We start from the raw sequence: 122,436 nt of genomic DNA, 5'->3' as shown, positions 1-122,436 counted from the left end.
GCTTCTTCCACAGTCATGAAGATATTCTCCTGTTTCATTATTTTTATTTATTTACTCACTCTATCACACTGGCTAGAGACTGCCTTGGTGTCAGAGCTCACAGCAAACTCAAATTCCTGAGTCCAGGTGATCCTCCTGCCTCAGCCTCCTGAGTAGCTGGGACTACTGACTCCTGCCAGTATGTCTGCCTAGTTTTTCTATTTTTTTTTTGGCAGTTTCTGGCCGGGGCTTGGCTTGAACCCACCACCTCTGGCATATGGGGCTGGTGCCCCACTCCTTTGAGCCACGGGCGCCGCCCTAGTTTTTCTATTTTGAGTAGAAATGGGTCTCACTCTTGCTCAGGTTGGTCTTGAACACCTGAGCTCAGGCAATCCAGCCTCCTCGGCCTCCCAGAGTGCTGGGATCACAGGCAGGAGCTGCCATGCCCGGCAGAGTCTATTATTGGGGTCCTTCTTTCATCAGTGTTTGGTACTTTTTAGCAAACAGATTCTATGCGCGTTTTGCTAGATTTGAACCTGAGTTTTGTGTTTTCTTTCAGAGCAATTATAAATTCCGTATTTTATTTTGGTTTCTACCTGTTTATTGTTAGTATATAGAATACAGGTGATTTTTGTGTGTTGCCCTTTATTCTATAATCTTGCCTATTTATGTTTCAGTTTTTTTTTGTAGATTCCTTTGAGTTTTCCCTGTGAACAACCATGTCATCTACAAATACAGTTTTATTTCTTCCTTTCCAGTATGTCTGCAGCATAGATGTATACAATTTTGCCTCATTGCATAGGTTAGAACTTCCAGTGCTGTGCTGCCTGCACATGAGGAGAGCCAATGTCCTTCCCTCATTTCCTACTGGAGGAAAGTGCTGAGAAATGTAAGCACAACTTTAGCAGCTTGTGCAGCTGAGCCGTATCAGGTTGAAGCTGCTCCTCTTTACTCTTTGTTTGCCAAGAGATGTTTTGTTCTTATCACAATGTTAGCCTTTTCCGGATGCCTTTCTGCATCAGGTGATCTGATCATTGATTTTTCTTCTTCAGCTGTTGATAAGGTGGATCACATTGGTTTATTTTCAAATATCAGATTAACCTTGCATCATCTACATCAATCACTTTGGTTCTGGTATATTGTTCATTTTACACATTGTTGGATTCAATTTGCTAACATTTTCTTGAAAATTTTTGTGTCTATGACAGATACCAGTCTATAGGGGGTTAAGGTTTTTGTACTGTCTTTGTATGGATTGGAAAGTGTTCCCTTCTCTTGTACGTCCTAAAGGAGAAGGCATAAAGTTACTGTATAAACATTTGGCAAAATTCTCCAGTGAAGATAGGAGCCTGGGAATTTCTTTGGGAGGGAAGGATTTTAAAATTACAAATTCAGCTTCTTTAATCAGTATGGGACTATTCAGGCTATCAACTAATTAAATTATTAGAGGTTACATCTGTTATTTTTTTTTTAATTTGGTTCCTGTGGGTTTTTTTTCCCCTTACATTTCAATGGGCAGCTTGTACTTTTCTTTAGAATTCTGTCTTGGTTATAGTTTTGGGAAATACCGTTTTGTTTTTGGTGGGTCTGGTATCACAGCATGTGGATGTAACTTATTGGAATCCACCCCTGTGGCTGTTTCACTGCTTTCTGGGAAGTATGAAAACACTTCCTTCATCCAGGGGCTTTGGATACCAAAGCCAAAGATGGGAGAATTATCCTGCTTGCTGTGCTGTCCTCCAGTCCACAAACGAAGTCTATTTCTTCTTTTACTTGGATCTGCTTGGATTTTTTCCATCACTCCACTGTCTAAACATGTTTACATTCTTCACAGAAAGCAAGCATAAGGCCATAATGTGGCTTTTAAAAACTCGATATTCTATTGCTTTTTCCTTCTGACATCCCCAGCCTTCTGTTACCACTTTCTGTATAGAGAGCTTCCTTTAGCCAAACTTTAAAGGGGGAAGAAAGGCAGCTGGAAACAAACTCTCTTGGTTTTTCTTCATTTGACAACATCTTTGGTTTTTCTGGGTATAGGGTTTGCTGCACAGGTAAGCTCATTCTTCTTCTGGATCAATCTGGACCACACACACACACCCCCCTCCGCCTCACCATCAGGGGAGCCAGCAACACCCACAAGGGGATCAATCAGGAGCCTCACTGAGAACAGGAGGTTGGAAGGTCACAAAAAATGAGGGAACACACCCAAAGTCTCACCCAGTCACCCTGGGTAGAGTGCCGTGGCGTCACAGATCACAGCAACCTCAGACTCTAGGGCTTAATTGATTCTCTTGCCTCAGCCTCCCAAGTAGATAGGACTACAGGCGCCCGCCACAACGCCCAGCTATTTTCTTTTTTGTTGCAGTTGTCATTGTTGCTTAGCTGACCCGGTTAGGTTCAAACCCGCCAGCCCTGGTGTATGTGGCTGGTGCCGTAACCACTGTGCTACGGGCACCGAATTACCCCCAGACAACTTTATAAAGCCAGTACATCCTGATACCAAGCCAAATATGGGAGAATTATCCTGCTTACTGTGCTGCCCTCCAATTCACGAACAAAGTCTGTTTCTCCTTTTACGTGGATCTGCTTGGATTTCTTCCATTAGCACTGTGTAGTTTTCAGCATACAAAGCCTGCAAGTTTTATTAGATTTAAAACTAAGCATCTCAGTGTTTTTTGGTAGTATTTTAAGACAATAGAACAGAAAACAGAAGCAGAAAAAAACTCTACACAAATACAACCAATTGTTCTAATTTACATACAGTTATTAGAAATAACAGATAACCTCTGTAAACTCTGCCCAGGTCCTCCCAGTAGCAACATTTGCATAACTATGGTGTAACCTGACTAGAATACTGATATTTAACAAGTCATGGATCTTATTCAGACTTCCTGGTTTGATCTGTACAGATTTGTGTATGCGTCTGTTTATCAAGCTTTATCAAGTGTCATCATCTGCATAGGTTTTGAGTCCCGGCACCACACAGATCCTTCATGTTGGCTTTTTATAACCACGCTCACCTCCCTCCTAATCCCCCCAAGAACACCCCCAACCCCCTCACTAATTCCTAGCAAGTACTAATCTGCCTTCTATTTCTAAAATGTTATCTAAATGGAATCACACATTAGGGATGGCCACTTCCATGCAGTATAATTTCTTGGAGTTGTATATTCCACCATAGACTTGCAAATAGTTTAACCATTTGCCCTTCGAAGGACATCTGACCTGATTACAGTTTTTCTCTATTATAAAGAAAGCTGCAATAAATATTTATGTACAGGTTTTTGAGGGGACACAAGTTTTCAGGGAAGCAGAAGGGAGAGGTATTTCAAAAGAGAAGGTGCTTGGACACCATTGCTTGAGTCTAGATCACGCTATACGTGAAGCTAGTACACACATTAAATTTCTCAGGTACTATGAGGTTTACATTGCTTGCTTTATGTTACTAACCAGTACTAACACATCAGATATTATACAAATCTCAAATGAAGACTTCAGAGGAAGGGGCATGATTTTTGGGACAGTGTTTTATAAATGTACCTTCGATAAACATAAATATTACTAGAAATTTTTGTATGTAATATCAGGCTAGCACAGAATATTTTTGTTACAGTAGTTTAAAAGTGTCCTCTGTTGATCCAGAAACACCAAACTTGACATAATTATAATTCTTAAGATATCACTTATAAATGGAGCTCTTTTGGAAGCGTATTTAGTGAGTATACTATTTTCTTTTTTTTCTGTTCTGGCCAGCTACCAAGGTCTCCTAACAGGAACTTCAACGAAAGCTGAAGTTCAGGAGCTGTCTCAAAATGAGAAATTTGAAACAGAGTTTATATCTTGAGGACCAAGAGTTTGTATCTGTGGACTCAATCTCGTTATAAGACTAAAATGTATAAATACATTTTGGTTAAAAAAAAAAAGTAGTTTGAGAAACATTTCACACAATGCAACTCAGAGGCTGAGTCTATGAGTAACAGCCCCATAGACTCAACCTCCTTCAGTCCTTAGGCCTGAATCCAGCTCTAGGGGAGTGTGTCCAGAGAGAAGAGAAGGCAGAGAGCACTGTGGAGATGCAGTGGTGGAACATTTTCCACTGGGGAATGTTCAAGAAACATTAGGACATGTAATGTTATTTTGTTTCTTCTGTGACCTCTGTCCTTTTCTCATTATGCTATCAGTAAAAGCTGTCAAACACAAGAGCCTTGTGTTAGGAAATGGATGAAGGAATGCTTCACTCCTTCACCAGGGTAATGCTGAGAAAGATAACCAGGCACTAGAGGGGAGAGTCATAGAGAAAGGATAATGAATAGAGATGAGGAATCTGAAGGTGTCCTCTCCCCCAACTCCATTTCCCAGCGGAATTCTCATAATCACTGGAAGAGACACCAGACTTTATCTAGAGACATGGAGAGGTGGAGGGAGGCCTTGGGTTTGGATAGTAAGCGTCCACTCTGTGGCCTTGGAGGATTTAGGACCATCCGGTCACACCTTTGTACTAAAGGTGCATTCACTTTTCTTAGTCTTGCACTTGTGGTAAATCAGAGCTCTGCATGGGGCTGCAGGCACAGCCTGGAGGAATATGAACAGGGTCCCTGCTAACAGAAAATGTAGGGTCCAGAACAGAATTTCTCCCAATGTGGACCATTTGCATCGGAATGACTTGGGAACTTGTTATAGACAGGTTTCAGGGGCAATCCAGAATATAAAAAATGTCAGCCTGGGAATCTGTGTTTTCCTTTTAGAGAAACATCTTAGATAACGCCTCAGTTCTCACAACTGCATTCTCACTGTTTTACAATTCCACAATCATTCTGAAAAGCTGAAAACCAAAAAAGAAAGTAAAATGAAAGAAAATTTAAGAAAGAACAAAAACTCTGAGGAAGATCACAAAAACCTTTACATACAGCAGACACAGTTCGAGATGCATCAAGGACAACCACTACTAACCGGAGAGAAACCAAGAACCTACAGAACACTCATCCCACGCTTTGGGGGGAGGCGATTCACACCAGGACGCCCTCCCCACATGGAGAGGTCCCCGGCTCTTCCCCACCAGGTCCTTCCTCTCCCCTTCCCTCCTCCCCCTCCAGTCCCGTCCTCCCTCCCCACTCCCTTCCTGCTCACCCCCCTTCTCCGTTCCCTCAGCCCCTCCCGGCTTCTCAGGCTCCGGCTTACTGTTCCTCCTCCTCCCCAGCCTGGGCTGGTTCAGGAGCTGGAGGCGTCCCCACCTAAGTCCGCAACGGGAATTTTGGGGTGCGGCGGGCCCCACACCTGGCACGAGTTTGGGGTAGCACCAAGCCCTGGGACCGGCTCGGCAACGCACCTTGCACCGACCGGCCCAGGTTCCAGGACAGCAGTCCCCGCACAGACCCAGCCCGCCCCGCGCCCTCCGGCCCTCACACGGCCCCTCCTGCCCGCAGAACCCGGGCGTGGAGAATCGGCTCTCCGCAGACTTATGCGCCAGCTCCCGAGCTGGCTGCTACGCACAGACCCCGGTCCCAGAGCAGAACGCCCCACGCGCCCGTCGCCCTGCTCTGCAGGCGCCGCTAAGAAGCTTCCCGACAGGCGCCGCGGCCGCCCCGGCAGTGACGTCACGGACGCGCGCCGGATGCAGGAGAGGACCCCGTCGCGACCTCATCCTCTCGGGTCCTTGAGCCAGAGCAGACCGAAGAGCCATGGCCCTGAGGCTCCTGAGGCTGGTCCCGGCGTCCACGTCCGCGCGGGTCCTGCCGGCGGGCGCCCAGCGCGTGGTGAGGGCGCGAGTCGCGGGCGGGAGCCCGGCCCTGTTCTCTCCCGGACGCGGCCCCTTCCCTACTCCTTGGCTTCCGGGCGGCGGCTGTTGGGGTCTCTGTGTGCGCGGACCCACTTTCCTCGAAATGTTTGGTCTTTAGTTGTGCGCACACCCCAGAGGGGCCGAGAGGTCCTCTCGGCCTTTTCATCCCGGCTCCAAGCAGAGGGCGACCGTACGGAGGTGACGGGTCGCTAGCTGCTCTGACGTGGACGCTCACTGGCCGATCCCGCACCTACTGCGGTTGCTGCGGGGACGTGCGCGCTGCGCGGCCTGGGGCCCGCGCTCATTCATTACTCAATTCACGCTACAGCTCATCAAGCGCCGCTTAAGCGTCAAGCCTTGCTAGGTGCTGGGGTGAAGTGATCTTGAGTAGAAACGAAGCATTTGGGTTAGATTTGGAACTGTTAGAAGTTCTCATGGTAGAGAACAGTGGGGTGACATTCGACACAGAGGAAACAAAAGAAGCTAGAGAACTGTGCTGGAAACAGTAGGACACCTTTTTTCTTTTTTAACGACATTGGTTGTATCTTAGCTTCTTTGCTTGTGAGTAGGGCTACATTGATGTCAAATTGTAGTGGGACTTCACCTTTGCGCTAAGAATTTTAATCAGCGTAGGGCTTTGAGCAGAGGAATGTAATAATTTCATCTACAAAATCATATAAATGTTTCTAGGAGGTAATTCTGGCTGCAAAAGAGAAGAAAGGAAGGTGGTCGTCTCTTTAATGCCTGGTGTTCTGGAACCTTGGTTAGTGCAAGTGAGAGCCCCGGAACAGAGGCAACACTGCTGTAACCCGCCCACTGTGCAGACCCATCTCTAACAGTGTGTTCACTTCTGGGCGTTGCACTCAAAAGGGGATATGGGGCAACTTCAGGAGGTCCCCAGGAAAATGAGTAAGATGAAAAGTGCGTATATATTGTTACTTGATGAATAATTAAAGGAATTGGAATGGGTCATGAAAGATTAGTTATTCCATATGATTCCAGAGGGCAGAAGGATGGGACTGAGAATGGGAAGGAAATTATTGAGAAAACTATCAAAACTCTGTCATGAAACACATTCTAAAGATTTGGAAGTCAGAAAACAGTTGATTGCTTGATATAAGTTACTGTGTGTGTCTGCTTTGCGCCAATCTGAGGTATATTCGAGTTTTGGACACGGGTGGGGAAACAATTCCTACATGGCTCAGAGGTAGCCAACCTGAGAGAGTAATTTCTGAGGTGCAGGGTCTCCCCCACCCCCAGTTGCTCTACCCCATGTCTTCTCTTCCCCATTCCACTTGGCATCAGCTGCACTGGTCTTTGGCTGATCCTTGCAGTGTCCTTGCCTTAGGTCATTTGCACTTAATGTTCCCTCTATCTGGAAGACACTCCTCAGATGTCCACTTGGCTACTTCTTCACCAAGTTTTTTCAGATATCACTTTCTTAGTAAGGGCTTCATGGCCACCCATTTTGATAAAACATCCTATCCTATATGCCATGCCTGGGCCCATTCTCTGCGTCTGTCTCCACAGCGCTTATTTAATATATGCTGTCATTATTTGCTTTGTTATCCTATGGGATGGTTGTCTTTTGGCTCATTGCTGTCCCCAAAGTGCTTGGTATGTGGCAGACCCTGAGTAAATACTTGTGGAACGAGTGAGCACATACCACATAGTAGCTACAGAATAAATTAAATAGTCCCAAACTGTTAGGGGTCTGAGATTTTTGAAATATGTGGAAACCTCACCACCGTTTAATAGCTCCGTCCTCTGTAGCTGGACCTCTGTTGGCATTGCTGGCATTCCTCTAGTGAACCTTTTGATACACAGGCTCCCATTGTTTTCCTGCTAATTGCGTATGCGGGTATTTATAAAAATGGTATCACACAGCACTTTCTCTGTTCTTTTTTCCTTTTAACTGAAACCATGCTGTATTCAGATTTCCTCAGTTTTTCCCAGTGTTCTTTTTCTCTTCCAGGATCTTATTTAGAACACCCCTTGGCATTTAACCACCGTGTCTTGTGGTTTTGTCAGTTTCACAGACATTCCTTGTTTTTAATCACCGTGGCAGTTTTGAGCAGTTCTTGGCGGGTATTTTGTCCTTCAGTGGGACTTGCTAATGTTTTTCCCACGGTTAGACGTAGGTTACATGTTCTTGGGAGGAAGATCACAGAGCTAAAGTGCCATGGGCACACACTGTGAACGTGACTTAACATGGCTGGTGTTGACTGCGACCATGTGGCTGAGGTGGTGAGGTAGTTCCACACTGTAAATTTACTCTTTTTTCTTCTCTCCTTCCATATTGTACTTTCAGGAAGGAAGTCATTGTGTGTAGCCCACCCTTCAGGACGGTTGAGTTGATGTTTCCTTCCTTGACGGCAGAATGTCAGTGTGAATTATTTTGAATTCATCTGCATGGGCGATTTTTCCCTTCTCCCGCATTTGCTTGTTTATTCACTCATTTGTTTCAGTATATATTCATAGGTATTTTATGCTTTGGATTATAATTCTGCTTTATTTTATTGCCCATCTTCTAGCTTTGGCCATAGGGTGGTTTTTTGGTTGGCTACTGTATCCCTGTAACATGCCCATTATTTTGTACGTGTGTGTGTGTGTGTGTGTGTGTGTGTGTTGGAGAGAGAGTGAGCACATCCTTACTTTCTGACACTACAATATGGTCCAGGCCCAGAACCCGCCATTTCTCCAAAGAGCCCTTGTTCCTTTCACTGGAAACTAGAAACTACTAGGTGTGGTCCAGTTGCTGCTGGGACATTGTTTCTTCTGGGCCTTCTCAGCTGAAGTGGCAAGGAGATAAACTTGCAGATCTCTAGACGTTTCTATAACTATCTGTGTCTGAATTAAACTAAACGTGAGTTTGTAGTAATGTCCGTTACCGCGTGGATCATCCTAGCTTTGCCCCTTGCATATCTGAACTTCCACTCAGCAGTGGACACCTGGCTCCCACTGGCGGCTGTTCATTTGCTTACTTACTGACTTCTAGTATACATCCTGCATGTCCCTGGAGCAGTATCAGCACCACTAACCCCTGCCCCTGTGGGATGCATTTTTATTAACTGGGGCACAGGGATTACATGCAGTTTACAGACTGTTCTCATTTGTTAACACCTTTCCCCCACCTGCTTCAGTGAGTGGTTTTGTGCGTTTGTAGCACAGTGTGTCACTGTCACAGCCTGACTTCCATACTGGGATCCTTCTACCCAAATACATCTTTAAAAATATTCATGTTGAGGGGCAGCACCTGTGGCTCAAAGGAGTAGGGGGCCGGCCCCATATATCGGAGGTGGTGGGTTCAAACCTTCCCCGCGGCCAAAAACTGCAAAAAAAAAAAAAATTCATGTTGAGGCTGGGCATGGTCACGCCTGTAATCCTAGCACTCTGGGAGGCCAAGGCGGGTGGTTTGCCTAAGCTCAGGAGTTTGAGACGAGCCTGAGCTAGAATGAGACCCCATCTCTAAAAACAGCCGGGCTTTGTGGCAGGTGCCTGTAGTCCCAGCTACTCAGGAGGCTGAGGCAAGAGAATTACTTGAGCCCAAGCGTTTGAGGTTGCTGTGAGCTGTGACGCCGTGGCACTCCACCAAGAGTTGACAAAATGAGACTCAATCTCAAAAAATAAAAAAAAAAATCATGTTGAATTCATTCTTTGTGCTGTAAAGTTCTGTGGGTTTTGACAAATGTATTATGACAGGCCTCCCCCATTATAGATCATAAAGAGTAGTCTCAGTGTCTTAGAAAACCCACTGTGTCTTGTGTATTAAACTTTTCCTCCTTTTCCCAAATACCTGACACCAGAGATCTCTTTACCATCTCTATAGTTTCGCCTTTTGGGGAATGTCATGTAATGAGACATACAATATAAATGTCACCTTACTTTTTTTTACTTCAAAAACTTTAAGATTCACTTGTGTCTCTGTGGCTTGCTAACTGATTTTTAAATCACTGAATGGTATTTCATGAATGGATGTCCCACACTTCATCTGTTCAGCTGTAGAAGGGCGTCTTGGCTGCTTCAGGTTTAGGCAGTTATGAAAAAAGCTGTTATAATTGTGTCATGCAGATTTCTTTGTGGAAATACAAGTTTTTGCTTTTTGTATACCAGTTGGGTGGTACCTAGGGCAGTGATTACTGGATCATATAGCAAGATCATATAGTAAGCGTTCCCCGGTGGTCCATGTTCTTGTTAGTACCTGGGGTTGTCAGTTATTTGGATTTTTAGCCATCCTAACAAGTGTATGTGGATCTCATTTTAACTTACTATTTCTAAGTGACTGGTGGTGTTGAGCATTTTTCCACGTGCATATTTGTCTGTGTATCTTCAGTTTGTGAGATCTGTTCTCATAATATTGCCTGTTTTTAAATTGAGTTGTTTGCATTTCGTTCTCCTTTGTAACCTGTTTCCCCCACCCTTCTGTAATTAAATCAAGGTCGAAAAAGGTCTCCATATATATTTTTAAATATCCTTTATTTTTTAATTCTATAATAAGGTGTTTTATTGTTTTAGTGAGTACTTAGTACTCTATAATAGCAGTATGCTTTAATTTTCTAACTACTCTTCTGTCAGACATTAAAGGGTTTGAGTGTCCATGTCTGATTTTATAGACTGCCGGTCACTGAGTGTCCTTACAGGCACAGCTTGGCACAGAGACTTGTGTGCCCCTTGACGCTGGGGACTCAGGATCCTCAGGCTGGTTACTAATTCAGGGTGGCACTCACTGTCTTGTCCTGACACTGCACATTGTCATTTCTAAAAATTCAAATATTTCCCACTTCAATACATGAAAAATATTTTCTCCTTGTTAATAGTCTTTTCTTTTTCTTTTTTTTCTTTCTTTCTTTTTTTTTTTTTTTTTTTTGTAGCAAGGTTGAGCACTTTGTCATTTGGTTATTGGCTATACAGTGTCCTGAAAGTCACCATACATAGGGAGAATGGGAAATTATAGCTCAATTTACCTTTATTTATAAAATAGTCTCTACGTTTTGGCCACCACTTTCTACACACACACATGAAATTGTTTCTTCCATGTGGCGGACACATTCCAGTTTATCTGGTTTCCTGTGTGTGAAGACTTTTGGGACACCCTGCATTTAATACTTTAAAATAAGCTACACTTCTCTCCTTGATCTGTACAATCTCTGTACACTAAGGCTATAATTCTACCACGTTTGTTGACGTTTTACAGTTAATACCTTTTGATTATAGGTATTGGCTTTCGTTTGTTTGGAAGATAATTTTGGCTTTAATGTAGGGAATAGATTAGGGCTGCTAAGGACAGAAGATAAAGCAGGCCATGCCTGGCAGAGGAGGGATGTGGGGAGGGCTGGGAGGACATCTGCAGAGTCAGAACCAGGTGGGGCACGTTGCATCAGAGATTGGAGAGTCAGGGTTTTGTGTGTGATCTGGAGTTTGAGGAAGGAGGAAGATACCAAAGACCACTCTCAAATTTGCTCTCTTTTTGCTTGTTGGGTAGTGGTTAGTCCCTAGTGGATGGTGGGGGGAAGCAGACTTGGGGGTCAGGGCGTGGGTGTTGCTTTTCAGCGTTAGGACTGTTAGTTTTCAGGGGGCTTTGGAACATGTGGTCAGGAGCTCCAGACAGAAGCCTGGACTGCAGAAAGGTTTCCTATTTCCTTCCCCTACCCTCTTCTCCTGCCTTTCTTCCGTCCATCCATGCCATTTTTATTGAACATAGTAAGCATATTCAGTGAAAGTTCCAGGCCCTAAGGACGTAGCATTCAATAGACAGACAATACATCTGCCCTGTGGAGCTTGCAGGGCTGGGGGTGGGAAGGAGAACAGATTCTTAAATTAGTAGGTATAAAGATGTAAATGTTGACATTTTTATCTCCAAGGGGCTCTTGGGATTTTTACATAACAGGTGCCAGTGCCTGGAGTGAACAGAATGGTCACATTGTGTGTTGTGTGGTATTGTGTTTTTTAGGGAAGAATCCACACTAGTGTACGGTGTGAGCTGCGCTATGGACCTTTGGCATACCTGCTTGGTGAAAGAATAACCAAAAAACTGACAAGATATAGCAAAGTGATAACTGTGGATGGCAACCTCTGTTCTGGGAAAGGCAAACTCGCAGGAGAGATAGCGGAGAAGCTGGGTATGCGTTTCTGTTTTGCAGAATCATGTCTTTTTCTGAGATATGTGGCTGCTTATCACACTTGGACTTTAATATTGACTAGATGGAATTGGGCCTGAGGTGGGTGTTTTACATTTTTGTTGATTGAAAAGGCTATTTTTAATCTTTCAGATTTGGAAAATTAAAAAAATATACTAATTGTTAATTTAAATTGCATTTTTATCTTGGTACTATAAGCAGCACACTTCTAATAAACGGTTGTATTTGAACTTTTTGACAGCCTCCAAGACTCAGAACGCTGTCACTGTACTCGTGTGCAGATGGTAAACTTGGTGAGAACGCTGTCACTGTACTCGTGTGCAGATGGTAAACTCAGTGAGATAAGCAAAGCCACTCACATGGGGGCTCCTTCTAGTAACTCAGTGCAGGACAGGTCTTTAGCTCATGTACACGCCTCTCACATGTGCTCAAGCGTGTTGTCTTTGGTACCTTGCGTTCCCTGTGTACACCATGAAACACAAGTGCGGGTACAGCTTTCCCCATGTCTTCAGGGACAGTCCCTGGTGATAGGATGCAGGTGGACTGTGTATCTTACTCGGTCCGTGCTGCCAGGTGGTGTGTGGGAGTGGTCCACGTGAGGCCTCACGCAGCAGTTTCTCTTCTCAGGCATGAAGCACTTCCCTGAAGCGGGGATACATTATGCAGACAGCACTACAGGAGACGGAAAACCCCTTGACGTACAGTTCAGTGGCAACTGTAGTTTGGAGAAATTTTATGATGATCCAAGAAGTAATGATGGTAACAGTTACCGCCTGCAGTCCTGGCTGTACGCTAGCCGCCTCCTACAGTATGCGGACGCCCTGGAGCACTTACTCAGCACAGGTGGAGTACTGTGGGCAGGTGGCCACGGGATGTGGTCCATACTTGAACACTGTATAGAATTCAGCCGTTTAAAATTGTCACTAAGTACAGCTTTTCTTTAGGGGTATTTAATGGGATAAGTTCTATCTTGTCAAAGATTGTAAGTTCCCAGAAATCCGTGTTATTTTTGCTTCAGAATAAAATTAATATTTCACTGTTGTACACTTGAGTAAGATTTATGGATTGTATGGAATTTTCATACCAGTGCTTTAAGCACATAAGTGAACTGTGTCAAAATGATAGAGGAAAGAGAGAAGATGGAAGCCACCAGGAGGAAGTGGAATCACACTTCCGAAGGTGGAGTGGGTGTCCCATAGTTGTGTGGTCTTGGAGGGTGCGGGGATGGGCTAGCATTTGTAAAGCCACATGGAAGAAGTCAACGTTGAGAGGATGGCAGAAGTAGGAGGCAAGACCTACAGGATGCCCTGGGCTTGTGCTGGAAGAGGGGCAGTGTCCTTGGAAGTTATCCAAAGCTGGGGAGAAGTGGACAGGGGCTGTGTGTCAGGCAAGGTCCAGAGCCTGGCAGATCGGCACCAGGAGTCAGGAAACAAAGTTAGGAGAAGAGGGAGGGTGGCCAAATGGGGTGGGAACGTAGGTTGTGAGTGTGTTGAATGAGGGCAGGTCCAGCCAGGGGCTGTGTCAGCGTCCTAGGAAATGGCAGCCCAAACCCCAACATCCTGGGATTGGGCAGCAGGTGCACTGCTGCTTGGTGGTCAAAGCTGCCCCACCGTGTGGCTCTGAATTCACAGGGAGAAGCACACAGCATGCACGTATGTAGGGGAGAGGGCGACTGTATGAAGTCTGTGCACGTAAGCCCTGATTTTGGTTAGTGTTACTCCTAAAGAAAAACTGTGACCTGCTGTCCACCTCTTGAGCCCTGCACCAGGACCCAGCTCTCAGGAGTGGGGGGTGGGGGCTGTGCACACGGCTTTTAGGCTGCTCCAGACTCCTTCTGAAGTGCACTTCAGTCTGTCTCCTGTTTCTTACAATTAAAAGGAAACATTTTTCTTACTGAATAAAATCTGTTTTCCTTTTGTACTGGCCCTTTTGTGGGCCAAGTTGTTCTAGGAGCTTGGGACGCCACAAGGAGGGAAGTTTGTGTTTTGGTAGGGGATGAGGACTCATCCTGGAAACAAGTGTGTCAGGTCCTGAGCCAGCGAAGAGTGGTGGGATGAGGGGCCGGGAGTGGAGCTGGGGCTGTTCTCTCAGGGGAAGATTAGGTAGGCCTGGGCCCAGACACAAACCATAAGGAGAGTGGCGGGACCTGGAGACCTCTGTGCTGAGCTGCGTGAATGTCTGCAGTGGGCTACTGTGATAGCAGCACTTGAGTGAGGCTGGGCCAGCCTGGGGAAGTGGGGTGGGCACTGTGGGTCGGACAGATTGTTTAAAACAGAAGCAGTTCATGAAACAATATCATATTGCTAAAAACTGAAAAGGTATTACAGTTTTAAAAATGATTTTCCACTTATTGATATATGTATGTTCTTTTGAATGTATTTATACAAATGTATTTATAGAAATGGAATTGTAAATGACTTTTTGTTTTTTAAAATGAGATGACAGAGTTTGCAGTGCTTTGTTTGTCTTCCTGGCTCCTGATCTTCGTTTCCCTGTTTCCATAGGACAAGGGGTGGTGTTGGAGCGCTCCATCTTCAGTGACTTTGTCTTCCTGGAGGCCATGTACAACCAGGGATTCATCCGGAAGCAGTGTGAGTTGGTGCTGCGGGGAGGTCCGGGCATGTGGTGTGCGTGATAACCTCACTTCACAGCCAGCGTGTTACGGGGTGGGTAGGTGCCATTATTGGAAAACTTCCGCAGGAAAGGAGTCTTGCAAGGTCCTTCTACTTCTCTGCCTCCTAAACAGGTGTTTTTTGTCCTGTCACAGGTCCCTGTGCAAACAGTCGGGCCAGGCTCATGCACAGCTTGACCCTCAGCCCTCACCGCCTCCCCCAGCTGCTCTCATGCCCACTTGCCCGACCCATGCCCTCCCTGCCTCCCTGCACCTGCAGGGGTCACTGTGCCGCAGCTCCCGTTTCCAGTGTGTGACATTTTACGGAGTCGTGATGTCCTTGCACTACTGCATTGGCATCGCAGCCCTTTCTTTTCACTGACTCTTTGCTGTTCTCAGGACGTTAGGGAAGGTAGCCTTTGTGTTGGGGGTGGGGGGTTGCGGTGGGAAGTTCTGACAGGTGGCAAATGGCAAGGAATACAGAGTCCTGGAGAGAAGCAAGGTCACAGCTAGGAGTGTGTTGGGCACTGCTTTGCGCGAGCCAGTGGTTAGTCTGACTGGTGCACTTTCATCTGTGTGCTGGGGTGACCATGGGAAGCTGAAATCTGGGAGGTCAGAGTAAGTGTCATGGGTCAGTGAATGGGAAGATTCAAGCCATGGGGATGGGGCATTGCTCTCGGTCTGCTCACGTGTCCTGGAGTGTTGGGAAGGTCTACCAAAGGGCTCGTGCTCCCTGGAAATGCTGAGTGGCAGCTCAGGCCAGCACGTGGCTCAGGTGCGCCAGCTGTGCACTGCCAGGCCCTGTTTCAGTGGCAGGGATGTGCAGACACTGGACAGGGTTCCCACAGTCCTGGGGTTCAGGGATGTGCATTGAACCAATGTGGGTGGCTAATTGCAGGACAGTGTACTTAATGGCTCCACAGTATCACTCCTGGGTGTGATGGAAGCACACAGACAAATGTCTGACTGGCTGGAAGATTGGAGAGTTGTCGGGGACAGCGTCGGTGATGAGTGGCGCCAGAGTAAGGGACACATGGGGATGAGGGAGGGCCTGTGGTGGCCTCTGGTGTTCAGAGGGAGGGCAGGTGCTCCAGAGCGCAGTGCTGGAGGGGCAGGCAGAGGCTGCGTGAAGAGGCTGTGCCCCGGTTCGGGCCCTGGGAAGTTATCCTGAGAGTGCTGAGGAAGGGGCCAGGGGTGCACAGCAGGGGTGAGTTGTAGTTGAGAGTAATCCCGGGCTTTCAATTTTAAGGTGTTTGGTGAAGAGAGAGTCAGAGGGCAGGAGCCCAGCTGGGAGGAAGTTAGGGTGGGACGTGGACAGCAGGAGGCTGGGACCAGGTGGAGGTGCGCTGCTGAGGGACGTAGTGGGCAGGTCTGGGCGGGGCCCCGAGGGGCACCTGCGGAGAGTGGTGGGACCTGCCTGGTTGGTGTGCTACCCAGGAGGAAGGACACACGGTTAGGGGCTGGACTGTTGGGTGCCCCCGAGCCATGGGCGATGCCTGCGGGTAGTTTGGCATCTGTGCTGTAGTCCTGAGGACAGCCCTGGGCTGGAGACAGTTTGGGGCACAACACTGCCAATGGGCTCGCTTGTCTTGGGGAGTCCCCAGGGGTGATGGCGAGAGCTGAGACCAGATACCTGGGGGTGGTGGGAGCCCCGGGAGATGGGCGCAGGCTAGTCAGTGGGATGCACAGGGAGCCGTGCGCTGTGGTGAGACGAGAAGCCAGTGCTGGACTTCACCTTGGGAGTTTGCTGACTTTAGCCAGAGTCATTTCAGTGACGGGTTAGGGGAAAGTGAATGGCATTGTCTGAGGGGAAGGTGGCGTATGACCTTGCTGAAGAAATGGGACTGCTGACAGGAGTAAGGAGAGTGGAGACTTGGCGGGAGCAGGGAAGTGGGGCTTCACCCTAGCGATGGGAGGCGCTGGGCTTGTGGAGGCCCAAGGGTTAGGACTGTTAGGACACCAGCCTGGCGGTGCCCACGGCGGCCTCAGTCTGGTGCTTTGGTCGCGCCTCTTTACTCGTGGCCTTTCATGTTCTCCTGCTCACATTGCCCCCGACCTCGGGTCAAAGGCCCATCCTGAGATGGCCTCTAAAGTGAGAGTTGTTAGGACTGGTCACTCAAACGTTTTCTTTAAAACAAAATAACAATTGTTTTTTGTGGACCTTAGCATGATCACCCATTTGTCCCTTCTGGAAGGTTCTACCGTGTAGAAATCTGTGTAGAGTGATGTCTCAGCCTTGCATCTGTGGGTGGTGGTTTCATTCCCTGCACACTGGGGCATCTGGCACAGTTGGGGTTGTGTGAGGACACCCCAGTGCAGGGCCCTCCTCAGCACCGTGGTTTTCATGTGACTGCCGCCTGTGTGGCGTGTTCTGTCTAGAGGTAACTTTAGCAGGATTACTTCTCAGCCTGCGTGGCTTTTGGTTTATTTTAAATCCCTAAATCTGATTCAGCAGGTATTTCTGTGTAGCTGATAAAGTTTACGAAATACGCTGAACTTGGGTAGATGTAGCTTGACATTTTTCAATTTAGTTATTTGAACAATAAAGTATTTATTTATTTATTTTAGCAATAAAGTATTTAAAAGTGTTTTTTACTTCCTAGGGAAGACAAGACTCTTTTACTTATTATTACTATAAAAATAAGGCATCGATGTGTTCCTGCTCGGAGATGGACGCTCACGTGGCCTCCACCTGGCCTTGGAAATAAAGTGGGCTCTTAAACATGGCCAGGATGCAGTAAAGACCTGTCTTTAAGTGCCTTTAAGGTCACATTTTAAACCCTGTATTCACTTTCTCTGGGTCTGATGCTTGTTGTTTGTAAATATAAGTGGAGGTGGGAAGTGCTGTTCACGGGGCTGCCGTGGGCACCACAGTGGCTGTGTACAAACGCTTCCTGTGCTGGGAAGCCAGGCACATGCCACGTGTGCGTTCAGCAGTCAGCAGCCAGGCTGTGACCATTGTGTGATCTGTAAACTGATACACAGCTCTGAGAATTTCATGGACCTTGTGGGAACTATAGAGACAGTTTGGTGACAGGTGGCAACTGTCTCCTGTGTGTGCCAGGTGTGGACCACTACAACGAGGTGAAGAACGTGACCATCTGCGAGTACCCGCCTCCCCACCTGGTGATCTACATCGACGTGCCCGTCCCGGAGATCCAGAGTCGGATTCAGAAGAAGGGAGACGTAATTCAGCATCTTTTTGTCTGCCCCCATTATTTTTGACACGGGGCAGCACTCAAAAGTCCTGGTTACAGTGGCCCTCTAATCCCTGACAGTCCTCACTGGGAGGGGTGCCGTGTGGCGGGTCCTAGCGGAGAGGGCCCCTGCAGGTGGGTGGCCCAGGCCTGGAGCTGCTTCCTCCCAGTGCCCTCCAGCCCCACTGCTGTCCCCAAGTCTCCCCAGCTAGTCTTGTTAGGACAGGGAAGGCCCTAACAGACCTTCCTCTGCCTTTTTGTTCTCTAGTGGGGTTTTCATGTCCTGTCATTTTCCTGCAAGTTGAAAACAATTTTAATATCCTTTCAGGTCACCACTCCCGTCTGTTTGACTCACATTTTGCCTTTTCCCTTTTTCCTACTTAGTGATTCTATTATACAATAGTAGAACAGTGATCTCCACATGCATCCATTTATTCTTTTTATAGTTTTGAGTCTTTTTGAGATCTAATTAGGTGGCCTGGAAACTCCCATCTGCTGAAGTCACCCTGTGGCCCTCCATAGACCCCTCAGTGTGATGAGGGGACCATATTCGTCCTATGGCCCGTTCGTTTTTAGTGTTAGGGCATTTTTACTGAAAGGAAATGCAGGCTGCCCGTCTGCTTGGCATTCCAGGGCCAGTCAGTGCTGGAGTTCTCATGGGTTTTCATTAATGACCTTGCTGATGGTAGGTTCTTGTCCGGGGAAGAAAAAAGTCTCCTTTATCTTTCACTGTTACTGAAAGAGACCACCCTCCTGCTTTCGTCTTTGTTTCAGTAGTAAACACAGCGTGACGTCTGTCTGTCCGTTTGTTGCTACCCTGTACCTTTACAAAGGGGCTGCTCTTAAGTATGCTGTATAGTTTAGACTTTTCAAAAAGAGGGAACTGCAAGTTAAAAATATCTAATGGTTTCTCAATGAAATAATTGTAGATCCCTTTGCTTATTATACTGGCATTGAGAAAAATGAAGGCATCCATTCAGAATTCTTTTGTTCTTTGGGATAATGATATTTTAGAAATGATTCTAAGGTTCAAGGTAGAGCAGTCAGCTTTTCTATTTTTCCAGGTAAAATCTTAGGTGCATATTTTGTCACCAGCTGAGATAACCACAGTTTATAGAAGAGGCGCTATGTCACTAACGGTGTGTGTTCTTATTTTGAGTGTTTGATGTACTCATGGCTGTGTGTTGCAGCCTTTGGTCATAACACCCAAAAACCACTTCTTCACTCTAAGAAAACAAGCAGATTTGGCTTAATATTTTTTAAATATTAACAAGTCAAACCTTTGAGATGGCTGTGTCTTGTGTGTTGTATGTTGTGTTTAGAATATAGTAGAGTTCCTTGTGTAATTAGCCTTCATTGAATCTCATTTTACTTGGAACACGGCCAGCGATAGAGAGTGGAGGGCACATCGCCCGCTTAGTACCTGTGGATTTCACTGGCTCCACTAGCGCTGAGGACCTCCCAGGCAGGGCGTCTGCTCCGGCACCCAGGAGGATGCAAAGAGTGCCAGACTGTCCCTGCCCCATCCAAGTCCTTATCACAAAATAAAACCCCAATTTCAGTATTTTCTTCTTTTTTGACAGATGAAGGTGCAGAGCTGCCTGTGTTGTGCTTTTCCCTGCGCCTGGTCTCCTTGCTGGAGTTACAGGTGTTTAATAAAGACTTTTTCTTTTTTTTAAGACAGAGTCTCACTCTGTCACCCCGAGTAAGAGTGCCCTGGCATCGTAGCTCACAGCAACCTCAAACTTGTGGCTGATCCTCTCACCTCAGCCTCCCAAGTAACTGGGACTACAGGTGCCCTTTCTATTTTTCATAGAGATGGGGTCTCGCTCTTGCTCAGGCTGGTCTCAAACTCCCAAGCTCAGGTGATCCTCCCTCCTTGGCCTCCCAGAGTGCTGGGATTACAGGCATGAGTCATTATGTCAGGCCAATAAATAACTCTTTGAATGGTGTTTTTTTTTTTTTAAAAACAGCTTTAGTGAGGTATAACTTATACTCTGTGAAATTCATCCATTTCAAGGGTACAGCTCAATGGTTTCTAGTAAATTTACTAGGTTTTTGTAACTGTCACCCAATCCAATTTTGGGATATTGTCCTTATGTTGTAAGTTGAAACAATGGGCCTGATCGTTCCTCATTTCCTTCCTCTCTCCTGCCCACAAATATTTAACTGGGCTTGACTGTGCTGGGCACTGTGGTGGTGCCGGGGGCTTGGCATTGAGCAGAGTGCATGAGGTCCTTGCTCCAAGACTCCTGTTCAGATGGGGACCCTCAGTAAATAAGGAAATAAGTAAGAAACATACGAAATAGAGGTCAGTTCCACAAAGAAAACACAACAGGGTAAGAAGATAAAATAATAGCCTTTGGGATTGCCAAACTATAAGGAGTTTTAGATACTGAAATCTGCCACTCACAATGGGATTTTTAAATTTCTGAAATTGGCTTAGCATACTTCAGATGATGATGGAGGTCAGAACCAGAGAAAGTGGGAGGGTTGGGGTGGGTGAGTGGTGGGTGGGGGGAGAAAGGCGAGAGTCACACGGCAGTGAGACCAGAGAGGGTCAGGGCACAGAGGGTCAGGGGAGAGTGGAAAGAGAGGGTCAGAGCAGAGAGGATAGAGAGGGTCAGGGGAGAGAAGAAAGAGGGTCAGAGCAGGGAGGGTTAGGATAGAGAATCAGGGTGAGAGGTTGGGGCCACAGGAGGGAGCTGAGGGCAGGGGGTTTGTGGGAGAGGTGGGCTTCACTGGCTGTGACATCAGTGCCTGTGCTCAGCACGAGGTGAACATGGGGACAGGTGGTAACTATAGCAGGGGCTTCTGCATCTCCCTGTTCATGGAGGGCGGTCACGCTGGAGGCACACCTGGGCAGACTCAGGCATTGCATTCATGATAGTAAAGTGAGAGTGATTCTAATCGACGCTGAAGCCTTTTATGTCACCCCGGAGTCCCCACAATGCTCAGTGTGAGTTGGAGGAAAATGGTGCTCACTGTCACCAGACTTTTGACAGGCACAGGTGAAGGAAGGCAAAGGCCGAGTGGTTCTCACTTTGACTTTCTGCTTTTGTTTAGCCACATGAGATGAAGATCACCTCTGCCTACCTTCAGGACATTGAAAATGCCTATAAGAAAACCTTCCTTCCTGAGATGAGGTGAGCCACCAGGTGTATTGTACTGAAGCTTCTTTGCCGTTAGTTAGTTCTTCCCTTCCCTTCCCTCCCCTCCCCTGCCCTCCCCTTCCCTTTTTTCTTCCCTTTCTTTTCTTTTCTCTCTTTTCTTTCTTTTTTTCAAACAGAGTCTCACTCGTACCCCCGGGTAGAGTGCTGCGGTGTCATCATAGCTCACAGCAACCTCAGAGTCCTAGGCTCAGTAGTTCTCCTGCCTCAGCCTCCCAAGTAGCTGGAATTGCAGTCACACACACATACCCACCGCCAGCTTATTTTTCTATTTTTAGTAGAGACAGGAGTCTCACTATTGCTCAGGCTGGTCTTGAACTCCTGAGCTGAAGGGATTCTCCTGCTTCGGCCTCCCAGAGTGCTGGGATTACAGGTTGAGCCACCACACCCACCTGTCAGTAGTTTTTTTGGCCCTAACAGCCCAGCAGGTTTTCTCAGCATAACAGGTGTTGTCTGGGGCCTTATAATCTGATATTTATAAACAAGAATCATAGGAGACATTTCAGTTTGAATTTTAGAGATTTTTCAGTTTGTTTTTGGTTGCTTATTTTTGCTTTTTCTGTTTTGTATAGATTTTTAAAGTCTTCTTAATGTTAGAAGGAAACCCAAGCTCTACTCCATGGTAAGATTTAGCCTTAGAGAAGTCATGTGTTTTTACTTGAGGTGGCAACTAAATGTTCATGTTTGCCTGGAAAGACTGCTGAGCAGTCCTCAGTGGCCACAGAGGAAGTCTCTGAGGGAGGCATCATCATGTCGGTTGATGGCAGCAGGCGGCTCTGGAGCAGATGAAGTGAACCCCACCAGACCATGTCTTTTCTTACTTCCTTTTCTATTTATCTCTTTATTGAAAGCACAATGAGCATGTTTTTCTGCCCACTCTGGAGCTCGTCTTTCTGTGTTATTTGAGCCTTGTCTGTGTAAAGAATGTCACATGGGTCCAGTTAAATGCAGATTCTTTGAATAATGCTTTCACTGGAGGTTTTTAGTAGTATTTCACATACTTTTTAAAAAACTAAGACTCTTTTGATAACCTAAAGATCTCGTGCCTTTGTTTAAAATTTCAAGTAACTGTAAAATTGTGAATAAAAACAAAGTAAGGTACAGTAATTTTATAAGAAAATTTTTCGTTTTAAATTGAAAGATTTTTTTTTTTAACCCTAAGGGTTGATGGTTTTATAATCTCAAATATTTGCCAAGGGGATGCATAGAGCTCCATGAGTGAACCGCATAAACAAACATAGATCACTTAGAATGTCAGCTTCATGACTTCCTCTGAGCATCACCGAGGAAGAGCTGCTTTGTAAGCTCTCAGGGAGGGGCTTTGCCGCAGCAGCAAGGTGGCACCTGGCTCCCTGCCACAGCCCTGTGGGCCGTCAACCTCCACCACTCGCTTCTCACTACTTGGCATTACTGTGATTTCAGCTCTTGTTTTTCAAGGACCTAGTCTCTGTTCACTCCTAAAGTGAATTTTCTCTGGCAGCTCAGGCTGTATGACTTGTGGGAGCTCCATGACTGAGGGTCTCTTGTGGCCCTGCAGAGAACCGGTACCACAGGGCTCCCTGTGATGTGCTCTGTGTGCTTTCAGCAAGCCCTGGTCATCCTGCAGCTCTGTCGTGACTCAGATCTGAAGGTTTTCTCTTAGAAATCTGCTGTGACATTCGGCCAAAACAATTTTATTTATTTATTTTTATTATTAAATCATAGCTTTGTACATTAATGCAATCATGGGGCACCATACACTGGTTTTATAGATCATTTCACATATTTTCATCACACTGGTTAACATAGCCTTCCTGGCATTTTCTTAGTTATTGTGTTAAGACATTTATATTCTACATTTACTAAGTTTCACATGTACTCTTGTAAGATACACCGTAGTTGTAATCCCACCAATCACCCTCTCTCCACCCCCCTCCCCCCTCCCTCCCCTCCTCTCTCCCCTTTCCCCATATTCTTAGGTTATAACTACGTTATAGCTTTCATATGAAAACCATAAATTAGTTTCATAGTAGGTCTGAGTACATTGGATACTTTTTCTTCCATTCTTGAGATATTTTACTAAGAAGAATATGTTCCAGCTCCATCCATGTAAACATGAAAGAGGTAAAATCTCCATCTTTCTTTAAGGCTGCATAGTATTCCATGGTGTACATATACCACAATTTATTAATCCATTCGTGGATCGATGGGCACTTGGGCTTTTTCCATGACTTAGCAATTATGAATTGGGCTGCAATAAACATTCTGGTACAAATATCTTTGTTATGATGTGATTTTTGGTCTTCTGGGTATATGCCTAGTAGAGGAATTATAGGATTGAAAGGCAGATCTATTTTTAGATCTCTTAAGTGTTCTCCAAACATCTTTCCAAAAGGAATGTATTAATTTGCATTCCCACCAGCAGTGTAGAAGTGTTCCCTTTTCTCCACATCCACACCAACATCTCTGGTCTTGGGATTTTGTGATATGGGCTAATCTTACTGGAATTAGATATCCAAAGTAGTTTTGATTTGCATTTCTCTGATGATTAAGGATGATGAGCAGTTTTTCATATGTCTGTAGGCCGTGCGCCTGTCTTCTTCAGAGAAGTTTTTCTTCAAGTCCCTTGCCCAGCCTGAAATGGGATCCCTTGTTCTATTCTTGCTTATACGTTTGAGTTCTCTGTGGATTCTGGTTATTAAACCTTTGTCGGAAACATAACCTGCAAATATCTTCTCCCATTCTGAAGGCTGTCTGCTTGCTTTACTTACTATGTTCTTGATTGTGCAGAAGCTTTTTAGTATGATCAGGTCCCAGTAGTGTATTTTTGAAGCTGCTTCAATTGCCCGGAGGGTCCTCCTCATAAAATACTTGCCCAGACTAATTTCTTCAAGGGATTTCCCTGCACTCTCTTCTAGTATTTTTATAGTTCCATGTCTTAAGTTTAAATCTTTAATCCAGTGAGAGTTTCGGCCAAAACAATTTTACATAGAATTTGAGGAAACCTGCAATAAATACATCATAATCTAAAGTTCAAAGTCATTTGTGTTTTAGAATTCTGAAAGTATTTTCCAATAGAGACAGTTGAGGTCTCTTGAGCTTGTGTATTTAAAACATTTAGTTAAACACTATTTACAGTGAACAACCTCAGACAATAATATTGTTAGAACATAAATAAATAATAAAATCAAAATTAAACAAGAGAAATGTTTTATTGGCTTTAATATCAATGTTTGAAAGAAAGCAGATTTACTAGACAGGACGAAGGCTGCTGCTGGGAGGTTCTGCAGTCTGGTCTCTACCTGAGCGATTTCTCCCACATCAGCACTTCTCTGACACACAGTGATGGCCCTGGTACTTCACTGGGTCTGTGTGCTGCTTATGGACACGTACAGAACACAGCAGCCTTCTTCAAAATATTTGGGTATGGGATTTTAAGAGACACAATGAGCTGTCACTAGAATGTGTATTTTCTGGTTTTGTTATTACTTATGACCCAAGTGCTAAGAGTGCAGGTCTTTACCCTCACTGCCTTGATTAGAATGTGTCATGCTGAGTTTAATAGGCATTGGCCATTCCTCTGACCACACGTCTGCATCAGCTCAAATGGCCAGCTGTCAGTGCCCATGGTACAGGGACAGCAGCCCTGTCTGAAGAGGAAGTGTTTCATCTGATGTTTCAGAGACATGAAGGGGAAGCCTTTGTGACTAGCCTGGCACTTAGTGAGTTGCAGGTGGTTCTGAGGATGGTGAGCAGAAGGCTCTGGCGTGTTGGAGCACCATCTGAGCACTCAGGAGTGGTGAATGCGGCTGGGCCGCATGGTCTGTAGGAACATGTTCGTCCTCCAGGTGGCTGACCCTGCATTTGCTGCCTACTTCTCTTAGTCTCACAGGTCAGAGGGACGGAGGCAGGAGTGCCCGGGCAGGACAGGTTTTGTTTTTCTGATACTGAAGCATTAGCATGGTCCTTTGCCCATCATGGGCACCCAGAGAACATCCTTTGGATCAGGGCACAGAGAGGTGGACTTGTCGGCTGTAAAGTGGGCTCTCCAGGTTGCTTTCCCCCGACACCTGAAGTCTTGAGTCCCACAGGAGGGAGCCCTGTTCTCATCACCTTGCGGGGCCTGGTGCACAGCCGTGTGTGTTGCAAGTACCTGTCGCCTGCCTTCCTGGTCCCCCCCACCCTCGGCCCCCTTGTGATACAGGTGTCAAGGCTGCCACATGGTCTGTGACCTTTGTGTCTCTCTGGGAGGTGTGTGGTCTCTGTACAGCCCTTGCTCCTCTCCCTTGGTCACCAGGGAGCATCTGCAGCCTTTGTCTCTGCCATGTGGGGTTAATGTTCACTGTGTGACTTGCAGAGGAAGGTGACTCCCCATTGTCACTCTGCTCCTCTCTCTCCATAGCAGCAGTGGGCAGCTCCAGACAGAAAGCCCCGTAATTAGAGTGACCTTTCACTTCCCAGCCCTCATAGCAGGTGCAGTGAGTGATTTTCTAGCTTTGTGATGCTGTTGGCATTGTGCTCACAGTTGGTGACCACACACGTTGATTGTAGTAGGGATACGGGAAGGGTAGTTTCTCGTTGCACCCAGAAGAAACTGTCCAGGTTGGTGACGTTTTGAATCCTGTGCTGGCTTGTCTTGAGCAGGTGTCTTGTTCACTGATGACGGGGCTTAATGACTTTATTTTTCCTACATTTTGGACTTAATGTCAGTAATGATACCTAATGCAGAATAATCCAATAAACTTATTTACTTAAGCCAGTGGGCTGCTGAAGTTGGTCAGCACAGTTGGGGAAGTCTAATACCATTGCAGGGGTCCTCTGTGGATTCCAGTCTGACAATGAACAGCTTGTAGCTCTGGGAGTGTGTGCTCTCTGTACTCAAACCCCTGACTCTGCGAGTGTGTGTCTGCAGGAACGTGTGTCTGCTCTGTGCATTCACGACCCAAGGATAGGAAGTACCTAAGTGTGGAGATGCCCTTTCTGTGCCATGCAGGTTTTCCAAGGAATGGCAGTCCCATCTTGACATTCTTCTGTGCCTTGCTGGCATTCCTGCTGTGGTGGGCACTCTAGCAGGTCTCCTGGTCTGCCCCTCCTGATGGCTCTGTGACCTGGGTGGGGCCACATGGGCTCCTCTGGTCCGGAGGTGATGGCAGAGGCAGGTTGGACTTAGCCGCCTGCTGGTTTCAGGCCTCTGGCTGGACGGGTGGGTCTCTGTGTGGTCAACGTGAGCATGGGAGGAAGGGGCCTGGCACTGGCAGTAGCAGGGAGTGGTTGGGACCTGGTTGTGTTTTCAGCCCCCAAAGACAAAGGACTAAGGGTTTGGTGGAAACAGGTCATTTCGGGGCTTCATGTCCCCTGAATGCCAAATGCCAGCAGCTCAGTTTCCATTTCTGTCACTCTCTGTGCCTGCGTCTTGGGCAGCCCTGGCTGCTTTGTCCTCTCCTGTGATGGGGCTGTTGTCAGAGGTCTTAAGTGGGGCAGCTGAGGGGACTCACAAACCTTGTGCCCTGCAGGCAGGGCAGCTGTGGCCTCACACCCTTGGGCTGGGAGACAGTGTGGTCAGGGTGTCCAGAGATAGCCCCGTGTCACCATTGTCACACCATAGGCACGTGTGCACCTTTCCTCTGCTGTTGACACGTCCTCCATGTTTAGCTTGGCACCCGGCTCAGAGAACGAGAAGCTGTATCTGCAGCAGGGTCTCCAGTGGCGTGTGCTCATTTGCACGTCAAATTCAGCTTAAAGTTTGCAGTGATTCTTGTCCTGTTTGCCTTGCAGTGAGAAGTGTGAGGTGCTGCAGTACAGCCCCCGGGAGGCTCAAGATGCAGCCAAGGTAAGACGGATGGTCGAAGATTTATAGTTCAGATTCATGTGTGAGTTCTTGTGTGTCACATAGTCAACGGATGCCCACTGGTCTTACGATGTAGGGCAGCACGTTGTAGTCTAAGAGTACTGCCGACCCGGCCATGATAGAAGAGAGGACGCGGAGAGCCCTGGCCCATCTCCCACAGTGTTCCATTAAACGGATGGTAAAATGGAAGGTGGGATTAGTTAATGGGAAAGATTCAGCCACGTAAAGACAACTGCTTCTCCTGAATTAGTTCATTTTGTGACAGTCCTGTCAATTTCAGTGTTGTTTCAGGAAACTTCCTGAGCAATAGCACAAAAAACAAAAAAAGTTGAAAAAAATCAAAAAAGACTAATGCAGGAACATCTGCCTTCTCAGGTACAAAAACAAACTATGAAGTCATAGTAAAGAAAGCAGCGTGGTGTTGGTGCAGTTATTAGTAAGCAGCTTAGTGGAGCAGAATGGAATCCAGAAACGGGTTGTGTTTGTGGCTTTAGTTTGGTGAAGTCAGCTCCTTAAAGGATAGTTTGAAATCGAAGTAGAAGAAAATGGATTATTTCTTGAACGGCACTGAGGCAGCTGCATATCATCCATTTGTTAACAAACAGGTTTTAAAATTTTATTTTATAAATTAAGCATAAGTTACTAAAAGAAAACTATAAGGTGTACAAGTTCTTAGGAGCGAACACGTTTTGGGAACTGGGATTGAGGTGCAGGCGATGCCCTTGTCGCCCACGCTGGCTCAGCAGGGAATGGGAGGGCACAGTTCACTATGGCAGGTTTTCAGCAGGTGAGCGAGTGGCACCCTCCTCTCAGGTGGAAGCCCTCCCTCTGGTCCTGGCTCTCCTGCGTAGAATCCTTTCGAGACTTAGACTCAGCAATCATTTAGTCTCCTTCTCTTCTGAGCCTTCTGTTTCTGTGATGCTCCTTTGTTTTCAGATTATTTTTACACCTTTGGCAGAATGTTTAGAGGGCACGTATCTTAGAAGAATAATTTATTTTGTCTTTAGCACTTGTTGTTTGAGTTGACATTAAGGAGGTTCCCTGAGGTCTTTGGAGAGAAGGGGCAGGAAAGAACACTGTCTGGAAGGCGGGCTGTGTGGACGGTGGGGCTGGGAGACTCGGGATGGTGGGTCTCTAGGGAGTGTGTGTGTGTTCCTGCTGTTGGTCACTTTGAGGGCAAAGGTCTAGGTCTGCCTTCTGTGCTGAATTGACTTGGAAAGAGTGAGTGTTCTACGAGGAGCACTGATCCTCCTTCTAGTCTTGCTGCTTTTCCTTGTTGGTCCTTTTTCTCCCAGCCTGCAAGGTAATTTCTGCCTGGTCCCAGGGTGGTAGCAGGCAGGGCCGTGCCAGAGAGGCAGCACCAGCCCCGTTTCATTACAGTCATCCTGCTCCACATTCCTTTTGTGGTTGATTCTTCTTGCCAGATATTTGTAGCTTACAAATATACTAAAATGTTATGTCATTTAAATTTCTAAAATGAGGTTCTCTATTTAAATTGGATTTTTTATCCATCTTAGGTGGTGGAGGATATTGAGTATCTCAAGTATGACAAAGGGCCCTGGCTGGACCAGGACGAGCGCACTCTTTACCACCTGCGGATGCTGTGAGTTTGTGTGCTGGGCGTCCTGACGCAGCAGCGCAACACTCTGTTTTCGGTGTTTGTTGTGTTGTGCTCTGTTCAGTTTTGTTTTATTACAGCGTATTGGCTATACTTGCATGAGACAGAAACTTACATGTTAGGCGCTGCCCCTGCAGCCATCCTCAGGTACATTTCCTTTTCTCTCCCAAACAGCTCTTGAATTCTCGGGTCTGATGACTCACTGATCGCCATTGTTAATTCACAACTATTTGGCTTCCGCTTTGTGCCAAGCACCTTACCAGTCAATGGTTAGAGTGTTTTGTACTGCAGTAGGGGCGGCAGTAAACAAACAGATACAACTGGGTTGGGTCCCAGAGGCCACTGAGCACGTAGCCCTGAGTGGTGAGAGGCTGGGATGTGACAAACAGCCTCTCTCAGAGAGAGGCCTGGGGAGGCCAGGGCCAGTCCTCCTATGAGTGGGAGGGAGCAGCGGCAGGCGGCCGTGGCCGGAGGGGAGGCTGTGGGCCTTCCGCAGCTCTGGGAAGGACTAGGGGATTTTTTCTGAATGAGAGGAAATGCCGTTTGGGGGTTTGAGGAGAGGAGGGATGTGATGTAACTTACATCCATTCTGGCTACTGTGTGGATTCCTTGGTATCTTCTGAATAGATAACCTAAAATACACAAATTTGGTAAATTAAAAAAAAAGAGTTACATTCGTCTGCACTACTCTCAAAACTGCTTGTGCCCAGATGACTGGGTAGGCATCCCCTTCTCCCTCCCCCAGCCTCTAACCTACAGCCCAGTGTGACTCCAGATGGACAGCACAGGTGAGCTGCTACAACAAGGTGACTGAGCAGAAACCAGGGGGAGCCCTTGGGAAGTATGGGCTTAGAGGGTCCTCTGCACTGTTAGAGTTGGTCAGGCTGCTGAGGCTGAAGTCAGCCCGTGCTCCCCTGGGAGCCGGGGCTGGGGGGCGGAGGGGTGGCACTGAACACGGGCCTGTTCCCCATAATTTTAACCTCCCTAACTTCAGGACAGGAGCAGGTGAGGAGATTGAAGGCGGAGAGACCAGGTCTCAAGAGAGGAAAATTAAAGGAGTATGTTTCTAAAAGAAAGGTGATTTTAGTAGCAAAGACTCACCTTTCCATGACTAGGTCAGAGGGCCTCCTGAGGTGATCAGCCGTCTACCTGCTGCTGTGGTGCTGGGTGAGGCCCGCCCCTCTGTGCCTTCTCCTCACGGGACAGCAGGGAGAAAGCAGAACTGGCCTTGTGGAGCTGTGTGAGGAGTTTCAAATGAGGAATTTGAAGGGCTTAGGAGAGTACGTATCATATGTACTAAAAGTTGCAGCTACTATATCCTGATAATTTGATACTGTCATATGGTATCTTATACTCTAAGGATAGATGCATGACCAGCTTATGTTTTCTCTGTTAATATTTTTGTTCTTATGTACTTTGCTACCTTTTTTTCTTTTGGGTTTTTGCTTTTTAAATTTTTTTCTAATCTCAAAAATAATTCACATTCATTATCCTCAATTCATAGACTACAGAAATTTGCAGTGTGGTTGAAGCCCCTGTCCAAAGACAACCATACTTTGTAGGCTCCCTGGTCCATGTGCATGAGCCAGTGCTGTTTGCTGGTGTTTGTAACCACGATTCCCAGTGCTCTTCACCCTTGGTGGGAGGGCTGACCTGCACAAGTGCCCAGCATCCTGCAGGGTTCCACCCTACCTTGTAGACGCTGTCAAGCTTCACTGATGGTGGGGATGTGCTAAGAAGTGCATCGTTAGATAGCGTAGTCACTGTGCAAACATCAGAGGGCACTTAGCATGGCCAGCTGGGTTGCACAACTCACTGCACACCTGGGCCGGTTGGTGCGACCTGTGGTTCTGAGGCTGCAGGCCTGCTCAGAGGTTTGTGCTGAGTACTGAAGATCAGGTATTTGTGTAACGCAGAAAAGGTACAGCGAAAATACAGGATAAAAGATTAAAAACAGGGCACCTTTATAGGGCATGTACCATGGATGGAGCTCACAGGACTCGAGTTGTTGGGGTGAGTCAGCAGCTGAGCAGGGAGTGAGTGGAGAGTGCACAGGGAGGCCAGGGGCATGCTGGGCCCTGTTGCAGACAAAGCGATATTATTTTTTCTTCAAAATAAATAAACCTTAGTTTATTACTTGTAAACCTTTTTTTTAAGCTTTTTGACTCTTAACACATCTTAAAATATGCATTTTATAGCTATACAAAAATATGTCCTTCTGTAAGCTTTTTTCTATTTTTAAAATAGTTTATTTTTATTCTTTTAATACTTTTGTTAAAAATCGAGACACGAGCACACACATCAGCTCAGCCCTACTCAGGGTCAGGGTCACCATTACCACTGTCTTCCACCAGGCATCTCATCCCCCTGGAAGGTGTTCCGAGGCCAGTAACACGGAGCTGTCATCACCTGTGAGGACGGTACCTTTTTCCAGACACCTCCTGGAGGACCTGCCCAAAGCTGCTTTATAGTAGTTTGTAAATATGGAGTCTAAAGTGACAGTAAAGAGTACAGTATAGAAAAAATATAAGCCAATAACAGTTACTTGTTACCATTATCCAGAATTGTGTCTAAGGCGTGTGGGAGGCTTGTTTACATCAGCATTGCCACAGATGTGAGTGATGCTTTGAGCTGTCACATTGAAACAGCTCCGACAACAGGTGTTTTCAGCTCCATGGGGATCTTACGGTACTCCTGTCTGCATGCGCTCTGATGCGCTGCACGTGACTGTCAAAGCAGGAGCAGTCTGCCCACTGTACATACAGAATCCGCTGTCTAGGAAAGCCAGGGGAAGGTTTGCTGTGTGCTCCCTGTCAGTGTACCTTTGCAAATTTGCCATTAACCATTTCTCTTTCCTCAAAATTCAGCTTGTAGCTTCATCTCTCCGGGTCTTAATAGGAAGCCAATGGCACAATTGGCCAGAGCATGGCAGAGAGTTTGGTGAGGGGACATTTACCAAGGGCAGGGCAGAGTCAAGGGAAGACAATAAGACTGCGAGGTACCCAGGTCTTCCACAGTGGGTGCTGGTGGCCAGGGGAGGGGCCTGCTCACTGGAATCCAGGAGGCCACTGCAGCTGGGTGAGAGTCCACCTAGCGTAAGCTGGGGCCCCAGGGAGAAAGGGACCCCCACACCCAGGAGCTGGGAGAATAGATACTGGGCCTTTGTTGGCACCTCTGCCCAACTTTACTTGGCGTCGTCAGTGGGCAGGAGAGCCTCACAGGTGCAGGGGGTCGACCTCTTTGGGCATGGAGCATTGTGGAGGGGAGATGGAAGAGGTCTGTGGGAACAGGTGGAGAATACCCCAGACTGTCCATCCGAGGACTGCAGGGGACAGTCAGCATTCACAGTTGTCTTGTGTCCATAATGAAAGTGTGTGCCACAGCATGGGATGGGGCAGCTACCACGTCATTGTGCAATGATGGCAGTTCATTACCACAGGTGTTTTTTATAGAGGGGAGAGGAGGAAAGAAAGCAATCTTATGCAGAGTTCCTGTGTAGCTGATCAGGTGACCCAAGTTTGCCTTCATAGCTTCGTCCTCTCCAGTGTCCATCTCCTCTCCCTCCCCTTGGCCAGCCCTTCAGCTAGATGGGGTTCTTACCAGGTGGAATGTCGAGGCCTTTGTGCTGTAGATCAGAGTTTCTGGGGGTCGCTGCAGATCCCCACTATGCAGAGTAAGATTTATTCCAGCAGCTAGGAGGTGTACACTGCCAGGTCACTTAGGAAAAACGCATGTCGCAGTCTGGAGAAACTCATGCACAAACGTCCAGTGTGCCGCCCCTCCTGTGAGGGGCGTGGTCAGCAGGCTGCTCTGTGAAAGACATTGTCACATGTCCATGCACAGGCGTCCAATGTGCTCTCCCTCCTGTGAGGGGCACGGTCAGCAGGCTGCTTTGTGAAAGACAGTGTAACATGTAGACTGAATTTCTGCCTGGAAAACCATTAGATGCTCGGTGCCCAGAAGTTTCACTGGCAGCTGATCTGGTAGGCAGCTACTCAGATTCCAGACTCAGACGGAAGGCAGATGTTTGCTGAAATCCTGGTGCACGGTTGAGGTCACTGCCAGTCTCAGCAGCGTCAGGCACTGTTTGGAAGCTGGCTGTCCAGACGTCAGGCCCTGTCAGCTAAGGGCCAGCCTTGCAAGGAGGACCTGCTGCAGCCTGGAGTGTGGGGCCTTTTCTATGACAAGGGCGCCTCATGGGAACAGGGCAGAGCTGCTGGCAGCAGCACTTACGGTGGGGAAGGCAGGTACAAACCCAGGAGAGGCGCTTTTTCACTGTGGGCAGAGCCTTGGATTTTAACAAGATTAGTTTTTGCCAAAGGAATCTGAGAGAGGGTAAGAGAGCTGAGTCTGTGTGAAATCGAATGATGAAATGATGAACCTCAGAATTTAGTCTTTGAGAGGAGAGAAGTGAAGGAGTGGGGTGAGGAAACTGAAATGGCAGCAGACAAAGTGGAATAGAGGTCAAAGGCGTGCACACTTGAAAGAGAAAGTGGGAATAACAGTACAAACTAAAATCAAATGACCTGTGATTCTGCTGCCAGAGTGCCGGGATGAACAGTGTAACTCAGGTTCTTCTGATGTTCCTTAAGTATGTGTTGTTGATGTATTTCTAAATATGTCTTGCTTACATATTTGTATTTTATTTTTATTTTCGAGAACGTGTTCCCTTTACATTAAACATTTAAAAATTTGAGACTTGGTGCCTGTAGTTCAGTGGTTAGGGCACTGGCCACATACACCAGTGCTGGGTTCAAATGCAGCCCAGGCCTGCCAAACAACAATGACAACTACAACAACAACCAAAAGAAATAGCTGGGCATTGTGGTGGACATCTGTAGTCCCAGCTACTTGGGAGGCTGAGGCAAGAGGATCAATTGAACCCAAGAGTTTGAGTTTGCTGTGAGCTGTGACACCACAGCACTCTACTGAGGGTGACACAGTGAGACTCTGTCTCAAAAAAAAAATATATATATATATATATAAAAAAATATAAATATATATTTTAATATATAAATATTAAATAAAATATTTTATTAAATAAAATATATGTGTGTATATATATATTTTTTGACTTGTCGATGGCTGCTGGTGTATATGGACTGAGATGCCTGTTGGCACTCAGCAAACGCAGGCTGAGGGCTAGACCTGCCTGAGCTTTTAAAATATTTTTTTATTCTTTTTTTTTTTATTTCAAAATACTAATTAAGGGCGTACAAGTATTTTTGTTATGTGGCTATCTTGTATAATATTAAAGTCCAGGCTTTTCATTGTACCCAACGGGTCAGTCTTCACACCTGCTCCGCTGCCCTGTGCCTTCTTGTCGTCCTGTGTCCTTGGTGGTGTTTTGTGCCCGTGTGTCTCCATCATTAGCTCCCACTTGTGAGAACACGTGCTGTTTCCCTTTCCTGAGATGCTTCTCTTAGGGTAACGCTCTCCAGTTTTATCCATGTTGCTGCGCATGACATGGTTCCATTGCTTTTTGTGGCTGAGTAGTGCTCCTGTGTGTGTGTGTGTGTGCCTGCGCACGTGTGTATAACAATTTTCTTGATTCTTAACTTTTTTAGACAGTTGGAAGGAACAGAAAAGATTATGTGATAGCAACTGTGTGCAGCCCTCCATGCCTGACCCCTGCTCCCTGGCCCTGACGGAAGTCTGCTGACCTGAGATGCATGCAGAGCAGCCCCCTCGCCCCCCTTCAGTATTTGTAAAACCATACTAAGCACCTTGTATGCATTTTTGTTCAATTTCAGGTTACTTTCCTAATGTGTAAAAGTGGCCACATTGTACAAACAGATTTTATAACTATTGATGTTTTTGCAAAGTTGTTTTCTAGAGAATGTGTACCAGTTTGCACACTCATCTTCTGAATTTTCCTGAGAAGATATAAACAGCAAACAAAAACATAATTTTGACACCAGGGAAAAGTATTTGCTTTACTTTGCATTTTGTAAACACTGAACTTCAATTTATATTTTTATTGGTTCTTTATCTTCCTTTGTGAATTTTCTTCTGTGTTTGGTGGTCTTGTTTTGCTCCTCGTCAGCTACACTGGGCGCGTCGCGTCTGTGATGTTTCTTCTTCTGCTTCCTGTGGGCTTCATCCACTCGTCTTTCTCTGTAGTTTCCTCAGATAGAGGCTGAGATTATTGATTTTTAAATCTTATTCCTAATAGACTTTGGCCCAAGTATTCGACAAACCATAGGTCAAGAATATTTGGGGAAAAAAGCCATAATAAAAACATTAAAAATATAGTATAACAACTATTTATAGAGCATTTACTTTGTATTGTATATTATAAAGAAATGTAGAGATGATTTGAGGTTTGTGGGGTACGTGTGTAGGCCACAGGCAGGTACTGTACCATTTTAGGTGAGGAACTTGAATGTCCCAGGACCTGGTGTCTGTGGGATTGTTGGAGCCTGTCCCTGAGGACGAGGAGGGTGACCGTGTGTCCTGGGACCTGGTGTCCGTGGGATTGTTGGAGCCTGTCCCCGAGGACGAGGAGGGTGACCGTGTGTGCTGGGACCTGGTGTCTATGGGATTGTTGGAGCCTGTCCCCGAGGACGAGGAGGGTGACCGTGTGTGCTGGGACCTGGTGTCTGTGGGATTGTTGGAGCCTGTCCCCAAGGATGAGGAGGGTGACCGTGTGTGCTGGGACCTGGTGTCTGTGGGATTGTTGGAGCCTGTCCCCGAGGATGAGGAGGGTGACCATGTGTGCTGGGACCTGGTGTCTGTGGGATTGTTGGAGCCTGTCCCCGAGGAGTAGGAGGGTGACCATGTGTGCTGGGACCTGGTGTCTGTGGGATTGTTGGAGCCTGTCCCCAAGGATGAGGAGGGTGACCATGTGTGCTGGGACCTGGTGTCTGTGGGATTGTTGGAGCCTGTCCCCAAGGATGAGGAGGGTGACCATGTGTGCTGGGACCTGGTGTCTGTGGGATTGTTGGAGCCCGTCCCCGAGGATGAGGAGGGTGACCGTGTGTGCTGGGACCTGGTGTCTGTGGGATTGTTGGAGCCTGTCCCCGAGGATGAGGAGGGTGACCGTGTGTGCTGGGACCTGGTGTCTGTGGGATTGTTGGAGCCTGTCCCCGAGGATGAGGAGGGTGACCGTGTGTGCTGGGACCTGGTGTCTGTGGGATTGTTGGAGCCTGTCTGCGAGGATGAGGAGGGTGACCGTGTGTGCTGGGACCTGGTGTCTGTGGGATTGTTGGAGCCTGTCCCGAGGGCGAGGAGGGTAACCGTGTGTGCTGGGACCTGGTGTCTGTGGGGGTGTTGGAGCCTGTCCCCAAAGATGTGGAGAGTGACTGTGTTTGCTCAGAGCTGTCAGTTTCCCTCCAGTCACTGCTTTTGAGCATACCACAAATTTTGGTAAGTTTTAATTTTATTATCGTTTAGTTCAAAATATTTTAATTTTTTTTGAGGCTTGTTCTTTTACCCACGTGTTATTTAGAAGTGTTTCGCCTGGTCATTAAGTGTTTAGAGACTATCTAGCTATCTCACGATTTTCGACTTCTGGTTTGCCCTCCTGTGGTCCATGCGCGAGTCCTCTCTCCATTTAGGGTTATTCAGGTGTTTCCTGTGACCGAGAACATTTTCTGTCTTGGTTAATGTTCCCAGTGAGGTTCAGAAGAATGTGGATTCTCCTGTTGGGTGGAGTGTTCTAGAAATGTCAGATCAAGTTGATTAATGGTGGTGTTCAGGTCATCTGTATTTTTACTGATTTGTTTTTTCATTTAGCAGCTATCTTTTGTCTCAAATCTCATAGTTAATTGTTTAAGTGTCAACTCTGTATCTGCTCTGTATCTGAAAGGTATTTTGGAAATGATTTTTCTATTCACAGCACTTTTGCTGGGGGTTGGGGGTTCCTCATTTTACAGCCGATGAAACCACAGGTCAAAGTTCTGCCCTGCCATGGTCCTGTGACAGTTGTGTGTGAGACCGACCTCTTGGGCTGGGAGAGCTTCTGGTCCCCTGCGCCCTGTCTGGGGTCCTGTGCCACTTGGCGCTCCCTCCTGCCTCCTTCAAGCTGGAGTCCTTGTGGGATCACAGCCCTTCCATCAACCATTGTCCAGCTTGGCCCCTCCTTTTCCCTGCTGACCCCATGTCCTTGCCTAGGTCACACCCTGAAGCTCACTGTGTCCCGTTTTCAGAGACCCCTCTACGTCGTGGTTGAATCTTCTTGCTCTCGGCTCCATCCTTCTCTTAGGTATTTCCTCATTCCACCTCCTCCAGGTTCACTTTCAAAAAAGGTTACAGTGACCCTGTTTTGAAGGCTATAACCCAACTATAGCACAAGACTATGGGGAAAGGGCCAAGGAAGGGGAAGGGAGGGGGGGAGGTTATGGTGGAGGGAGGGTAATGGGTGGGGCCACACCTAGGGTGCATCTTAGAATGGGTACAGGCGAAAACTACTAAAGGCAGAATACAAATAAATGTCTACGTACAATAACTAAGAAAATGCCATGAAGGCTACGTTGGACAGTTTGATGAGATTATTTGTATGTGCTGTATATGAAACCAGCACATTGTACCCCCTGATTGCACTAATGTATGCAGCTATGATTTAACAATAAAAAATAAATAAATAAATTCTTCAGAAGTTGATCTTTGTTTAGTTGTAGATTCAACTCTTACTTCCTACAACTCAGCCTAAATCTGCCTGCTGCTTCCTCTTCTGCCAGGAGCCTGGAACTCTCCCCACTCCCTCTGTCCTCACCTGCCGGATAATCACCCACAAATTCAGGCAGTCTTCAGAGCTGGTCATAGTCACCCCCACCCATCTCTGGGAGACACTTGTTACTCACATGGACTTACAGGTGATCCCGTTTGTTACTGTCAGTCTCTGCTGGGCAGAGTGTGTCCCCAGAGGACGGACTGTGCGGAGGGGACGTGTCTGACTCGCTGACCTCCACATGGTGCCTTTTTCTGAACAGTCTGAAATGTGTGTTGATTTTATTCTACACTATGTCCATTGTTCGTGTTTTAAAATCATAATTTTAGTAGTTATTTAGCTTTGTGATTATCAAAGCATAGAGAAGGATTCTATAATTCCCCCAAAGTTTAGAAATTATACCAATTAATTGTTTTGGTTTGCTGTAAATGGTTTTGTGCTTTCCTTCTCCTGATTTTTTTTGCCCTCTTCCTCCCCTGTTATGGGTGTTTCATTACAGAGCACAGTGGAAATTGTGTTTATTTTCCTCTGAGTACCATTTTTCAATTTGGAGGACTCAAGTGAAAATTATGACCAATTTTCTAAGATAACTATTGTAAACATGCTGTATACCAGTTACACTCTGTGTCCAGAACCTGACCAGATTGTTGGTGTAGGGCATTTTTCTGCTGTCTGAGTTGCGTGTGTCAGCGTGTAATTACACTGTGTGTGCATGCTTCACTGAGAGACAGTGATTGCCCCCCTCCGTCCTGACAGCACTGTGCGTTCCTGGCGTGGCCGTCCCTCCTGACTGGCGCCGGCCGGCTGGTCTGGTCCTGTCATCAGGCCCATGCTGTTCAGGGCTCTGACCTCACCCTCTCTGCTACTCGGCGCCTGGGTCATCACACCATCCTTTTGTGTCATTACTGAGACTTTTCACTTAGCTCCTGGAGAATGTCTTTTGAATGTGAAATTCCAGTGCTGCAGAAACCATAGCACATGAGTTTGGGGACAGAACTTTAAAGTTCTAGACAATTGAAAAATGGGCTTTGGAAGTGTTTTAGGAGAAAGCGTAGACATTTTGTTAATTGGGAAACAGTTTGAGTCATAAAACATAATTTACTACTTTATTATTTTTATTTTATGGCTTCCTGTCTTTTTAAAAAATGTGGCTACGTACTTCATATTGTAAGCGAAGCTCTGGAATGTTTTATCTCATTGGCACTTCAGCTTGTGATATGAAAGGGATTCTCATCCTCAGTTTTGAATTCTTCTTAATTAAACGACGTTCACTGTGAACAGAATGTTTTCTTTCTCTGCTTTTTGCTCCCGTGTCTTTGTGCCTTGTTTATCTGAATCTACATTTTAGCTCTAGAGGTTAAGGTTGGGGGCTTTACTGGGGAAACACCACAGGCTCTTAAGAGTCACCCTTTAAGCTGTGATGGTAAATTGAGTCTAACAACTTTAAATAAATTGTAGAATAGTTGGAGCAGATTATTTTTTTAACCTTCGAAAATAGTTTGAAGCATACTGTGAATTTCCCAGGGGTAATTCTGGCCGAGTGTGCCTAGGTGGCGCTGTTGCTCTCTGTAGGCCACACGTCCTCCAAGCCATTAATTTCTTTCACATTTACCAGCATTTTCTTAGGTTTTTCAAACTATAGACAAAACCAAATCATCTTCTTACCTGGATATTTGTTAACATTAAACTATGAGCTTCATTTTTAGTTGAAAAAAAATTTTTTTTAGTAGACACAGAGTCTCACTTTATTGTGCTCAGTAGAGTGCTATGGCGTCACAGCTCACAGCAACCTCCAGCTTTTGGGCTTAGGAGATTCTCTTGCCTCAGCCCCCTGAGTAGGTGGGACTACAGGTGCCCGCCACAACACCCGGCTATTTTTTTGTTGCAGTTTTTCCGGGGCCAGGTTTGAACCCTCCACTCTCAGTATATGGAGCCGGCGCCTTACTCACTGAGCCACAGGTACCGCCCATTAGTTGAAATTTTTTATTGTGAGATAACTAAATGTTTCCCATATGTAATAGATGTAGAATAATTCTGCTTGTATTAACAATAAGATCTGTACTAGTATGTTATTGACGCATGCATAGGCGATTTTGGAAAGCCGCGTAGGAAGCTGACAGCACTCCCACAGGTCTGGAAGAGGTGACGCTGAAGGTTTACTTTGGTGCTGTGAAATTTAATAAGATACCCAGTTGTTTCTAACAACAATCAGTAAATGCAGTCTTAACAAAATATAGCAACTTTATGCCCTTTACAAACTTTCAGATTTGCTTGCTCGAATTTTCTAAAAATATTTTAATATTTTGGGACAGGTAAAATGAACTTAATATTAAAAGTCAGAAAGTAATCTTACCTTTCCTTCTGTCTGTAACAACCATTTCCCTAACCGTGTGTAAACTCACATAAGTGCGCTTAGGAAGCAAACACCGTTAGCCTGGCAGCAGCTCTGTGGGATGGTATCTGGGTCATTGGATTGTTGACTGCGTACGAGTGACGAGGTGTTGAGTAGGAAACTCACATGCTTCACCCTCCCTCACTTACAGTCAGCCTGTTGCAGGTTGTCAGTTCTCTGTCCTTTCCATGGAAGTGTGATCTGTGGACCCCAGGGGCCTGGGGTTCCAACTGGGTGCGTCTGTTTGTGGCAAAGTCTACCTGGGTGCTGTGGGGATCAGGCCTTGGATTTGCATAGTGGGCCTGGACTCTTTTCTCTTAATGTCTGGCTGAGAGCCAGGTACAATCATAGAATTTCCATTTGAGCCATTACGAACAAGAAACATCTCCTGCTTTTATAATTCATTAATGGGAAAGTGGGCATTTCAAATAATTATTTTCTGTTTTGCGCCCTTAAGAAAAAAGTTATTTTAACTTTTTTTCTAAAAGCTTAAAAAATACTTTTCATCTTTAAGTATTATGATTATATTCCAACTAAATTTAATTAAAAATAAGCAAATTGTAACAAAAGGTAAACCCTTCAGCATTTAGCAAAATGAAATAGGAAATTAAGGAGAGTATCTTGTGATCTCTCAGGGGTGCACAGTGCACACCCTGGTGGCCTCTGTGGGCTCTGCTCTTCAGGGCACAGAGGGAGGTGCTGGCATGGGGCCGGAGTTGGCTGCCCACTGGCTATTTGGTCCCTGCAGATCATTACTTCCGCAGATTCTGAAGGGCACCCTGCATGCACAGCGCAGATTCTGAAGGGCACCCTGCATGCACAGCACTGGGGCACAGCTGTGTGAGCAGCTTCCCGGGCCTGTTTGTCTCGTGTTTAAAGCATGCTCTGACGTCTCTTCTGTGTTTCCCAAACTGTGCTCATTCCTAGAGGTTGTCGTCCATAGGCAACTCCAAAACAGCAGCTCCAGACAGACCAAATGGTCTTTAGGATGAAAGTTTTGCTTCTGAGATGAGTGCTTGGCAGTGGATAGTGTTTATTTAATACTGGCTTTTTTATTTAGATATTTTAAAAAATCAGAACTAATCTTATTTTATTATCTTTATTTTGATGGTTTGGTGTGATCCATATTTGTCTTATTTTTTAGGGTTCAGGATAAATTGGAGGTGCTGAATTACACGACCATTCCTGTCTATCTCCCGGAAATCACAATTGGCGCTCACCAGAGTGATCGTGTCTTCCAGAGTTTCAGAGAGGTAAGACCCTGGTATGTGGGAGGCTGACCAGTGGGCAGGTCTATAGTAGTGGGACAGTCACTTCTGTAAAGGGGGTTGTGGTTGCTGTCTTTTGTTTGTTTTAGTGAGGGAATTCCTTTGGCATGGAGACAGGCCTCCTCGTCGCCTTACTCCTGCCTGCACAGCCCGTGAGCTCCTCAGGCATCAAGCAGAAGAGAAGCTTCTGTTGCCACAGTGGCATTCTTCATCAGGCACGTCGTACTGACACAAGGACGTTTTCTATTCTTTAGCTGTTATGAATTTATTTGCTTTCAAGTTTTACTCCTGGTGTATCTTAGTCTTTGCAACACCCCTGCAAATGATGGGGCTTCTCTTTCTGCATAGGGTTCCTCAGGCCACATGGGAGAGTATGGGGAAGGGGGCGGGGCCGGCAGTGAGGACAGAAGCCAGGAGGGTGAACTGTTTCTCTGCCCCTCTGGTCTCATCTCCACACCTTCCTAGTGAATTATTTGTTCTTACCGTGGTATGCAGAGTCATCTCAGCGAAATTCCCTTAAGTAGAGGACATTTGTAAGTTCTGTCCAGGACCCAGCAGCTAAGTGGGATAGCCTGGCTGAGACTTGTACCGTGGAGCAAGAGCACACAGTCAATTCTGTATCATTTGTGGCTTTGGTTTGTTACTGCAAATGTGTGAAGCAATTGTCTTTAAATCAGAATTCTGAGCTATGCCTTCAACATGTAAAATGAGTGTAAATTTGACCTGGGGGCTTTTGTGTTGCTGTAATGCTCTAAGATGATATTTGCATGTTCTCCCGGGCCCTAATCTGATGTCTGAGGACAGCCTGTTACTTTCTTACTTGAGGTACTTAGCAATTCATTTTAAGTATGGGTTGTTTTAAAAGTGGTTTTATTCAGCGTAGAAATTTGGGCAAACACATACCATGAAGATGTCACACAGTGGCGCCCGGGGTTGGCAGCCGCGCCTGTGTCTTCCTGTCCTCTGCGTGGGCCGGTGTGTGTGTGTTGTGCTGCATCGCCTTGCTGGTGGGGCCTACAGCCCTGCAGCGTGCTGGGCGTCTGGAGCTGTGCCAGCTCTGCACTGCGCCTTGGCGCCCTGCTGGCCACTCTCGCGGGGACAGGAAACCTGCGCTCTGCTCTGATGAATCGCCAGGCCCTGTTGTGTCTGTCTTGCCCAAGGCTTATTTTATTCTGTACGTGGTCATGGCACCTGCCTTGGTCCAGGCTGCCACCTTCTTAGCTGAGCCCTTCAGGGTTTCTAGTGAAAAGCAGACCCAGGTGTCAGTCCTGAGGTGAGGCCTCCTCTGCGGGGACAGGTGTGAGAGCTGCCACCCACGGTTGGTGGATTGGTGCCTCTTTTTGGTTATCAGACTTTGCTTCATTTATGTGTAGAGGGTGAAGGGCGTGCACAGATTCAGAATTGTTATGTCGGTAGAGTTTCTCTTGGAACATTACATGTTCTTCCTCTTTGTCTTTAGTAATGGTTCTCACCTTAACATTTACTTTACTCAGCATTTACATAGCTTCCAACTTTCTTTTGGTTAGTACTTGCATGGTGTAGCTGTTCTATTTCTTTTAATTTTAACCTTTCTGTATATTTGTATTTAATGCAGGTACCTTATAACCTGCAAACAGGGTTTTTTTGTTAGAGTTATTTGGAATGTTAATCCATTCCCATTTAATGCAACTATGATAACTGATAGGTTTGCATTTAAATAGCCTGTCTTACTGTTTTGTATTTCCCTGTGTTTCTGTGTACTTTCCCTTTCTGTCTTGCCTTTGTATTTTTTATTTTTGTATTTTTTTAATTTCATTTACTCCCCTCTATTTGCTTACTTATTGTCATTCTTTTATAGCTTTTAGTGATTAACCTAGTAATGAAAGTATTCATCTTTGATTTGTTGGAGTCTAATATTAATCAGTAGTTTTCTAGTTCCAGAACAATGCAAGGACCTCAGAATACTTCTCACTGCATTGGCCCAGCTGTCCCCTGGTGCTGTTCAGTCAGGCACTGTTGTGCTGCATGTGCGATGCTGCTCTGGTGCTCAGGACGGTGTTGCTCCTGCCCAGGCAGCTGCTGGTGCGGGTGAACTCGTGCCCACCTGCTGTTGCTCACCCTGTCTGGGCTCCCTGCTTCACACGGGATTGTGGGCCTTCTGCCTGAAGAATTCTTTGTTGACAACACGTTCTTGCACTTATTATTTAAAATGGTCTTTTTTGATCTTCATTTTAACTATTTTTTTATCTTGTGATATTGTAAACTTTTAAAAAATGATGAGAATAGCAAAAGAACTTTCCTGAACCATTTGAGAGTGAGGCATCACTGTCATGCCCTGTTAGCTTCCAGCATGGCCCCTGTGGTAGGAACGTACTTGGCAGGCCCCAGTCTCTGCCTCCTGGGTCAGGTGTGTTTTCATGAGTCCTCCCTTCAATCCTGATGCCCACTGAGGTTGGAGAACTGCTTGAGTGTGGTTCTTACAGTCAAGGGCATTCTGCTGCACACCCGCACCACAGCTGTCCCAGTGGGTGTGAACTCATGTGTCCCTGCCCGCCAAGCCGCAGGTCCTGCTTGAGGGTGTTCAGCGTCCCAGTGGTGCCCTTCAGAGCAGAGGTGTCCAGACCGGCTACTGGAGCGTGTGGAGGTATTTGGTCTGTTTTTTCTCTCTGAATCTAGTAAGTTCTCAGGCTTTCCTTGACGTTCAAGACCTGGACACTTGGCTTAGCACCCCTCAGTTTGGCCTTGTCCGTCTTCCCCGTGGCTGGACTCAGGAGAGAACTCGGTGCATCTCTTAGGTGGTGGACACTGCCTGCATTACCTTTGGTCACCTGCTCAAGCGGTGTCCTCCTTGTGAAATTACTCTCTTACTCTTCAGAATTAGTCTGTGTTTGGGGAGGAAGTACTTTGAGAATATAGAAATGTCACCTAACATCTGTTGATTTCCCTGGTAAGTTAATTATTACTGTGATTCTGTCACTCCTTCTACATTATTAATTAGCATCCTACTATAATGAAATATTGTCTCTTCCCTCATTTATTTATTTATTCATTCATTTATGTCACAATGGACTCTTAGATTCCTATTCATTTATATACATCTGTATTTCTTTCTTTCTCTGTATATATTGAAGAGCATAATTTGTGCTGATGTCTCCTATTCCAGTGGGAGGCACCCAGGCTCATTCTTGTGTTTTCTGCTCTACACCCCTCCCAGGTGGGGAGGAAGCTCGCTCTGGGTCTCAGTGTGTCTGCCCTGTTTGCAACAGCTCCTGTCTCTGCCACTGCGGCTCCCCCATCTACACCCTGCCTGTGTAGATGCACAGCCTACCTCGCCTTACACATGGCTTCGGGACCGAACTTGGAAGACAGGAACACAGTCTTCGTTCTTCTGGGATCGTTCTGTTGGGTATAGATTCTGAATTGCCTGTAGTTGTCTTTTAGTACTTCCAAACTCCAATATTTTATTCTTCTGGATTTCATGTTTCTAATGAGAAGTTAGCTATTGCTTTTTTGAAGATAATGTTTCTTATTTCTCTGGAGGGGTGTTTTCTTTCTGACTAGGTTCTGCGCATGTTCAGTTCTAGAGTATGTGCACATGGGTGTGCACGTGCCTCTGTGCTGACCTCTGACCTTTGCCCCAGCGGTAACATTGCCCACATTTTGGCTAATGATGGTTAGTGTCGCCATCCCCGTGTGTGCTCTCTGCTCCCTCCTGGGGTCCACTTAGTCGTATGTTGGGCCTGTTTACCATGCCTGTTCCTTTTCCTGTGTTTTTCATTCTGTTGTCTCTAAACTGTCTTCCAAGTTACTAGTCATCTTTTCAGCTCTTTCTTGTTAGGCTGGTGTTTCCTATAATTGAGCTGTTTTTGTTGTTGTTGTTATTGTTGTTGTTTTTAGAGAGTCTCACTCTGTCACCCTGGGTAGAGTGCTGTGGTGTTGCCGTAGCTCACAGCGGCCTCAAACTCCTGGGCTCAAGTGATCTATTTTACTGCCTCAGCCTCCTGAGGAGCTGGGACTACAGGCGCCCGCCACAATGCCTGCTAGTTTTTCTATTTTTAGCAGAGGCAAAGTCTTGCTCTTGCTTAGGGTGGTCTCAAACTCCTGAGCTCAAAGGACTCCTTCCGCCTCGGCCTCCCACAGTGCTAGGATTACAGGTGTGAACCACCTCATCCAGCCCTTATATTCGAGGTTTTAATTTTAATCACAGTTCTTTTTGATTCTAGAATTTTCATTCTTTATAATTTCAAGTTCTCTACTGAAATTAGTTTGTCATCTAATTTCTTGAACATATTGATCACAGTTAAAGTTATTCAATAATTGGAATATCCTCTCTTTCAGCCCTGTTTAATTATCTGATTTCTTTCTCTTTTGTCATTTACCCCCTTTTTTTTTGGTATGCCCAAGAGTTGGTGTTCTGTTGGTTGTTGTTTTCAAGTGATAGTCATTACTTTTGAGGATTGTGAAGGTATCTCTCAGCAATAGTATCTTGCTGTTGGGGGATAGACCTCCCTGTCTTCTGGAGGAAGTTTAGTTAAACTTCCTTTAAAGTTAGGAAAGGTCGTGTGAAGCCAGCAAGGGCTGATTGACACTGAGCTTGAGTTCCGTGAGGTATGGCATATTCCAGCATGGCCCTTCCTGAGGCCATTTTTAATAGGGTCCCTTTTTAATGGTGGGTTCTGGACTCACGTGTGGCTCCCTGCCCTGCTGCTTGCTGCTGGACGCTCTGCCCAGCTCCTCAGTCTCTGGTCCTGTGGGAGTGTGGAGAGGGCCCGTTCTGTGAGCAGCCCACTGGCTCCCTTCTTCCCAGGACCCTGCAACCCAACCCCTCCATGTCCCAAGGCCTCTGCACAGAACTCCTCCGCATGCTGCCCTCTGTTGTTCTGGAGGGCGGAGACGGTCTGCACAAGCCAGTCCACCACACGGCGTGTCGGCTGCTTCCGCCAGTTGTGATTTCGTCATCACTTTGTTTTATATGTTTTTGTTTGCTTTTTAATTTCTGAGCTTTGAAGAGAATCTTTAATATCAGGCGGTGGTTTAATTAAATGTTTAGAAATGTTAACATTTAAATTAATATTTAAGTTGAGGAAATCTAATTTTTAAATTTCTAGGAACTTTTAAAAGTAAATTTCCTCTTTTAGAACATTTTTAGACTTACGGAAAAATTGTGAAGATAGTTCTCATTTAACTCACATCCAGTTTTTAATATTATTCTTTTATTAGTATGGTACATTGTTATAATTAATGAACCTGTACTGATGTTATTAACTAAAGCCCACACTTTTATTCACATTTCCTTTGTTTTTCCCTAATGTCCTTTTTTGTTCCAAGACCCCATCTGGAATACCCAGGATGTTAGGTCATGTGTCTCCTTAGGTCCCTCTTGGCTGTGACATTTTTTCAGACTTCTCTTGTTTTTGATAACCCTGATAGGCTAAAGGAGTGCTGGTCAGGTCAGACGGGGCTTGTCTGAAGTTTTTCATGATTAGACTGGGCTTATGTGTTTGGGGAAGGAAGACCGTGGGCTGAAGAGCCGTGGTCACCACTGCCACCCGACGTGGTCCCGGTCACCTGGTCCCAGTCTCGTCTGTCAGGTCTCTCCATTGGAAGGTCACTCTCTCTGACTCCACGCATACTCTAGGCTTTGTATTTGTCTGATGAGTAAGAATTGTGTGATATTTAGAGAAATTTTGTTACATAAATACTAAGTTGCTTGATGTGAAACACCAGTAAGTTGAAATTGAGCAAGTAATAATGAACATTTCTCTTTAATTCACAGAATTCTCTTTGTCCATTAAAACAAAAGCAATAATTACCTGGAAATGACATTGAGCTGTAGAGATAAGGAAAGCCCCCCACAGGTTCCCTGTGCAGCCATCAGAGACCTGGGAGGTGCGGGCTGTGGACCCTGTTTCTGGACGGCCTCTGCAGCACAGGCACTGTCTCCTCCGCTGCCTCTGAGCCCGTGCCCAGGGCCCTCATCACAGCCCCTCGCAGACAAGGGCCTGCCTGCGCCTTGCTGCAGGCTTCCTGCTCGAGTCCTCTGGTGCCTCACACGTGGGTGCAGCCCCTTCCCGGGAGCAGGAGGGTCGGAGAGTTTTCATTTGTAAGGAAAGGCCCAAAGTTGGGAAGAGTGGTGGGCTCTTTTTATGTGATCATCCAAACAGACAGCTTCTGTTTTTAGCAACAGTTTCTGTTAGATGTCAAGGGGAAAAAACAATTGTTGCTTTAAAAACACATTAGAAAGTAAAATCCTAACTATAAAACCTATATTTTGCACTGTATTTCTTCTTTTGGAAATGAATACTCAAGGTTTAGTATAAAGGCACATTTCCATGAAAATGCAGTGAGGTTGCGTTCTTTCTTTCTCATTCCTGCCAGTTTGGTGGGGACAATAGGCAACTTGGCAGAGGGTAGAACGTGCAGAAGGGAAGGGCCTGGAGGTGGGACCTGCTTGGGATGGGTGTGTGCACGGCCAGGACCCAGGCCAAGGGCAAGGAGCCCGCTCCGCAGCACCCGAGTCTCAGGGATACCAGAAAGGCACAGGCTGCTGTGTCGGGTCGGGTCAGAGCTTGAGGTTCTGAGGTGCAGTAAGAATTACCGTGAAGTTTGAATTTGCTGACCAAGTTAAATACTGTTTCTAGAATTGTATGTTAGAAAACAGAAGTTGTAAATAAAGATCTGACAAGAATCCAGCTATTCAGAAAAGGTTTTGCCTTACTTTTATACTTTACAAAAGATGACTGGAATTAAAGAAAATAAAATCCAGTCTTTGGCACAGGTGAGGTGGGCAGACCATTTCCTGACACAGTGGTGGCGAGGGAGCCTGTGTGGCAGCAGGTGCAGGGTGAGTGCTGTCCACATAGGGGCCGGGACCCTGTCCTGCGGCACTTGACAGATCATCAGTTTGCTGCAGACAGTGTTTGGGGACAGACGTTTCAAAAGAGAAAGAATTTTTTAATATTAGGGCAAAGCATGTTTTTGTGGCCATTTATTTTCTGAAACCAGTGGAGGGCATGGGGTGATTTTTTTTTTTTTTATGGCAGTGGTCCTTAGAAGACTGTACCTACTTACTAGGCAGTTTCTTTTTTTTTTTTTTTTGTAGAGACAGAGTCTCACTGTACCGCCCTCGGGTAGAGTGCTGTGGCATCACACGGCTCACAGCAACCTCTAACTCTTGGGCTTACGCGATTCTCTTGCCTCAGCCTCCCGAGCAGCTGGGACTACAGGCGCCCGCCACAACGCCCGGCTATTTTTTGGTTGCAGTTTGGCCGGGGCTGGGTCCGAACCCGCCACCCTTGGCATATGGGGCCGGCGCCCTACTCACTGAGCCACAGTTTCTTTCTTTTTAGAATTTTTAAAATCATGTTTAAAATATGTGTTTTCACCAAACTCCACCAGCAACATGAGAAATTCATCCAAATTAATACTGTAAAGGTAATAAAGTTACTAAAAACATACCTCACAATTCCATGAGAAACTTAAGGGATGTGGAGACGTGGAAATGTGGGGGGGTGTCCTCCAGGTTTCTAAGTCCTGCGTCTCACCTGGCAGTCTCAGGAGGCCCTCGCTCCCACTAGACTCAAGCACGTGTTACAAAGTTGTGTGGTTACATGGTGTGTGTGTCTGTGGACCCTGAACTGTTGGACGCTTTGTGTGAGAAGTTACTAGGCGGCCCTTTCCATCTTTGGAAACAGGAGCAGTGCTTTGACCCATTTCTAAAATTAAGTATTGTGGTCTCCTTTTGTTTTCTAAGATTTTCCTGAACTTCTGTCGTGGGTGTTTTGTAGTTTAGCAGGATGGTTCCAGATTTGGGTTTCTTTTTATTTATGCCAGTGCTTTTTGAGTTTTGTCGATAGGGTCTTACTCCTTGCTTACATTTCCCATTGCTTCTCTTTCTTCAAACACTTTAAACGTGGCTACTTCTGTTTCTGGAGTGTCTCCTGATCTTGTTGCTGCTTTTCTCCAACTTCTTGGCCCTGTGTTGGAGACAGGATAGTGAGCTTCTGCGAGTGCCTCCTGAGGCTGCCAGCTGAGATGCAGGGCGCCCGGCTGGCAAAACTGTGGGGTATAGGGATGGCCAAGTCTTTTGTTGAACACTTTGCTAACCTGTGGCCCTACTCAGAGCACTGCCTGCTGCTGCAGCCTCAGATCTCTAAGGAGCAGGGTCTCGTGGCGCCTCTGCTGCTTGTGGGATTCCAGCCATGGAAGTATCCTGAGTTTGAAGCCCCCAAGCCAGTGTGGGGCCGGGCTCTGACCTGTTCCTGTCCTCCCTCCTCTGAGGGTACTGTCCTTCTAAGAGACACAGGCTTTGTCTTCTGGCTCCTGAGCAACCCTTAGCATGTCCCTAGGACAGCTGTAGTTGCATCCCACCACTCTGGTTTCCAACTGACTCTTTATTTTCAGCCCCTTGTGGTTTCTTAGAGGGCTCCGCTGTGTAGTTAAGAGCATCTCTGGAGGTTTCCAGGAGGTTTGTCAGGCGTCAGGGATGGAAGGCACTACTGTTCCCATTTACAGCCTGGAGTTCTGGTCTGGTGACAGTCCTCCCCTTCTGCAGAGGAACCCTCTGAGTCAGAGTTCCTGTGTCTCCCGTGCCCGTGCCCGTGAACAACCCCACGATGGGGTCCATCAGATCCCACACACGGCACATCCAGGAAGGCTGGTGGGTAAAAGAAGCTCTGCCTTTCCCTATAATCGGAGAGCTCTGTCTAGGAGGGTAGGCAGGCATCTGGGGAGCTCTGAGGTCTTCAGAATGACAGTTTACCCTGAGCACATTCCCACTGTGTGGGACCGCTGAGCCCTGGGACAGCACCAGGGAGCGCCTCCAAGTCCTGCCCTCAGGAGCTCAAATCCTATAGGCAGGTGATAAACAATGGGGGGTGGGAATCTGGGGTGGAATGCTCTTGTGTGAAGCGCTCTGGTATGAAGAGAGCTATCAGGTACAGCGTGAGAGCAGCCACCCCTCAGGCAGGGCAGCCACCCTGCGGCTCTCAGTATGGTGGGGCAGGCACAGAGGAGCTGGAGAGGGCAGGAGGCTGGTGCAGACTGGGGCTGAACTCCGGTGAGGCCATGGCTTTGAGAGGGACTCAGTCTGAGTTACACAGTGAGAGGCTCGCTCTGTCACCTGGTTGGACTTCGATGGTGGAGGAGGAGGCAGGGACTGAGAAACATTCAGGAGGTTCCTTGTGGTCTGGGCAACAGGTGCTGATGCCTGGGGCTGGGCCCCGTGCAGGTCGTCCTCCCCTTCCTGAGAGCCTCCACCTACCAGTGGCAGCATTGCCCTTCCTTGCACAGCCACGCTGGTTCCTGCTTCTGATACACATGTGGATCATTGAAGGTTCTCGCATAAGAGGGTTGTCAGGGGAAAGGTGTTTGGGTGGGGTGTGGGCTCATGTCTGCACCTGGCGGGGAGCGTGCCCACATTCACTCCATTCTGCACCTGGCGGGGAGCGTGCCCACATTTACTCCTTTGCTGCCTTTTAAGACTTGCATCTGTGATACCCAGAGAGGAGGTGAGTGAATGTAGACAGCATAGGGGCTGTAACCGGGGGTGGACTGCTCAGGTGCTGGGCGATGTCGTCGTAGGGTTCTAAGACAGGGCATTGCTCTTTGTGACATATGGACCTCTGTGTGAAGCCTGTAATTTGGGAGCTCCAGACATTCTTATTCATGAATATCTTTTTGAGACCCTATGCTTAACTTAATTCACTGTTTTTAGAATGATCTCAGAAAGGGTAACTCCTGAGAGCACTTCCCATGGAGCTCTGCGCCACCCAGAAACCTGTCCAGCGGGTCTGAGCAAATTCATGTAGCAGAGCTGCTATTCTCCCTTTCATATTAAAAGAGAATTCCGTGTCATTTAAGTTATACTTTTCATTGGAGCTCAAATTCCTTTATGAGAAGAAACTCATTTTATGGAGTTTTAAAAACATAAAACCAGTGGGAAGACTGAACCCTGGGGGATCTGCAGGTGCTTGCCCACACCTGTTTCAGCAGCTCATCTTTTTGAACTTGTTCCTCAGCGGTTCAACCTGGTTTTAATAGAACAGCCAATCTTTCTTTATAGACTCATTCTCGGTAAGTTTCATAGCTTTATTAGATTCTGCAATCACCGTAACAAGTACGACTGGTGTGGCAGTACTCGGGGTCCAGTCTGTCCCTTGCTGTGGGAAGATGCCCCGGCTGCTGTGCTAGGCCTCTCCTCTGCTGGCAGCTTCCTTCTTGTCCCCAACTGAGCCTGGCTGAGCCCAGCTTCCAGGAGCTTAGGAGACCCTCTGGGGTGAAGATTCCCCCTGAATCTAGATGGAGTCAGGGGCTCCAAAATGGTTGTCTAGGGAGGGTCCCACCAGCTCATCAGGGTGCTGCTTGGAGTCTTACAGTTTGGGCTTTGGGCCTTGTATAATCAAGAGGGCACACAACTCCTGGTCGGAACACAGTAGTCTGGTCAGTTAAGATGGTGTTGCCAATATCCTGGGAGTGATTTTACTGGGGTATCGAGTCCTTTCTGGAGCTGCCTCACGGGCTCCTCAGTCCTATAGCCTCTGAAGTGTCTGGGTCTATGTGGAGTCATGCTGCTCCATGTACCTGCTGGTCTCTCTCATGTCACCTGTGGAGGGAGCTCTCCCTTGTGTGTTCATCAGATGCCCATTTGCTGCATTCGGTGTCAACACTGTGCTGAAGACAGTGACACGACCCCACATGGGAATGGAGACATGTGGGCGTGGGGACTCCTGGCAGGGAGGGAGGGATGCATGGTGTGGCTGGAGTGTCCTAGAGACCCTCACAGGGCCAGGAAGGGTCTGGGATTAGCTGAGGGAGACGGAACAGCTGTGGGGCCGGGGCTGCTGTGGGTATTGGGTGAAGGAGGGGACAGATGGGGCAGGGGCAGGGCTGAGCCAGGAGAAAGCACAATCTTGGCCGAACGTCTGCCTGTGGGGCCTGTTCTCCATCCTCAGCTTCACGGAGGTGTGGGGAGTGTGAACTAACCCTGAGGAGTGACCTGTCAGGTCCTGGGTGACCTTGTGAAGGAAGGTCATTTGAGTGTTGATGGAGTATTTAGGAAGTTCTCAGGGACCTTGGAATTTGAACCAGAGTTTAAGATTTAGATTTTGATGCTTTGTGGCTTCAGTTAGAACAATTCATTGACGATAAGAAACCTTGTGAGGTAAATTTTCAGTAGGAAAATAAGAGTAAGGCTTGGGAAGTTAGCTCAGGGTAATAAGCGAGGAAATGGAAGCTGCAGGGGCTGGGTCCCTGGAGGGCTTGGCGCTCTTGTGGTTGGTGATAAGAAGGAAGCCTGGACGCTGAACCGCGGGTGTGAAGGATTAACCGTGGCCTGCGGGGTGGAGGAGAGAGGCTGGTGGCAGTGACACCAGTCTGGGGGAGGGATTATGGGTTGGGCACTGGAGTGTCATGGGGTGAGCAGGTCCTGAGGGGCAGTGGGAAGAGCAGAGGCAGGGGCCGAGGAGGATACTGCTTCTGCTGATGATCACGGTGGTGGGCAGTGCCAGCGAGCTCTGAGCACCTACTGCGTACTAGGCGCCATGCTACTCCACAAAAGGCCCCATGATCACCACCCCGTCTGCAGGTGGCAGGCCGAGGGGCTGTGACAGCCTCGCACCTCCTTGGAGGCCAGGGCTCACCCCTGCACAGGTGTGGCTGGCAGCCAGGCTGCCTCCTGACCTGCCTCCTAAGGAGTCAGTGTGGGTCAGTGTCCTGCCCAGACCGGGGATTGGAGTCCTCAGGGAACAGTTTGTGTGGTGAGTATTTCTCCTTGACTTTGTTGGTGACATAGAGGCACAGATTAGTAAAGATCTTCCCAGAAGAGAAGGGGTCTTAGATTCTTTTTTTTTTTTAATTATTGGGGATTCGTTGAGGGTATAGGAAACCAGGTTACACTGATTGCATTTGTTAGATAAAGTCCCTCTTACAATCATGTCTTGCCCCCAAAAGGTGTGGCACACATGAAGACCCCACCCCACTCCCTCCTTCCTCTCCCTGCTATTCCTTTCCCCACCCCTCCCTCCTATCTCGCGCTGCTCTCCTCTTCCCCCACCCCCACCACGTCATTAATTGTTCTCATATCACAGTTGAGTACATAGGATTCATGCTTCTCCATTCTTGTGATGCTTTACTAAGAATAATGTGTTCCACTTCCATCCAGGTTAATACAAAGGATGTAAAGTTTCCATTTTTTTAATGGCTGAATAGTATTCCCTGGTGTACACATACCACAGCTTATTAATCCGTTCCTGGGTTGGTGGGCATTTAGGCTGTTTCCATATTTGGGGGTTGTAAATTGAGCTGCAGTAAACAGTCTAATGCAAGTGTCCTTATGATAAAAGGATTTTTTTCCTCTGGGTAGACATCCAGTAATGGGATTGCAGGATCAAATGGGAGGTCTAGCTTGAGTGCTTTGAGGTTTCTCCATACTTCCTTCCAAGAAAGGTTGTATTAGTTTGCAGTCCCACTAGCAGGGTAAAAGTGTTCCCTTCTCTCCACATCCATGCCAGCATCTGCAGTTTTGAGATTTTGTGATGTGGGCCATTCTCACTGGGGTTAGATGATATCTCAGGGTTGTTTTGATTTGCAATTCTCTAATATATAGAGATGATGAACATTTTTTCATGTGTTTGTTAGCCATTCGTCTGTCATCTTTAGAGAAGATTCTATTCATGTCTCTTGCCCATTGATCTATGGGATTGTTGGCTTTTTTCATGTGGATTAATTTGAGTTCTCTATAGATCCTAGTTATCAAGCTTTTGTCTGATTGAAAATATGCAAATAACCTTTCCCATTGTATAGGTTGTCTCTTTGCTTTGGTTGTTGTCTCCTTAGCTGTACAGAAGCTTTTCAGTTTAATGAAGTCCCATTTGTTTGTTTTTGTTGTTGTTGCAATTGCCATGGCAGTCTTCTTCATGAAGTCTTTCTCCAGGCCAATGTCTTCCAGTGTTTTTTCCTATGCTTTCTTTGAGGATTTTTATTGTTTCATTCCTTAAATTTAAGTCCTTTATCCATCTTGAATCAATTTTTGTGAGTAGAGAAAGATGTGTGTCCAGTTTCAGTCTTTTACATGTGGACATCCAGTTCTCCCAGCACCATTTATTGAATAGGGAGTCTTTCCCCCAAGGTATGTTCTTACTTGGTTTATCGAAGATTACATGGTTGTTAAGATGTTAGTTTCATTTCCTGGTTTTCTATTTTGATTCCAAATGTCTATGTCCCTATTTTTGTGCCAGTACCATGCTGTCTTGACCACTATGGCTTTGTAGTACAGACTAAAATCATGTATGGTGATACCCCTGGCTTTGCCTTAATTACTGAGAACTGCTTTAGCTATACGGATTTTTTTCTGGTTCCATACAAAACGCAGAATCATTTTTTCCAAGTCTTGAAAGTTCAATGTTGGTATTTTAATAGGAATGACATTGAATTGGTACTTTGCCTTGGGAAGTATAGACATTTTAACAATGTTGATTTCCCATCCATGAGCATGGTATGTTCTTCCATTTGTTAATATCCTCTGCTATTTCCTTTCTGAGGATTTCATAATTTTCTTTATAGAGGTCCTTCACCTCCTTTGTTAGTTATAGTCCTAGGTATTTCATTTTCTTTGAAGCTGTGGTGAAAGGAGCAGTGTCCTTAATTAGCCTCTCATCTTGACTGTTCTTGCCATATACAAAAGCTACTGACTTGTGGACATTGATTTTTATTTCCTGAGACATTACTGTATTTTTTGATGACTTTAAGGAGTCTTGTGGTTGAGTCTTTGGGGTTCTCTAAGTATAAGATCATATCGTCAGCAAAGAGGGAGAGTTTGACCTCCTCTGCTCCCATTTGGATGCTTTTTATTTCCTTATCTTGCCTAATTGTATTGGCTAGAACTTCCAGCACTATGTTGAATAGTAAAGGTGACAGAGGACAACCTTGTCTGGCTCCAGTTCTAAGAGAAAAAACTTTCAGTTTTACTCCATTCGGTAAAATATAAGCTGTGGGTTTGTCATAGACAGCTTCAATCAGTTTTATGTGCCACCTATGCCTATACTCTTCAGTGTTCTAATTAGAAAAGGATGCTGGATTTTGTCATATGTTTTTTCTGTATCTGTTGAGAGGATCATATGGTCTTTGTTTTTGTACTTTTTTTAATACGGTGGATAATATTTATGGACTTGCGTATGTTAAACCAGCCTTGCATCCCTGGGATGAAACCTACTTGATAATGATGTATGACTTTTTTGATGATAAGTTGTAATCTATTGGCTAAGGTTTGTTGAGAATTTTTGCATGTATATTCATTAGTGAAATTGGTCTGAAATGCTCCCTTTTCGTTGAGTCTTTTCCTGGTTTTGGTATCAGGGTGATGTTTGCTTTGTAGAACATGTTGGAGAAGATTCCTTCTTCCTCAATTTTTTGGAATAATTTCTGCAGCATGGTAATAAGCTCTTCCTTGAAGGTTTGATAGAATTCTGGTGTGAAGCCATCTGGACCAGAGCATTTTTTTGTTGGAGGATTTTTTATTGTTTTTTTTCTTTCAGTGCTTGAAATTGGTCTGTTCAGGAGCTCTATTTGTTCCTGGCTGAGTCTAGGGAGAGGGTGTGATTCCAAATATTGATCCATTTCCTTCACATTGTCAAATTTCTGGGCATAGAGCTTCTGGTAGTATTCAGAGATGATCTCTTGTATCTCTGTGACATCATTTGTTATTTCCTCTTTATCATTTCTGATTGAGGTTACTAGAGATTTTACTTTTCTATTTCTAGTTTGTCTGGACAAAGGTCCAGACAAACTATCTATTTCATTTATTTTTTCAAAAAACCAACTCCTTGTTTCATTCATTTTCTGAATGATTCTTTTGTTTTCAGTTTCATTGATCTCTGATTTAATTTTGGATATTTCTTTTCTTCTGCTGGGTTTAGGCTTAGATTGTTTTTCTTTTTCCAATTCCATAAGATGGCTTGTGAGTTTGTTAATGCGCTCTCTGTTTTTCGAATGTAGGCATCTAAAGCAATAAATTTTCCTCTTGGGACTGCTTTTGCAGTATCCCACAGGTTTTGGTAGCTTGTGTCTTAATTGTTGTTATGCTCAAAGAAGTTAATGATTTCCTCTTTTGTTTCTTGCTGCACCCAACTGTCATTCAACAGAAGGTTGTTTAATTTCCATGCCTTTGTGTGGGGTTGAACATTTTTGTTGGATTTGAGTTCCACCTTTAGTGCCTTGTAGTCTCAGAAGGTACAAGGTAAAATCAATTTTTTTTTATTCTGTTGAGGTTTGTTTTGTGTCCTAGGATATGATCAATTTTGGAGAATGTTCCATGGGACGATGAGAAGAATGTATATTCTTTCTTTGGGATGGAGTGTTCTATATGGGTCTATCCAGCACAGTTGTTCTAGGATCTCATTTAAGTCCCTTATATCTTTATTTAATTTCTGTTTAGAAGATCTGTCCAGCTCAGTAACAGGAGTGTTGAAGTCCCGTGTTATTACAGTGACTGAGTAAGGACTGTTTCAAGTATCTTGGAGCATTTAAGTTGAGTGCGTAAATATTTAGAATTAAAACGTCTTCTTGTTGTATTTTTCCCTTGACCAGTATAAAGTGACCATCTTCATGTTTTTTTACTTTAATTACTTTAAATCCACATGTATCTGAAAATAAGATTGCAACCTCTCTTTTCTTCTGAATTCCATTTGCCTGAAAAATTGTCTTCCAACCCTTGACTCAGAGTTTTAATTTATCTTTTGAAGCTAGGTGTGTTTCCTGCAGCCAGCAAATGGATGGCTTATGTTTTTAATCCAATCAGCCAATCGGTGCCTCTTCAATGGGGAATTCAAGCCATTAACATTTATTGAGATAATTGATAAGTATGGTAGTATTCTATTCATCTTATTTTGTGAGAGTCCATTGCTTAGTTTTATCTTTTGCATCAGTGTGGAGGTTACATTCTGTCGTTTAATTTCTGAGTTCTTACTTTGCTGCTGATGCATTGTGATGGTCAGTGTGTAGAACAGGTTGAAATATTTCCTGTAGAGCTGGTCTTGTTGTGGTGAATTTCCTCAATGTTTGTATATCTGTAAATGATTTGATTTCTCTGCCAATTTTAAAGCTTAGCTTAGCAGGATATAGAATTCTGGGCTGGAAATTGTTCTGTTTAAGTAGATTAAAGGTAGATGACCATTGTCTTCTTGCTTGAAAAGTTTCATTAGTGAAGTCACCCTGATGGATTTGCCCCTGTAGGTCAACTGGCACTTACTTCTGGCAGCTTGCAGAATCTTTTCTTTTGTCTCGACTTTGGACAGGTTCATCACAATGTGTCTTGGAGAAGCTCGGTTAGAGTTGAGGTGACCTGGGGTCTGATATCCCTCTGAAAGGAGTGTGTCAGAATCTTTGGTGATATTTGGGAAATATTAATTTATAATATTCTCTAGTATGGCTTCCATTCTCCTGGGGCATTCTTCTTCCCTTTCTGGGATACCTTTAACTCGTATGTTGGAACACTTCATAAAGTCCCATAATTCTGACAGTGAACGTTCTGCTTTCTCTCTCTTCTTTTCTACCTCTTTAACTATCTGAGTTATCTCAAGAACTTTGTCCCCTACCTCTGAGATTCTTTCTTCTGCATGGCCTAACCTGTTGCTGATACTTTCCATTGCATCTTTAAGTTCCCTAATTGACTGCTTCAGTTCCTTCAGCTCTGCTATATCCTTTCCTATATTCTTCATATTGTTCATCTCTTATTTGATTCTGTTTTTGGATTTCCTTTTGGTTATTTTCCACTTTATCAGCAGTTTCCTTCATTGTTTCCATCATTTTCTTCATTGTTTTCATCATGTGTATTCTAAATTCCCTTTCTGTCATTTCTAACATTTTTTTGTAGGTGGAATCCTGTGTAGTAGCTACCTCACAGTCTCTTGGTTGCTCTGGACTGGTGTTGCCTCTTCCTCATGAGTGTTTTATCTGTTTCCTTGCCCTAATTTTCCTTTCACTTCTTCTTGCTCTTTAAGTTACCATGCCTCTGGAAGGTTTTAATGAGTCAGCTGCCGGTGGGATTAGACTGAACAAACATACGCAACCACTTGCCAGTTCTTCACTGCTTTTGGCCTTCTCATGGGGTCCAGAAGTCTTGCTGACTGTGTCCCCAAAGGGTGTTTCTGGGCTGATCCCACCAGCCAGAGTTTCCTGGAGTCCTCTCCCTAGTCTCATGGTGCCTAGTTGCAAGAACTCTGTAACTCGGCTGCCATCTTATCCTCCCCCCCCCAATCTTAGATTCTTACATGAATAGATGAATTTTTATTTTGCTTTTTGTTGGTCCTGTGATCGTGGGATTTTTGACCAATCTTATCCCTGGTCTAGCATCCTGTGGCTCTCAAAGAACTATCAACACTGGAGGTGACTGCCCGGAGGTGACTGCCCAGTGCTGAAATGTCAACACCTGAGGAATCCAGGTTTCATCTACAGATGTTTTCAGAGGGGCAGGTGTACCCAGAGTCTGGGCAGTGTTTATCACACATTAGAGAGGGGCAGGTGTACCAGGGCCTGGGTGATGTTTGTCACATGTGTCAGAGGTGCAGATGTACCCAGGGTCTGGGCTGTATTTATCACACAGGTGAGACTGGTAGGTGTACACAGGGCCTGGGCAGTGTTTATCACAAGTGTCAGAGGGGCAGGTGTGCCCAGGGTCAGAGCAGTATTCACATGTGTTGGAAGGGCAAGCTACCCTGGGGACTTGGTGGTGTTTATCAGCATGTGTAGGGGGCAGGTTACACCAGTGTCCGGGTGGTGTCTGTGAACACATTTGTCATTGGTTAGCGCTGCCCGTTCTGTGGTCTGATTGGCTCAGTACGGTCTGTTAGAATACTGGAGGGGCACAGGATGCTAATGTTTTAAGCCATTTTTCAGACATTGTATCAGGTCCCTTTTTGTTTCTGGGCAGTCCCTCCGGGGTCAGATCAACTGATTTGGCTCCCACCTTAGTAATTCAGTGTCTTCCTAGTTCATAGAGGCCAATGCTGGTGAGAGACGGCTCCATCCCTCTGATCTGTCCCAGACAGTTGCTAGGACAACGGAATCTTCTGTTTTCTCTCTTGCTATTTTTGTTTCTTCACTGTCTCAAGTTGTTTTCATTTTCAGTATCAAATTCTCCTTTACCATTTTTTAAAATAGAGATGTTTCTAGTAACTTCTGTTTACTGTGTGTTCTCGCCTTTCTGAAATTCACTTTAATAAGGACAGACTTTCAGTAAACAGGGAGGAAGCACTGGGACCAGTTTACCTGAAGACACCGAGGAGAAAGGCCAGACTCAAGTGGCCAGATGTCCTCACGACATTCAGACCTCACTTAGAACCCAGTTCGATGGGTAGTTGTCATGTTGCAACGCACCTTCTTGGTGTAGAAGCTGTGTGATTGCGTTTGGGAGTGACCACACAGCACCTTCAGTGCTCCCTCCATGGGATGACCACACAGCACCTTCAGTGCTCCCTCCGTCCGGTGACCACACAGCACCTTCAGTGCTCCCTCCATCAGGTGACCACACAGCACCTTCAGTGCTCCCTCCGTCCGGTGACCACACAGCACCTTCAGTGCTCCCTCCATTGGGTGACCACAGAGCATCTTCAGTGCTCCCTCCATCTGATGACCACACAGCACCTTCAGTGCTCCCTCCATTGGGTGACCACAGAGCATCTTCAGTGCTCCCTCCATCTGATGACCACACAGCACCTTCAGTGCTCCCTCCATTGGGTGACCACAGAGCATCTTCAGTGCTCCCTCCATCTGATGACCACACAGCACCTTCAGTGCTCCCTCCGTCCGGTGACCACACAGCACCTTCAGTGCTCCCTCCGTCCGGTGACCACACAGCACCTTCAGTGCTCCGTCCATCAGGTGATCACAGCACCTTCAGTGCTCCCTCCGTCCAGTGACCACACAGCACCTTCAGTGCTCCCTCCATTGGGTGACCACACAGCACCTTCAGTGCTCCCTCCATTGGGTGACCACAGAGCATCTTCAGTGCTCCCTCCGTCTGGTGACCACACAGCACCTTCAGTGCTCCCTCCATCTGATGACCACACAGCACCTTCAGTGCTCCGTCCATCAGGTGACCACAGCACCTTCAGTGCTCGGGAAAGCCTTTCAGGAAGTGTCCCAGGTGCCAAGTGGAAGGTAGACTCGGTGGCAGGCAGCTGCTGTGTTCAAGCCCCTCTACCTGGAGACCTCCACAGTTTGTCCAGTGGTGATGCCTGTGCTGGACTCTTTGCCGAGCGGTGTCCCCTAAGGCTGTGCCTGCTGTCACATTGTCACACTGAAGTGAGCAGATCATAGACACTCAAGCTAAATCATCAGGTTCTTCCCAACTTGCTGTTTTTCATAAACAGCACTTTTGGGAGGAAGAGTCCAGGAAAGGTGTGTACAGGTTGATGGGGTGTCCTAGAGCCAGGGTGTTGTCAGGAGTCCCACGGGGATGGGCGGCACTGTGCCGCACTCCATCACTGAAGAGTGTCGCGTCAGGGCGTGGCCACAGCATCAACACAGCAGCCAGTCTCTGCAGCCAGCAGTTGTGAGTCCCCTGCAACAGGAGCTCCGAGGGGCACATTTTTGTGGCCCCTACACTCATTCAAGAGTTTTATTTCAGGAATCCTGTTTCTTAACTCTAGAGATTCTATTTGGCCTTTTGGTTATCCAGTTCTCTCATTTTCATTCTTTATTTAATTCCTTGAGCATGTTTGGCATTTCTGTTACTGTTCTTTCTGTGTCCTTGTCCCTAGTTCGTCATCCTTGTCATTTCTGAGTCGCCTCCATATTTCTTTCCCTGTGAAACTCTTGCATGTCTGGGAATGTTTCCCGGATGCTATACATCCTGAGATTTACGTTTTGAGTGTTAGATCTTCCTCTCTTCCCTTGAAGAATGTTACAGTGTTTTTTTTCTGGCAGTTAAGCTACTTGTAAGTGTTTTTGATGAGTCTGTGGCCTGTCTTCAGGTGGGTGTAGCCCCAGGGCTAAGGTGTGACCCTTGGGGTCTCTGCCAAATGCCCCTCGTGAGCAGTGCAAGGCCACTGTCCTCTGGCTGTGGGGAACTCTGCTGACTCACAGTCCTCGGGCAGCTCCCCAAGTCTTTCCCTGAAGTGTCCTTTGCCTGGATTCGCGGAGTTTCACCCCAAGACCCTCTGGTCCCCTTACAGATTTCAGGAGCCCTTATCCACCTACCTCAGCACTCTAACCCCCCAGCTCTAGCCATCTGGCCACTGTGACCTGGTAAGAGAAGCAGCCAGGCTCTTTGTCCAGTGTCTAAATGAGTCTGGCCAGTTGGTGTGTCCAGGCACCGTGAATCCTCCTGGAGGGCAGTTGCTGGCTGGACCTTGGCTTTATCGGTCCTCTGGTGGCTTTCACTAGTCAGGCCTGGTGGTATAATTGAGCGCCAGGAGCCAGGGACTGTAGTTCCGGTGACTGGCCCAGTGTGTAGTCAGGGCAAGTCGTTTGCACAGCCGCCTCTTCAAGACCACGGGCTACATCTGTTCCGTCTGCTCCACGGAGGCCACACTCGGTGCCGTCTCAGTGTGTTGCTCCCCTTCCTGCTCCTTCCCAAACTGCGGCTGCTGACAACACCTTACTGTTCCCGAAGTCTCTGGCCATGCTGGCCTGGAGGACTGATCCTTCCTCCTGCCCCCCTTCACCTTCAGTCTTCTGCTTGGGCTCCTCACACATTCCAGCCTGTTCGGTCTTTTCTCTGAGTTTTACAAATCCAGGGAGGACAGGCTGCCTCTCATCCCTATCTCTCAGCGCTAGACACTACGTTTCCTGTGTCGAGGGATGAGTTTCGTCCAGGAGGATGAGTCTGCCTATCTCCCTCTGTTCCTGTCCCTCCCTCCCTCTCCATCTCTCCCTCCTCCCCATCTCTCCCTCCCTCTTCATCTCTCCCTCCCTCTTTGTCTCTCCCTCCCTCCCCGTCTCCCCCTCCCTCTCCGTCTCTCCCTCTCTGTTTCTCTCAGACCTGACACTGGAGCTGTCACCCACAGAGTGCCTGTGGGGTGAGAGCACTTCCACTGGGCAGTGAGGCCAGTATGATGTCCGTGCTGGCTGTGAGGCCAATGGTCAGCAAAGCTTTTCTGTGAAGAGCCAGAGTGAACATTCGTGGCTCTGTGGGCCACACAGCCTCTGTCACAACCCCTTGCACTCTGGCGAAGTGTGACAGCGGCATAGACAGGGCACAGACTAGTGGATGATCCTGCCTGGCACTAAACCTTGTTTACAGAGAGTCGCGGGCAGGTTTGGTCTGCGGGCTGTGGTTTGTTGACCTGCCATGAAGCAAGGAAAGATCAAAAGCCTGGTGTGCATCCACAGAGAGGTGCTACAGCCCGAGTCACTAGAGCAGGAGCAGCGGTGTGCAGCCTGCAACATCCACGTCTCTGAACTTTATGTGACGGTGGCTCCACTCTGCCCTCTTGCCATCTCTCCTTAAGCAGTTCCATTTCAAGACATTTATCTGAAGCACGTAGGTCTAGAGGGCATGTCCAGAGTTGTTTACCACAGGGCCATGAGAAACAGCGGGAGCTAGATGCTTCCCCAGGCTGCAGCAGGCAGGCTGGCCGCGTAGTGGCCAAGGGCTTGGGCTCCAGGTCCAGGAACATGCTGGCAGTGGGGCCCTCCGCACCCTGCTCAAACTCTCTTTACTCTTAGAAGAAAAGGGAAGAGGACATGCTTGCAAATGCTTACAGAGCAGAGGGATCTTCCTTGTCCGCAGCCCCCATGCCTCTGGGCGGACGGCTGGCTCGGGCTGGCCCATATTATCCTTCCAGGGCTAGGGTGTCCACAGGGGCAGTAGGGCTGCACATTGGCATGTCTGTTGTTAGAAGTGGGAGTTCAAGTTGAGCATGGCCTCTGACGCACAGACTTGACACCGTTAAATTGGGCAAACGGGATGGTTTCGAGCAGACCGTGCTGCTCAGCTGCTGGGTATTTTCACATCTGCGTGTGAATCCAGAGGTGCCAGTGGGGACAGGACACGGTCAGGTGGGTTTTTCTAGGGAAGAAAATGCAGATCCAGACCAACTGACTGCAGGTATGTACACACACACACGCACGCACGTATATGCACACATATGCACACATGCATGCACGCTTGCGCACTCACATACGCACGTGCACGCTCACGCCCTTGACCTCCTTCAGGGGGCAGGGTTTCCTGTCTGTGTGGGCCCCAGGGACTGGGCTCATTTCCAGCCGAGACCCCTGTTACCAGCAGCTCTGAGGACTGGGAGCCGATGTCCACACTGGGGTGGTCAGTGGCCGGGTTCCGGACAGTGAGCCTCCTCAGTGGCCCGTCTGAAGAGTCTTCCTGTCTCTGAGCCTTACTGTGGAAGGTTCCGGCTGGCCTGCTGGTGGGCAGATGTGTGCCTATGTCAGCCATGGGGCTCTGGAAGAGCAGTTTTTGAATGTTGGGCTCTGTAATTTACTGTTCTTTACCTCAATTCAGTAAACTTTTTGATTTTTAATAGAAAATGTGAGGAAACAGCCTCCTGAAGTTAGTGAACTTAGCCAGGTGCCATGAATGTAGTGTGTCCGTAGCTCCTGAATCAAGAGGTCTGATGAGTGACGTGTCCCTGTGGTATGTTGAGAGGATGAGTTTGGAAGGGGTTTGATTCCCTCTCAGGATCCGTGGTTTGCTGACCAGGATGCTTTCAGTGGAAGCTCAAACTTCCAACAAGATGGCAATGATTTCTTTTCATTTTTAAAGCGGGCCTGCCAGCATGTGGGCAGTAAGGAGCGAGCCCCGGAAAGCTCTGCTTACAGCACTGGAGTCTGCAGCCACACCGCTTCAGGGCGGGCTGCCCAGGCCTGTGCACACTGCTGCCTTCTCTGGGGTATCATGGGGTGCTGCCTCGTGGGTGGCCAGTGAGGACTGGGTTTTGGTGGCTGACGGTTTATTTTAAATTAGCAGGTACAAACATAGAATCGGTGTAGAATAAGAAGCAGATTTTGCTTGCTTTTGGTGTGAGTTGCTCCCTCCATGTAGGTCTCTGTGAGCTTAAAAGGCCCGAGAACCCTTGCGGGTGTCCAGAGAGCCAGCCACAGGGCAGGTAGAGGCCTTGCCAGCTCAGCAGGCTTGGTGTCTGCCAATGTCCGTCCTCTGCTTGGTTCACAACTTGACTTGCAAAGGTGAAAAGAGCACAGCATGCCTAGTCCAGTCCTGCACTACAGACCCGCGAGGCTGCTCTTATGTCCAGGTTGAGCATTATTGTGAACTGATAGAGCTGGCCCCTGTGTCCCTGGAGGGCCCCTGGCACTGCGTGCATTTGTGATGTGTTCTGGGAAGATGAGAAACTCTCAGATTTTTAAGGTTTAAACTTTCTCTTTGGAAATAATTCTGCAGTTGCTCTTTTAGGAAAAAGAAGTTATTTTCTGGGAGGAGAGCCTCTTAGCTATGATAGCAACTGAAGTGTGACTTCCTCATTTCAGCAGCTGTGTTCATGGCTGTTCTACTAAAGCCCCAGGCCGCAGCCAGCCCCTCCCTGGTGTCTTTGTTCTCAGAGGTGCCTTTGGCCTAGCGCTCAGCATGTGTCTCGTCACACAGCCGTGCCTGAGTGTCTCCATCAGAAGAGCAGCCTGCACATGTGCCCTGTTCTCTCTAACCACCTGCCACACATGGAGCATGGTCAACACCTCTGATGTGCCCTTAGGATGCCAGCCTGAAGTCCTGAATCAGGTGCTGGCAGGACTGGCTCCTTCCAGAGGCCCCAGGGAGAACTTGTCTCCTTTCCTTCACTGGCTTTTAGAGGTGCCAATTGTTCCTTGGCATGGCCCCATGGCAGCGTCACATCTCTGAGGGATCCTGGTGATGGCCCTGGCCCACCTGTGACTCAGATGACATCTGCATCTCAGCACCCTTGACCCTACCTGCAGAGTCCCTTTGCCACGTGAAGTTGTGTAGTCACAGGTCCCACAGCATTACTGTGCCTGCCACAGTCTCCAGCCCTCTCAATTCAGAGACTGCCCACAACCCCCATGCACACGCACACACACACGCCTGGTGTGGACAGCAGCTCCATCCTGTCTCCCTCCCCAGCTGCAGTGGTGTGTCTCCTCCACTGCTCCCCTGTCCTCGTGCAGAGCCGTGGCCGCTTGCTTGCTGTTTGGCATGAAGGCTGGTGTGCCCGGTGCTGTTGCCTATCTGCACTCAAGGCCAGCTCACTTCCCTATGCTCAGCCTCTCTGCCCTGGCTGTGCCCAGTGTCCTCCACATCCTGTCTTGTTACCTCAGACACGATAGGTCCTGGTGAGCCCTGACTCTCCCATGTCCTGGCTCCCACTTCAGACCTGCATACCACGAGGAAGTGCTTTCTGGAAAGAAAGGGGCAGTCTGGGCCTTGCAGGTCCGGGAGATCACCCTGTCCTAGTTTCTGAGACAGCTGGGTGGTCTTAAGGGCACCTCTGCTGCTCACTCAGGTGAGGGGTTTGTGCATCTGTCTCCACATGGCCACCAGCATGGAGAGGCCTGCCCTGTGCCCTAAGAGGCCAGCCTCTGTCAACTGTGTCACATGGGCTTCCCACCCGTGACCTCTGGCTGGGTAGAGCCAGGGGAGGCACTGGCAGGAGATCAGAAGTGGGGGAAGCGGGAGGAGTGAGGGGCTCTTTGACCACTAAGCCCCACCCTGGGCCGACCCCTCCCCTGCAGCTGAGGCTCTTCTTCCTGGGTTCTAACACTGTTTCCTCCTGTTGCTCCTCCTGGCTGGACATTTCAGCAGCTCCCTGTGGCCAGGCCTAGGGTGCTACCCCCTCCTTCACTGGTTTTCCTTACCCTGCCCACACCTACTTAAGAGACCTGAACCAAACTCACCTTGACCTCCTTGCCAGTGCTATTTCCAGCACCCTGGCTACTGTAGTGACCCGACAGTGGGTGTCCCAAGTCAGCGTGCCGCTGCACACTGGGAGGGTTGCAGCGTAAGAATGGGTGCTGTTTGCTGGCCCCAGCCCTCCTGGTATCTGCCAGATGCTCCCAGCTCCTCTCAACCAAGTGCCACCCCATATCCCTCTGTCCCTCTCCTCCTCTGGTACTCACCACCCTGCTGACCCTTCCTGACAAAGATGACAACACTTAGGTGGGATGGAGGCTTCTGGCAGTGAGGGTCGTGCTGTGGTCTGTTTGACTTAGTGGTGGTGTCTTTGCCCTCACAGTGGGGACCTGCTACAGGGAAGTGCTCACAGACACCACTGAGTGGACGAGAGAGTGAAGGACGTGTGCTGGGGGAGCCAGGGAGACGTCTCGTTCAGTCAGTTTTAACTGTACCAATGGCTTTTCCCTCCCACAGCTGCCAGGCCGCAGGTACGTACCTGGGTACAACGCCGACGTGGGTGACAAGTGGATCTGGCTGAAGTGAGCAGGCTGCCCTGGCCCAGCTGCAGCACATTGACCAGGAAGCTTGGCCTGCCTGCTCTCAGGGACCCCACACGGCTCTAAACAGGGGAGTAAATGACCCGAAAGTGCACAGTAGAAGAAACGCTTGGCAAGATGTACCTGCCAGCAATATAGTAGTAGAGTTAGAAGAAACAACTTCCATTTGAAAGGTTTTGGAAGTATCTAGCTTTATTTTGTAATGACCCGTAATTATCACTGGGAAAAAAATGGGTCTACTATGAAAGACCAGCTCTCACCAGAAGCCATCGTTTTAGCACAGCCGCTGTCATGTACATTGTTTCTGTAGACTTCAAGAAATAAAATTGTTTCTATGGAAATTCTCCCTGTCGTATATTTGTGCACACAAGTACACAAGTACGTATATCTGGGCTGTTGTAGATGCACACACACACACGGGCAGCTGAAGACGTACATCTGTACATACAGGCTGTCATAGAACTACACATGCACACACGGGCTCTCGTAGATGTACACATGCACATGGGCTGTCGTAGACGTACATGCACACACGGGCTTCTATAGATGTACACTCACATGGTCTATCATACATGTATACACACAGTTTGCTGAGATGTACTCGCACACACGGGCTGTCGTAGATGTACACATACACACAGGCTGCTGTAGATGTACTCACATGGGTTGCTGTAGATGTACATGCACATGGGCTGTCGTAGATGTACACGGACACGGGCTGCTTTACATGTACACATACATGGGCTGTCATACTTGTACACATGCACATGAGTTTATGCACCATTTCCCTTACTGTTTAGTTGGTGTGGTTTGGTTTACCTCAGACTTACAGTACTCTCCGTTTTGGTAATTTACTACATTAGAGCAAAAAGGGAAAAAAGCGAAGAATATCAAAAAGAGGAAGAAAATGATCACAGATTTATAGAACAGTGTGTTTAGAAATTGTAGACAGTTCCCACGATGATGTTCTCAGCTGAGAGGAGATGTGAGCTTAAAATGTGGATGGGGTAAAATGTAAAAGCAAAATATTATATTCTTTCTTTTCACTCCAAAAAGTCAAGGTGTCAGTTGTGGCTGCGGGGGACCCCACAACGGTCAGCCACTGAGGGGACAGTGTCAGAGAAACCCCTACTCGGCCATCTCAGGTGGAATGACTGGTGAGGGCAAGAGGGACGGACAAATGCTGTCCCAGAAGGCTTCCCAAGGTTCTTTACTGCAGCAAGACCACAAAATGTACTGTAAAACTAATACTAGAAACAGGGAACTAAACACAGTGGTCACCTTAAACAGTCATTACAGGGAAATAGAGGAAGACCAGGGAAAGGGTTGTGAGGGTCATGCTAGGTTACTCTAAACCAAGGTGGGTGGAGACAAAATGGCTGACTGAAGCCAGCTTTCTGAGACAGCTGGGTGATCTTAAGGGCACCTCTGCTGCTCACTCAGGCAAGGAGTTTGTGCATCTGTCTCCACATGGCCACCAGCATGGAGAGGCCTGCCCTGTGCCCTAAGAGGCCGGCCTCTGTCAACTGTGTCACATGGGCTCCCCACCCGTGACCCCTGGCTGGGTAGAGCCAGGGGAGGCACTGGCAGGAGATCAGAGGTGGGGGAAGCGGGAGGAGTGAGGGGCTCCTTGACCACTAAGCCCCACCCTGGGCCAACCCCTTCTCTGCAGCTGAAGCTCTTCTTCCTGGGTTCTAACACTGTTTCCTCCTGTTGCTCCTCCTGGCTGGACATTTCAGCAGCTCCCTGTGGCCAGGCCTAGGGTGCTACCCCTCCTCCACTGGTTTCCCTTATCCTGTCCACACCTACAGGCAGGTTGCTGTGTACAACTGTATATATTCTCTACCTGCAATTCTGAGCTCCCAGCAGTCCCCTCCACTCTCTGGGGTCTGGAGGCTGTTCCCCCTGGAGTCCAGATTCTTGGGCATTTTCTCAAGAGGTGCAGACAGGACATGGACTGCTGCTGGCCAGTGCTGATTCTGCGGCACAGGAGTGAGGAGAGGATGGTTGGCTGAGAGGGAACCACGCAGGAGTGGCGGTGCCCAGCGGCACACAGCTGCAGCCATTTTTGGCAACAATAGGGCTCACCCTGAATATTCTGGAGTCACACCCCCTGTCTCTCTGGGCAACCAGAGGAAGCTGGGCATCATCTCAGGTGGCAACCACCAGCGGAACAGATCTGAGACAGAAACTCAGGCCCCGTGAGTAAAGGGTTTGCCTGAGCCGGTACTGGCCTGGGTGGAGCATGGTGACTAGATAACACACAGGCAGTGCCGCAGACTACCAGGGCAGGGCTGAACCAGAGGACCGCTTTACTGAGTCTAAGATGCACCCGCCCTCAGGGGATCATCAGCCTAGACAAGGGAGGGCAGGAGGCTAGAACTGACAGCTAACCATGCTGCGAATACAAACCTGCAGCAGCAAAGACAGGGCCTGAGGCGCAGGTTCTGTGAACTCAAAACAGCTTCTCTTCTGCAGGGGAATTTAGCCAGGACAGAAACAAATTCCAGAGTTGTTCTGTTCTGTCAGTATAACATCAATCAGGGGCAGGGCTGGAACTGTTGAACTGCCCCAGCCTCCATCAAGCCCCCGAGGTTGTCAGGCCTCACCTCCCCCTGCTGGATAGAGACAGAGAGCAGCAGCCTGGCTGAGGAGACATAAATTTCCTTGTGATTTAGGCAGGTGAAAACCCCTGGAGTATCTTCTCATTGAAGGCAACTGGGTCACAGCCCTGCAGGGTTATCAGTGACTGGGTGTGACAGAGATGCAAGGTGGGGAAGGAGGCATCAACCTTCCCAGACTAATCTATTTGCTGGGTGAGTCCTCCTGACCTCACGAAGCACCGGAGCATGTCATATTTGAGTTGTCAGCAGACCACTGTGCTCTAATTGCCAGAGACCTTTTTAACTCTCCCTTCTGAGACAGGCGCTGACTGAGACAATTGATTTGGACCTTTTGAACTGAGCCAATTGCCCGAGGACTATCCAAGTTGTGCCCTGGGTGTGAGTTGTAGGAAGGTTTGATTTTCCTTTTCCAATTGTTGCCTGATGGGGTGGGGGACGGGGTGACTTAATTGCTGGCATTTCTCCACAGCTGAGCCTTCCAACCCAGAATAACTGTTTCACTAGGGTTGGACAGAGACCAGCTGAAAACAAGACAGAGACACTTAGCTCCACCACACCAAGCAGGTCCCCAGTTTCTCAGGCCATAGCACTGTATGGGTCCTCAGCATAGCTCCAGGGGAAAAGGTACAGACACCAGTCCCAGAGCTTTGGGGCAAAGGGCTGGTTAATCACTACTCCTGGAGCCCCGAACCCAACTTTTCTTTATCCACTCATCTAGTCAAACGGTGTAAAATAATCATGGGGTGGAATCAGCAGAAAAACTCCAGTAACATGAATAACCAGAGTAGATCAACCCCCCAAGGAAAGATATGGCTGATGTAACTGAAGATCCCATTCATAAACAGATGGGAGAGATGTCAGAAATCGAATTCAGAATTTGGATTGCAAACAAATTAATAGAGTGGAGGAAAAGTTGGAATTAGAAATTCGAGGAGCAATTGAAAAGTTGGAAATAGAAATTCGAGCAGAAATTCAAAAGTTGTCTCAAGAATTCAATGAATTTAAAGACAAAACCACCAAAGATTTTTACACACATTGAAGCAAGAATTGGAAGCCCTCACTGATCTGAAAAATACAGTAGAATCCCTCAGTAACAAAGTGGAGCAAGCAGAAGAAAGGATTTCTGACATTGAAGACAAAGCTTTTGAACGCTCCCAAACTCTCAAAGAGGAAGAGAAATGGAGAGCAAAAACGGATCATTCTCTCAGAGAGCTCTGGGATAATCTGAAGAAGGCTAATATCCTCCTCATTGGAATCCCTGAAAGCGACGAAGTGGCTTCTCAAGGCACAGAGGCTCTTCTCCATGAAATTATGAAAGAGAATTTTCCAGACATGCCAAGAGATTGTGAAATTCAGATAGAAGACAGTTTCAGAACCCCAGCATGACTCAACTTGAATAAAACATCCCCCAGGCACATTATAATTAACTTCACTAAAGTTAATATGAAGGAGAAAATTCTGAAAGCAGTCACACGTAAGAAAACCATAACCTAAAGGGGGAAGAATATTAGAATGACTGCAGATCTCTCTGCTGAAACCTTTCAAGCCCGAAGAGGGTGGTCATTGACTTTTAATCTCCAAAAACAAAATGACTTTCAACCTCGGATTCTGTATCCAATAAACTGAGTTTCATTTACGATGGAGAAATTAAATAACTTAATGATATGCACATGTTGAAGAAATTTGCCATAACCAAACCCGCTTTTCAGAATATTCTCACACCTATCCTCCATAATGACCAGCCCAATCCTCTACCACAAAGGTAAACTCACTCAGGAACTTTTGATCAAACTCCAACTTCCACAATGGCGAATGGATTAAAAATGTCCACTGGACTTTCGAAAAACTCGATACCCAAAATTTTACCAGACTTATCAGTATTCTCCATTAATGTGAATGGCTTAAATTGCCCTCTAAGGAGGCACAGGTTAGCTGACTGGATACAAAAACTCAGGCCAGATATTTTCTGCATACAAGAATCTCTTCTTACCTTAAAAGATAAATATAAACTCAGGGTGAAAGGATGGTCGTCCATATATCAGGCAAAAGGAAATCAGAAAAAAGCAGGTGTTCATTTCTATTTGTAGATACAATAGGCTTTAAACCAACAAAAGTAAGGAAGGATAAGAATGGTCACTTCATATTTGTTAAGGGTAATACTCAATATGATGAGATTTCAATTAATATTTATGCACCCAACCAGAATGCACCTCCATTTATAAGAGAAACTCTAACAGTCCTGAGCAACTTGATTTCCTCCAGCTCCATAGTAGTCGGAGATTTTAACACTCCTTTGGCAGTGTTGGATAGATCTTGCAATAAGAAGCTGAGCAAAGAAATTTTAGATTTAAATCTAACCATCCAACATTTGGATTTAGCAGACATCTACAGAACATTTCATCCCAACAAAACTGAATACACATACTTCTCATCAGCCCACAGAACATACTCCAAAATCGATCACATCTTAGGTCACAAGTCTAACCTCAGTAAATTTAAAGGAATAGAAATTATTCCTTGCATCTTCTTGGACCACCATGGAATAAAAGTTGAACTCAGTAACAGGAATCTCTCATACTCATACAACAACATGGAAGTTAAATAACCTTATGCTGAATGATAGCTGGGTCAGAGATGAGATTAAGAAGGAAATTGCCAAATTTTTGGAACAAAACAACAATGAAGACACGAATTATCAGAACCTCTGGGATACCACAAAGGCAGTCGTAAGAGGGAAATTTATAGCACTGCAAGCCTTCCTCAAGAGAACGGAAAGAGAGGAGGTTAACAACTTAATAGGACATCTCAAGCAACTGGAAAAGGAAGAACCTTCCAACCTCAAACCCAATAGAAGAAAAGAAATAACCAAAATTAGAGCAGAATTAAATGAAATTAAAAACAAAAGAATTATACAACAGATCAATAAATCAAAAAGTTGGATTTTTTAAAAGGTCAATAAAATAGATAAACCTTTGGCTAACCTAACCAGGAAAAAAAGAGTAAAATCTCTAATATCGTCAATCAGAAACAACAAAGATGAAATAACAGATTCCTCAGAAATTCAAAAAATCCTTAATGAATATTACAAGAAACTATTCTCAGAAATACGGAAATCTGAAGGAAATTGACCAATACTCAGAAGAATGTCATCTTCCATGACTTAGCCAGAATCAAGTGGAAATGTGGAATAGCCCTATATCAAGTTCTGAAAGAGCATCAACCATACAAAATCTCCCTAAAAAGAAAAGCCCGGGACCAGATGTCTTCACATCAGAATTCTATCAAACTTTAAAGAGGAACTATTTCCTATATTACTCAACTTGTTCCAAAATATAGGAAAAGAAGGAATACTACCCAACACATTCTATGAAGCAAACATCACCCTGTTCCCCAAACCAGGAAAATAACCAACAAGAAAAGAAAATTATAGACCAATATCACTAATAAATATAGATGCAAAAATAGTCAACAAGATCCTAACACAGAGAATCCAGCAACACATCAAACAAATTATACATCATGACCAAGTCGGTTTTATCCCAGCGTCTCAAGGCTGGTTCAATATACATAAATCTGTAAATATAATTCAGCACATAAACAATTTAAAAAACAAAGACTATATGATTCTCTTAATTGATGTAGAAAAAGCTTTTGATAACATCCAGCATCCCTTCATGATCAGAACACTTAAGAAAATTGGTATAGAAGGGACATTTCTTAAACTGATAGAGGCCATCTACGGCAAATCCACAGTAAATATCGTATTGAATGGAGTTAAATTGAAATCATTTCCACTCATATAAGGGACCAGACAAAGCTGCCCATTGTCTCCACTGCTCTTTAACATTGTAATGGAAGTTTTATCCACCGCAATTAGGGAAGAAAAGGCGATCAAGGGTACCCATACAGGGTCAGAAGAGATCAAACTTTCGCTCTTCACAGATGATATGATTGTATATCTGGAAAACACCAGGGATTCTACTACAAAACTTTTAGATGTGATCAACGAATACAGCAGCGTCTCAGGTTACAAAATCAACATTCATAAATTGGTAGCCTTTATATATACCAACAATAGTCAAGCTAAAAAAAACAGTTAAGGACTCTATTCCATTCACAGTAGTGACAAAGAAGATGAACTATTTGGGAGTTTATCTAACAAAGGATGTGAAAGATCTCTATAAAGAGAACTATGAAACTCTAAGAAAAGAAATAGCTGAAAATGTTAACAAATGGAAAAACATACCACGCTCATGGCTGGGAAGAATCAACATTTTTAAAATGTCCATACTACCCAAAGCAATATATAATTTTAATGAAATCCCTATTAAATCTCCAATGTCATACTTTAACTATCTTGAAAAAATAATACTTCGTTTTATATGGAATCAGACACAACCTCAAATAGCCAAAACATTACTCAGAAATAAAAACAAAGCAGGAGGAATCACGCTACCGGACCTCAGACTATACTACAAATCAATAGTGATCAAAACAGCATGGTATTGGCACAAAAATAGAGAGGTAGATGTATGGAACAGAATAGAGAACCAAGAGATGAACCCAGCTACTTACTGTTATTTGATCTTTTACAATCCAATTGAAAACATTCAGTTGGGAAAAGATTCCCTATTTAACAAATGGTGCTGGGTGAACTGGCTGGCAACTTGTAGAAGACTGAAACTGGACCCACACCTTTCACCATTAACTAAAATAGACTCTCACTGGATTAAAGATTTAAACTTAAGACATGAAACTATAAAAATACTAGAAGAGAGTGCAGGGAAATCCCTTGAAGAAATCGGTCTGGGTGAATATTTTATGAGGAGCACTCTCCAGGCAACTGAAGCAGTATCAAAAATACACTACTGGGACCTGATCAAACTAAAAAGCTTCTGCACAGCCAAGAACACAGTCAGTAAAACAAGCAGACAGTCCTCAGAATGTGAGAGGATATTTGCAGGTTATATCTCCAACAAAGGTTTAATAAGCAGAATCCACAGAGATCTCAAACGTATAAGCAAGAAAAGAACAAGTGATCCCATCGCAGGCTGGGCAAGGGATTTGAAGAGAAACTTCTATGAAGAAGACAGGCACACAGCCTACAGACATATGACAAAATGCTCATCATCCTTAATCATCAGAGAAATGATAATCAAAACTACTTTGAGATATCATCTCACTCCAGTAAGAGTAACCCTTATCAGAAAATCCCAAGACCAGAGATATTGGCGTTGATGTGGAGAAAAGGGAACACTTGTGCACTGCTGGTAGGAATGCCATTCCTTTCCATTCCTTCTGCAAAGATGTTTGGAGAACACTTAGAGATCTAAGAATAGATATGCCATTCAATCCTATAATTTCTTTACAAGGTATATACCCAGAAGACCAAAAATCACATCACAACAAAGATACTTGTACCAGAATGTATTGCTAAGTCATGGAAAAAGCCCAAGTGCCCATCGATCCACGAATGGATTAATAAATTGTGGTATATGTACACCATGGAATATTATGCAGCCTTAAAGAAAGATGGAGACTTTACCTCTTTCATGTTTACATGGATGGAGCTGGAACATATTCTTAGTAAAGTATCTCAAAAATGGAAGAAAAAGTATCCAATGTACTCAGCCCTACTACGAAACTAATTTATTGCTTTCATATGAAAGCTTTAACCCAGTTATAACCTAAGAATATGGAGAATGGGGAGAGTGAGATTAGGGAGGGAGGAGGATGGGCAAAGGGAGGGTGATTGGTGGGATTACACCTATGGTGCATCTTACAAGGGTACATGTGAAACTTAGTAAATGTAAAATATAAATGTCTTAACACAATAGCTAAGAAAATGCCAAGAAGTCTATGTTAACCAGTGTGATGAAAATATGTCAAATTGTATATAAAACCAGTGTATGGTGACCCTTGATCACATTAATGTACACAGCTATGATTTAATAATAAAAATAAATAAATTTAAACCAATGATGTGACCTTCAATATTCGTAACTCACTCGGTGATGACCATCTATACCTTGGCGTGGCTCAGGGGATGGTAATCTTTAATTGCTAAACTCCTTCCTTACCCCTGCTGATTTTGGGGGCTGCTGGGATGGGTGGTGAAGAGACCTGGACTTTGTTCAGACAGGTTCTCTGACCAAGCTGTTACTGGGGTCTGATGGAGCTGGACTTTGCCCAGTGCCCCTCTGGGGCTACATCTTGTCCTTAGCTTCCACCCGCATCCAGTGACAAATGAATGATGACAAGGAGAGTCTGTTCTTCTTTGCCTCTGGTGACACTCGGAAAACCACAGCACAGGCTGGCGGCCTGGCTTTGTGTCGTGAATCCTGTCTAACTGTGGTTTCTGCGTAGAGCGCCGCTGTTTCCAGTTTAGTAGGGATACAGGGTTCCCTCCATCCCCCTACCCCCCCCCCCCAATTCTCTAGGCCCAGATGAGCTCGGAAATCAAACCACCATCTCTAGGCACACACAGGCTACCCTTTCCAGGCCGTATCCTCTGAGCTCCAGCAAGGCAGCCTGAAACATTTCGGGTAGTTCCACTTTGAGTGGGGTGCACACACCCTAATCCCTTCCCTGAGACAAAAACCACAAAGATGCAATAACGTTGCCCCTAACAGAGGGACTGCATTCATTCATTTTTTAATACACTCATTAACGTTGAAAAGGTGTTTTTCCACTTACCAAGTCCTGGCCAAAAACAGTATATATAGCCCTAGGCAAAGGACCATGGGGGAGACTTCCAACTTGGGTCTTCCCCTTTGCCAGATGCTCTGGTGCCTTTTTACTGCTTCTGTGTTCCTTTGTGTCTAATAAAATCCTATCTTACCACTGATCGGTGGTCCGTGGGTTCATTCTTCGAATCTCCGAGACCAAGAACCTACTGAAGTAGAAATTCTGGTAACAGTAGCTCCCAGACACTTGTGGCTGTTTAAATTCGTTAAACTTTAGACTTTAAAATTCACTTATTTTTTTTTCTGCCTCATTTACGTGGTTATTGTGTTAAGACATTTATGTTCTACACTTGACAGATTTGACTTGTACCCTTGTAATATGCTCCATAGGTGTGGTCCTGCCTTTTTGATGGAGGGTAAAATTCACTTTAAAATTTAGTTCCTTAGTCGTGCTGGTCATGGTTCTGGTGCGCAGTGGCCACAGGGGACAGTGCAGGAGGGATGGTCACACAGAAGCTGGACAGGCCTCCTGCCATGCAGCCGCTTAGGAAAGACACACTTTCTGTCCTTCCCTTTTTCCTCCTTCCCTCCCTCCCTCCTTCCTTAAATTGAAAATAAAGTTTCCCCGCAGCAGTTTTTGAGCTGGAGTCCAGATTCAAGTGACGGAATTTTGTACTTCACTAAGAAACAAATGGCTTTAATCATTAAATGAAATCACACCTGGGCACAGGGCCAGGCCAGAAGTATCTCTGGTCTAAGCACCTCACAAACCCACTGAGAGGAGGAGGAAAGAAAAACATCTTTAATTATCTCAGATGCTCCCAGTGCCTTTGGCTGTGACCATCTAGTTCTTTTCTTAAACCTTGATGGCTGCACTGGTGGTGTCCCTGTGGTCAAGATGCAGCTGTGAGGGCTCAGGCTCCCCCAGGCACCGCCCCCCAGCATCCTGTGGGCTGAGGACACCCATGTCTGACCCTGTGGGGTGACACTGCTTTGAGGAGCGTGACGTCTGGGGGTTGTGGTGCTGAAGAAGTTCATCAGTTTCATTCCTGGTTTTTCATATGTGTTGAACAGAAGAAAAATAAACATGGTCCAAGTCTTCTCTTTAAATTGAAACCCTGAGGAAGAAGTTAGTTAGTAAACACCCCGAATCTTATTTCACCATGTGGTTCAGTTTCACAAACACGCTTACAACCAACTCTTAAAAAAACCCAGAGTCGAAATTAAGCCATGCATTTTTTACTATTCTGTGCTGGAATTCTCAGTGCTTTGGAGATGGAGTGAGTTGCAGCGACACGGTTTGTGTCTGTGTTTTATTCTTAATAGGCCTGAGTTCTTAGGCTTGAAAAATTTTTGTTGAAGAGGAAAGTCCTTGTTTTTCCCTACGTGTTCTCTGTTCGCCTATCAAATCTGATAACAAAATGGTTCAGAACATTGAGCTTCATAGAGGGAGTTGCATGTGCCTGCCTGGGTGAAGCAGGGCAGGGTGGGGGCAGCAGGTTGTTGGGCAGCTGCTGACTGCCACCGGCCAGCTGCTGACTGCCACCGGCCAGCAGGCAGGATAGGGGGATGGGGCTGTCGGAACATCCCCTCTCCAGCCAGGGGGCTGTGACAAGAGCATGGGAGGTAGAGGGGGATGGGGGGCGTCCACATTCAAACCACTGCTGTTCGGTTCAATTCCAGCACTGGGTGTGAGAGCTCTTGTCCTTCTTCACATTTGTCCCCTTCTGGCCACTAGTTGGCCTGGAATAGTTCTGTCTTGTGAACGGGGTAGGATTCTCAGCACATGTCTGAGCAAAGGAGCAGGTGGCCACTGCTGGTGAGAAAGCACGGCCTGGCTCATGCCCTGCACACCTGCCAGGCCGGGGACACGGGAAGACGCAGTCACTGTCCCATGTGTGGAGGCAGCTTCTGCTGGCTGGTCAGAGCACGGCAGGCAGAAGCTTGTGCCCTGGTGATTCCGGGCTGGATGTAGATAGAGAGAGATGGACCCATGTCTCTGCTGTCGGAATCACATGCAGAAGCAAGTGGTGGCTCCACATTCAGCCCCAGCCCACAGGGCTCACTGGGTGCCGGCGACCTGCACACAGGTTGGTACACTGCAGAAGGGACTTGCTGCCACATGGGCAGGAGCCTTTCCAGTGAGGCTCGCTGTCCTCCCTCACCCTGAGGCCAGCTCTGTTAGTCCCACTCAAGTTCCATGAGGCAGGAGGGAGCTCTAGTTATAAAGGGGTCTGGAAAGGAGCGCTGTTGTTCTCAGCAGGTGAGCTGAGGCCAGACCCTGGGCGTGGCACTGTAGAGGATGATTTAAGGATTCACCTAATAGGAAGCCAGATGCAATCAGAGTTTATGTTAAAACTTCTCATTTGTATGTACTGTTGATTTAATAGTTTTAAAATTCTTAATTTAAACATTGCTTTAATAAAAATAAATTTTTCGTATTCTGAAGTTTCCCAGTTAGATCCAATTGCTACCCTGTTTCCCCAAAAATAAGTCATCTTCTGAAAATAAGACCTACTCACAGGAAAGATAAGACGTCCCCTTAAAATAAGACCTAGTGCATCTTTGGGAGCACACCTTAAAATAAAACAGGGTAGTTACATTTTGGGAAGCTATATAAGTTGCACAGAGTAACCATTTTTTTAAAATGAGGCTGTAGCTAGTGATTATATTAAAATCTCAGCTTTTAATTATTTTTTTTTCTTTTTTGAGACAGAATATCACTCTGTGCCCTGAGTAGAGTGCCATGCCATCGTAGCTCACAGCAACCTCAAACTCGTGGATCAAGCCATCCTCTTGCCTCAGCCTCCTGAATAACTGGAACTATAGGTGCTCGCCACAACACTTGGCTAGTTTTTACTTTTTTCTTCCTATTTTTAGTGGAGATGGGTTCTTGCTCTTGCTCAGGCTGGTCTTGAACTCCTGAGTTCAAGTGATCCTCCCTCCTGGGCCCAGAGTGCTGGGATGACAGGCCTGAGCCATGCACCAAGCCTCCTGCTTTTAATTTTTCAAAGGGGCTTTTCCTCTGCATGTAAAATGCCTTCTGCCTTACAGTGGATGTGTGTGGGCAGGCGTCCTGTGTCCACAGCCCTGTTCTCAGCCGTGGACGGGCGTGGAGCAGGAGAGAGGCTCAGGCAGAAGCTCCTAACGTGGAGCCTTTGCATGTGGAAACCTCAAGGGCTGTGAGACTGAGCCCTGCAGGGGAGGGTGCCAATGTCTGTGGAGGGCCTGGCCTTGTAGGCCATCATAGCCCTATGGGAGATGTTGGGGTGAGGAGGGCAGCGATCAGGCATATGAGTGAGGGAGGGTGTGTGGCTGGGGCAGGTGCCTGGGAGCTGGACGTGTGGACTCCAGGGAATGTGTTAAACTGGGCTCTCTACAGCTCTGATAACATCTCTCCTCCCACCAACAGGGAAAGAAGCCCTCCCTGCCCCTTGTCTCAAGCCTTGTTCTGTTCAGAAAGGGGCTGGGAACAGTGAGTGGGAGGGAGAGGCGCTCCTGGCGTGTGGGGAAGCCGAGTTCACCCCTCAGAGCAGGCCCGGCCCCCCTCTGAATACAGCCTTTTTATCACAGCTCCAACCCTTCCCTAAAGCCTGGAAACCTGAAGCATGATCTCAGTCCTGCTGGGAGGCCACAGGAACTCAAGGGCTGAGCCCTGTGGGCAGCAAGGAGGGACAAGCAGCCTTGCCCTGTCCTGTCTGCAATGACGCTGGCTGCTCACAGCTCTCACTCACTTGGATTCTGTGCAGCTTGCATGTGAACATGGAATGACCAGACCTGTGTTGGTGTCAGCCTTGGGGCTCAGAGACTCAGCACTGCCCCGCCCCCCAGGGCCAGCTGTGTGCCAGCCATGTGTCAGCAGGTTGGCTCAGGAATTCGTCTCTCTCAGGAGCCAATGATCGGTGCAGCTGGAATAGCCTGGCGGCCATCTCTACTGAGTCTCTCCCAGGCCCTTCCCTGAAACTGCCCCTGTGCTGGTCTTTGCCTACTGGACACTGTGGTCAGCCCAGCTGTAGAGGCTGCAGGGCCTCCTTCCAAAAGGACTCAGCATGAAGAGCCCATGCAGTGTCCCGAGTAGGGGTCAGCTGCCCTCCACTTTGTTGGTCCTTTAGGTTGAAGTGAAGGTTGTGCCTGACCAGAGATCCCAAACCAGAGCCCCTCGCCCACTAGCCCTTGGTTTGGAGCTGTTGGCCACGCCCTCATTAGGACCACAGTTACAATGACTCAGTTCCCCTCACCCGCCCAACCTCCCCTGCTGCAGTGGTCTGTTCTGAAGCCCCAGCAGGCCTCATGGTCAAGTCAGCACCACAGTAGCCCAGACACGGTCTCACTTCTGGAAGGATGTCTAGAAAGGTGTGGATCTCAGCCTTCCCTCCTGCACCTCCCTCCCTGTCCCGGATTCCCAGAAAACCACTCAGGAATAAAAGCGGTGCTCTAGTCCAGAAGTTGCTGCCCAGATACTTTCCATAGCTCCAGAATGTGCCCTGAGGGGCAGGGACATGAAGAGAAAAAGCTCTCAGCTCAGAACACCCTGAATATTAGTATTTCTGGTCCTGTTCAGGACACTCTGCAGTCCTGAGAGTTGAAACACATTCTGATGTTAATCAGACCACACAAGACTATTTTGAAGGTCTCCTCATGACTACCTGGTCCCTTCCCCTTAGCAGAATGGAAGTCAAATATTGCCACAGCACCAGCATTTGAAGTTCCTGAGATACTCCGGGCTCAGGAGAGCTCTAGGGGGTGAATCAGCAATATCTGCCCTACTAGAGTACGGCTACGTCAGACTGTCTGCAGTACCAAGGTCTTTCCATTACAGCACTGTCTGTGGTCCCAGGGTCCTTCTGTGTCAGCACCGTCTGTGGTACCAGGGTCCTTCTGTGTCAGCACCGTCTGTGATACCAGGGTCCTTCTGAGTCAGCACCGTCTGTGGTACCAGGGTCCTTCTGTGTCAGCACCGTCTGTGGTACCAGGGTACTTCTGTGTCAGCACCGTCTGTGGTACTAGGGTCCTTCTGTGTCAGCACCGTCTGTGGTACCAGGCTCCTTCTGTGTCAGCACTGTCTGTGATACCAGGGTCCTTCTGAGTCAGCACCGTCTGTGGTACCAGGGTCCTTCTGTGTCAGCACCGTCTGCGGTACCAGGGTCCTTCTGTGTCAGCACCGCCTGCGGTACCAGGGTCCTTCAGTGTCAGCACTGTCTGTGGTACCAGGGTCCTTCTGTGTCAGCACCGTCTGTGGTACCAGGGTCCTTCTGTGTCAGCACTGTCTGTAGTACCAGGGTCCTTCAGTGTCAGCACTGTCTGCAGTAGCAGGGTCCTTCTGTGTCAGCACCATCTGCGGTACCAGGGGCCTTCTGTGTCAGCACTGTCTCAGGGTCCTTCAGTGTCAACACCCTCTGTAGTACCAGGGTCCTTCAGTGTCAGCACTGTCTGCGGTACCAGGGTCCTTCTGTGTCAGCACCGTCTGTAGTCCCAGGGTCCTTCTGTGTCAGCACCGCCTGTGGTACCAGGGTCCTTCGGTATCAGCACTGTCTACGGTACGAGGGTCCCGCTGTGTCAGCACTGTCTGTAGTACCAGGGTCCTTCAGTGTCAGCACTGTCTGCGGTACCAGGGTCCTTCTGTGTCAGCACCGTCTGTGGTACCAGGGTCCTTCTGTGTCAGCACCGTCTGTAGTACCAGGGTCCTTCTGTGTCAGCACCACCTGTGGTACCAGGGTCCTTCGGTGTCAGCACTGTCTGTGGTACCAGGGTCCCGCTGTGTCAGCACTGTCTGTAGTACCAGGGTCCTTCAGTGTCAGCACTGTCTGCGGTACCAGGGTCCTTCTGTGTCAGCACCGTCTCAGGGTCCTTCAGTGTCAGCACCATCTAGAGTACCAGGTTCCTTCTGTGTCAGCTCTGTCGGTGGTACCAGGGTCCTTCTGTGTCAGCACTGTCTGTAGTACCAGGGTCCTTCAGTGTCAGCACTGTCTGCAGTAGCAGGGTCCTTCTGTGTCAGCACCATCTGCGGTACCAGGGTCCTTCTGTGTCAGCACCGTCTCAGGGTCCTTCAGTGTCAACACCCTCTGTAGTACCAGGGTCCTTCAGTGTCAGCACTGTCTGCGGTACCAGGGTCCTTCTGTGTCAGCACCGTCTGTGGTCCCAGGGTACTTCTGTGTCAGCACTGTCTGTGGTACCAGGGTCCTTCTGTGTCAGCACCGTCTGTGATACCAGGGTCCTTCTGAGTCAGCACCGTCTGCGGTACCAGGGTCCTTCTGTGTCAGCACCATCTGCGGTACCAGGGTCCTTCTGTGTCAGCACCGTCTGCGGTACCAGGGTCCTTCTGTGTCAGCACCGTCTGCGGTACCAGGGTCCTTCTGTGTCAGCACCGTCTGTGGTACCAGGGTCCTTCTGTGTCAGCACCGCCTGTGGTACCAGGGTCCTTCGGTGTCAGCACTGTCTGTGGTACCAGGGTCCCGCTGTGTCAGCACTGTCTGTAGTACCAGGGTCCTTCAGTGTCAGCACTGTCTGCAGTACCAGGGTCCTTCTGTGTCAGCACCGTCTCAGGGTCCTTCAGTGTCAGCACCGTCTGTAGTACCAGGTTCCTTCTGTGTCAGCACTGTCTGAGGTACCAGGGTCCTTCTGTGTCAGCACTGTCTGTAGTACCAGGGTCCTTCAGTGTCAGCACTGTCTGCAGTAGCAGGGTCCTTCTTTGTGAGCACCATCCGCGGTACCAGGGTCCTTCTGTGTCAGCACCGTCTCAGGGTCCTTCGGTGTCAGCACCCTCTGTAGTACCAGGGTCCTTCTGTGTCAGCACTGTCTGAGGTACCAGGGTCCTTCTGTGTCAGCACTGTCTGTGGTACCAGTGTCTCTCTGTGTCAGCACCGTCTGCGGTACCAGGGTCCTTCTGTGTCAGCACCGTCTGCAGGACCAGGGTCCTTCTGTGTCAGCACTGTAAGCAGTCCCAGGGTCCTTCTGTGTCAGCACCATCTTGGTACCAGGGTCCTTCTGTGTCAGCACTCTCTGCAGTACCAGGGTCCTTCTGTGTCAGCACTGTCTGCGGTACCAGGGTTCTTCTGTGTCAGCACCGTCTGCAGGACCAGGGTCCTTCTGTGTCAGCACTGTCGGAGGTACCAGGTCCTTCAGTGTCAGCATTGCCTGTGGTACCAGGGTCCTTCTGTGTCAGCACTGTCTGTGGTACCAGAGTCCTTCTCTGTCAGCAGTGTGTGCGGTACCGGGGTCCTTCAGTGTCAGCACTGTCTGCAGTACCGGGGTCCTTCTGTGTCAGCACTGTCTGTGGTACCAGGGTGCTTCTGTGTCAGCACCATCTGTGGTACCAGTGTCCTTCCGTGTCAGCACCGCCTGTGGTACCAGGGTCCTTCTGTGTCAGCACTGTCTGTAGTACCAGGGTCCTTCTGTGTCTGCACTCTCTGTGGTACCAGGGTCCTTCTCTGTCAGCACTGTCTGTGGTTCCAGGGTCCTTCTGTGTCAGCACTGTCTATAGTAACAGGGTCCTTCTGTGTCAGCTCTGTCTATAGTACCAGGGTCCTTCTGTTTTAGCTCTGTCTATAGTACCAGGGTCCTTCTGTTTCAGCTCTGTCTATAGTACCAGGGTCCTTCTCTGTCAGCACTGTCTGTAGTACCGGGGTCCTTCTGTGTCAGCACTGTCTGCGGTACCAGGGTCCTTCTGTGTCAGCACTGTCTGCGGTACCAGGGTCCTTCTGTGTCAGCAGTGTGTGTGGTACCGGGGTCCTTCTCTGTCAGCACTGTCAGTAGTACCGGGGTCCTTCTGTGTCAGCACTGTCTGCGGTACCAGGGTCCTTCTGTGTCCGCACTGTCTGCGGTACCAGGGTCCTTCTGTGTCAGCAGTGTGTGTGGTACCGGGGTCCTTCTCTGTCAGCACTGTCTGTCGTACCGGGGTCCTTCTGTGTCAGCACTGTCTGCGGTACCAGGGTCCTTCTCTGTCAGCACCGTCTGCGGTACCAGGGTCCTTCCGTGTCAGCACTGTCTGCGGTACCAGGGTCCTTCCGTGTCAGCACTGTCTGCGTTACCAGGGTCCTTCCGTGTCAGCACTGTCTTTGGTACCAGGGTCCTTCCGTGTCAGCACCGTCTGCGGTACCAGGGTCCTTCTGTGTCAGCACCGTCTGTGGTACCAGGGTCCTTCTGTGTCAGCACCGTCTGCGGTACCAGGGTCCTTCCGTGTCAGCATTGTCTGCGGTACCAGGGTCCTTCTGTGTCAGTACTCTCTGTCGTAGCAGGGTCCTTCTGTGTCAGCACTGTCTATAGTAGCAGGATCCTTCTGTGTCAGCACTGTGTGTAGTCCCAGGGTCCTTCTGTGTCAGCACTGTCTGCGGTACCAGGGTCCTTCTGTGTCAGCACTGTGTGTAGTCCCAGGGTCCTTCTGTGTCAGCACTGTCTGCGGTACCAGGGTCCTTCTGTGTCAGTACTCTCTGTCGTAGCAGGGTCCTTCTGTGTCAGCACTGTCTATAGTAGCAGGGTCCTTCTGTGTCAGCACTGTGTGTAGTCCCAGGGTCCTTCTGTGTCAGCACTCTCTGTCGTCCCAGAGTACTTATGTGTCTGCACTGCTTGTGGTCCCAGGGTCCTTCTGTGTCAGCACTGTCTGTGGTACCAGGGTCCTTCTGTGTCAGCAATGTCTAATGTACCAGGGTACTTCTGTTTCAGCAGTGTCTGCAGTACCAGGGTACCTCTGTGTCTGTGCTGTCTGTAGGATTGTGTTACTTCCATTTCTGCAGTGCCTGTGGTTTCAAAACTCTTCTTTATTAACCCTGGTTGTGTATTAGTGTCCCTCCCGTGTATCTCTCTGTATTAAACACATGCTTTAAATAAAGTGCAAGAACTCAATCTGCAGATTAATATAGCTCGTCAATTTGACGATAAGTCAGTCTTCCGAGTGCTGACACGGAAGGACCCTGGTAACGCAGACAGTGCTGACACGGAAGGACCCTGGTACCGCAGACAGTGCTGACACGGAAGGACCCTGGTACCGCAGACGGTGCTGACACAGAAGGACCCTGGGACTACAGACAGTGCGGACACAGAAGGATCCAAGTTAGTCACCCATGGATCTCCAGCTGCCCAGACGGGGGTGCAGTTCTGCTGAGAAACTAGGCCAGGGTGCTGGGTGCAGACTGAGCGGCCCCTGATGTGGGTGGAAAGCCCGTCTCTGGCTTTCCCCACCAGGACGTCTGGATGAGCACTGTGGCTACTGGAGCCTGTGGCCGCCAGCTGGATGGCTGAAGACACACACTTGCTCTCTTGCGGTTCTGGACATCAGGAGGCTCCAGCAAGGTGGTGGCAGGGCTGGGCCCCTGGAGGCTCTGGGGGAAGCTGCTGCCTGGCTTTTCCTGCTGCCAAGGCATCACACTCCTCGGCCACAGGTGCCCTCACCTCACACTCAGCATCTGCGTCGCTTCTCCAACCCTGACCTTCCTGACTCCTCCTTCTAAGAACCCCGTGGCCATTGGGCTCTTACATAGCCTAGGACAAGCTCCCATCTCAATCAAGCCTACAGTCCCTCTGCATGTGGGGTCCCGTGTTGCAGATTCTGGGGATCAAGATGTGGCATCTTTGGGCACCCTTCTGCCTCGCACAGACGTCCCACATGGGAAGGCCCCAGAGGCCACAGGCCATGGTTCTTAGACCCACTCCTCGCCTCCCAGATGCTAGAGAGGAGGGTCTCTTCCCCTGGGTAGAAGGGGCTGGGCCTCCGTCATGAAGAAGAGGCTGAGCAGCAGGGTTGGTCTCTGCAGTGGGCCCACCGTCCCCACAGCCATGGCAGTTCATCCCTGCCGCCTAGATTCAATAGATCTGTGCGTCCTCCGTGGCCAGCTGCCTCTTCTCCTGGGCTCTTGACCCAAGTGGAGCTCCAACCCAAGCCAGGCCCTGCCTCCTGAGGTATCAGGGGAGGTGACTGACTTGAGGCTATCCCATGTGTGGTGACACTTGGTCTCCCTAGGGCACACTTGGGTGTGGGGGCTGCCCACCAGAGGGAGGGGCCTCCCAAGGAAGTGATAGGCTGCTTTGTCCATAATGGAAGTTAAATAAAAGCCAGAGGTGGCCTGCAGGGTCACCTGGAGGCAGCAGGTGGTCCGAGCACCCCCACATGAAGGTCTCGTAAGGGGCTTTTGAGGGCTGTGTTCCCCTGGCCACCTGACCCCTTGCTTACCAAACACCAGCGTCCTCATTTCCACTCCTGGGGGCCACACTTCTCTCTCATGGACCCCCCTACTCCTGCAGCACACTGGTTGAAAATCACTGCATCAATCCATCTTGAATTAAGTTTTGTATATGGTGAGAGAGAGGGATCTGGGTTAATTCCTCTGCACGTGGCTTTCTAATCTCCCCAGCACCATTTATTGAATAGGCCTTTCTTTCCCCAGTTTGTGTTTTTGTTGGCTTTGTCAAAGATCAGTCGGTTGTAGCTCTATACTGTTTTATTTCAGAGTTCTCTGCTCTGTTCTGCTGGTCTCTGTCTTCACTTTTATACCAGCGCCAGGCTGTTCTGGTCACTGTTTGCTTCATAGGGTAGTTTGAAGTCAGGTGATATGATGCCTCCAGATTTGTTCTTTTTGCATAAGGCTGCTTTGGCCATTTGGGCTCTTTCTCAGTTTCCAAATGAAGCTTGGGGTTACATCTTTTTTCCTGAGCTGCAAAATATGACGTTGGTATTTTCATGGGAATTATGTTAATTGCGTAAATCACTTTGGGCTAACCATGTTGTTATTTCCCATCCAGAGCATGGACCATTTACCCATTTGTTTGCGTCATCTACAATTTCTTGCATTCGCGTTTCGCAGCTCTCCTGGGAGGGACCTCTCACCTCCTAATTGAGCTTGTTCCTAGATATTTCATATCCTGGGCAGCTATTCTAAATGGTACCGAGTACTTGTTTTGACTCTCACCTGCATTGTCATTACTGTGTAAAAATACTACTGACTGGTGTACAGTGGGTTTGTAACATGGGACTTTGCCAAACTTGTCAATTTTAGGAGTCCTTAAGTAGAAGTCTTCAGGGCTCTCTAGATGCAGGATCCCATAGCGGCAAACTGGGGTAGTTTACCCCTTTCTGCCTGATGTGGGCGCTCTCTCTCTCTCTCTCTGGCCAGGACGCTCAGTGTGATGTGGAATAGATGTGGTGACAGAGGCATTCTTGTTCCACTTCTGAAGGAGAATGCTTCCAACTTTTCCTTATTCAGCATGATGTTGGCTATGGGTTTTTTCATCTACAGCTTTCATAATTTTGAGGTATGTTCCTTCTAGGCCTAATTGGTTTAGCATTTTTACCATGAAAGCCTGCTGGCTTTTATTGAATGCTTTTTCTGCATATATCAAGAAGGTCATATGGTCTTTGTTTTTGCCTCTATTTACATGTTGAATCACATTTATTGATTTGCACATGTTGACTATCCCTGCATCCCTGGGACAAAAGCCATTTGATCATGGCGACTTATCTTTTTGAGGTGCTGTTGAACTTTGTTTGCTTGTATTTTGTTGAGGATTGTTGTGGTCATAAGGGGCATTGCTCTGTGGTTTTTCTTTTTAGCTGTGTCCTTTCCTGGTTTTGGTATCAAGCTGATACTGACTGTGTACAATGAGTTAGGGAGGATTCCTTTCTTCTCAATGTTATCGAATAATTTTTGAAGGATAGCTACCAGCTCTTTGTCGGTCAGGTAGAAGGTATCTGTGAATCCATTTTGTCTGGGGCTTTTTTTTTTTTTTTCCCCAAGAGATTTTTTTTAATTACTGCTTCAATCTTGCTATGCACTTATAGAGCTGTTCAGGATTTCTATTTTTTCCAAATTCAGGCTTGGGAGGTTGTGTGTTTCTAGGAATTTATCGTTGCCTCTAGGTTTTCTAGTTTGTGTAGAGGTTTTCGTTGCATTTGTGGATGGCATTTTGTATATTTGTGATATCAGTTGTAATATATCCTTTCTCATTTCTGATTGAACTCATTTGAGTCCATTCTCTTCTCTTTCTGGTTAATTAGCTCACAGTTTATTGAATTTATTTATCTTTTCAAACAAAAGGATTTTGTCGATCCTTTTTTTGTTTCCATTGCATTCAGTTCTGCCCTGAGCTTTATTTCTTCAGCTGGCTTTGAGTTTGATTTGTTCTTTTTCTGGTTCCTTGAAGTGTAACATTAGGTTGTGAATTTGTGGTCTCCGCCTTTTTGATGTAAACATTTAAGGCATGAACCCCCCCTTAGATCTGATTTTTAATGTACCCCAGAGATTTTAAAAGCTTATGTTTCCTTTGTTGTTCAATTCAAAGAAACTTTTGATTTCTATCTTTTTAAAATTAAATCATAGCTGTGTACATTAATGTGATTGCTATCTTAATTTCATCGTTTACTCCACGATCATTAAGCAGTAGGTTGTTTAATTTTCATGAGTTTTTGTAGATTTGAGAGTTTCTCTTGGAATTGATTTCTGCTTTCATTCTATTGCGGTGTGAGAAAATGCATGGTGTGAGTTTGATTTTTCTGAGTTTGCTGAGACTTGTTTTGGGCCTATGATGCGATTAATCTTGGAAAATGTCCCATGTGCTGCTGAGAAGAATGTAATTCTGGGGTAGAATGTTCTGTAAATGTCTGGTAGGTCCATTTGTTCTAGAGTTCCATTTATGTCCCGCGGTTTATTTTTTGATGATTTTCTGCTTTGATGATCTGTCCAGTTGTGTTGGTGAGATGTTGAAGTCCCCACAAGTTACGATGCTGTTTATTTCTTTGTTTAGATCTAATATTTGTTTTATGAATCTAGGAACTCTTGTGTTAGGTGCGTGTGTATTTGGCATTTGTGTCTTACCCCCGAAGACCTGGCAGAAGGAGGGTAGGTGCACAGAGAGCCTGGGATGCAGCGGTTTTTGCTCTCCTATTCCCCTGTGGTTGTCACAGACTAAGCCAGTGCTGGGGATCTGGATGCGGAGTGGTGGCCTAGTCCCCAAATCTATTAGAAGCTCGGGTGGGACTCAGGGTGTCAGCGCCTGTTCTGTCTGAACCCCTGTTGGGGAGATTACTCTCTGTTCCCAGCACAGGGTAGTGAGAACACCACCTCCCCCTGCTCCCTCCCTGGCCTGGCAGGGGTGATGTGGAGGCAGTTGATACAAGGAGCTCAATCCCTGTTTAGCTCCAGGCACTCTGGACCCAAGAACTCAGAATGCTGTCGATTTAGTGACCTGGGAACAGATGCCAGTGGGTCCCTGCTGTGGGCTGTGCCCGCTCTCTGTGCAATGTCACTGCAGTCTCCAGGCAGCTCCCTGATCAGTCCAGAGGCCTGCAGTATTGGTGGTGGGGCTCACAGCTCGGGTCAGCCCCAGGGCGCTGTCCTCCTGTCCTTTATGTATGGACACCTCCTTCTGATCTTGTCGAGGGGATCACCCTGTCTCCCTCTCCTCACTTCAAACGTCTCTTGTCACTTCTCTGGAGATTCACCGTGCTCTCTCCAAGAAGACCTGTCCATACTGGGCATCCATCTGCACCTTCCATCCTGCCCCTGAGTGTGGCAGGTGTGGGCTGCTTCTATGCCATCTTGGCCTCAGAACACGTACCTATTTTAACAACAAAGAGCTGTGATGTTTCTGTGACACAGCAGGACAAAGCAGGTGGCACAGGGAGTCGCCTGCATAGTGAAACAGAAAATGGAGACAGGTGTCGGTGCTGCCCCCTGAATGGCACGATGGTGGTGCTGACACAGGCGGTAGGGCTGCAGGCTCTGAACCAAGCACCCCAGCTGCAACCCGGTGGGAAGGTCTGTGTTTAGTCTCACTTCACGTTCCTAAAAACAAGCTTTGTGGAGCAGGAGAGGAAACTTCAAGTTCCAGAAGTTGTGCCCTGGAGGGGCAGGGTGTCGGTGGGCAGAGGTCTGGAAGAGGAGGCGGCACGCCAGGAGCCCTGAGACCGCCCTGGCTGGGACAGCAGTGTGCCTGCAGCAAGCCGCCTCCTCCCTCACAGACTGCAGGACCCCTGAGGGAGCTGTGAGTGGTGCACAGACCTCCAGCTGTGTGGGCAGATGTTCAACTGGTAAGGTATGCAGAGTCTTCCCTGGCTTCTGAGGGATGACTACAGCAGTGGGGTCAAGGCAGAGGAGCTCTGAGGACTGTGGAGCTCCAAGTCGTGGCCCTTCACCATCCTGCTCTGAGACGTGCCACCTTCCTAGCTTCTAACAATAAGCCAGGCAGATGGGACAGCGTGATGTTCTCCCATGAGGCAGATAAGAAAACAGGCTTCGAGGGGTGAGGACTTGCCTGCCCCCAGCCAGGTCATGGAAGCTCTCTGTGGTCCCGTATCAGAGGAACAGGACCAATAGGAGATGTGTGGGAGAGAGACATGCTTAAACAGCATTTATTGTGAGGCTTCTAGAGGCTTAGAAGTCCCATGATCTGCTGTCTGGAAACCCAGAGAGCCAAAGGCATAAGTTGCAGCCTGAGTGCAGAAGACCAGTGTCCTAACTAACCAGCCAGGCAGAGAAAGTGAATCCTCCCTCCTCCATCTTCCATTCAGGCCCTGGACAGACGGGGTGATGCCTGCCCATGTGGGGAGGGCTGTCCACCTGCTCACATGCCAACCTCATCCCACACAGACACACCCTAGAGTCACGCTGGGCCACACATCTGGGCAACTTCAGCCTGGTAGGGTTGACACTGAAGTTGACTTCATGGCTCCTACCTCCCACTCACAGGGGTTGAGCCCTATCTGACTTGCCCTGGTTGCTTCTCAGACTAATGCTTGGGCTCACTCTGACTCCCAAACTTTCGTTCTCACCAGCACTTTCTGGAAGAATCCACTGAATCAGCAACTGGTTTGCTTTGGTTTTAAAATCGTGACACTAAGTTACAAATGAGCTCTCCCCTCATCACATCCCAGGGGAGACGGCTGCCCATTGTGTGTGTGTAACTTAAACAGTGACAAAGCCCACACTGGGCGGGGAGCCCCACACAGGAAAAAGGGCTGGGGTCCCCAGGAGATGTGAGGGGAGCCCGGTGATATCGGGGACACTGCACTGGAAGTGGAGACCCTCCAACTTGGCCTCCTGCTTTCTTTGTTCATCTTCATATGATCCATTCCCTGTGCAATGATCACAGAGGCCTCCATGGGCTCTGTCTCCAGGGGGGTCATGCAACCAACTTCGAGAGCCCTGAACACACAACTTGTATAAGGACAGTAGAGGGCCTCAGAGAGGACTGAAGCCCACTGGAGCGCCAAGTCCCTGACCTTGGACTGAAGCCCACTGGAGATGGTGTAGCACTCAGTGACTGGCCTTGGACTGAAGCCCGCTGGAGACAATGTAGCACCCAGTGACTGGCCTTGGACTGAAGCCTGCTGGAGACGGTGTAGTGCCCACTGTCACTGGCCTTGGACTGAAGCCCACTGGAGACGGTGTAGCGCCCACTGTCACTGGCCTTGAACTGAAGCTCGCTGGAGATGGTGTAGTGCCCAGTCACTGGCCTTGAGCCCACAGACTTGGATTATTTGTGTTTTCAGTGGCGGAGCCTCTCCGGCCGGCATCCACCCCATGGTCCTGGCCACTGTGCTGCCTGGTGGACAGGTTTGTATTCTCAGCACCTGGCCCAGCACAACTGGTCAGCAGCTACTTTAACAGTGGCTGGGCACTGTTAAAGGGCTGGGCACACCCCTTCCTCGGCCCTCTCCCCTGGGCACTGCGTCCACGTCTCCCTCTCTGGGGCCAATTTGTGGCCCTCAGCCCCACTGGTGACCACCTGGGTCCTGCCGTCTGACCTCACAGGAAGTTACTGTGTGCTGTCCTGGGAAGATGAGGGGAGGTGGGGGTGGGAGGGGCATGGGGAGGAACAGCACACCCAATTCCTGTCTGGTCCAGGTTGCATGGACCCTCTCTGGAAACCCCCCACGACCCCCACACAGAGGTAAGCCCAGGAGCCCCAGCTCTGCACAACCCGGCCTGCGGCTTCTCTCCATGGGGCCTCTCTGACAGCCCCTCCCTGAGCCCTTGCAGGGCAGCGGCCTGGTGGGAGGACCCTCTGCAGGTCCCTTGTGGGCTGTAGCCCTTGGTGTCCATGCTGCATGGTTCACTGTGTTAAGACATGCCAGCAAGATTTGCAAGTGGCTCGGGAGGAGTGGGAATCAGCCTTGCTCTAAACTTGAACTGCTGGTGCAGCTCCCTCATCCGGTTTTCTAGCTGGTTCCAAGCACACCCCAGGGGCCAAAGATCCATTAGTGAGAAAATGGATCTGAAGCACCAGCGTGTGGCAAAGCACTCGTAGGACTCTCCCCGCCCTTGTCCCCACCAAGGGGGCTGCAGCACCCTGTGGGCTCAGGTGTGCCTCTGTCACCCCGGTGTCACCTCACCTGGCAGACCTGGCCGCTTTGGACAGAGGCAGAGCTCTGTAGTGAGGCAGAGCTGGGTGTAGTCTCCACAGGAGCAGCTGGCCTTGTACAATCACTGCCCTGGAGGCTTGTGTTTCTGTAGCTGCGGCACTGGCAGGATAACTGTTTTGTGAAACTGGTGTTTACAGGGTCACCACCCGGTGCTTGGCATTTGCCTGATAGCAGGTGATGTCATCACTTTCCCAAGTAAACCCTCCTGTGGGGTCAGAGTCCCAGGGCACAACAGATGTCTGCAGGGAACACAGAGGAAGAGGAGGGACAGGCACCAAACCACGGAATTCTGTCTCATGGAACCACCCACAGAACATGTGCAGGCCTCCAGAAGCCGCGGCCGCAGCTGTGGCTGGGTCAGGCCACAGGGCCGGGGGCCTCCCCCCACACCTACTGCTGACAATGGTGGATGTGCTGAGCTCTGGGGACCATTTCTCTCCAGAGCCAATGTGACCTCCAAGGCTTTGGGGAGCAGGGTGGGCTCTGGAGTGTGGATGGGGCTCACCTACTCGCATTAGAGACCCCCACCCCTGGCTGGGCACTCCACCACTGGAGCTCAGCCCACCTGTGGCTGCCACCACCGCACTGGACACCTCACTTCCCAACTGCTGCTTCTGCAGCTTCCAGAACCCCCACGAGTGGCTTGTCCAGCAAAGGGAGAAGCACTGGGCTGGGCCAGGCTGGGGCAGCGCCAGGACCCCGTCATTGTGCCAGTCAAGACCTGCGACATCTGGTGGGTGGGCAGGGGAGGCTGCGAGGCCAGGAGGGGTCCCAGGAAGAGGCTGGAACAGGTGGTGGCCTGGCCAGGAGCTGTGGTGAGAGAAGCAGGAAAGGGTGAGCTTAAGGGGACATTTGGGATGAGCATGTGGGGACGTTTCAGGTGAGCACGGGGGACATTCCAAGCCCCTTCTCCAGAGACCTTGGGTTTAATTCCATCCATCCCCGAGGAGCTACCCAAGGCCCTGATGTCTGAGGTATGAGAGTTGTCACAGCCTTGGGGGTTAGACAGCCCCAGGTCTCTGCCCACTTATGGCTGTGGCCTCAGAGACTCAGTTTCCCCTGGGAAGACAAAGGAGCAGTGCCCTCCTCAGGGCACGACCTGCAGAAACGCCCAGGCCTGGGTACATGGCCCCGTTGTGGATGCAAGCTGGCCACAGGGACCCTCTTCCCTGCACTTGTGAGTGATCAAGGGGGCATGTGACCAGGGCCTGGCCACGCAGACACGAGGGGAGGGCGCTGGGGCTTTGGGAAAGATCACATCGTTGTTGTTTGTAGGTTTAAGACTATTTCTCAGAGCAGTTTTAGGACCATAGTAGAATTGTGTGGGAGACATTCCCCACATAGCCCTCTACCACCGATGCTCCCCACCTGAGGTGCTGTTGTCCTCATCAGTGATACGTCATTATTGTCCAGGGCCCATGTGGACAGTAGGGATACGTGCAGCTGCCCCATCTCTTCTGGGCGTGGCAGGTACAAATGGCGCTGTCCACACTGTGGGTCATCCAGGGTGATCGCTCTCTGCCCCAAGGACTTTTCAGGAGACCCCAGAGGAAAAGCCTGTTCTCTTCTTATGGACACGGCCACATATCCATGGCCAGGTGTCCTGCAGCCCTGAGGGCAACCAGCAGGTGAGGCGGGTCCATGCCCTGGACAGTCTCGGCCTGTGTACGGGAGCTCTCTGCTACCCACAACTGCAGCTGTCCTCGGGCCGTGTCCACTCCCTCCCTGCGTCCCTCAGCACTCTTGGATCCAGGCCCTGGACTGTCTCGGCCTGCGTACAGGACCTCTTTCTGCTACCCACAGCTGCAGCTGTCCTCGGGCCATGTCCACTCCCTCCCTATGTCCCCCACTGCTCCTGGACAGGACATTCAGGAGCTGCTTGAATCCCAGCCCAGAATGAGCAGGTGGTAACAATGTCCCCGGGTTCCAGGAGAAGGAACTTCTCACTATTTTATTTATTTATTTATTTATTTTTAATTTTTGCTGATCTTTTCCTTTTTATTTTTTCCCTTTATTAAATCATAAGTGCATACATTATGCATTGTGGGGCACAATGTGATTGGATATACAGTGTGGAATGCTTACATCTCAGGCATTTCTAAAAAGCAGGCTGGGTCTGCCAGCAGGAGTGAGCCGCATGGGGACATAATCCAAGACCCTGTGGGAGGACGTGCCTTGGAACCGAGTGATGGAGACAAATGGAGAAGTGATGAGTGGCTGTCCCAGTCCTGGATGCCAGACCTGCTGCCCTGCCGTCCTGCATGGTGCATGAAGTGGAGTCTGCCACAAGCTGTCACTGTCCCATCGAAGGACACGGGTCCATGCCCACGTTGCAACAGTGTTCTCTGCCTCAGTTAAGGTTCATGCCCATAGTGTGAAGAGTGGCCTTTGGGTGGGCTGTGGCCTCACTCCCTGCAGCAGCAGTGGGGCGGGCGGGCTCTGGGGAGTGAGGGCGCCAGTTCACTCAGGGGGGCCAGGAGCGTGGGCTTGCCACAGGGCTAGAAGCCCCTCACTGTGCCCTGGGGCGTTGGAACTGAAGGAGGGTTGGGGAGGACGTGGAGAGGGACGGCTCTCTGAGGAAGGCCATGCTCCAGGCACGGACGAGTCCTCCCTCCAAGGCTTTGAGGTAGGGACCAGCTGTCACATCCCAGCAGCGTGGGTGGGAGCAGCCTCGTGGGCAGACAGCAGCTGCCAGGCAGGGCTGAGGGCCATGGTATGAATTTGGATTTGAGTTTGAATGGAAGGTCTGGCATGGAGAATGGAGGGAATGTGTCTAAAGGATGCCCAGACACGGAGAGGAAGGGTGTGCTGATTCAGGTTCAGCATGCATGAACTTGAGGATGCCACACTGAGTGACAGAAACCAGACCTGGAGCACCACGTGCTGTGTGAGCCGTGCCCAGTGGGATCTGGAGGATGGAATGTGGGTGCACGGCTGGTCGGGTCAGGGCAGAGCTTGGGAGGCTAAGGCTGAGTGGACGCTGGGGCAGATGGGTGCAGCCCACCCTCATGACAGGGGTGAGAAGTGGCAGGGTTCTGGGACGCTGCAGAGCTGGCTCCAGCCCAGGGAGATGCACCATCCGTGCACTCGGAACACAGGGTCACTCAGGTGTGTGGTCTGGCTGTGTCCTGAGAAAGGCGTTTTCCTCTCTCTTACTCTGATTCTGGCAAGCACCCTCTCACTGACTGATGCCTGCTCAGTCTCTGCATACAAGTCCCAGATCCAGGCGCCTCACACGCAGGGCTCCTCATGGCGCTGTCCTCCCGCTGCCAGGGGCCGCAGGACTTCTCTGCTGCCTGAGTGCGTGTCGCAGGTGGGGGCCCTATGGCTAAGGTGGCTGCCACGGTGCAGTGGCAGGGCTAGAACGACTGACCGCCTTCTTCTGGGTCCAGGTGACTGCAGGCTGGCAGAGCAGCACCCTCTCTCCCTACCCCCAGGATCCTGACCCTGCCTGATGTCTGTCCTGTGCTGGGAGGAGCCGAGGATGCTCCAGTCCCACCACCAGGCTCAACCACAGGAGGCAGACTGCAAGTCACAGGGCTGCAGACATTCGCCTTCTCCCCACCCGGGGAAGCTTCTAGAGTGGACGGCAGAGTCTCATGCATGGTGTAAATTCTTGAAAATGCTTCTTGGATAAATGGATTAATAAGGCTGTTATGCACTTTGACCAGAGAGTCTGTCTCAGAAACATCCCCAAGCAAGACCTAATTATAAAAGAGCTCGCAGTTTCCTTCTCTGCAACAGGGACATGGGCGCCACCTCCCACTTTGCTGTCCCCAGCTCACAGGGTAACAGTGTCAACAGAAAAGCAGAGAAATACTTCACTTTTGTTGAAACGGTAGCCATGTGGGCAGTTTAGCTTCTTGGAACATAGTCTTTAAAACTCTGCAGACAAGCAGAACGCAAAGGACATGCAGACAGTGATTTTGGCCACATAAAAACGTGCAAAATAGGGATTGCAGATGTATTAACAAATTCTTGGTGCTCAGTGCAAAAGGTGTTGGGTTTTTGTTTGCTACTTTTTCCCAAATAGGGAGATATCTGTTCAGTAAGAACAAGAAACGTGTCTGATTAAAGGGGAGAGATGGAGGCAGAAGGGCGCTGGGCAGGCGCGAGGCAGAGGCAGGGAGCGTGGGGTGGGCGTGGGCGTCTCCGCAGGCTCTCCATAAGGCCAGGAAGCTGCTGTCTCGAGGGCATAGTGTATGATTCCCATAGATCAACAGTTCTCAACCTGGGGGTTGCTACCCCTTTGTAACAATGAAAATACATCACGGCATTAGGAAGATTGAGACCTACTGTCCTAGATGTTCTGAAAATGGCAAAACTGTAGAACAATAAAAAGACCAGAGGTTTGGAGGAGGGAAGATAGGTGAAACACAGCGCATTATTAGGGTGGTGAAATTATTCTGTAGGAAACTAGAGTTGTGGTTATATGACACTATGCATTTGCCTGAACCAGGGGCCAGGGGCCTCCTGGTCCTGGGCAGCCTCTCGTTTTCCTCAGCTTCCTCTCATTCAGCAAGTGCACGCACCTCCCGCAGGCTCTTGTCCTACAGCAGGCCCTGGCCTAGGTGCTGGTGATGGGGGTAGTGCCGAGGCCCAGCCGGATGGGCCTCATGTCTTGCTGAAGAGAGGTTTTGCAGGGCGGGAATGGTGCCCTTCAAGGCATGTGTCCACCTGGACCCTATCTGGGAAAAGGGAACTTTGCAGCTGTATTTGGTTAAGGATCTTGAGGTGAGACCACCTGGATTTAAGCGGTGAATAGTGCCATGTGGGAAACAGAGCAGTGAGGGTGAGACGTGGGAAAGAGGCAGAGGTCACCAAACCAAGGGCCGCTGTCACAGGCCAAGTCCCAGAGGAAGGAGGCCTTCAGCAGGGGTGTGGGGTGGAGGAGAAACATTAGATGCACAGGAATCCGGGGCTCTGCTCCGCCCAAGACAGCAAGAGCAGCTCAGGTAGGTGGAGGGGGTGGCCTGCACAGTGGCCTAAGCCCTGGCCCCGATGTGGCAGTGTGGGAGTCACACTGTCCTCGCAACTCTCTTAATTCAGGCTTCGCTCTGGGAATAGACCCTCCCAAGAAGAGCTTTCCGGTGACACATCAGGGCCAAGGATGCTCTCTGTTGTCCCACAGAACAGAGGGTTGTGGCAACCACACACAGCACTGGGTCTGAGGACGGGCCCGTACACCCTGCCCCTAATTGGCCACTCTCTGTGAAGACATCAGATGTGATTGCTGGTCTCTGGCACAGAGGGGCACCAAATGTGTTCCCCGTGGGTGCTCAGCAGCCACGCCAGCCCTGACCCTGTAGGCTGCCCTGTGGGCAGGTGTGACTGGGACCGGAAGTACCTCTGGGTGGCAGTTAGGGAAGGTGTGGATTACCAACAGGCCCAGCAGGTGAGTCAGGCTCTGGCACCTTAGCCTGACACTGCTTTGGAATCCCTCATGCACACACCCTCCCTGCCCTTCCCTCTTGGGGGTGGGCAACAGAGTTCCTCCCAGTGCTGGGCCCCATGCTGCTTGCGAGGGTGCGTGTTGGGCAGGGTCAGTGAAGACCAGTAGGATCCCAGGCCTGGCTCCCTGGGCACCTGCCACCTCTTCCTGTCCCCACCTCTTCCTGTCTGCTGGCCTACACCTCCCTGCGGCCACCTTCTCCCCCAGCTCAGAGCCTCAGCATCTCCCTACAGAGCCTCAGCATCTCCCTTCCTCTCCCACACTTGGCTGTTTGTTATTACTTATTTCTGTTTCTGCCCTGGCAGGACCAGCTTCCACCTGCTGGATGAACTGACTGAGGAGTGTGGACAGGAGTGCAGTCAGGTCCCCAGGAAACCCAACCCATTGGTGGGAGTGCACTAGTGGGGTTTCAAGGAACTGGCCCAGGTGACTGTGGGGCTGGCAAGTTGGGACCTGCGGGCAGGCCGGAGAGCTGGGTTGACATGGTGCTGCAGATTTGAGGCAGAACTTCTCCTCCCCCATGAAACTTGGGTCTTTTCTTTGCTAGGGCTCGCAGAGTGGGAAGGCTTGGCTGCTCTGCCCAGGGTGGTCTTCATTCTCAGGAGATGGATGCCCCTGTCAGCACATCTGCTGGACCCCATCGGGTCACATTGTGACTGGGCACTGGGCCTGACAGCCTTTGCATGGCCCAGGTGGAACCAGGTGGGGTTTAAGGATAGCCCATGGCCATAGCAAATGGAAATGGGGCAGAGTGGAAATGCAGGCATCAGGCCCAGGTGGGCTGAGGCTGCAGCAGAAATGTGGGTGCAGGGCCTCGATGGCTCCCCACAGGGCACTGGCCTGCCCTTGAGGCCCACAACCCTTACTGTAACTGAGGAACTTTGTCCCCACGGAAACTGAGCCGTGCGGGGGAAACCAGCCTCCGGGGCAGGCGGGGACTCAGCTCCTTCTACAAACACAGGTTCTGTCTGGGTGAACTAGTCTGGATCTCGGGCTCAGGGGAGAACAGTCTGCAGCTCCAGAGCCAAATGCATTTGTCTTACCAAAGCCCTCCAAGCTTTCTGCCTCTGTGACCCAGCAGCCCTGGAGCCCAGCCTCGGCCCGGCTTCCGCAGTGGGCTATGTCCTCACTGAGGCTGGATCCTCCTGCCTCACCAGGTGAGGGAGGAACGGCCTTGGCCTCTGAGGACAGGTGGGGTCAGCACCCTCCCAGGCAGGTATGAGGAGCCGGTGGTGCTGCTGCATTCGGGCAGATGGTGGACTGTCAGGCCCCGACTTCCCAGCTCCCCTGGAGCACCAGAACCTGGCAGAGGTGTTCTGGAGCATGAAGGGCCTAGTACCAAGGAGCTGCCCACAGGTCCCAGAGCCACACACCATCACACGGCTGCACCAGGGCTATGGAGGCCCCAAGCCCTGGAGGGATCCCCCCTCAGGGGGCTCCCCAGGTCTGGGGTTGCTTGGACAGGACAGCAGCGGGCATTAGACGCTGCCTGACACGGGGCTGGGACCCCAGCTCCAGAGGGGCCTCCCCTCCCCCTCTTTTTCCCTTCCCCTTTTCGCTCCTTCCTTTCCCTCCCTTCTTTTCCAGAGAAGACTGCCCCAACTCCTGATAGATGATGTGGCCCCCAACACCTTTGATGCCCCAGTGTCCTGGGTCCATCCCCTTTCCCAGAACTGTGCTCTCTGACCCAGACTTGTCCCAGAATGTGGTTTGTGCTGACGGGTGTCAACGCACAACACCAGGAGGCAGCAGGAAAGCCCGGCTGAACCCAGGTGTGCTCTGAAAACCTGCTGACACGGTGCAGTCCCGGGAGGGTGTGCCCTCAGCACTACTGAATACACGTGCAGACAGGGGTGCACACACCCACACACAGTGAGTGCACATACCCCTCCCCCACATGTGTGCTCACACACGCCACTGCACATGCACACATGCACCCCTCCCACACATGCCCCTGCACGCACACACGTACCCTTCCCACACGTGTGCACACACACATACCCCCCACATGTGTGCTACCGGGTGGTAGCCCCCTCAGATGCTGAAGAGTCCTGGTACAAGTCTTCAGGGCCACTATGGAACAGGCAAGCGGGAGTGACCCCTGGAAGTACCCAGGTGGGCCCAGGATCCCTATGAGCTGAGGATGGGATGGGCAGCACTGCCCACCTTCCTGCCCCAGCCCTGCATGAAGGAGGCATGAGGGCTGCACGCCTCCCTGATGTCCAGGAAGGGCCCCCACCCTGTGCTGCACAGACCAGGGTGAATGTTTCCACCGGGGCTGGGAGGGTTCATGAGCTTACACCCCTGACAGTGGGCAGAGGATGCCCTAACCCCTGGGACCTGTGATGGGAACTTACTTGGTATAGGGCTTTGGTAGGTATAGCTCTGGTAAAGGTTTAGAGATGATGCTGCCTTGGGGTAGAGTGAGCCCCAGATCCTATGACAAACATCTTTATAAGCAGAAGAGGAGACACAGACACAGCAGAGTGATGTGGCCACACGCCAAGAAAGCCTCGAGTTGCCAGAGGCTGGAGGGGGGAGAAGCCTTGGTGAGGACGTGGCCTTGGTGAGGATGTGGCCCTGTGCACACCTCGACTCAGACTTCTGGCCTCCCGGACTACACACCAGTTTGTGGTCATGTGCTGTGCCAGCCCCAGGACCCTACTACCTGCTGGCTGGGGCACAGACCCTAGATCTCTGAGCACCTTCTTCCCACTCAGAAAGGAGAAGCACCTTGGACCTGGCACGGGGCAGGCGTCCAGGCCAGCATTCCCAGGATGCCTGACATGGCTCTTGCCATCCCTTGGGTGCAGCCAGCTTCCCCCAAAGCCTTTCTCCAAGATGGGCCCTTCGCACCCCTGTAGAGCTGGCTGTCCCTGGAGTGCCTCACATGCTCCACGTGCCCCACCACAGAGCCTGTGCCTCCCTTCACTGCTGCCACCCGTCCTGGCCCTCTGTAGCCCAGTGGTCAGATAGCTGTCCTCTGCGGCCAGCAAGGACAGCCTCAATGACACAGGATCTTCCCCGCCCCCTGCTTAGCTCAAACTGATTCTGTATCAGCAGGGCCTGGCTGGGAACCGCAGCTGCCAACTATAAAGGACCCATCTGTGTGAAGGGAGAGACTGACTTTCAGAGTCTCTTGACAATAGGGAAGGAAATTGCAGGAAATGGGAAGAGATGGCAAATCCAGAAGTCATTTTCCAAATGCAAAGGCTTTCTGAATATACATATAATAGGTATAATTTACATTCTTTTCCTTCTTAAACAGGGCAGCACCCAGCCCCGCGCATCGGCACAGTCACACCTCGTCTCTGGCCTCACTGGAAAACAGTCCTTCAATCCAGAGCCTGGGCCCAAAGGCATCTCACTTACCTGGGACACCCGGAGTGTCCAGGAAGGGCAATGACTATGGGATTGTTGCATCCACACTTTCTGAGGGGCTGACCGAGCCTTTCTGGCACTTCCAGGTACAGCATAGGAGGGGCCTCCTTGCTCCATGCAAAATGGGGAAGAAGCCCAGTGTGCTGTCCTGAGGCTGTCCTGGCCATGTTCCTAGCAGGTGTTTTAAGGCACAAAGCACTCGTGGACAGTCTAGTTTCTTGACAAATGTACCTTAGGGGGAAAGGGGCCTGAGCACTGACCAGCTGCTCCATGTCCAGCTGTGACAGAGCCTTGGACCGTCCTCACCAAGTATCCAGTCACTGCCATCTGAGCCATCTTCCTCAGTGTCCTGTCTACACACCAGGCACATGTCCAACCTGAAAGGTGTTGTGTGGATTGAACAAAATGATCCTAATGCAGTCCGAGTGTCAGCTGAGCTGGGCTCAGGACATCTCCTGGTTTTAGTCTTAACTGTATTCAGGAACTGAAGAGCCAGGGCTTGTCTACAAGGGGCTCCAAGGGCCCCTCTGGCACTAGATGGAGCTCCTGATACTTCCATCCATCAGGTACCATCCTGCCTTCTGTGTTGAATGGTCACCTTTTCTGTGACACAAACTGCTCACACCAGGCAGACATAGCACAAGAGCATTCATGTTTCTATTCAGAATAGGAGTGAGAAGTATATTTCACAGCATGAAGCTTGACCCCATGTATACTCATGTACCCGCATACCTGTACCCTCACACGTGTACCCACACACGTGTACCTGAAGATGTGTATCACATACGTGTACCTGCAAATGTGTACCCACACACGTACCTCAGACATGTACCTGCAGATGTGTACCTGTACATGTGTACCCACAGACGTGTGCCCACACACCTGGGAGATGCTGCAGGCTCAGTCCCAGACGCCCACAGTAAGGCAGCAGCACAGCAAAGCCAGTCACGTGAATTATCTTGGTCTCCCAGTGCGTACAAATGTTACACGACACTGCAGGCCATTAACTGTACGTGGCATGTAATAAAAAACACTGTAAATGCCTTAATTAAGGATACTTTATTATTACTAAAAAATGCTAATAATCATCTGAGCCTTCAGTGAGCTTTTGCCGGTGGGGGCCTTGCTCTGTGTTGAAGCTGTGGACCGATCAGGGTGGTGGCTGCTGGAACCTGGGGCGGGGTGGTTATGGCAGTTTCTGAAAATAAGAAAACACTGGGGTTTACCCCATAATTGACTATTCCTTTCAGAAAGGCTTTCTCTGTAACGCACAGTGCTGTTTGGTGGCATTTTACCCACAGCACAACTGCTTACAAAGTCGGAGTCCGCGCCCCCAACCCTGCTGCTGCTTCATCACTGTCAGTGTGAGACTCTAAATCTTCTGTCATTGTTTCGGCCATGCTCACAGCGCCTGCCCCAGGGGTGGACTCCAGCTCCACTGATGCTCACAGCGCCTGCCCCAGGGGTGGACGCCAGCTCCACTGATGCTCACAGCGCCTGCCCCAGGGGTGGACTCCAGCTCCGGTGATGCTCACAGCGCCTGCCCCAGGGGTGGACTCCAGCTCCACTGATGCTCACAGCGCCTGCCCCAGGGGTGGACACCAGCTCCAGTGATGCTCACAGCGCCTGCCCCAGGGGTGGACTCCAGCTCCGGTGATGCTCACAGCGCCTGCCCCAGGGGTGGACTCCAGCTCCAGTGATGGCTCACAGCACCTTCCCCAGGGGTGGACTCCAGCTCCAGTGATGGCTCATAGCATCTGCCCCAGGGGTGGACACCAGCTCCACTGATGCTCACAGCGCCTGCCTCAGGGGTGGACTCCAGCTCCGGTGATGCTCACAGCGCCTGCCTCAGGGGTGGACTCCAGCTCCGGTGATGGCTCATAGCACCTGCCCCAGGGGTGGACTCCAGCTCCGGTGATGGCTCATAGCACCTGCCCCAGGGGTGGACTCCAGCTCCAGTGATGGCTCACAGCACCTGCCCCAGGGGTGGACTCCAGCTCCAGTGATGGCTCACAGCATCTGCCCCAGGGGTGGACACCAGCTCCACTGATGCTCACAGCGCCTGCCTCAGGGGTGGACTCCAGCTCCGGTGATGCTCAGAGCACCTGCCCCAGGGGTGGACTCCAGCTCCAGTGATGGCTCACAGCACCTGCCCCAGGGGTGGACTCCAGCTCCAGTGATGGCTCACAGCATCTGCCCCAGGGGTGGATTCCAGCTCCGGTGATGCTCACAGCGCCTGCCTCAGGGGTGGACTTCAGCTTCAGTGATGCTCACAGCATCTGCCCCAGGGGTGGACTCCAGCTCCAGTGATGCTCACAGCGCCTGCCTCAGGGGTGGACTCCAGCTCTGGTGATGCTCACAGCGCCTGCCCCAGGGGTGGACTCAAGCTCCACTGATGCTCACAGCACCTGCCCCAGGGGTGGACACCAGCTCCAGTGATGCTCACAGCACCTGCCCCAGGGGTGGACTCCAGCTCCGGTGATGCTCAAAGCACCTGCCCCAGGGGTGGACTCCAGCTCTGGTGATGCTCACAGTGCCTGCCCCAGGGGTGGACTCAAGCTCCACTGATGCTCACAGCGCCTGCCTCAGGGGTGGATTCCAGCTCCAGTGATGCTCACAGCGCCTGCCTCAGGGGTGGACTCAAGCACCACTGATGCTCACAGCGCCTGCCCCAGGGGTGGACTCCAGCTCCAGTGATGCTCACAGCGCCTGCCCCAGGGGTGGACTCCAGCTCTGGTGGTGTTCACATTGCCTGCCCCAAGGGTGGACTCTAGCTCCAGCAACTATGTCCCTTACTCACTCGTGAGTGGTCAGTGCTCGTCCACTCAGGAGTGATGGGGAGGCAGGGTCAGTTCCTGGTCCACCTCATTTCTGGTTCTCCCATTGTTTCCAGCACACCTGCATAACTTTCTGTGTAGAAGCCTTGAACCCCTCACCGTCATCCATTAGCCTGGAGTCAACTTCTTCCCAACTCCTGTTAATGTGGATAATTTATGTCATGAATCACAAATATTCTTAATGATATGCAGAAGTTATTTCCAGAAGGTTTTCAGTTTACTTTCCCAGATGCGTCAAAGGTATATCTATCTATGGAAACTAAAGCTTTATGAAATGTATTTCTTCAATAATCAGACTCAAAAGCAAAATCACTCCTTTATCCATGGTCTGCCGAATGGATGTTGTGTTAGAGGCATGAGAACAGTACTCATCTGCTTGTCCATCTCCATCAGAGCCCTGGGTGACTAGGTGCTTTGTTGATGAGCAGTAATTTTTTTTTTTTTGAGACAGAGTGTCACTATGTCACCTTCGGTAGAGTGCCATGGCATCACAGCTCACAGCAATCTCAAACTCTTGGGCTTAAGCAATTCTCTTGCCTAGGCCTCCGAAGTAACTGGGACTACAGGTGCCCACCACGATGCCTGGCTTTTTTTTGTTTTTTGGTTGCAATTGTCATTGTTGTTTAGTAGGCCCGAACCAGGCTTGAACCAGCCACCCTCAGTATATGTGGCCAGTGCCCTACTCACTGAGTTATGGGTGCCAAGCCAGCAGTAATGTTTTGAAAGTAATCTTTTCTGTGAGCAGTAGGTCTCAACAATGCACTTAAGTTATTCAGTGGACCAGGCTGTCGACAGACCTGTGTCACCTAGGCTTTATCGTTCCATTTACAGAGCACAGCGTCAATTTATCTTACTTCTTGAGGGTCCCAGGGTTTTCAGAATGGAAAATGGTCAGTGGCTTCAACTTCAAGTTACCAGCTGCACTAGCCCCTGACAAGAGAGTCTTCCTGTCCTTTGAAGCCTTGAAGCCAGACATTGGCTCTTTCTCTCTAGTGTAAAGGCAAATAAAATCTCAGAACCACGCCCCCAAGTCCTGCAAAAGGGAAAGTGAGCCTGGCAGCTGAGTCACATGACGCCCTTTTCCACAGAAAGGGCTGCCACTGAAATGAATCAGCAGGATCCCGTGGCAAGGTAAAGGTCTCAGGCATCTGCCGGTGTTGTCCCCACAGATCGTCCTTAAGGACGTCCCCTGCTGGCCTCCTGTAAGCCGGGACATGGAGACTTTGGGTTGCAGTGACATCCGGCTCCTGAAGGCCAAGTCTGCTCAGTTCCACCCTAGTAACGTTGATGACAAGTTCATCTTCCCAGGCACAGAACTCGGACATGCTGAAATCTTCTTCCGCACCAGAGACACCGACATGCCTGACACTTCATGAAATTAAATCACCCCTATTTGCCTCATCTTATGTAAAACACAGATTTCTTGATCCTCACAAGAATGTAGCCATCTGTCCCCTTGCCCTTCTCCTCCCTGTTTTCTTTCTGTGTACCCTATCCTTTTAAAAAACCAAGTTCAAAAATGTAACCTAATCATTGATGCCCTCATATTAATCTGAAATGTAAATAAATAAATAAATATCGAGTTCCCAAATCCTGCTTTGGAGAAACAGCCACAGATTTATCTGTGGTTTGTGTTTCTCCTGGGTACATCCTCAGCTTTGGCCTAATAAACCCCGTTAGTTGGAGTTTCTTCCGTCACTTGCTTGTGCTGTCATTAGCTACGAGGGTCCTGATGACATCTTCTTCCCACAGAAGGCTGCCTCCTGCTCAGAGCAGCCGCCTCCAGGGATGACCTTAGCTCGGTCTGGGAGTGAGTGTGGCAGCTTCTGTATCAGCACCCCACCTTGCACTTTATGTTATGGGGACGTGTCCCCTTGAACCTCAGGAACCAGCCTCTGCAGCTCCCTCACCTCTCTCAGCCTCCAAGAATGGGAGAGAGTCAGGGCCTTGCTCTGGATCAGGCTTTGGCTTAGGGAATGTTTTGGCTGGTTTGTTCTTCTATTTGGACATCTTACTTTCTCCATATCGGCAACAAGGTAGTTTAACTGTTTAACTTTCTTATTATTTCCGTGTCCGTTGAAGTAGCCCTTTTCCTTTTCTTTCATTTTCTTTCTTTCTTTTTTTTTTTTGCAGTTTCTGGCTGAGGCTAGGTTTGAACCCACCACCTCTGGCATAGGGGGCTGGCGTCCTACTCCTTTGAGCCACAGGCGCCACCCTAGCCCTTTTTCTTCTTGAGAACTTTCCCTCACATTCATATCTTGGCTGTTTGGCACAAGAGGCCTATGTTGGCTTTTGACACACCTTCCTCACCGAGCTCAATCTTCTGATCTGCAGCAGAACTTTGGGAAGTGACCACCCCAGGGGCTGTGACATGAGGAGGTGGTCGCCATAAGGAACGAGCCCTGATGTCCTGACACGTGCGTGTGGTCCATGTCCAGTCTGTGAACTGAGGTCAGCTTGAGGAGGGGTCAGCCATGGGGGTTCCGCTGAGTTTTATGTCTATATACATCTGCTTAATCTAGACATTCCTGAGTATACGTTTTTACTTTGCACAATATTCTCAAGGTTCACCATGTAGTGTCAATACTTCTCATGACTGAATAATCTTCCCTGGTATGGACATACCACATTTGTTTTTCCACTTATTGTTCATATATATTGTTATTCCCACCACTAGGCTGTGGTAAACAATGTTGCTATGAACATATGCGTGTAAGTTTCTGTGTGAACATATGTTTTCGCTTTCCCCAGGTACTTACCTAGGAGTAGAATTCATGGGAGTGTCATATGGTAATTCTCTGTCTCAGTGTTTGAAGGAATTCCCACCCATGTTCTAAAGCATTAGCACTATTTTATTAACCCATGTAACCAACAGCACTGGAAGGTTCCAGTGTTCACATCCTTGTTGAGCTTGGTACTCCTTTGCAATCCTATCTATTTTGGTAAGAACATTTTTTTGTGTGTGTGCAGGTTTTTTTTGGCTGGGGCCAGCACCCTACCCTTTGAGCCACAGGCACCACCTGGTAAGAACATTTATAGATATAATATACATAATAATACCACAATAAAAGTAAAATAGAATGGAGATACATGAGTAATAGTTTCTATCTCACTGTAAATAAGCTAGTATAAAATTGATTCTGGTAAGATGTACATGGCAAAACCTACAGTGACCACTCAGAAAACAACTTTGAAAAGCATTAACTAAAGAATCATTACAGAACTCTGAATTCTACATTAGAAAATAGGCTCTTAATGTGAAAGAAAACAGTAAAGGAGAAATAGAACAAAAAATACACAAAATCAAAACTACAGACAGAAATCTGACCATATTAATTATAACAGTAAACTGAATGGATTAAACAACTCAATCTAAAAGCCGACATGGCTACGTGATTACAAAACAAAAAAACAAAACAATACCATCCAGCTATATGCTGTCTACTTGTGGCACCTTTTAGATCAAAGATATAAATAGATGGAAAGTAGAATAATGAGAAAAGATGTCTCATGAAAACAACCACAAGAAAGCTATAGCAGCTGTTTACTAACACCAGACAAAATAGACTTTGAAATAATAATGTTGCTAGAACAATAAAACTGTCAACTTATTAGGAAGATAAAAAGTCATCCATATATATGCCCCTAACAATAGACCAATAAAAAACACAAAACAAAAAAATGACATAAATGAAGAGTGAAATAAATGATTCAACAGCAGTAGTGGGAGATTGAAATATCCTCACTTTCAACAGTCAGTATGACAACTACGTACAAGATCAGTGAGGAAACACAGGTGAGGAGAGCAATAAACCAGCCAGAGCTAACAGACTTCAGTACAACTCTACACTCAGCAGCAGCACACCCATCCTCTGGAGTGTACATGGAACACTCTCCAGAAAAGGTTTTATACCCAGCCATAAAAGCTCTCAGTGAGTTCTACCCTTGTGATGGAATGGAAATCAAGAACAGAAAAACAATTTGAAAATTTTGAAAAAGTGTTAATTAAGCACATTCTCCTAAATAACTAATGGGTCACAAAAGAAATTCAAGGGCAAGTTATAAAATACTTTGAGATACATGAAAATAAAGACACAGCAGCTCTAAAACAGTGCTTAGGACCTATGGCTGGAAGTGACTATATTAAAAAAGAAGTAATATTTCACTTCTTTCTAATCTTCCATTTTAAGACACTGGACAAGAACATGCATAATTTGGAGACGCAATGGGAAAGAAATAATTAAGTATAAATGTCTTAACACAATAATTAAGTAAATGAGACGAGGTATATATTCACCAGTGTGATGTAAGCACTCCTAATTCTATATGAAATCAGCACATTGTATCCCATAAATGCACTAATGTATCATGATCTATATGTTTATGATTTAATTTAAAAAATGAAAATTAGTGAAATAGAAAAACAACAGAGAAAAAACAAAACCAAAACCAGTTTCTTTGGAAAAAATAAACAAAAATGACAAACCTTCAGCTAGACTGACCGAGGAAAATAAGAGACAAGATTCAAACTACTAGAACCAGAAATACAAAGGGACATTACTACTATTTATATCTTTGATCTAAAAGGTGCCACAAGTAGACAGCATATAGCTGGATCGTGTTGTTTTGTTTGTTTGTTTTGTAATCACGTAGCCATGTTGGCTTTATACTAGCTTATTTACGGCGAGATAGAAACATTATTCATGTATCTCCATTCTATCTTTTCTTTATTGTGGTATTATTATACATATTATGTCTATAAATGTTACAAACGCAGCAATACATTTTTGTAACTATTACCTTATATAACTTCATGTCTCTTAATGAAGCTGAGAGGAACAGAGAGAAAGTGCGTATTTGTAGCTTCTCCTGTATTAACTTCAAATTTACTATTTCTGGTTCTCTACATTTGTTCCTAATGATTCAAGTTATTCTCTAGAGTAATTTCCTTCGTTCAATTTTCCCCACCCACTTCATCTGTTCTGTTATTGGAAACTATATTACGTTTCTGTATGTTAAACATTCAGTAATACACTATTGATGTGTTTTATACAATTGCTTTGCAAATCACTTAGGAGAAGAGAGGAGAAGTAACATGCTCTTGTATTATTTTTAACAATTGTATAATTATCTTTACTAGTGCTTTTTATTTTTTCATGTGAATATGAATTGTCAGCTGAGGTCACTTACTTTTAGCCTGAAGAACTTCCTGTACTTCTTTGGTATGCTACTAATGCGTTCATTTATTTTTTTGTTTGGGAATGTCTTTGTATCATTTTAATTTTGGACAGATAGCTTTGCTGGATGTAGAATTCCTGGTTGACAATTCCCTCATTCCTGGGATGAGCATGTTAAACATGTCATCCCATCACCTTTGGGCTTCCATTGTTTCTGATGCACAGTCGGCTGTTAATCCTATTGCGGTTTCCTTGTAAATGGTAATTGGTAAAAAAACCATTTCCTTGCTGCTTTCAAGATTCTTTTCTTTGAGCTTCAGCATTTTTACTATGATGTGTCCATTTGTGGATCTCTTTGTGTGTGTCTTACTTGGAATTTGAGCTACCAAACGTGTAGATTAATGTCCTTCAGTAAATCTGGGATGTTTTCAATCATTATTTCTTTGAATAAAATTTTTGTTCTCTTTCTTCCTATATCTTTCTCTCTCTCTCACACACACACACCCCTCCCAGTTTCTGCTACTCTAATTACACATGTACTGGTGCACTTAATGGTCTTACACATTTTTCTGAGAAGTTATTTATTTTTTTTCCTCATTCTTTTTTTCTTTTTGTTCTTTAGAATGCATAATCTCTATAGATACATCTTATATAATTCTTCGTTCTACTATTTAGAATCTACTCAAATTTATTTATGTTGGTTTTGTGATTTTCATTTCTAGAATTGCCATTTGGATCCTTTCTTTTAATCGTTTATATCTCTTTATTGATATTCTCTATTTGATGTAACATTGGCCTTATGCCTTTATTTTCTTTTTTAGTCAAGTTTTTCTTTGGTTATTTGAGCATATTTATAATGATGCTTTGAAGTCTTTTTCTATTAAATATGACACCTGGTCACTCTCAAAGGCAGTTTCTGTTGCCGCCTTTTTCCTGCCGTATGGGTCATAATTTCCTGTTTCTTTTTATGCCTTGGTATCTTTTTTCCTTGTTGCTGTTGTTGTTGAAACTGTCCCTTTTACATAATATATCAACTGGGATACTTGTTTCTCCTGGTCCTGGCTCCTCTCTAGGGCCTGCTATTGTTATTTGCTCATTCATTTGTGAGAGATTGACTGTATATTTTAGGGAAAGTGCATATCTTCCCTACACTCTGAAGCTGCTGATGTTTCTCCTTGTGGTGTACAGGCTTGGGTATGCAACCATTCACCCTGAGATGGAAGTGGCTTTGGCAGGGTTCTCTTTGACAGTGTCTTTCACAGACCACATGTGGCTGTTAAGCTTCACTTCTTGCATGCTAATTGTTCTACTATTTTCAGCAGTGCCCTCAGGCATGAGTTGCTCCCCAGACTGATCCAGTGAAAGTCTGCCTCCTTTTAAAGAATAGCTCTTGATAGTAGTGCTTGAAGTTTATTTTGACCCCAGAAGTACTCCTCCCAGCCTTCTTCTTCCCCATCTTTCTCCAGCCTACAATTCAGCACACATCACTAATGAACCTATTAATCTTCTTGCCCTTGACTTTCAACACAATCTCCACTGTTTTTGACAGTACTCTTAGGCTTGAACTTCTCCATGCTCCATGAAAATGAATTCAATTCTTTTTTTTAAAAGAGATCCAGAGTTTTCTATTCTTCAACCTCTCCTTCCCCTGGGCAGAACCCTTGAGCTAGGGTGGCTGGGGGTGGCACAATGACAAACTTCTCTCTGAGAGACACCCGTACCCTAGAAGCTGAGCAATCCCTAGATGGGACAAGAGCAGATTTAGATCTCCTTACTGTGTGTCTCCCAGTGTGGAAACCTTACCACTCAAAACATGCACAGGCTACTCAGACTCCAATATTCTCAGTCTGTTACACTCACACCCCCAGTATTCCCAGGGTGTTACACTCAGACCCCAGTATTCTCAGTGTGTTACGCTCAGACCCCAGTATTCTCAGTGTGCTACACTCAGACCCCAGTATTCTCAGTGTGTTATGCTCAGACCCCAATATTCTCAGTGTGTTACACTCAGACCCCAGTATTCCCAGCATGTTATGCTCAGACCCCAGTATTCTCAGTGTGTTATGCTCAGACCCCTATTCTCAGTGCGTTATGCTCAGACCCCAGTATTCTCGGTGTGTTACGCTCAGACCCCAGTGTTCTCAGTCTGTTATACTCAGACTTCAGTGTTCCCAGTGTGTTACACTCAGACCCCAATATTCTCAGTGTGTTACACTCAGACCCAAGTATTCCCAGCGTGTTATGCTCAGACCCCAGTATTCTCAGTGTGCTATGCTCAGACCCCAGTATTCTCAGCATGTTACACTCAGATCCCAGTATTCTCAGCGTGTTACGCTCAGACCCCAGTGTTCTCAGTCTGTTATACTCATACTCCAGTGTTCCCAGTGTGTTACACTCAGACCCCAGTATTCTCAGTGTGTTACACTCAGACCCCAGTATTCTCAGTGTGCTACACTCAGACCCCAGTATTCTCAGTGTGTTATGCTCAGACCCCAATATTCTCAGTGTGTTACACTCAGACCCAAGTATTCCCAGCATGTTATGCTCAGACCCCAGTATTCTCAGTGTGTTATGCTCAGACCCCTATTCTCAGTGTGTTATGCTCAGACCCCAGTATTCTCGGTGTGTTACGCTCAGACCCCAGTGTTCTCAGTCTGTTATACTCAGACTTCAGTGTTCCCAGTGTGTTACACTCAGACCCCAATATTCTCAGTGTGTTACACTCAGACCCAAGTATTCCCAGCGTGTTATGCTCAGACCCCAGTATTCTCAGTGTGCTATGCTCAGACCCCAGTATTCTCAGCATGTTACACTCAGATCCCAGTATTCTCAGCGTGTTACGCTCAGACCCCAGTGTTCTCAGTCTGTTATACTCATACTCCAGTGTTCCCAGTGTGTTACACTCTGACCCCAGTATTCTCAGTGTGTTACACTCAGACCCCAGTATTCTCAGTGTGCTACACTCAGACCCCAGTATTCTCAGTGTGTTATGCTCAGACCCCAATATTCTCAGTGTGTTACACTCAGACCCAAGTATTCCCAGCATGTTATGCTCAGACCCCAGTATTCTCAGTGTGCTATGCTCAGACCCCAGTATTCTCAGTGTGCTATGCTCAGACCCCAGTATTCTCAGTGTGTTACACTCAGACCCAAGTATTCCCAGCGTGTTATGCTCAGATCCCAGTATTCTCAGTGTGCTATGCTCAGACCCCAGTATTCTCAGAATGTTACACTCAGATCCCAGTATTCTCAGCATGTTACGCTCAGACCCCAGTATTCTCAGCGTGCTACACTCAGACCCCAGTATTCTCAGCGTGCTATGCTCAGACCCCAGTATTCTCAGCGTGTTATACTCAGACTCCAGTGTTCTCAGTGTAATACACTGAGAACATAATATTCTTGGTCTCAGCCACCCTTAGTCTCAGCAATAGTTAGTGAAGGGTAGTAAGAGAAATGCGGATGTTCTGGCCTCCTCAATAAAATAGACTTCTGACTTGGGTTTGAGAGAATACAGTGCCCTGTGTTCTTGGCTGGATCAGTCTGGGGTGAAAATTTCACCTTGTCCGGTTTAGAGGGTGGAGCGAGGGAGAAGTCTGGGACAATTCTCAGGGACTTTAAGTCATATTTCCTTTTAAAATAATTTTCTTTTTTCCTTTTTTTTCTCTTCAGAATAATATGAAGGTGCAAATGATTAGGTTACATTGTTTGCATTTGTTAGTTAAAGTTCAAGTTGTAGTTGATCCTTTTACCCAGGCAATGTGCTATATATTCTTACACTGTGCCTGTTATGTGAGAGTTAGCAATACCCCTTTCTTCTCCCCTTTTCCCCCTTTTAAATAATTTTCACCATTTTCTCTAGGGAGCAAGTCTATGGAGCTCTTTGAGTTTTTATATTCAAGTGGTCTCCCCCGTCAGGCTAACACTTATTTTGCGTTTATTTTCCATGTGGCCACATGTTGCTCAGAGCTTTACCTCATGTACTGAGGCGGATGTATCATTATCTCCATTTACAGTTGAGAAAAATTGGGGTTCATAGAGAGAGAGAGAGAATTGTAGCCAGATCACCTACTTTGAATCCAGCCCTGACACACAGGCAGTCTTTTCTAGCTCCAAATCTATACCCTTTACAATTTTTTATATTTACATGTCAATCTTTGCTCACTGGTATGGGGGCATGTGCTTACAAACCTTGAGCTCCCTCGTAGATATTGTCTTATTTGGTTTTCATAACTGCTCCATAGCCAAGGCATCATTACCTCACTTTTCAGAAGCACAAACTTCAGCTCATGGAGATGAGATGCTTTACGGAGATCATGCAGGCAGTGAGAAGTAGGACCCAGATGGCGGCAGGGAATCTGAACCCACCAGGTCATCACCAACCCGCGTGCTAAGCCAGGCTCAGACAGGCACATGCCACAGTAACAAAAAGGAGCAAGGAAATCTCAGTAGCTTAACAAAATGTTTTACTTGTAGGCACACAAAGTCCATTGCTGGTCCAGCCAGTGATCTCAGGCATCTGCCCCACACAGAAGCTTGGCTCAGCAGTGGCCCAGCCTCCTTACTTCCTGCTTTGGAAAGAGGATTGTCCTAGGTGGGAGAGACAGCTGGAGGATGAGCTCTGGCTTTGGCACTTCCTTGTTGAAGTCACCTGTGCCTCTTCATGGCCCAGTGGCTAGCATGAGCAACATCGCAGTGCTGTCTGCAGAGAGGCGGACAAGGGGGGGCTTCAGTCTCTGAGTGTCTAGGGAAGGATCTGCATACTCAGTGCCCAGCCAGGTCCACTACCACTGGGCACCACCACAGGCTTCTGGATACAGTCCTCTTGAACCCACCTTTCCTATTTAATGGCAAGCAAGGCTACTTAGTTTTATTTCCTCTGCTCATGACGGTGCCTCTTGCTCGTGACAACTGTGCCTGGTGAGGTGGAGGGTGGTGTCTGCTCCATTGTTGGTAAATGCTTCTGCCTGGCACGGAAGTGGGTGTTACTGCCTGGTTGGGCATCTGGTGGGTGCACATCTTAGAAACCTCCTGTAGAGTCTCCTTCACACTCACACCCCCCACCCCAGTCCTGGCAACCACACTAAATGGAGGCTTCCCACCCTCAAACAGGTGCTTAGCTGATGCCTTGTCCTTAGTGTGGCCACCCCCCACAGCAGGCTTGGGGCCCCGACTTGGGTGGCTTGAAAGGCAGATAGGCTCCCAAGCAGATGGTCACCCTGGCAAATTAAGCAGCAAATGTGATGGAGGATGGGGTGCCCATCATTCCTTAGACACTGTGGTCCAGTGCTGGCCACTACAGATGACCTGGATTGTCAGAGGTGGGAGCCTCTGTTGTCATGTCCCATCAGCCCTGTACCCTGTAGAGGCTGAACCTCTGTCCGTCCCCACAGCTCTGTCCCATGCAGCCCCAACACTCTCTGCCCCTGGTTACACACACCCCCCTCCTGTGCTGTCAGGAGACCCAGGGATGCCAGAGGGGTAGGTCTGTGTGTAGCTCTGCCAGGTGGAAGGTGGGCAGTGCTGTACCTGGCGTACATGTGTCATGCATATGTGCCATTCATGAAGTCACTGACCAGGGAGGTCTCAGAGACCCTGTCTGTCTGCTACTCCCACAGCTGATGGAACTGAGGCTGGGTGTGGAACGCTCAGCTCAGAGTATCATCATGTGAGACAGATGCTGATGCTGGTTATGGGTAGGTGAGAAGTTCCAGGTGTCACCAGCAATACCTGCTCCTAGGTAAGGCCCCAGCTTTGCTCCCCCAACCCCCTGCAAGGACACGGTCCACCCACCATGTTTCTCCATGGAGTATGTAGTACAGAGTTTAGCTCAGATATGTGGTTCTGAGACCCAGACTTGCCAAAAGCCCAGACTGGAGAGTCCATGCACCCCTAGGATCGCAGAGTCTCCTTGCCCTTGTCTAATGAACCCCAAGCTTTTGCTGAAATCCCATAGGTGACAGGGATTCCACCTGCTGAGTCTTGGGGTTGACCTGCTGCACGGTACTGATGGGCACCTGTTCCTTCCACCCAGCCACTCTCTGACACGCAGACCCCAGGTCACAGCCCCCACCTGGCAGCATGCAGCACTGGGTCTCTGCCCTTCCCCAGCCTCTGGGACAGAGTCCAGCTCAGAGAAGGCTCCTGAGAAATGGAGGTGAGAGATGCACCCAGAAAGGCCACGTGGTTCCTTGTAGCCCCAGTTACATCCACCCCAGCTCCTTGCAGCAACTCAGCCTTCCTTCCTGAGAAGGTGGCCACAAGTGTTCACCTGCCACCCAGGCTCTGCAGACTCCCCAGAGCTTCCATGTGCTGGGGTCTGATGCATTTTCCCCTCATTCCCATGCTGTGGTCAGCAGCAACTTTAACTATTAAGAAAAGGGTGGCCTGCTCCACGGGCCACACACGGACCTCATTTCTTTTCCAATTACTAAGTATGTCACAGACAGAGACACATTTACCTCTGCCAGGAGTTAGTCAGATCCACAGCGTAGGGCACTCCCTGGCCGCCCCTGTGCCATGAAGCTGCCAGGCTCTCCCAGGCAATCAGTGGCAGGTGACTGCCGGGATATCCCTCCTGGTATAGGTCCCCACTGGGACTGGATGTCTGGCTCCCACAACTGGCAAGTGTCCCTGACACCTACCTGCTCCAGCCATCAAGGGACACAGGGATCTGGCCTAAGGGAGCCCTGAGTGCTCCTCCACCTTGGTAGTCTGGAACCTTCTAGAATAATGTTCATTCTTGCTGTTGTGCTGTGCCTGGATGGCTGTGCAGGAAGAGACCACAGGCACTCAGTACAGGACAAGTGACTGCTGTAGCCAAGCAGTCACTCTCCAGTGCCTGCACCTGGTTATGATTAGCAGAGATAAATCTTCCCATGAGAAGCTAAATTTAACCCAGTCTTAGCCCCCCACTTCTGCACTCTGCCCGCAGCCACGCAGGCTGTGTGTGTTTCTGTTGGCTGGAGCTCAGATAACATCACGAGGTGGAAAACAATCCCCAGTAATCTGAAAAATGTTGAACAAGGAAAGAAAATGTTCAGTCTACCAAAACAAACAGATACAATCTCACCTGCCTTGGGTTTTATACCACTGGGTTTAGGGGAAAGAAAATGAAAGATTGAATTAAAGAATGTGCTTTAAACACACACACAGAACCCACTGAAGATGAACAAGGAGTGTCCACTGCAGAGTAGGGTGGGGCCCCTGGGGCAGCAGGGCTTCCCTGTCCAGTGGGGCCGGGGGTGGGGGAAGCAGCACAGTCCCCTGTGTGCCTGCTCACCAGCTTCTCTTCCTGCTCGTTGCCGCTCCCATAACCCCTGGGTATTGAGGACACAGTCCTCCTCCTGTCTTTCATCCCACAAGGATATGCTGTGCTGGACATGCGCAGGGCCTGGACAAACGAAGAGGAATGAGATGGTCCCTCTAGGACTCAGGGTTGCTGGGTGAGTGGCCCAGACAGAGGCGAGAAGGCCTGGTGTGGGGGGCAGGAGCCGCATCAGTGTCCCTGCTGGACATGGGACACTCTGCCGGCCACTGCCCCTTAGGGCAATGGTTCTGGTGGGTACTCTGTCTGACTAGAGTGGGGGTCCTCTGGACCCACACCCTTGGCCTTTTTTTCTCTGTTTCTGGCACTGTGTTCTTGGGAAATGCCCTGGAAGTGGTGAGCACGCTACAGATGATGCATTTTATTATAACATTAGTAACTGACATGACCTTGGTTCCAGGAGCCACTGGCCTAGAGCCTCAGTGCCTCATAAGGCAGCACAGAACTTGCGTTCAGAGCTCTATTTGCTGTGGTGGCGGGCACCGGGATGACCAGTAGGCAACAGGGGAAGATGGGGAGGCTCTCCGTGCTGCCGTCCTCTCTGAGCCTCAGCGGCAGTGGACTGTGTGACCTGTGGGCAGGTGTGGCTGTTGGCATGTGCTCTGGGTGGGCACCGGAGGGGACATGCTGATGTGCCCTTGCCTGTGTGGTGAAACTGCTCCTGCAGCTGTCTCTTGACAGAGGCTGACATGGCCAGGCCCCCGAGGGTGCTGGCTTTTCGGATCTGTATATTCAGGACTGGGCTTAAGGAAGTTTGCAGTTCCTCCAAGACACCCTGCCTGTGCTGGGCATTGTGGCTGGGTGAGAGCTGGTGCCTGGCCCTGCAGCGGCCCAGTGGCTGCCAGGCAGGCTCCTGCTCATACAGTGCCCTCCAAGGCACCTTGGAAGAGGAAGGCAAGTGAAGCAACTTTCACTCAGAGCCGGTCGGTGCTGCCTCCCTCCACATAAGTCCTGCCCTGCAAGTCTCATTAGCTCTCAGTTTCTGAGCAAGAATGTGGCTCACGGTCACCTTCCTTTTATCTTGAGGAAATGTAATCTTTTTACAAAATTTTAGTAGGCAGAATTCTCAAATTGTCCCTGGGTTTCTGCCCCATGCTGTACGTGCCTCAAATAATTTCCCACCCTGGAATGTGGCTGGAACCTGTGAATATATTATCCAGCAGGAAGATTTTTGCAAATGTGATTGAAGTTACTAATCAGTTGACTTTGAGTTAGTGAAAAGGGAAGTTATTTGGCTTAAATCTCATGAGGGCTTCATGTCTGAATTTAGAGGTCAGAGACAGAGAAAATGGGGGACTCAAGAGTCAGAGCCACGTCTCCTGCTGTCCTGGAGGAAGCCACACTGTGGCCTTCCCCCTGGGGCCACATGAAAAGGGACCACAAGTGGCCCCCACTGGCCAGGAGCAGCCCCAGATGACAGCATGAGAGGGGGCCTGAGCCACACAGATGCAAGGGTGTGGATGGCCCAGCTGGAGGATTCTTCCCTGGAGTCTCCTAAAGGCAGGCAGCATCTTGATCTGCCTTGAGCCACACAGCACGTTAAACTCCTGACCTATAAAACTGCAGGATAATAACATGAGCGCTGATTAAAATGAGAGATTTATGATAATTTATTACACAGCAATGGATAACTATCATAAAAACAATGCAAATCCAAAGCACCAAAATTAGGAAAATCAGAAAGTAAAAAGATGAAAAGTGTAAACTGCTAATACCAAATCCTTGCGGCTGCGGCTGTGGTTAACACCCTCCTGGTGGCCTTTCGAAGGAGCTGCACGGCGCTGCCTCTCCCTGTGTGACAGATATATTGACCTGTAATCGACATGCTCTAAACATACTTCAAATTATACATCTGAGAAGTTTGATGTGTTTAGACCCACGCACCCCTCCCCACTCAACGCCTTCCACCCTGCCCTGAAGTTCCCCCTCCAAAACCCCGTTCTGTCCAGGCCCACTTTTCTGTCACTGTACACCAATCTGCAAATCTAAGGATTTTAGGTCAGTGAACTCACACAGTATATACTCCTTCTTTGTTTATTTAGTCTTTTTAAAAATCTCGTGTTTCATCTTGGATGATTCTGCTGCAGCCTTGAGGAGCAGTGAGCTTCTCACCTGCAGCAAATCTTCTGTTAATCCCATCCTTGTCATTTTTGGATTGGACTCTACAGTTTTCACCTCTATAATTCTGACTTCCTCTCACTCCTCAGATGGGCAGAGCCTAAATCACAATGCTGCTTGTCAACCCGCCCTGCCACCCGTGCCATCACGTGGGCCACCTTCTCCTCTGCCTTGTCATGCCCAGGGGTTCTTCGCTGCATCCAGACATCATGACTGTCACCCTGGGCATTAGGTATTTTTGTGCCTATATAAATACCAGCTTCCCCACACACCCTGGTCAGCGCCTCCCCTCAGGGCTGTCTCTGGGCAGCTCGTGCCTCACCAGGGCCCTGTCTTCTGAGCGCCACCCACTGCCTCAGATGCCAGCTCTGTGCCCCTGCCCAGGCCACCTGCAGCCCCATTCACGTGGATGCTCTAGGAGGTGGGCAGGGCGATGGCCAGCTCCGTGCCCCTGCCCAGGCCACTGGCAGCCTCATTCAGGTAGATGCTCCAGGTGGCAGGCGGGACGCTGGCCAGCTCTATGCCCCTGCCCAGGCCACCGGCAGCCTCATTCAGGTAGATGCTCCAGGTGGCAGGCGGGACGCTGGCCAGCTCTGTGCCCCTGCCCAGGCCACCGGGAGCCTCATAAGGTGGATGCTCCAGGAGGGGGCAGGGTGCTGGCAGGGCGGCTTTGCTGCTTTCTGTCTCCCACATGCAGGGTCCTTCCTCTGCTAATGCTTGGGGTCTCGAAAGCGTACTTTCCTGTGTCCTGCCCATCTTTTTTTGCCGGCTCAGACAGGAGGGTTCCTTTACTTGCTGTTATTCCATCTCGGCTAGCAGCAGAAATGGAGTATTTTGAAAAAGACATAACTGTACGTACCAGGTGTATGTAACATATGCATTTGAAACCTGATCACTATGCCTGGAGATTAGTTTTTGATCCTGGAAGGGTTGGAAGGTCCAATCAAGGAGCTTGTGATGTCCATGAAGCTCTGCACCTCAGCCCTGGCCAGGAGCGAGGCAGAAACAGCCGTGCTGGGTGTGAGCAGCGGCTCCTGAGACAATGGTGGACCCAGGCGGGAGCTGGCTCCTTGAGCAGGCTCAGGCAGGGCTGGGGGGCTGCCCTGTGCCCCGAGGCCATCACAGCAGAGATGCCTCCTGGAGGATTATGATATTTCCAATGATGCTTGTGCTGTTGACACATTTACTCTTACAGGTGGATTCCAAAACCTCCAACATGCTGTTCAAACATCCAGAAAGAGTCGCTTTGGGGTTCCTGGTGGGACTGAAAAGTGGTACCCACACTCTGCACTTCCAGGCTTCACCATGGGTCCCTCCCTGGCCCCCAATGTGCTGCTCTCACCTTGAAAAGGGGAGACCATGGACCGCAGACCCACACACACCTGGCCCAGGCCGCGCCACTCCCAGCAGGCTGGGGACCCGCTCTCATGACAACCACCTTATCACATCCCCGTGAAGGCTCTTCACCCTCTGAACATTTTGAAGCAATCGGCAAATCAAACCCAGCAAAACCCAACCAGTTTTTTAGAACCAAGAGAATAAATGGTATTTGGGGGCAGAGGCCCCAGATCCAATGCCGTTAACTTAGGGGTGGTGATGAAGGTGACAGCTCCCTGGAGGGAACAGCCCTCATCTTCTCACGGATGAGACATTGAGGGCCTGGGGACTGAATGTTCTGTCCAGAGCAGCAGGGCCAGGCTGCACCCCAGTCCGCATTGCGTGGCTTGGGGCCTTGCTCTCCCTGTCTCTGAGTGTGACACCTGCCCTGAAGTTGCAGTGTGTGAGTAGCTCTGGGTTTTGTGAGTTATAGACCCACAAAGACCAGCAACTTGCCCAGGGACAGGCTTACGGTTGCAGGTGCACTGCCTCTCTGCTGGGACCGAGGCTCAGAGACTTGTCCTTTAACACAGAAGCACCTGCTCCTTGCCGCTAAGTGTGTGTGCTGGTGGCCACTCCCATCTTGAGCATTCCTGCCTCTTTTCCCACAACTTTGGGTGTCCATGACTATACTGAGGACCTCCATCCATGGGGAGACTCAGGCCATGCTGCCATGGACGGAATCCAGGGCAGTCCAGGGTCCTTAGGGCACATGCCAGTGGGCTCCAGGGAGGCCCGTGGGTGTGAGGGACCCCAGGGGAGGACCGCAGGCATGAGGGTCCTCTGGGGAGGCCTGTGGGTGTGAGGGACCCCAGGGGAGGACCGCAGGCATGAGGGTCCTCTGGGGAGGCCTGTGGGTGTGAGGGACCCCAGGGGAGGACTGCAGGCATGAGGGTCCTCAGAGGAGGCTCAAAGCACCAAGTCTGGAGTCTCAAATGGGGCAGGTCTGAGGCCTGTTCATTCCCCACCCCCGACTCCTTGATGAGTGACTGCCCTGGGCCAGAGGAGAGAGGGCTGGGTAGGCAGAGGCCAAGTGGATAGCTCAGGAGCTGAGGTGCTACGATGCCAGCATGGGCCCGGTGCACACAGAGAGCCCATCTGGAGCAGCGTGAGTCTTAGGGAAACTGTGTCTGCTCTGCAGGGAAGCAGGTGGCAGCTACACAGACCTGCTAGGACAACACTGGGGCAGAGGGAGGCACCTGCAAAACTTGGTGCAGGAGGGAGACGACCCGTAGATAGAGCAGGAGGAAAGACTCGCGTGTGCTGCTGTCTGCCCTGGTGGGCCCACAGGTAGGGCCACAGATCTGAACTTCTGATGACTTAGAGGTTTTGGGGGGCATTGAGCAGGGGCGGGGGACACATGCTCTTGCTTGTGGTTTTAAAAGTTCACTGTGGCTTCGAGGTTACTGGGACGTGGGGCCGAGAGATGCATGTACGGGCCTGCACCCAAGCGGAAGTGAAGGCGATGGTGTGGCCACCGTGTTTCCCAGACTTGGTTCTTCAACCAAACAGCAGTGAGTTGAACGTGCTCATCTTGTAGTGGAGTAAATCTGTCTCTTGGTTCTTAGGAGAAAGCTGTGCTTTTGAGTCTCTCCAGCTGTCTGGCCCCAAATAGTTCCACGCATGGCGTTGTCCCTGTCCTTGGTTGTACAGAACCCGAGGGCAGGAAATGGCACACCCAAGACATGTTCTTCCAAATGACTCCCCTTACAGGTCAGTACCCTGAGAACCAGATTCAGTCTGAGCAAGTGTGTGATCACTTAGCTCCAGCAGTGAAACCAAATGAGGGAAAATCCAATATTAGCTCATGAGAGAGACAAAAATTGGGTTTCTGGATCAATAATAGACACTCTCTAAATCATAATGACAAAAGCATTCTGCTTGCACTGTCTGGAAATTGAGCAGAAGATGTGATAATTCGGTAACAAGATTCACACATTTATATAATGTACATTTATAAAACACTCCTAAAACTCATAATCTTATTGAGTCTCCATTTGAGATATTGTGTAATCACTTACATAATAGCAATAAAACCAAAAGAGAAAAAAATCAAATTTACTTTAGAAGACAAAATTTTGGCTGTGTTAGTGGATTATTTTAGTGAGCTTATTAGCAATAACAAAGCTACTGTAATTACACCACTTATAAATAGAATGAGATGTAACTTACATACGGGTTATTTAACTACTCTGCAGTTATAGAACATTATCTGAGAATTATAACTTCAGCAGTTACCACTTGAGCCATTGAATAATCACTTAGCAATAAACCTTGAAGGGAAAAAAATCAGTTATTTTGGTAGGAACAGAAAATGGACCTGGCTGTGGTTCTGGGCCTGCAGACAAGGGCTTGCTGGAAAGTGGATTACTCAGAGGTGACATTTCTGCTGTCAGGCTGTGTAGACAACGCTAGTATAGACACAGTCCTCTGCCCCTCGGTGGGGAGGTGCTGGGCTGGGGCACACTTTGGGGGATGACTCCCAGGGCGTCTTCCTCCCCTTGTGGAAGGGGGAAAGGATAGTCCCATTCCCAGGAGCTGCTCTTGGAACTCTCTGGATTCTCTGATGTCTGACAAGGGGTCGAAGAGAAGATGGAGTTGGTGTCCCAGGGGTGTGGATCAAGGTTCCCCCAGGGCACCCCATTCCCAGGGAGAAACGGAACAAGATGGCCCCAGGGCACCCCATTCCCAGGGAGGATTAGGTCAAGGTGGCCCCAGGGCACCCCGTTCCCAGGGAGGGTTAGATCAAGGTGGCCCCAGGATACCCCGTTCCCAGGAATGGTTGGATCAAGGTTCCCCCAGGGCACCCCATTCCCAGGGAGGGTTGGATTAAGGTAGCCCCAGGACACCCAATTCCCAGGAGGGTTAGATCAAGGTGGCTCCAGGGTACCCCATTCCCAGGGAGGGTTGGATCAAGGTGGCCCCAGGGCACCCAATTCCCAGGGAGGCTTAGATCAAGGTGGCTCCAGGGTACCCCATTCCCAGGGAGGGTTGGATCAAGGTGGCCCCAGGGCACCCTGTTCCCAGGGAGGGTTGATCACTATGAGCCAACAGGCAGTGCCAGGAGCACTGGGTTCTCAGCTCAGACTCTGGTGCCACCACTGGGGACCTGG

The 122,436-nt window shown here is 48.4% G+C and overlaps 1 protein-coding gene across 1 annotated transcript; it reads left to right on the top strand.

Moving 5' to 3' along the window:
- Positions 1-5,577: 5,577 nt before the first annotated feature.
- On the top strand, positions 5,578-66,338 carry NDUFA10 (NADH:ubiquinone oxidoreductase subunit A10). Its single transcript, XM_053597472.1, has 10 exons — positions 5,578-5,732; positions 11,706-11,874; positions 12,520-12,735; positions 14,397-14,483; positions 17,568-17,689; positions 20,767-20,846; positions 26,625-26,679; positions 28,215-28,300; positions 40,523-40,631; positions 65,917-66,338. The coding sequence occupies exons 1-10, from the start codon at positions 5,658-5,660 to the stop codon at positions 65,983-65,985; spliced, it is 1,068 nt and encodes a 355-aa protein (XP_053453447.1). The 5' UTR covers positions 5,578-5,657; the 3' UTR covers positions 65,986-66,338.
- Positions 66,339-122,436: the final 56,098 nt, after the last annotated feature.

Source organism: Nycticebus coucang, chromosome 7 (genome assembly GCF_027406575.1).
Source record: "Nycticebus coucang isolate mNycCou1 chromosome 7, mNycCou1.pri, whole genome shotgun sequence".
Lineage (NCBI taxonomy): Eukaryota > Metazoa > Chordata > Mammalia > Primates > Lorisidae > Nycticebus > Nycticebus coucang.
The sequence above is the reverse complement of the archived record's forward strand: the minus strand, read 5'-3'. Positions and strand labels throughout refer to the sequence as shown.

Bases quoted from the DNA above. Each gene is read 5' to 3' on its own strand.
- NDUFA10 (XM_053597472.1), top strand. From the start codon at position 5,658: ATGGCCCTGAGGCTCCTGAGGCTGGTCCCGGCGTCCACGTCCGCGCGG. The intron at 14,484-17,567 runs GTGAGTTGGTGC...TGTGTGTGCCAG, and splicing joins GGGATTCATCCGGAAGCAGT to GTGTGGACCACTACAACGAG. The intron at 26,680-28,214 runs GTAAGACGGATG...TATCCATCTTAG, and splicing joins AGGCTCAAGATGCAGCCAAG to GTGGTGGAGGATATTGAGTA.